The 121,896-nt window shown below is 38.8% G+C and overlaps 3 protein-coding genes, 1 long non-coding RNA gene and 1 pseudogene across 9 annotated transcripts; 4 read left to right on the top strand and 1 right to left on the bottom strand.

Moving 5' to 3' along the window:
* Positions 1-4,628: 4,628 nt before the first annotated feature.
* LOC142605610 (type II inositol polyphosphate 5-phosphatase 15-like) lies at positions 4,629-29,137 on the top strand. 4 transcript variants are annotated; one of them, XR_012839092.1, is made up of 11 exons: positions 4,629-5,423; positions 5,532-5,787; positions 6,402-7,194; positions 19,397-19,521; positions 21,220-21,304; positions 24,319-24,627; positions 24,733-25,000; positions 25,341-25,464; positions 26,051-26,411; positions 28,343-28,828; positions 29,004-29,137. XR_012839092.1 is itself a non-coding variant. In XM_075777037.1 (11 exons), the coding sequence occupies exons 1-11, from the start codon at positions 4,706-4,708 to the stop codon at positions 28,697-28,699; spliced, it is 3,294 nt and encodes a 1,097-aa protein (XP_075633152.1). In that variant the 5' UTR covers positions 4,630-4,705; the 3' UTR covers positions 28,700-29,137. The 4 variants fall into 4 exon arrangements, 2 of the variants coding, with proteins under 2 accessions (XP_075633151.1, XP_075633152.1); XR_012839093.1 differs by having other exon boundaries at positions 28,997-29,137; XM_075777037.1 differs by having other exon boundaries at positions 4,630-5,423; positions 24,319-24,484; positions 24,587-24,627; positions 28,343-29,137.
* Positions 29,138-39,006: 9,869 nt separating this feature from the next.
* Positions 39,007-77,832, top strand: LOC142608070 (polygalacturonase-like; annotated as a pseudogene).
* Positions 48,930-49,773, top strand: LOC142608414 (uncharacterized). Its single transcript, XR_012839486.1, has 3 exons — positions 48,930-48,970; positions 49,056-49,140; positions 49,679-49,773. It is a non-coding gene; the product is annotated as an uncharacterized LOC142608414 (long non-coding RNA).
* LOC142608071 (cystathionine beta-lyase, chloroplastic-like) lies at positions 64,066-68,009 on the top strand. Of its 3 annotated transcripts, none has more exons than XM_075779778.1 (7): positions 64,066-64,186; positions 64,993-65,063; positions 65,171-65,262; positions 65,481-65,568; positions 65,640-65,751; positions 67,219-67,315; positions 67,420-68,009. In XM_075779778.1, exons 3-7 carry the CDS (start codon positions 65,223-65,225, stop codon positions 67,803-67,805), a joined length of 723 nt encoding a protein of 240 aa, XP_075635893.1. In that variant the 5' UTR covers positions 64,066-64,186; positions 64,993-65,063; positions 65,171-65,222; the 3' UTR covers positions 67,806-68,009. The 3 variants fall into 3 exon arrangements, with proteins under 3 accessions (XP_075635893.1, XP_075635894.1, XP_075635892.1); XM_075779779.1 differs by lacking the exon at positions 64,066-64,186 and having other exon boundaries at positions 64,812-65,063; positions 67,420-67,550; positions 67,636-67,725; XM_075779777.1 differs by lacking the exon at positions 64,066-64,186 and having other exon boundaries at positions 64,812-65,063.
* Positions 77,833-81,814: 3,982 nt separating the features above from the next.
* Positions 81,815-83,584, bottom strand: LOC142607601 (uncharacterized). Its single transcript, XM_075779145.1, has 2 exons — positions 83,570-83,584; positions 81,815-82,213 (listed from the first exon to the last, which is right to left on the bottom strand). Exons 1-2 carry the CDS (start codon positions 83,582-83,584, stop codon positions 81,815-81,817), a joined length of 414 nt encoding a protein of 137 aa, XP_075635260.1.
* Positions 83,585-121,896: the final 38,312 nt, after the last annotated feature.

The following is a 121,896-nucleotide window of genomic DNA, read 5'->3' as shown; positions in this document are numbered from 1 at the left end:
CCCCTGGAACGTGGAACACCTGAGGAGGTACTATTAGTGATGACCTTGGACAAAATTTTCCAAGGACAAGGTTGATGCTATGGACAGTTACAACTATGGTCTATGTGTTTACTTATATCTATTGTTGTGTTCTTATTGCTACTATGGTGTGTATTAAGAATAAAACGTGCACTAGTTCTTAAACTTTTGCACCGTCTACAAACAAGTTTGTGAAATACGAGGTTATGTATTTTTCTTAAGTATTTTCCTAAGTACTTTCATCAGGCACTAGCTTCTAAGCAAGCGCCATATTTGTGAACAATGTTTTATATAATGATATGGTTTGGATTTCCAATGTATTTGATACATAAATCTAACTTCCATAATAATACCCACAAAGGGGGCAAAACCCTAAGACGAATGAAAATCTCTGGACGTAGGGTTGTAACGTTTATAAGATTTCCTTAAGACGAGGATAAAGTAAAGAAAAAAATAAGCCAAGGCATAAAAGGCCATACAGTGAAGTACTAGTCCATGGACGAGCATCCGACCAATACGCTCAGGTGCTCTAGGACGAGTCAAACACTAAAAGCGTCTTGACAAAAGGCAAATGCCAAGTCAAGCCCATGGACGAGGCAAAGGTTTGACAAGACTGTTGCTATCTTGAATCGTCCATACACAAACAGGTCGTCCACAGGAAAGGCGTGTGGACAAACCTCGAGCATCGTCCATAAGAAAAGCATATGGGCGACCCTCTAATACATAGAAGTATGCAAATCTTAATAACAGCAGTAATAGAGGGTGACCTCGTCCATGCAATGACAATAAAGGATGAAAATAGACATTCATTAAAGATTAAAAAGGGTAGACGATCACCATCCAAAAACCCTTACAAAGTAAGCCTTAAAAGGCAACTGTTAATAAACTCGTCCAGAATACTCTAGATGAGAGAATTGTATTCAAATACATCTTAAAAAAGGTCCTCAAAATAGTGGACCAAAACAAAGACAAACAAAACAAACACTTTGAATAATTAAACATCAAAAATCTCGTCTTCAGGCAGGAGGAGCATTAGCATTGGGGTTGTCCTGAGCTGGCTTTGTAGAGGCATCGTCCTCAATATTAACGTCCTTTGAACTCGTCTGGAGGAGGGAACTTGAAGCAGCTTCACCAAGGTTAAGCTTAACAAGGCTAAAGTCAATTTTAGGGAGCTTCTCCACAGCTTCCATCTTGAAATCTTCAAACCCAGCTGCGTAGTTAGAGTCCAATAAATCAGTGAATTGTTTGGACCCCTGAAACCCTGCAACCGCGTCTTCCTTAGCCTTTGCAAGGAGGGCACTTAATTCGTCAATTTTCTTTTGGAGAAGCTCAAGATGAGCGTCTTTCTCTTTGACGTCTATCTTCAACCCCTCGACGTTGCTCTTCAGCTTCCTTGCATCCTCCTTGGCCTTGGCAGCCACTTCAGCCCACTTCTTAGACTCGTCCTTCCCCTTTAGATCGTCCTCTCTAGCAGAATCCTCATCTTGTCTAGTTCAGTTACTTGCTTAGACGCGGAGATAAACTTTGACATTGCTTGCACAAATTAAATTTTTTATTATAATATGTATATATGTAATTGACAAGACGAGGCATGTACGAGAAAAAAGCGTACCTTGAAGAGGTCATGAACGCCAGAACGTTCAAAATCCTTCAAAGACATGTCATAGCATGCCATCACGTCCTCGTTTGTTACTGCTTTCTCAAACCTTTCCCATGCGAGATCTTCGTCCCTAAGAAGGTTCTGAGGCACCTGTTGAGAAGGTTGAGACAAGGCAGGGGCAGCGACCTTGGACGGGATTTGCGTAGACAAGGGGTCCTTGGGTTCAGAATCAACATCTACTATCTGGACGGAATGACCCTGAAGAACGAGGACAGGGTTGGTTTAGTCGTCTTTGGTTTAGGCGTTTTAGCCTTGGACGACCTATGCTTAGCCCTTTTTTCTTGCGTCTGCTTGGAAGATTCTCCAAGTCAACTCCAAGAGACAAGCTCTTCCTTTTATCCCCAGTGGAAGGACGAGGTTGAGACTCCTCTAGGACAGGACGAGGAGACTCACCAAGGGCAGGACAAGGTTGAGGCTAAACCTCTGGCTCCACATCCTGGTCCATTACCTCCTTCCCTTTATTCTCCTTCATGGTAGATATTCCTACAGAGAAGATTGTTAAAATCACTTCTAGAAATGACAAAAGATTACTCAAAGTAAAAATTTACGTCTACGAACTGTACGCTCGTGGGATGTAGTTTCAGGAGAAGGCTTAGGACCAAGCCCTCAAGTAACAAGACGCTGGAAAGTGACCAAAGAGTGGAAGTCCCTTTCGAGGTGAAGACGAGCTTTCTGAACTCATTCATGGTAAAACCTACTCAAATGAGGTCGTCTAGCACCTACAAAAAAGAGAGGAAAGTGATTAGACGACCACAATCAAAAGTAACAAAAAGTCAAGCTTTAGCTACAGACGTACCTTCAGGACGAAGGTTCCCTAACTCTCCTGTGTAGGGAGGAAATGGATCCCTGTCAACCTCAATAGGGCGACCAGCCCAAAAGTCAGAGACGAAGAAAAACTCCGTCTTCCATTTCCTATTAGAGGTGACTAAGGACTTAATCAGCTTATAATCTCTCCCTCTGGCTGTAAACTGATAAAAGCCAAGGGATTGGTTAATCTCGAAGGGCTTATAGCAGAAGAGGAACTCGTCCACAGTAAGAGGACGATCCCCTTCAAAAAATTCCCTCCATAAAACTTGCATAGTGATAATCAGCCTCCATGCATTGGGGTTAAACTGACATATACCTAAACTTAGCCTAGAAAGCAGTTCCCTAGCAAAGGCATTAAGGGGCAGCCTCAAACCCCCCAAGAGGTAAGCCTCATAAATACCAACACCAAAACGGGGTTGACAACACCACTCACCACGCATAGGTACCCTGGGATTCAAGTCCTTAGGAATTTGATACCAAGTCTTAAGAATGTCTAATTTTCTCTCGTCTGTCTTAGAAGTAACCCCCACAGCACAACTATAAACTACCTCCTCCTCGTCCTGAGCAAAAGACCTGGACTCAGCCCTCGTCCTAAGGCTTTCCTGAAGTACCTTTATGGGAACTCCAGGGATGCCGGACGTATACTTGTCCGTAGTATTTCCCTCGCTACTGCTATTGCAATCACTACTACTATCACTAAACCCATTAAAACTACTAAGGTCATGATACTCGTCTATGGCTTTGACAACACTATCGCTAGACGAAGAAAGGGTTACCTTAGACATTTTTTAAAGAAAGCTAAAAACCTGAGGACGAGGATGGAGAAAATACCTGGATCCAGACAAAGAGAGACTATGGACGCAAGAAACTTCTAGACGAGGCGCTAGGACGAGGGATGTCAAAGAATAAAATTTCAGAAATGAGGAGGGTAGTGGATGAATTCCACTATTTATAGGCAATGAACCCTGGTACCCGAAGCGACGCAACCAACCAAAATGTGACAAATGGCACGTCCCTCGAAAAACGAGCTGACACGATCGGTCACCAATTAGATCATGACACGTGGCACCCACAACAGCTTACATAATGACACACGTCCAAAAGATGACGTCAGTTAATGTACTCCCTGGACAACAACCTATGGACAAGGGGGCAACTGATGGGGTATAAAAAAAATACAATTCCACCTTCGTCCATAGAGGTTGTCCAAGACAAAACGAGGTAGGCAAAGGTTGTAGGAACCTCATCTAGGATAAGGCCGTCCAAGCAGTAAGGTGCGTGGACGAAGCTTTGCATGGTCAAAGTTTCTCAACGCCATGCCATGTCATCCAAAGAAAACCATCAACCTCGTCCTGGGAGATCGTCTAGAAGGGAATGACCTCACTTGGAAGTAAGATGCGCCTAACTGGAGGTTTCTTGGACGAGGACCCTAGACGAGTCCTTGACACTTAGGAAAAATTCCTAAAGTGAATATAACAACTTTGTATCACACGCATAACTTCCAGTGACCGTTTTGTGAGGAAAATGTAACTCCTAAACAGTTAAAGAAGTTATTCCTAAACCTTCACACCTCCTTAAATCTAGGGGAGGTTACAAGTTTGGTAACTGTTTTTAGGACACTATATAAACGCCCATTCAGACCAAACAAAGGTACATTTTTACATTTTCCCAATAATTTGGAACTTCGAAATTATAGAGAGAAAACTAGCTTTGGCATCAGAGGGTTTTTGGCCGGCAACCCCAGTTACCTTTGATTATTTTTCTTTCTTTTTCAGACCACCAAGGCAACTAGTAGTCATTTCAAGTCCGAAACATTCAGCGTATTGATTTTATTCGCATCATCAGTACCAGCCCTGCATTTTAGCAAAGCATGCATCTAGCATGGTTGACTATATTACGTGGATTGAAGAGGACTCTTGCTGTATCAAACAAGTTCTTATCCATGATGTAAACTCGATTTCTCATTAGCAATAAAAGTTTGAGTCTACCCATAAAAAAAAAAGAAAAAAAAGAAACCAGACCGGTTTTATTTTAAGTGAGTGAAAAAATGGAGTTTAAGTAAAGAGTAATGACTGATGGGTAATGAAACTGAGAAGTGATGAATAACCATTTTTTTTTTAACCAAACAAGCCCTTAGTCTTTCTTATCGTGAAGTCTCAACTCCTATTCTCTCCTAAAGTCTGAGCACCTAACAATCTCTCTCTCTCTCTCTCACTCTAAATGGAAATGGATCCACTACCACCACTGATCGACCTAAACGACGACAACGACGACGACGCACCTCGCTTCTTCGACCGCTACAGTTCCTCTCCATCCTCCACCACCTCCTCCTCCTCCTCCACCTCCTCACCCACCTCCTTAAACTTAAACGGCGTCGTCCCTTCCTCCACCACAACCAAACGCCTCGACTACATGCTCCAATTCCTCGATCGCAAGCTCTCTACTGAAACCACCACGACCACTTCTCTCCCTGAGTTCATCGCCAAAGGCGGTGCCTCCGCCATCTTCAATCCTCCGTGCCGCTCCGTTCTCCACCCTGATCGCCCGCCTTCCCTGGACCTCCGACCTCATCCGCTTCGCGAAACTCAAATCAACCGTTTCTTACGAACCATAGCTTCTACGGACTCTCACTTGTTGTGCGGAAGCGAAAATGGAACTGTTAGGGTTTGGGACTTCAAGGACTTGTACGAAGCTGGAAACGAAGATGAGGAGGAAGATACGGCGCCGTTTTTGGACTCTTCTTCCTCTTCTTCTTGTTCGGCGGCTAGTCCCACTCTGTGTTTGGTTGCGGATTTAGCGACTGAAGTGGTGTGGAGTGGACACAAAGATGGGAAAATCAAATGCTGGAAGATGACGAATTCGAAGAGTCCTTTTAAGGAAGGGTTGTCTTGGCAGACGAATCGCGGGCCAGTGCTTTCCATGATTGTTACGTGTTATGGTAATGTTTGATCATTGAAATTGAACGGAATTCATCATCAGCATCATCATCATCATCGTGCTTTCTCCTTTGCTCACTTCTGTTTGACTTTGACTTTCTTTCATCCAGGGGATCTGTGGTCGGGTTTTGAAGGTGGTGGTGGTGTCATAATATGGCCATGGGAAGCTATTGAAAAATCTCTCTCTGTGATGAATGAAGAAAGGCCCATTGCTGTTCATTTAGTGGAGAGATCGTACATTGACCTGCGGAGCCAACTCACCGCCAATGGTTTCAGTAACATATTAACATCAGATGTTAAGTACTTGTTATCTGATAATTCTAAAGCAAAAGTTTGGAGTGCTGGTTATCTGTCATTTGCGCTATGGTATGTTTTAACTTGATCAATACTGTTCTTTTTTTCAAGTTTGATATTGTTTTTCTTTGTTCATAGATTCTTTTTAATAAACTGCTTTTCAAACATTAGCAAATGCATTTAAAAAGAGTGAGAAGGAATTGTGTTTGATATTCGGTTCACTGACTAACTTGCTGGATGAAAAATGCCTATCATGTTTTTCTATATGTTAACCTTGGTCCTTGCTGGTCCATTCATAGCAATCATAAGAACATGATCCATCTTGGGAGCTGCCCATGCATCCTGTGCAACAGATAAACCTCAAAACTGCTTTATCTGGTCTGATGCTTCTTTCAATGCGAGGAGGCAAATTGATGGTCACTCACCAGAGGGGGAAAATTTTGATTGTAGTCTGCCACTATGCCGCTTTTAAGTTTGGGCTTCTTATATGTTGGCTTGGTGCACCCTTAAGTTGTGATTCCAAATGTGCTTGGAATGAAGGGAGAGTTCATAAATGACTAAAAGTGATGCTTTTATGTATCTTTTTCATAAATGTATTCATGCGTTGCATCTGCTTCTTCATCTATTTGCATTTGTTTGTATTATATAGGTCTATGGATTTAACTTGTTTGGTTGTTATCTTACAGGGATGCTCGGACAAGGGAGTTACTGAAAGTTTTTAATACTGATGGTCAGATTGAGAATCGAATGGACTTTCCTTCAGTACAGGACTTTCCAATGGAATATGCCTCTAGTTCAAAGAAAGAAAAAATTCAGAGTTCCTTTGGTTTCTTTCAGCGCTCACGTAATGCTATAATGGGAGCTGCAGATGCTGTGCGTCGAGTTGCAGCAAAGGGGGCCTTTGGAGACGACAATCGGAGAACTGAAGCAATGGTGTTGACTGTAGATGGAATGATTTGGACAGGGTGTACAAGTGGCTTGCTTGTGCAGTGGGATGGCAATGGCAATCGCATACAAGAGTTTCAGCATCATGCTTTTGCTGTTCAATGTTTTTGTACATTTGGGTCAGGAATATGGGTAGGTTATGCTAGTGGAATTGTCCAGGTAATGGACCTTGATGGTAATTTTATTGGAGAGTGGGTTGCTCACAACAGTCCGGTGATAGGAATGACTGTTGGAGCTGGCTATATTTTCACCTTGGCTAATCATGGTGGCATACGTGGATGGAACATCACATCTCCGGGACCTCTGGACAGCATATTGCGTTCTGAATTGGCTGGCAAAGAATTTGTATATACAAGGATAGAAAATGTGAAAATATTGACTGGTACTTGGAATGTTGGGCAAGGAAGAGCATCTCATGATACACTTGTATCCTGGCTAGGATCTGTGACCTCAGATGTTGGGGTCATTGTTGTTGGGTTGCAAGAAGTTGAAATGGGTGCTGGAGTTCTTGCAATGTCTGCAGCTAAAGAGACTGTAAGTACTACTTCTATTCAGTCAAAATCTCTTGTCAAGTAAGTCAAAAATTTACAACATACAAATTGTTCAGTTTGACTTTGGAAAGTATAGACTGTTAGAAGATATTGTATCAAAAAATAAAATAAAATCCAGAGCATCAAAACATATCCATGAATAGCCTTTCAAATGTACATTTGGTAATCAATGTTATGGTGTTGGAGAATGGGTGGCTCCAACTCAAGAGGCTCGGTTCAGAATAAAAGAGTTGGCCAGGATAAAAGAAATACAGTTTTAATTTGCCATAGATGAGACAATGATTATCAAGAATTTTTGCTATTTAGATATCTTAAGAGAATTTTTAACGTTATTGGTTTGAAACCTCTAGAAATGTGCGGAATGCCGTGGAGACGTTAGCACTAGTAAGAGAGATCAGAGTTTCATGCTCTGCTGAGGGGCATTATAAAGTTAAATTTGGACTGGATTGTGATGATATTCTATGTTGAAGGCCTTGTATTATATTGTTATTCTAGGCAACTTTTAGGACAATGGCTTAAACTTTTAGGACAATCGGTAATTTAACGTATTATCAAAGCATGAGGTTTTGAATTCAATTCTTGCCTCTTCCACTCTACCTCCCATTTAAATTCCCATGTGTTGGGCCTCACCTATTAAAAAATAGTTTCAGCCCACATGTGAGGGGGGTGTTTGAATTGTGTTTAAATGATTAAATTTACTATATCCCAATAGTTTAAGCTTTTGGGACAATCGATAATTTAACAACCAAGAAGCTTATGTCATTCTTTAAAATTTTGTTAATTTAATATGTCACGACCCAAATCTCTGGAACACGAATTTAGATACATGACTAACTTGCTAATTTTGCATATGTCAATAACATAATTAATTCTAAAATTAAATAAAACTCCAAACAAACAATGTTATTAATAAACCTTTTACAATATATAAAATCCACAATTTAGAAATAATCTCCAAATACTATAAAATCTTAAGCGAAATAAAAATAACTAAAAATCCTATGAGGCTTCAAGCTTTACTGAAGTCGCCTAAAAACTCCACGCTTTGCATTGTACCTTACAAAGCGATCTAAAGGTTATGTTTCCCAAATAAACTTCAATATGAAAATTGTAATTGATGGGGTAAGCCCTACATCTAGTAAGCAATTATACACAATACACAACACACAACAAGATAGAAACAAGCAAAGCACGAGTATTTTGATTCACAAATTCACTCAATGATATCAAATATCGTTTTCCAAAACATATAATGAACCACTTAATACGTATGTAATCAGATCTCAAAATCATTTGGAAGCACATATAGATAATTGATCAGAGCATTGTGTCACATATACACATACACATATTACATATTCTCACATACAATCCTATGAGCGAATACCAATATCTACTCCTTGCTGGTGAGGGTTCAATATTTATTCTCACGTACAACACTGTGAGTGGGCTTACACATACATCTGATCAATTTTAAAAACATTTAATGAGTCACATATCACAAAAGAAAAGTTTATACAAAGTAGAATAATTTACATAAATCAAGGGATGCTTGACTCTTTTAGGGAACTTTTTTGATAGGTAATATAAGAATTATTATTGATGAAAATGGAAAAAGAATTGAGGAGTTTATATAAATATTTTACAATTCTTAAGTAAGTTTGAAAATTCAATTCTCTAAAAGAAACGTTTTAAATACCATTTAGAAAATAGGAATATGGCTTTGAAATCACTTGGTTTTAAACAAATTTAAAGAGTACGAACTGTTTTAGAAAACTTATCTTGAAACTCTTTTTTTTTTTTCCTGAAAATAGTTTCGTTTAAAATCATCTTTTAAATGAGATTTGGTTGTTTAAAACGTTATTTAAAATTCAAATTTTCTCTTTAAAACATTATTTAAAAATTGAAGTTTATCTTTCAATAATGTAAAAATGCTTTTGATGGGAAGAAATCTGAGTTATTGTTGGACCTCTTTATGTGATTGGAACGTGGGTTAGATGGGAGTTGGGCTATTGTGTGGTCTGAGGTAAATGAAGTGGGCCCAAACTCATTTAAACCCTCAAAGCCCATTAAGCTTATTCCCTCCAGCCCCAATGTTCCAGCCAAGCCCAGTAGAGTGTGGAGGCCACGTCCAAATCCAAAAATGTTGAACCCAGCCCACTGCCAGAGCTCTGATGTAGTTTCGGGATCCAGACTTAAGATGCCGATGGAGGACCTGGTTCCGAGAGTGGGTCTAGTGGGCTCGTGTTCAAGGGAGGAAGAGATGAGGTCGGCGACGGCGTGTGGCGAAGACCCAGTGACCGGAATAGTTGGTGAGGCCCCTTGCGGCGCCGATAAAGCTATTATCGACGCCGGCAAGGAGCTGACTGGGCTTTCGAGCCCAGATACTGGATCGCCTCATCGGTGGGGGTTTTTGGAGCTGGGTGTCACCGGCGACTTGGTGGTTGGCTCGGACTTGGTTAGGAATGGGCCGGTGAGTAATGGTCTGATTCCTATTGTAGACTTGGGTAACATGTTGGAGGTTCAGCTTGGGGAAGGGGAAACAATTGTGGAAGAGGTGGATTCAGTTGGGGTTTTTCAGGCAGATTCTGGGCTCACCATTCCTAGGGAGTCCAATGGGGGGGTGGTCAGTGGTTGTGGCAGTGGAGAGAACGAGAATTCTCTTTGGGTTCCTATTGATCCAAACGTGGGTACTTTGACTCAGGATTTTGTAGAGGGAGCACAGAGGAATGTATCTGGTCCACACTCGGATTGGGTATCCAAGCTGATGAAAAAATTCTGTAAATTGGTGGGGTTCCCTATTGTGAAACATGAAGCTCAATGTTTGGCCCTTTTAGCATACTAGAAACGGGAGCACCTCAAGGTGAATGACGAAGAGGTGGCTAGAGACACTGCTAAGTCGGGACACGAGGCCTTAGGGAGCTTAAGGGGCTGATTTCATATGTCAATTATGAGGGTGCCATTGCTAGGAGTAAGAGCGGGGCTCTTGGTGACTTGGGGGGTGCTAGTAGTTTTAAATGACGATACGATTGCTTTCTTGGAATGTAAGGGGGCTTAATAATCCCCGGAAGAGAGAGGTGTGTAAGAACCTTCTAAAAGAGTGGAAGTGCGATTTTGTGTGTATTCAAGAAACGAAAGTTTCGTCTATTGATGGGGTCTTTGTTCGGAGTTTATGGGGTAGTCCGTTCACTGATTGGGCTGCTTTGGATCTTTGTCAGCCTTCGAGTGGGGTCTTCTTGGAATTTGGGATAAGAGGGTTTTTGAGAAGTTGGATATTAGTGTGGGTCAATTCTCTATCAGTGTTTTATTGAGAGGAGTGGTGGATGATTTTGTGTGGGCTTGTTCAGGTGTGTATGGCCCTAATGACAATGGGCAACGGTCTAATTTGTGGGGGGAGTTGTCTCAGGTGCGCGCTAGGTGGCCTGTGGCGTGGTGTCTGGTAGGTGATTTTAATATTATCAGATACCCAAGTGAGAGACTTGGCTGTGAGACTTTCAGCCCCGCTATGCATGCATTCTCAGATTTTATAGAGAATAATTCCTTAGTTGATTTACCTTTAGAGGGGGCTTCGTTCACTTGGTTTAGAGATTCCGGTCTTCCCTCTATGTCAAGAATCGACAGGGCCTTGGTCTCTCTTGATTGGGAGGAGCACTTCGAGAATGTATCCCAGTGGGTGCTTCCCCGTATTCTTTCAGACCACTGCCCTCTTCTGCTGGAAGCTGGTGTTGTTCGGCGTGGTCGAAGTGCCTTTAAATTTGAGAACATGTGGTTAAAGGATGAGGGCTTTGTTGATAGAGTTAAGTAGTGGTGGGGAAGCTACAGTTTTGAGGGTTCTCCAAGCTTCATCTTGGCCCAAAAGCTGAAGGCTCTAAAAGCAGACTTAAAAAAGTGGAACAGGGAGGAGTTTGGTGATTTGGCTTTTAGAAAGAAGAACATGCTGACTGAGCTGATGGGGTTAGATCTGAGAGAGGAGCTAGTGGGTCTTTCTAGTGAGGATCAGATTCGGCGTCTCCAACTCAAAGGGGACATAGAGCACTTGGCTACTCTTGAGGAGACTTCCTGGAGGCAAAAGTCGAGAGCCTTATTCGTGAAAGAGGGGGATAATAATACTCGGTTTTTTCATAGATTAGCAAACTCCCATAGAAATGCTAATCAAATTAAAAGGATGGAGGTGAACGGTATCCTTTATGAGGATGAGAATGATGTACGCTCTCAAATAGTCCTCTTTTACCAAGAGTTGTATAAGGAAACTGAGGTGGGGCGTCCTTCTATGGATGGGTTAGAGTTTACTCGTATTGAAGAGGAGGATCGGGTGTCTTTAGAGAAGGAGTTTACAAAGGAGGAAGTCTTCCAGGTTCTAAAGGAGATGGAGGGGGATAAAGCCCCGGGTCCTGACGGCTTTACCATGGCCTTCTTTCAGAATTGTTGGAGTGTCGTGGAAAGGGATGTAATGGATTTTTTTGTAGATTTCCATCGGCATTCTTCGTTTGAACGGTCTTTAAATGCTTCGTTCCTCACTTTAATTCCTAAGAAGTGCGGTGCCGTTAACATTAAAGACTTTCGCCCCATTAGTTTGGTGGGTAGTGTTTATAAGTTGTTGTCTAAGGTGCTGGCTAATAGGATGAGGAGGGTTTTGGATAATCTCATTTCTGAGACTCAGAATTCGTTTGTTGGCGGAAGGCAGATTCTGGATTCAGTGCTTATTGCTAATGAATGTTTGGATAGCAGGTTGAAGAGCAGAATTTCGGGTGTGGTTTGCAAGTTGGATATTGAGAAAGCTTATGATCACGTAAACTGGGAGGCCCTGTTTTATTTGTTGGGCCGGATGGGTTTTGGGGAGAAATGGAGGGGGTGGATTAAAGCGTGCGTTACGTCTGTTCGATTCTCAGTCCTTGTAAATGGTTCCCCTGAGGGTTTTTTTGGTAGCTCTCGTGGGTTGAGACAAGGGGATCCGCTATCTCCGTTGTTATTTCTTTTGATAATGGAGGTTTTAAGTAGGCTTTTGCAGAAGACAGAGGAGTGTAATCTTATTCGGGGTTTCCGGTGGGGAGCCGTGAATTCCCGTGGGGTGAGTATTTCCCATATGTTATTATGCGGATGACACCATCATATTTTGTGAGGCCTCTAGGAGCGACATACCGTCAATTAGGCGGTGTTGTCTTGTTTTCAAAGGGCGTTTACGGGTTTGAAGGTCAATGTGGGGAAAAGCGAGATTGTCCCAGTACGGGGGAGGTGAATAATCTTGATGCTTTTTGGCTAATGTGCTTCATTGTAGAGTAGGCAAATTGCCTATGAAGTATTTGGGGATGCCATTGGGTTCTTCTTTTAAGTCCCCCTTGATCTGGAATCCTATTTTGGAAAAGATGGAGAAGAGACTCTCTGGGTGGAAGCGTCTCTATTTATCTAAGGGTGGGAGACTCATGTTAATTAAGAGTACTCTCTCATGTCTCCCGACTTACTTTCTATCTCTCTTTACTATTCCTAAAGCAGTGGCGGCTAGATTGGAATATATTCAGAGGAAGTTCCTTTGGGGGTCTTCGGAGGGGGGCTTCAAATATCCTTTGGTGGCCTGGGATAAGGTGTGTCTTCCCGTCGAGATGGGTGGATTGGGGTTAAGAAAGGTGGTGTCGTTTAATCAGGCTTTATTAGGGAAATGGTTGTGGAGATATGGCCACGAAGATTCCCACCTGTGGCGTCGTGTTATTTCGTCTAAATATGGCGAGGGGCTAGGGGGGTGGAGGACTAGGGCTTGCAGGAGGTCCCATGGGTGCGGCCTTTGGAGAAGCATTAACGAAGGTTGGGAGAACTTTTCTAAGCATCTTTCATTTGTAGTGGGGGAAGGCTCTCGTATCCGTTTTTGGCATGACAGGTGGGTTGGTGACGCTACTCTAAAAGTTCTCTATCCTGAGCTTTATGAGTGTTCATCGGTCAAGGATGCCTGTATCTCAGAAGTTTTGTGGATTCCAGAAGGGGGTACTGTTAGAGTGTGGAATATAACGTTTTATAGAGCTTTTGAGGATTGGGAGTTGGCGGCTTCGTATTCTCTTCTCCGGCTTATCCAAACTCGTATCCCTCAGGGTAGTAGGAGAGACATCCTTTATTGGAGGCTTAAAGGGGATGGTATGTTTGATGCTCGGTCTTATTACCTCGCGATCCGGGGTGCTTCGGATTCTTGGCTTCCTTGGAAGGGGGTTTGGAAACCTAAGATCCCTAAGCGGGTGGCGTTCTTTCTGTGGTCTGCTGCTCATGGCCGGATTCTCACCTTGGATAACCTCATGCTTAAGGGTAGGCCTTTGGTTAATAGGTGTTGTTTGTGTTGCAAGGATGGGGAGTCGGTTAACCACCTTCTCCTGCATTGTCCTGTTACCCACTCCCTATGGTCTTGGATGCTTCAGTCCTTTGGGATTCCTTGGGTTATGCCAGGATCGGTGGCGGATTTGATCTCTTGCTGGCATCAGTGGCATGGAAAGGATAAGTCGGACATATGGAATTTGATTCCAGGGTGCTTAATGTGGACTGTGTGGTTGGAGCGGAATCGCCGTTCCTTTGAGGACAAAGAGAAGACCTTGATTGAGCTAAATCTTTTATGCCAGCGTAGTCTATTAGAGTGGTCTCGGTGTTGGGGGTTTACTAATTGCTCTTCTCTCTCAGTGTTTATGTCCTCTCTTAGCTTTGTTCCCTAGTAGCTTTTCTCATTCTCTTGTTGTTCATCATCATGAACTTCTTGTATGACTTACTTTATTTCATTTATATAAGCTTTCTGATTACTTATCAAAAAAAAAAAAAATGCTTTTGATAAATTTTAGAAAACGCATGCTTAAAAACATAAACTTTGGAAACCTTTGACTTCTAGGAGCTCATCGAATTATACAAACTAACTCACTAGGATTATACTTTGCTCAGACTAATAACACTTTGACACCGATGTAAAGTTTCTCTAACCAATAATGTTTCTTTGCATTGGGTCAATTCTCATATTACCATTAGAGAGGTAGTAGCTGAAATATTCTAGACCTTGGATTTAATATTCCCATTGAAAACATAAGGGTACAAGGCCACCTTTAGAATAAAGGTTATAATCATGAAGTATGGGATAGGATCCTTACGGGTGATAATTTGAGGAGTAGAGGGTTGGATTTTGTAAACTGGTGTATCATGTGCCGTAGTAATGGGGAAACGGCGGATCATTTGTTACTACATTGTGGGAAGGCTCATCGGCTGTGGAGTTTGGTGTTTAGATCTTTTGGGTTTTATTGGGTCTTGCCTGGTTCGGTTGTGGATAAGCTATTCGGTTGGTGGAATTGGTCTGGAAAGCATTTGTCTAGCATTTGGAATTTAGTTCCATTATGCTTGATGTGGTGTCTTTGGAGGGAGCGAAATAGGAGGACGTTCGAGGACATGGAAAGTTCAGATGACCAGCTTTTGGCCTCTTTCAGTGGCACTTTGTTTGACTGGTCTAGAGTTTGGGGACTCACCTCTAGTGATCTATGAAGTACGGATGCGTTTTCGGATTCGGATTCGGGTGCGGGTGCGGGTGCGGGACTCGGCAATTTTTGAAAAAGTAGGGTGCGGGTGCGGGTGCGGCGGGGTGTGGCGATTAAAAAATTATTAAAAATATTTTTATTTATATTTTTAATACTTTGCTAAGCATACTTTTTTTCATATTATATAAACATATACCAAATAAAAAATCAATATTACCGATTTTTTATTTTATTTTATTTATATTCATATATTTCTTATCTAATTTATTGAAAATATTAAAATCATAAGTCTATATTTCAACTAGTATATCAATATTATGCCTAAATATCTACCTAATTTATAATTATAATAATAAGTTAATAAAAACTGTCACTTTTTAGAATATTAAAAGTTTAAAACATTAATATAGTATGTATGGAGATATTGAAAAAAAAAAAAAACAAAAACAAAGCCACAAGAAAAAAGAAAAAAAAGAAAAAAGAAAAAAAAGAAAGACAATACATTTATGTTTGGGGGAAGGGTCAGACTTAATCTCTTTGCTACTTTCCAATGCTTTGTCGCATGACTACTGACTAAGCTCACAAAACTAAAAAGAAAGATAAAAGAGAAACAAAGCAGAGATAATAAAAGAGCAGGAGATGAAAGTTAGAAGATTAAAAAACGAAGAACAAAAGAGTAAAGGGGAAGCAGAGAAGAAGAAGCCTGATCTACGATTCTGCGTTGTCTGCGATGAGCTGAGATTGTTCTTCAGGAAACCAGAACGGGGTGAGCTTGAGTGCGTCTGTGAGAGAGGGGAGACGGAGAGCAGAGAGTGAGGGAGAGCTGAAGATTGAAGTGAAGAATGGTGCATAAGTGTGTTTTGCACCGAGTCGGCGCGAATCGGCCCGAGTCTGCGCCGAGTCGGTGAAGTCGGCGCGAGTCGGAAATGAAAAAAAAAAAAGGGGACGTGGCACCGATGTGCAGGTAGTGGCGTCGCTCGCCCGTCGCCGCGTCGGATACGGGTGCGGCGGTCGTTTTGCCGCGTCCGTGCATCCTAGCTAGTGATTCTCTCCCTATGTTCCTTAGTTCTCTCCTTTGTACTTAGTTTCTTTTTCTTTTTTATCTTTTTACTCTCGCTCTTCCCTTTGTATTTTTCTCTTTGCCTTATGTTTTTCTGCATAAGGTAGTGTTCTTGAATATATATCTTTATTATATATCATAAAAAAAAAAATTGTAGGCAACTTAATGAAATCATTTTTTTTGATAAGTAATAAAGATTCATTGATAATAAAAAGATAGGGATATTATACCCAAGTACACAGGAAGTATACAGTGGGGGAACAAATCAAAAACGAACATTACAAAAGTCAAGTAAATCCAAAAGAGAAGAAAAAGGTTGATTTCTCCACACAGAGAGCCATTCAAGTGATGTTCGGAAATATAGAAGCCTGAGATCAGGCATGAACGCTCATTGTCTTCAAAACATCTACTATTTCTCTCCTTCCAAATACACCACAACAAACAATGAAGAACGGCCTTCCAAATATCACCATTGCTATGGTGACCAAAACGACCTTGCCAGCAAGCCAAAAGCCCAACAACAAACCTAGGCATAACCCAACAAACTCCAAATAAACCGAAAACCATATCCCACGACTCCAAAGCAACCGGGCAATGGAGGAAAAGATGGTCAACACTTTCACTATTGCACTTACACTTGCACATATAACACCAATCCAAAATGCAAACCATTCTTTTCCTTAAGTTGTCAATTGTCAGACATTTCTCCAAGGCTGCGGTCCATACAAGGAAGGCCACTCTAGAGGGAATCTTCTTCTTCCAAATGCTTTTCCAAGGGAAAAACTGCTCACTATGGCCAACTAGGAGATGGTAGTATGCACTAACCGTGAACCCTTTACTTTTACAAGGCAGCCAACAACTCTTATCCTCCCCAGTCCCCTTTATGGGGGTGCTATAAATGGTATTGATGAAGCTCTGAAAGCTTCCAATTCACGATTATGCACCTCCCTACAAAACTGTAACTCTTAATGGAGAATTCCATTGGTGTGCCTCATTAGATCCTCCACACTTGCCTCTTTGCTACGGCAAATCTTATATAATTCAGGATAGCGGTCTGTGAGAGAAGAAGTTCCACACCAACGATCAAGCCAAAACTGCACTTTTGATCCATCTCCAATTTCAAAAATAATAAAACGAGATAAAGAGTGCCACCCCCGTCTAATATTTTTCCACAAACTGACACCATATGGACTAGAGCAAGAGTTAGAACACCAACCGCCCCAATCACAACCATACTTCGCCTCTATCACTTGATGCCAAAGAGCATCCCTTTCTTGCCCAAATCTCTATAACCACTTCCCTAATAAAGCTGCATTGAAGGATCTTAAGTTCCTAATCCCCAACCCACCTGAAGAAAGCGGAGTACACACCGTAGACCAATCAACCAGGTGAAACTTGGGCTCGTCTCCTAGACCACCCCATAGAAAGTCCCGCTGAAGTCTAGCAATATGATTGGCCACAGAAGCAGGAATAGGGAATAAGGAAAGAAAATAAGTAGGAAGATTAGAGAGAGTGCTTTTAATTAAAGCGACTCTTACCTCCCTTGGATAAATATAATTTTTTCCAACCAGCTAATTTTCTTTCCATCCTCTCAAGAATAGGATTCCATATTGACTTGTCCTTAAATTTTGCCCCCAAAGGAAGACCCAAGTATTTCATTGGGAGGGACCCTTGCTTGCAGCCTAAGACAGCCACCAAAAGATCCATGTCATGAATTGTCCCCACAGCCTCCAGCTCAGACTTACCCAAATTTACCTTCAGACTTGACACAGCCTCAAACCAAATGAGCACCATATGTAGAATCAGCATATGATCAATATTAGCATCACAAAAAATTAGAGTGTTGTCATCAGTGAAAAGGAGATGGAAAACCATCAAGGGTCTTCCAGCAGAAATACCTACACTAAAGCCTGACAAACGACCTTCATGGACAGCCTTATCCAACATTCTACCAACAACTTCTATAACCAACACAAATAACAAAGGGGACAAAGGATTACCTTGCCGCAGCCTCCTTGAACTTCCAAAAAACCCATGGGGAGTACCATTAATAAGGATAGAGAAACGAACTGTTGAAACACAAAAGGAAATTCATCGTCTCCACTTATCAGAAAAACCACAACGCTTAAGCAAATAAGAAAGAAAACCCTAGTTCACATGATTGAAGGCTTTCTCAATGTCCAATTTACATAATAACCCTGGCTGTCCAGACTTCAATCTACTATCAAAACATTCATTAGCAATAAGAACGGAATCAAGAATCTGCCTATTTAGAACAAAGGCATTTTGAGGAGCAGAGATGATCTCTCCTAAAACCAAGCGAAGACGAATAGCCAAAACTTTGGCAAGAATTTTATAAACCCCCCCAACAAGGCTGATAGGCCGAAAGTCCTTAACTTCCACTGTTGCAGCTCTTTTAGGAATGAGCGCAATGAAAGTTGCATTCAATCTTTTTTCAAACTGACCAGAATCATGGATATTAGAAATTTATATTCAAGCTATTAGAAATTTAATCTTATATATATCAACCTTTGTTAGACCCAAGGTATTCAAATTCAACGGGTAACCGATATAAAATACAACACTACCATAAACTTAAGAGACTAACCATCGGATCTTTATCTGAATAACGCTTATATATAAACATCTTTCCACTGTAATCAAATAGTCAATATAGTTGACATAACTTAATCTTACCATGCTGCCAAAACCACAAATATATCTCAAGATTTATAGAACAGTATAGTAATATTGATCATCTTAGAGATGAAGGTTCTCACCTTTTTTTTCGCAGCCAAACCTTATGCCCCTAAACAATTTTGGCCTCCTTCTGTCACGCTGACTCTCTCTCTCCCTCTCAAATTTTCTTTGGCATCCATGTTTACTAAGAAACCCACTTAGTTTAGATAGTCTTCCAAGACTTTAATTTCCAATTAACCTAAAATTAAGGTTTATCTGTTTAGATAGGTCGGAACTCCAAAGGATCTCAATAACTCTTAAACTTCTAATCCAAATAGGTTTTAATCTCTTATCCTTTTTCTTCACTGATAAGAAGACTAAAAGTTTTATATGATAAACCCGCAAAGTAACTCTCCACATTACATCTTCCTTCATTTTTATTTTTTTTATTTTATTTTTAAAATTTTAAATCTTAAACTGCCGCACAAAATTGTATGCACTAAAACTTTAATTTTCTCACCTATTTTGTAGCACCACAAAATTGTCTACTCCCATCTTTCTGTGCACACGTACAGTACCTCAACTCTATAATAATAATAGTAGTAATGATGATAAATCGGGGTATTACATAATACCCTTTAGGTTAGTTTTATTGCTTGGGTGGGTTTTTTTAAAAAAATATTTTTTAATGTTGAGTAATATTTGTTAAAAGGGAACACAATATATTCAACAAAGTGGATGAAACTTACCCTTTCTAAAAGAAACGTGCAGAAACAGAAAGAATTGGTTATCACCCTTGCTACCCAAAACATGCCTTAATGTTGAACAAGAGGACTGGAATTGTTACTATTTTTTCTTGAACACTTCTTTATATTTCATTCCTGTAATATATTCAGATCCTTAATGAACTTCTCATTAGGATTTTTATCTCCTCTTGTTTATATATTCCCCATTAACTGTAGGTAGGACTTGAAGGGAGTTCTGTTGGGCAGTGGTGGCTGGATATGATAGGCAAAACGTTAGATGAAGGATCAACGTTTGAACGTGTTGGTTCTAGGCAGCTGGCAGGCTTGCTCATTTCTGTCTGGTGAGTATATGTCCTGGGAAAAGAGTGTGTTTGGATTAGCTTATTTCCATTGGCTTATTCTGTTTAAAATTAGTTGTGTAACAGTAGAGTTGTACTTAGAAAAAGTAAGAATTTAGAAATCTGTACATAAGCTGGCTCTGAAAATAAATTGGCATTTTAAGCCTTAAATTTTGCTCTGTTGGCTTTTTTAAAAGTCCAGAAATTAAGCTCTTTTTTTTTTTTTTTGATAGGTAAGTAGTGCAATTTTATTAATCATAGATTTTTTTTTTTGAGTTCATGATGATGAACACAAAGGAACAAAAGAAAATACAAAAAAATTATAAGGCAGGTCTAAGTGAAGCTAGGAACTCAAAAACAGATGAATACTTAGAAAAACCCCAACACCGGGCCCAATCAAAGAGTGTGTTGAAATACAGATTTTAATTGGTCCAATGAAATCATGTTGTACTCAAACAGGTGAAGATTCCACTCCTTCCACACAATCCACATTAAACAGCCCGGTACCGTATTCCATATTACAGACTCGTGCCTCCCAAACCAATTCCTCCAACAAAAAGATAAAGCTGCAGCAGTTCCCAGCATAACCCATTGAATCCCAAATATCTTAAACACATCTGCCCACAGAGTATGGACCCATCACAATGAAGTAAAAGATGATCCATTGACTCCCCATTACTTCGACACATATAACACCAATTCACCAAAGGCAACCCCCTTCTCATTAAATGATCCAATGTAAGGATCCAACCTAAAGCTGCTGTCTGCATAAAGAACGCAACCCTTTTAGGAACCTTAACGGACCAAATGCCCTTCCATGGAATGGGGACTTAGTAGCAATCCAAATCACCTGATTAAAAGACTGAGTATCAAACTGGCCCTTACTTTTAAGGCACCAACGCAACTTGTCCATCCCTGCACCCCTTGGAACCTGAGAATAAATGTAATCAAGAAAAGAGAAGACTGCCTCTAGTTCTCAATCATGAAAATCTCTGTGAATTCTCAAATTCCAACTCTTAAAAAGCCCATCCACTTGGTGATCCAAAACATCAGAGATAAAGCTTTTTTTATCACTTGACACGCAAAAAGATCAGGGTACAGAAGCTTAAGAGGAATATCCCCAGCCCACCGATCATGCCCGAATATATGATTACCCTCTCCAACCACGAGTGCCTAATGTTGAGAAGCTCTTTTCAAATGTAATGAGAAGTTCAGAGAGTCTAATTAAATTTCATTGGTTTCATTTTTTTACAAATAATATTTGAAATGAGTTAATCATATTTATCATGTTAGGTGAGGCTATCGTTTTTTTCTTCACACTTATAATAATTGGCCAATTTTGGATGGCCTTGCCTCCTTTCTTGTGGAACTGTTGATTTGTGTCCTGAAATGCAATATTAAACAATGGCCTAATGAAATTTTTGTGATGCTCAGTTCCACCATGATGTGTGTGTGTGTGTGTGTGTGTGTAGTTTGCCTTTCTAAGGCCATTAGCGTTGAGCCCAGTGGTATAGCCTACTCTCCTTTACTAGGAGATCCAGGGTTTGTATCCCCTCTCCCTCATGTTATAACTTTCAGATTTATATAGTTTGCCTTTCTCTTTCTTCTCTCAGGCATTTACTTCTTCATCTTTAATCTTATTTAAAGGCATCTACCCTTGTTGACTTTCTCATCTATGATAGCTAAAGTGTTGTATTTCAGGGTTAGAAACAACATTAGAGCTCATGTTGGTGATGTTGATGCTGCAGCAGTTCCTTGTGGCTTTGGGCGTGCAATTGGTAATAAGGTATCCTGGACTCACATCATTTTTGCTGATTTTTTTTTCTTCATAATTAATACTTTATTGAAAAAATGAAGAGAGTTTGGGGCTGTTTGGTTTTAAAAAAACCATCACTCATCACTCCTAACTCAATTTTTGTCACTCGTCACTCGTCACTCATTACTTAAAATACCCCAATTTCCTAAACCCTGCATGTTTGGCACACTGTTTTCAACTGGTCATCACTCAAATATTTTTACTTTTTGTGGGACCCATACCTGAGCACTTGATCAGAGACATCTTGACCCATACATGATTTCTGTTAGCCTACCTGCCTCACCCTCATTCCTCACCATTTTCTTCACTTCTCATTTCCCCTTCACCCTTTTAGCCCTATTACTCTCCCAAAACACAAACCTGAACCCAGCTAAAATAGAAGAAGCTTGGACGCCAATCTCCACTGTGAAGAAACGTGACCCATTTCCATGATTTGTCAGCTTGTTTCTTTATCTGATTTAAGTTTTTGGCATTTGGGTTTTGAGAAAACTGTTAGATTTTAACTTGAACTCTGCTTTGCCTTTGTTTTTCCTTGTTGTTTGGTTGGCGAGAAAATAATAAAGGAGAAGTTTTTTTGGTTTGTTTTTTGTTTATATGATATTATAAACAAAAATCTTGTATTTTGAAACCCCAAATCCAAATTCCATTTGTCAAACCCTCAAACCTAAATCAACCAAATCCCCAAATCAACCAACAATTACAAAGGAAGGAACTTTCAGCTCAAAGAAAAAAGAGAAAATTGAGCAAATAAATAGAAAGAAAATAAAAAAGAAAGAGGGTTTCAAAAAGAGGGTGGAGCTTGAAGCTTAAACCATGGTGGTTCGGTTTAGAGAGGAAAGCCAGAGCAAGGCCCACGGCGGGCTGAGCTTGAGAGCTGGAAACCATGGTGGTTTGAGACAGTGAAGGACCCTTCTGCTGTGGGAGGTCCGGTGATGCTGTGATGCTCCTGGTGGCGGTGAGTTATGGGTCTGTGGAGGTGGCATGTGATGCTCATGTGGCGGTGAGTTATGGGTTTGTGGAGGTCCGGTGAAGAGAGATGTATAAAACAGCTCAAATGTATAAAATACCTTTCAGATTACTCAAATTGAGAAAGAGGTCAAGGGAAGATCGGTGCAGCGGCGCGTCCCCAACTGCGTGATCGTGACCCAGCGGTGCGGGTTGGCTGAGCTCCGATCAGTGAAATAGTGTGTGAGGAGGTGAGGGCAGGGCAGTGCTTCTAAGGACTTGTGGTAGTACTGGTATGAAGATTGAGAGTGATCTGCTTTACCAAAGTGAAGAGAACCCTCAAAAGCAGCACTTGGTGTGATGTTGTTCTGACCGTGGGTCCCATGTATGTGTGTTTAATTACCAAAATGCCATGGAAACTCAGTTTTGATAACTTGAAAACACCTAAAATGTGTTTTTAGTTTCCATAACTCATCACTCCAAAATCAGAGAATTGAGTGATGGAAACAGAAACTGAAAACACATCCAAAGTACTCAGCCGTGGGGCCCACCATTTTGGAATTATGGGTGATGGAAAACTACAAATTCAAACAGCCCCTTTATGAAAGTATATGCAAACCTCTTCTAAAGTGTAGTGTGGAAAGCAGAATTACAGACTAAAAGAAAGAGAATCTATGAAATCTACAAGAGGTGCATGTCACTGACTCCCATGCACCGATACCACTTAGACAATGATCTCACAAATGAAGAATTCAGCTCAATAATTGACAGCTCCACCCCATAAATAGTACTATAATTCCTTTACTTCTGAAGTGCCCACATTAGATATGAGGGGCCACACCATATATCTGCCATGTTACCCAAACCAAAGAATTATTCTGCAACATTCTTAGGCCATAACCCTATAATCTTATCAGCCGATGTTTAGTGTATGTTCAGAAAAATGTCCATTTTCTTTCCATCCCACCTTAGTCACTACCCAAAAGAGGGTGAAGACTTAGAAAGAAAAAACACTAGTTCCCTCAAATCTGAGGACACCAAGACTAAAAGGAAATAATTTTTTTTTGATACGAGGGTTACTGACATAGGACAAGGGGGAGCAAACAAAATCTGATTTAGAACACCTATGGCAGATCTGGTATAGCTTGGGTTTTGAGGAATTAGGTTAGGTTTTAGTGAGGAATAGGCTAGAAAATAATTGGGATTATAGGGTTTCTAAAGGGGACAAGGATTAGTAGGGTTTGGGGATGAAACAAAGGAGAAGAATCAGGTTTGGGTAGCCATGAATAGGATCCTGAACAGTAACCGTGAATAGTAAAATAAAAGATAAATATCTAGGAATCACTCTTGGGGTTCTTTGGCATCACACCTTGGAATAGTTTGCATCACCCAAACTGTAAACAAAGCTTCATAGCTATAAACTGAAAATATTATTATTAACCATCTCAATAGATGGCATTACAACTCTTTAAATAGAAAGACTAATACCTATTCCTAGTAGAACTAGGATTTCTTATAACCCTAATAAGACTTGGACTCCTTAGGCTTTTACTACTAAAGCCCAACTAAATAATTAAACTTAAACTAAAATAAGACCCAAAAGAAGATCTAATGGACTGTTAGCACAACCCATTCCATAATATTATGAAATTAAAAAACTGCCCTTGATTCATAAAATAAAATAAAATATAATAAATCTGTCTCCCCATTGCCTCCTGCATCAGTTACATTGAGACATGTAATATTTTTGACTTGGGATGGCTTCCATTGTCTTTAGCTTGGTGCTGTGCTATTTTGTGATAAGATTATTTATCTGATGAGGTTCTGGTATCAATTGTCAAATAGTTGGCGACTCCTGTATCACATTTTCCAAAAAGTATAATTCTCTAGATGTGTGTGTCTGCGTTATAACTATAGACATGCTTAAACCCAAAGACTTAAATTCCTCGGTTTGTATGAAAGTAGTTTCTTGTTCTTAAATCAACTGCATATTATTGGTGGTTATTATATTATTGATGCGCTAATCATTGTTTGATCAGGGAGCTGTTGGTTTGAGGTTAAGAGTGTATGATCGGGTAATGTGCTTTGTTAACTGTCACTTTGCTGCACATTTAGAAGCAGTTAATCGTCGCAATGCAGACTTTGATCATGTATATCGAACAATGACGTTCTCCCGACCAACCAACCTTTTCAATGCTGCAGCTGGTACGGTTCTGTACCTGTTCTTCTTTTGCTCGCTTGTCTTCTCATTGTATTTAGTCTGGCTTGTTTATAGATCTGGCTTGCCATTGGTCCTTTCTGTTGCAGCTGGTTCTTCTGCTGTTCAAATGCTTCGCAGTTGTACCAATGTATGTGATTATATTGATTGGTAACGCTGCCATTTTGATTGTTAAGTTACTTTCTGTATAAATGATTTTGTTCCAGTTGGTTCATCAAGCATGATTACCCTACAGGCTATTGGCACACACACTGCAGAAGGGATGCCTGAATTATCTGACGCGGATTTGGTCATATTTCTTGGTGATTTCAATTATCGGCTTGATGGTATCTCTTATGATGAAGCAAGGGACTTTATCTCTCAAAGATGCTTTGATTGGCTTAGAGAAAGGGATCAGCTTCGGACAGAAATGAAAGCTGGTAATGTCTTCCAAGGAATGCGTGAAGCAGTCATTACATTTCCTCCCACATACAAGTTCGAAAGGCACCAAGCTGGTCTAGCAGGTTGGTCTTACCTTAACACATATGAACTCTTAGATTGACAGTACTGGCTAGGGCATCAAAAGAGGGGAAAAAACTATAGTTTTATTGGTTATGACCTGTAATGCCAAATGAGTTGATTAAACATTGTTTGGTGACTTGTTGATTTGTTTATGACTCCGATAAGCAATTTCCCTGTTTATAAATGCTTTTCTTTCTTTCTTTATTTTTGTTTTGTTTTGGTTTCTCTATTTTGGCGGGGAAAAGCATAAAACCCTTATGAAAGTTATTGGCATATGGAGTCTCTCTTAGATTATCTACAAGGTTGCCCAAAATCTTCTGAACTTGTGTAAATTGTCTGCAGGGTATGATTCTGGTGAAAAGAAGCGCATTCCTGCCTGGTGTGACAGAATTTTATACCGTGATAGCCGCTCAACTTTGGTATCTGAGTGCAGCTTGGAGTGTCCTGTAGTCTCTTCAATATCAAGGTAATTTCCTGGTATTATTGCTTTCTGCACATTTATAGGGAATAGTGAGAATGTAACACCTACAAAAAAATTTGTAAATGATGCCTCAGATAATTTAGTGGAGTGTATATATTATGGCCACATTAGATGGCATTTCTGTGCTTATCACATTTCAATTTGACTGGATTCTTTTTTTATTTAACCTGCATGCAATTTCATGTGATTTGGATGGTATGTGTCCAAAATATGCAAAGGGGATGCTAAGAGCCTTGTAGCTCAACTAGCACCTTATGGTGTTTTCAATGGAGACATCCATGGTTCAACTCTCCCCACCTGAACTATTTATGTATCAAAAAAATCCAAAGGGGATGTGATCAAAATCAAATATAGTCTGACTAAACTAGTCTTTCTTTTGGTTTTATATAAAGTGGTAATGGGTCTTGGCTATTATACTAGATGCAATTTGATATCTGCACTTGCTTTCTCTTTCTGTATGTATATCCAAGTGTACTGTTATTAATATAATTATATAAAGCCATCAACATACATAGGATTGTTTTTATTTTCCCTCGAAATGCTTTCCGACTTGACATTTCCTGTTTAATAGGTATGAAGCTTGCATGGATGTGACAGACAGTGACCACAAGCCTGTCCGCTGCATATTTACTGTTGATATTGCTCGAGTTGATGAGTCAATAAGGAGACAAGAGCTTGGTGAAATTCTTGGATCAAATGAGAAAATCAAATATGTTCTTGAAGAACTATGCAAAATTCCGGAAACTATTATCAGTACAAACAACATAATCCTTCAAAACCAGGACACATCCATTTTGCGTATTACAAATAAGTGTGGGAAAAACGATGCTTTCTTTGAAATAATTTGTGAAGGTGAGTCTTCCATTAAGGAAGATGGACAAGCATCGGATCATTGTCCAAGAGGTTCCTTCGGCTATCCACGATGGCTTGAGGTGACTTCTTTAACTTGAATTAATTTGTGTTCTTTTCATTATGGCATCTGGACCTAGAGTTGGCTTTGGTCAAATTGGAAGTGTAAGAGTTAATGTTTGAGCTTGTTATACATTCTGGGTCATGGTATTAGAGCTGTGGTTTGATTAATTGGTCTTGTGTTTGAAGCTATGGAACCAGGAACCCCCATTTGTTTCTGTTTCATTCATATACATGCAAGGCCTGCATTTGGTTTTAGCATTATTTGGTTTTAGCATTATTGGGTAGCCTTACAAGCAAGGTTGGGTATTATATTTAATTTATGTGAACTTGATGTACATTATTTCCCCACTTCTTGACAGCTATAGGTTATTTTTGATAAGTAATTAGTTTTGTTGATATAAAAAAGGGACATCCTAGTACACAGGAATTGTACAGGGGTCAACAATCAAGTACAAAAATTACAAGAATCAAGAAAATCAAGGAAAGAGGTGAATGATTGGTTTTGCAAAGCAAGCAACCAATCCAATAAAGTTCTAAAGAAAAATAAGTTGAAGTCTGGATTAATATGTTTCTTATCACCTGAAATATTCCTTTGTTGTTGACTTTGATGTATATAATTGATTGGATCGATCTGAATTCATTCATGATTAAAGTACTTCAAATTTTGGATCAGATAACTCCAACGGCATCATTGTTTTTGCATATTGACTTGCTTATACAATATATTATTTTGTTGTAATTTTATTTGATGTTTATATCATTGCAAATTCAAGTCCAAGTAGTTGAGAGTTGAATAACCTGTCAGTGTCCAAGAAAGGACCTTGAGGTGAATAATACTCTCTTAGTTGTTCAACAATATTGTTTAGGCAACAAAGCTTGGATAATGTCCTTAATCCAGTATGTGTTCTTTTGGGTATATGTTATCTTTTGTTATACAAGTTGAGTCGCAAAGGAACTTGAAACAACATGCTCATGAAATAAATCTAGTGCCTTCTAAACAACAATCTGATGGAGAAAGAGTCTATACTTGAGGAATGAGGCATGCTGATGCAGGAGCAGCCAGAATTATTTAAAAATTCATTATTTTAGATTTTCTTTATATCGTGGGAGATTGGATATTGTGTGTAATTGGATTAGTTTATAATTTCAGATTATTGTGAATTCAAATAAGGATTAGATTAGATAGGGATTAGCCTTTTAGATTATTACCTGTTTAGAGTTTTATGGTTTATGAACTTTTATTCCTAGAAGCTCTATAAAAAACTTCAGGTGGTGGTTATTTGATATATAGTAGGCGATTAATTAATGAAATTTCAGCCAATATGTTGGGCGCTGATTCCTAACACCTTAGGTGTTGATGCCTAAGTTTTATTGCTTGGTGCTGATTCCAGGCAACCGTAGGTGCTGATTCTTAGGGTTATTGCTTAATTTTCTTGTTATTTTATATTCCTGTTGATTGTCCTGCAGCAATTTATTAGACTAGGAAACAGCAGAGATCCTACAGCTGCCTACTTTTGTTTTCTTTAGAATAATTATACAATTTGATTAGTGGGACAGGGACCCATTATTCATGTGAGATGTGGGATTACCACATTGTTGTAATCTAGACTTTTACAGCGTTGGTTCTCTCTCTCTCTCTCTCTCTCTCTCTCTCTCTATATATATATATATATATATATTGTGTTTCATTGTTTTTTCATACATGAAATCATAACTATAAATTTATGGACGAATATTAAGCCATCATGGTGCTTCAGAACTTTCAGATTTTCTGTTGGATCTAGATTTAAAACTGGTTTGTTTATTTGCCAATCAACTCCAGTTCAAATGGAACCCTATCTCTTTGTAAGAGCAAGGTTGAGGGTGAGGTCTTGCATTCAAGACCCACCAGGTGTAACTTACCATCTAAATAAATAAAAAAGCTTATCTATTATTCTTGTATTTGAACCAGGTCACTCCAGCAGCTGGCATGATCAGACCTAATCATATTGCAGAGGTGTCAGTTCATCATGATGAATTCCTAACTCTGGAAGAGTTTGTTGATGGTGTCCCACAAAACTCGTGGTGTGAAGACAACAGAGACAAGGAAGTTATATTGGTGGTTAAGGTGTGGGGCAGGTATACGATGGAGACAAGGAATCACCGTGTTCGCGTGCGCCATTGTGTTACAGCTAAGATAAAACGGAGTGACCCTGAACTGAACAGCACTAGGCAAATCCAAGGAACTGTTCTCCACCGGTCTGATATTCAAAGCCTTAGCAGTTCCTACGACGTGGTTGACCACCTACGGAATCTGCATAGCCCTTAAAGCATCCCCGTTAACATGAATTGTCAATGGAGAAATCAAGGTATTGGATGGCCAATTCAATTAGCCTAAAGGGATCCTCCTGTGTCTACATAGTCCAGTCATACAAGCATCTTGATGTAAATACCTGAGGTGCTTGGTTACTTTTTCATTCTCTAAGTTTTCTTTTTTCCAGTTGATTTGTGTCTATAGAATTTTCATTTAGTTCATCTGGTGCCAATTCTTTTGAACTTTAATGAGTTTGTTGTGCAAGGTTTCATTCCAACTTGTGACATTTTGGACTGATTTTCTGTTTTCAAGTGTACAGCTAATGAATCGAGCAGCAGGAGGGGGTGAATTTTTAATTGACCTCCTGTTTATAAGTGAACCTATTTATTTTGGAAATATGAACAGTATCCAATCAACTAGATCAAGGAGCAGATTCTGCAGTGAGTTTCCATATATGGCATGGAATTGTTTTCTCTTGTTTTTCGGATGCTGCTGCTACTGCTACCGCTACCACTGGCAGTTTTAATGGTTTGTTAAATTATTTTATTGGTACGAATAGACAATTCCAAATTCATGATTTTCTGTTTTATAGTGAATAGACATTGTACCTATCTTATTCTTACCCCATATACTGATTTACTTTGCTGGGGCAAAGCCCAATCGGGCGTGGTTTCGTTTGTATATCAGTACCAGCTGAGTTACTCTTTACCTTATAATCTGAAAATTTTAATGTAGGATTCAACTAATCAGTTATATATATTTTTATTTTATTTTATTTTACTTTATTTTTAAATCAGCTATATTTCTTTAATTAACTTTTTATTCATGAAAGATAATGATTGTATAGTGCCTATTGTCATGCAATCTTAAATAATCAATGTGCACTTTACCTTTTGAGTATTGAATACCTTGTAGTCATGCGAAGCACCTATTATGGGTTTGACTTGCTGGTTTTGCAAGAAGGGAGCTTCCCTTGGTGGTGTTAGGTTTTTCTGATGGACCATGCTTTTGACTGCAGCTACTAAAGGTTTTTAAAATTAATTTTCTAGTTTTATTAAAGGATTTCAGTATTTTCAAATTGACTGCAATTTCTCGTTTTATACGTGGTTTCATTTATTTGGGTGGTTTCAACTTTGAATTCAGCATTTTACAACTGCTCACCGGTCCTCTTTATAGCTCTGTGGCATGAATACTTATGAGCATGGTTGTCAAAATCGCGATCCGGATCGTAAAATCGCACGATTTTACAATCTTACCTCACCAAAAAGTTTAAAATCGTAGCAGGATCGCAAAAATATTAGGATCGTAGGTAGGATCGTGTAGGATCATATAGGATCGTAGGATCATAGGATCGTATGGGATCCTACTGATCCTACCATTTGGCTTGAATTTTTTTTTTTTTTTTTTTTTTAAGTGGGATTCATTTGGGTAAACCTAAACCCACAAGTCCAACAGGTTTTAGAAGCCCAATAATGAATTGAAGTCCCAAATTAACCCCTATGTCAACATAAATTTTTTTTAAAATCTATGGTATAAATGTAACGTTTTCAAAAACAAAACTTAAACTATTTAGAAACATAAAGTTCCAGCATGCACCTTTGTCCCGCGCCTCCTCAACCCTCTGTCAAAAATCCAACACCTGTCAGCCCTGTTAATGGTGAGCCATCACTGCCTTGAAGTTTTCTTAACTTAAGTTTAACGTTTTTTTTTTTTTTGAAAAAAAAAAATCCAGTCAAAAACCTAGCACCTCAATCCCACGCCTCCTCCCTCCTCTCTCAAAAACCCAGCACCTCTCAGCCCTCTCAATGATGTTGTCGTGAGCCATCGTTGCCTTTAAGCTTTCTGGTAATTTGTTTTGGTAGTTAGTACTTAGTAGTTTATCATTTATTTGTACTTTGATAGTTTGATTCCATATTGTTGTGTTGTGTATATGATTTTGACAAAGCTTTTAAGGTTTTTATTTTTCTATTTTGTTAACTAAATTAAGTAAAATTTGAAAAATGATCTTCAGTATTTGAATCTTTGAGAAATATTAGTAAACACAATTAGTAGTTTAGAATTGCACACAACCTGTTTGATGAATTCTTTGTGTGATTTTTTGAGCATGCTCTGTATCTTGGTGTCTTCTTTTTTTTGCAGCTCTAGTACAAATATACAATGTCTACTTTGGCTAGAAAGAAAATTAAGTGAATTTTCCATTTGTGTAGATAATATTTTGGTACTTAGTTCTAATTAAACATGTACTGAACTTTTTAGATACATTATGTCAAAAATTAAATATATTTTGCATCATTAGAATGACATAAGAACGATGTAGTGCATGCAAATTACATTTTATGATGTAATTTTTTTTTAATGGATGGATTCATATTTTAAGTGATTATATAACATACAAAGTCACTATCAATAAGTTTTTTGCTTAAAATATGAAAATAGGTAGGATCTTACGATCCACGACTCGATCCTACGATCTTCGATCCTACCTACCTTTCACGATCTTACGTAGGATCCCGATTTTGACTACCTTGCTTATGAGTATCAAGTCAGAGGTTCGAGAGCTGGTGAGACAGCAATGAGAGAAATATGAAACCAATATATTGAAGTTAGGAGTTGAAAAACTGTTCGCCAACTTAGGAATGCAATAAAGAGGAAGTCTTCCTAGAGCTGCTTGATAGAAGATCATATAATTCCCAAAAGTAAAATTCAAGATAAATTTATTTTTAAACTAGTTTAGGGAGAAACTTTTCAAACTTTTCATATATCTTTATTTTGGGTGTGAATCATGAAAATTTAACCTTTTGAGTTTCATGTTTTTTATGATCTTAATACGCATACCAAATTTCTTTCAAATCATATTTTGTTTACTATTCGAACTATAATTATATATATATATATATATATATATATATATATATATATATATAATTTTAGACTACAAAATTTTGAAATTTCAACATTTTTTTTGATGACATAGCAATTGATCTTTGATCTTCTTAAAATTTTGCAAGCATGAGTGATATAATTGGAATGTTCAATCAATGATTAGATTTTCAAAACTTACACCCTATTTGGATACTGTTTATTGCTGAAAACTGAAAATTAAAAATACTGTAGCAAAATAATTTTAAAATGTGTGAATAGTGTCGTGTGATCTAGTTTTAAAGTTGATTTTGTCAGATTCCATACTTGTAGGTCCTGTGAACAGTGCACGGGACCCATAGAAATGAAATGCAGATCCGCAATGCCAGACTTAAAATGCAATCCAAACTAACACTTAAAGATATATAAGGAGTTTGAATGATTTTTTTCCAAACTAATTTAGAGAAGAGCTTTGTTCTTCTTTTATTGCGTGGTTTGGTGTAGAAAACAACCTTTCTTGGCAACTACGTTCGGGTTGTAGGGAAGACGCTAAATGCCTCTTTACAGGAGCTCAATGGAAAAGTAGGAATTGCCTTCTCTATGAATGTTTTATTTATTTATTTATTTTTTAAAGGAATCGGTAAAGTCTTCTTGGGAATTGTATTATTCTTAAACAAATTGGTAGACTATGATTTGGAGTTTCACTTGGATTTTATACTACTGGAAATTAAGGGGTTGTTTGGTAGACTTGTTTAAACACTTCTTTTCAGTTTTTAAACAACATTACACGTATTTTCATACACTTTTTCAAACACATATTTTCAAACAACAAAACACATGTTTTCAAACACATTTACCAAACACCCCTTAAGTCTCTTACCAGTGTTGATTCTGAAAATTGACATGGTTGGATGAACAAAATACTCTAGTTCGTCTATGCTTCATTGCACCACTGGACAATTTTCTAATGAGAACTAAATCAGATCATGAATTTGGTTGTTGTCAGACTAGAGTGCATTGAATTGGAACGTGTTGGATGATAAAAAGATTTTAGAAAAAAAAAAAATGCATTTTTGGTCTTATGTTTTGGAGAAGGTATTAGGTGAGACAGGTGTATAAGCCCTTTGTCTCATTGACATGTGGGACCCACGCGCGTGGGTCCCACATGTTAGTGAGACAAGGGGCTTATACTCCCGTCTCACTTGAGATTTTTTCTATGTTTTGATCTCTAATATGCGGCCATAGAGTACTGACACATCTCATTGACATGTGGGACCCACGCGTGTGGGTCCCACATGTTAGTGAGACAAGGGGCTTATACTCCCATCTCACCTGAGATTTTTTCTATGTCTTGATCTCTAATATGCGGCCATAGATTACTGACACATTAAATGTTGATATGACTATTACAATAATATTAAAAAAATCATTTGCGATTGTTGGGGATATTTTTGCGACAAGAGCCATCAATGCAAGAATTATCAAAATCTCTAATTGGGTTCTTTAGAAGTGATTATTTATAGAAAGTGTTAAAGCCCAAAAATTCTAATATTTAGTGAATAGTGGTTAATGGTGCTTTAACAAGAGAGAAATCAAAATACCAATAACAAAAATTTAGAGAAATGCATAAAAATATAACAGGTTTGAAATATAAGAGGTTATAGTCAGATTTGCTTTAATTGGGTAAGAAGAATGGTTTGCTTTTTTGCATAATTTGGGAAATGAAGTGGTCTGAATTCATGGGTGGATGTTTCCTAGACATGGCAGGCTCTTGGAGTCTACATTTGATTGCTATAGTAGGTAAGGCTAGCCACTTACGGTTAGCTGTGTGCTTTAGGCAAAAAGATTGCAGAGAAGAAAAGTTAGGCTATAGTCATCAAAAGCATACAAACTCTTTTGTAGTGGAAATTTTAGGTACAAAACCTCCTCCATGAACTTGAGGTGCTACCAGTGTTTCTTGCCCCCTTGGTAGCATGCATAGGCTGGGCTCATGCAAAAGTTCTGAAAGAAATCGACCCATACCTTCCAAATCATACTTCCTCAATTTCTTCCAATATGTCACATGAGCATGAACCATGCTTAAAAGAATAAAATAGAATTTAATATATGAATTGGACCCACAAGGATATTGGGCTTAGTTGAATCGGACTTATAGAAAACGTGTCATGAAAATGAATATCAACAACAATTTAAAAAATGCCATGTCAGATCTACATTAGCCTTTAAATAGTACCACATCGACATGGTGGCAGTGGTGTGGCAAAGTTGATGCCAGCATCATCTAAATCACCCAAACAACAGGCCTATCAAAGCCTTACCTTCTCCCTCATCAACCCAATCGTGTGGGTTTGAGAGCCACTGCTTGAGGTGGGGGGGGGGGGGGCGTTGGGGAATGACAATGGGGGCTAGGATCAGGCTAGTGAAAGAGGAAAATAGAGAGGATGAGATAGAGAGAAGGTTTGGCCGATCATGGTGGTTTGGAGAGAGAGAGAGAGAGAGAGAGAGAGAGAGAGAGAGAGATAATTTGAGATGAGAGAGGAGAGAGTTTGAGATGAGGGAGATAGAGATTTTAAGATGACAGAAGAGAGGGATGAATTTGATTTTTTGGGTTCTTTCTTTGATTTTCTTCTTTGAATTTTTGGGTTTGTGTGTGATTAATTCAGTTTTTTTTTTAAATTTTTTTCTTCTTTGAATTTCATTTATTATTAAAAATTTAAATTTGATGTGGATGCGAAATATTCTTTTTATTGTCCAAATAAATTTTTAATATTATTTTAATGGTTATGTCAGCATTTAGTGTGCCAGTAATGAACTCCGTCTACCACGTATGATATTTTTGCTAGTGAAATGATGGTAGTGACCAAAATGGTAATTATTCTTAATTTTGAGGGACTAACATAGGTGTTCCAAAAAAGTAGGGACCAAAATGAAAATTGACCCTTTGCCAAGAAAGAAAGAAGAAACTTCTCTCTCTCTCTCTCTCTCTCTCTCTCTCTCTCTCTCTCTATATATATATATATATATATATATATATATATATATATAGACACACACACCATTTGAAAGTTGGTGCTTGATGATGAGAAAATAAAGTTAAAGAATAAAAAAATGTAGATGAAAATGAGATTTTTTTTTTCCACATGGAAATCCTCTATGTTTGAAGAGGGGAAAACTCACAAGCTCAAGCTTGTTGAATAATCTAATAATTTATGGAAAATAGTTATAGTAGTGTATGTATTTACAATGGAGAAAGAGAAAAGAGATGATTCAAACAAAGAAGGTTGGTAAAGGCATTTTTAGATGTAGATTCCTCCCTAACAAAAAGGAAGAGTTGTTTTTCTTTGGGTCCATCATCTCTTTGTAGTGGTGGAAGGTAGACACGTGTGGCTTTTCTACTAGAGAAGGTGTTGGACCTCTTTATTGGGAAATGACAAAGTTGATTCTTGATATTGGACTGCTAGTATTTCACACTAATTAATACTCTTTACATAAAGATTAAAAAACTTAAGAAGGCATAAAACAGAATTAGCTCACAATCAAAATATAATTTGAAATCTAATTAAATTTTTTCTCAGATTTTACTTTATCTTTATATATATATATATATATATATATAATATGAACTTAAGATTTGGATCTTTAAACAAATCCTAAGTTCTACATTTTCCACATTTTATATAGAAATCTCAATCATTAAATTAAAAAAAAGGAGATCAATAATAAAAAATTCTCAGAGTTCCAATATTGTTGAATAAAATCTCACTTGAGAACCCCTCATCAAAAAGAAAGAGTTGAAATAGAGGAAAAGGTAAATCGAACTTTTCGGTCATCTGGGGCTACTCGGTTTCCTAGATGAATTGATAGGATATCAAACGGTCATAATGCCAAAACATTAGGTCATCATTTTGTATTTGGTAATGCATCATTTTGTGGTGCATTTAATTATCATGGCTACCTTTCACTATCTATAATGTAAGCTTTTCCTTACCATTATGTTAATGGTAATTATTGTGTCATAATCAATGTTCAGTGTGAAGTGTATAAACTGTTTTTATAGGCTTTTGATATATTTTGTGGTATCTCCTAACCTTCCCAAATTCCTAATGTTTGATTTGATCAAGATGCCCACATTATATCCTAACCAGAACTAAAATATAAGGAAATCATACTAAAATGAAAAACTGTTTCTATAGGCTTTTGATATATTTTGTGGTATCTCCTAACCTTCCCAAATTCCTAATGTTTGATTTGATCAAGATGCCCACATTATATCCTAACTAGAACTAAAATATAAGGAAATCCTACTAAAATGAAAAAATTTGTGTATATATATAGACTCTCAAAACATAGAAGTTAAAGAAAATACAATCTATACAAAAAGAGAGGGTTGTAATGCCACATTGTGCACATGAGTGAAGTACCTTTATCAATTATGTTGTTAACTAGCAAAGAAGAAGAAAGATAAAGGGGTTGTCATTCCTTATTATTATTATTATTATTATTATTATTATTATTATTATTATTATTATTATTATTATTATTATTATACAAGATAAAATTTCTACTCTAGCTTAATCTAAGTATATATGTGCGTATCACCGTACAACCTTAGTGCGATGGTCACTCCATAAGTATAAGTGCTTGTGAGGTGTGAGAGGCAAGGGCCCGAGTTCAAGTCTCTAGTAGAGAACTTCACACACATATACATTTAGATTAGACTAGAGTAGAATTCTATCTTGTATAATATAAAAAAAAAAGTAAATATGTGTGTGAAGCTCTCTCTTGGAGACTTGAATCTCGACCCTTGCACTCCACACCCCACAAACATTTATATTGGTAGAGTGACCACTGCACCAAGGGCGTGCGGTTTTAAAGAGTAATTATTGAGTACTCACAGAGTATTATAAATTTGTATTCTCTCATCTTACATAACTGTGTGTCCTACTAATTAAATTTATGGTAGAATCTACAATTCATGTGAGAGAGAGGAATACGTATTTATGATACTACCAGAGTATTAAATAATTTTTTATTTTTAAACAAACTAGTAGTAAATGATATATACCACTGCTCCTCCTTGATGCGGTGGTCACTCTACAAGTATAAATGTTTGTGGGGTGTGGGGGGTAAAGGCCGGGGTTCAAGTCTCCAAGAGGGAGCTTTACACACATATACACTTAGATTAGGCTAGAGTAGAAATTCTATCTTATATCAAAAAAAAGAAGAAGTAGTAAATGATATATAATATTCGTCAAATAAAATTAAAAATTTGTTGGGTTTTAAAATAGTGTAGTAAGTGATGTCAAATTGAATGAAGATAATGAGCAAGCACGATATTGGCTCAATGATACTATTATAAACAAAACTTTCCATATGACTTAATGTGTGCTGGACAGCTAAAGGTCACAACTCCATACTTGCTAGCCAAGGTAATATAGCGCTAGCATATATAGCATTTAGTAAAATGCATTTCCTTAGTAGTAATTGTTGGGGTTTATGCCCTAAAAATCTAATTTATTGGTATGTTATAAATAATTAAATTGTTTAATTATATGAGACTATCTATAAATAAACTAATGGGACATTATCATAGTCCATGAGATGCATTGTATGTGATTTAGTTACAGAAGATGTAAATCACAAGTTCCTTGTAAACTCAAAATGTAGTTCGTAGTCGGTGATGAAAATGAGCGTTTTATCTGTGAAGACTATAATATATCAACTAAAATGATTTGTCTTGATCATGGAAGTGGAGACTTCTAGTTGGTATGTTGATATGTTTTAAGGGTTAAGACATATTGAACTAGACCGCTGTGAGATTTATTTTTCTCATAACGACTGTCAAATGAATAATAAATCTCACGACTTCTATTAACATCAACTCTAAATCCTGAGAGAATAATGGATCTGATCATGAGATGTATGTTACTTTGATATATCAGGAGTGAGATCTATTTGTCACGGTCAAAACCTCAGTATGTTGGGCAGCCGCATTTAGTGTTGATGGAACATATATTCTCAAGATGGAATTCATAATCTCTTAATGGAGATATAAAATATTCCATTGAGATAAGTTTAATGGGTTTAGTTATTCAGAGAGTTGAGCTCAACCACTTTAGTAAGAAGTTACTAAAGTATATATTTATGAAATTGGATTTCATAAATATATGATGAATAACATAAAAGATTAAACCGGGTACTTAAGGATTAAGATGTAGTAATTTTCAAAGTGGCAGTCTATATTCATGACTTTGTATTACTACGAATATTTTAATGAAGATGTTGCATGTATAATAAAGTCTTGAGATATAATTTATTAATAAGGCCTAGAGTGCAATTATATTTATATAGTGGTATTAAATGTAATTAATGGTAACTTTGAACTTGTTAAGAGTTGACGGAAAAGACCAAGGCCCATTCGAGCTAGTGTCTTATTGGTCCCTTTTGATCCCACTCCAAGCCACACACTAAAGTCCAATTGGAAAGACCCAATAGGCCAGCCCAATTAGATAATCAATTAGTTATAAAGGGAGAAACATACAGAATTTTTATGAGTGATATAAGAAATGGTATGTATGTGAGAGTGAGACACACTTTCATTCTCCCTTTGAAAACTGATTGAGAGACCACACATCTTGGGCATAAAGTGGAATTGGAGTGAAGATTGAAAGTATTCCCTAGTACTTCAATCTTTGTTTTTTGAATTTCACCATACCAAAGTTCGCTATTTTGTTCTTAAATTCTGAAATTTACATAGTGCATGCTATCAGTCATGAATGAAATAGATCCTTATTTGTTACTTCCGCTATGTGTTTTGTATGAGATACAAAACCAGTTTTTCTAACAGTAACGCACCAAAAGTAACATAACCATGACCTTACCAAGTGGATATGCAAAAGTTAGGCCCTTCTAGATATATATTATTGTAAGTTTCTTTAAAAAACTTCTCTCATATTCCCGTATGTGTGTTAAAAATATTTAGCATTCTCAAAAGACCTTACCAAATGTAAGAAAAAGATAGAACTATATATACATTAATTTCCCCTTCCGTTTTTGATGGGTAAATATTGATTTACTCATTCTTTTATAACCTAGTAAAAGAGGACGACCATTAACGTAACCATATAATTTTACGTAGTTAGAGAGACTCATAAGTTTGAATGCAAGTATTACATATTCCTTGAATCTGTAACTAATTTGGTGCCGATTGCATTAGGAGCTAAGTCACATAAAAGGAGTGGCCACCAAATAAGTACCGGCGCAGCTTTCTTTGCATTTCCATCACAGCATGAATGCATGCATCCACCCTTAATTTCTTTAACCCCAATTAAGTACCACCTTCAACATGTTGTAATATACTCCAAGTCTCTTCAACATCTCTCCATTAATTAACATAATATTCTCAAACTTCTTCAATATAAAAAAACTCAATTTCTCTCTCCCTATTCCCTAAGCCAATCAACATGGCCAAGTTTTCAAGGCTCTTTTACACCCTTTTCTTCATTCTTTCTGTCTCCCACATATCACGTGCAAATATAGTTTACAATGTCATAAATTTTGGAGCTAAACCAGATGGCAAAACAGACTCATCCCCAGCATTTCTTAATGCATGCTCTACAGCTTGTGCTTCCTCGGACTCTTCAACCATAAATGTGCCTAAGGGAAGGTACTTGATTGGCTCCCTGGCCTTCAAAGGTGAATGCAAAAGCTCTGATATCACATTCCAGCAGATTATCGTGTTCTTGGCCAAGCTAGTAATTGGCTCAGCTTTGAAGGTGTTAGCGGAGTTACCATTATTGTAGGAGCACTCGATGCCAAAGGATCAGGCTTGTGGGCTTGCAAAGCTGCTGCCACTAACTGTCCCAGCGGAGCCACGGTATTACTTTGTTGATTCTGTGCTTTTCTGATCTCTTTATTAGTAATTCATTCCATGATTATAATTTTTTGAAAACAATATTTCAAAGTCAAATCTTTCAAATCAGTGTATTTATTATTTTGTTAAGGTGGTAATCTCCATACAATATCACTTTTACATGTAATTACTGCCAAAATCAATTTTATTATACATTAGCCATAACTCAATAATTATAAAAAAAATAAAGTTATATTTGTCTCTGCATGGGTTTGACAACTTTATTAAATTTTAAATGAAGACACAAAGACTTCTGTTTTGTTCGGTATTTTTTCATGAGCATTCATACTAATTACATAGTAGCTCATATATTACTCATCATATAAAACAAAACAAAATAAAATAAAATAGTAGAATGAGAAGAAAGAGGAAGAAGAAACCCTTAATTCATATATCAACCACTTGAACCACCAATGTGCCTTGTTAAAAAAGCTAACCCAAAAAGAAAAAAACCGAAAGGTCTAGAAGGCCGAAAGCGCTGAGGCTACTTTCATAAACGTTCGCCTAAAGGCTATATATATAAGTCAATATACGATGATGACAATAATCACCAAAATAAATAATAATCACGATCAGGGGTGACCCAACAAACTTTGAGGCCTAAAGTGATATGTTTAAATAGGGCATTTTGTTATTAATTAAATAATATTTAACTCGTTTTCAATATCATAATTTTTATATAACAAACATGCATTCTTTTTAGGATAAAGTTTAGCTACAAAATTAGTTGTAACTTAAAGTTATAAACTCACTCAATAAAATAAATATTACAATATATTTTGAAAATCTAACTGTCGAATTGTATGTTCTTTACGCCCTTAATACACATCTCAAATTTTGTGTTAATTAGATATTATTTACTATATGATCTATAAGTTTATATTTTGTGCATAATTTTAAATTACAAAAGATTGCAATTTAAAAAATTTATTGATAACATAGCTATTGATTTTTAATTTTCTTGAAATCTTGCAAGCATGGAGGAAATAAGAAGAAGATGTAATCTAATGGTGGATTTGTCAAAATTCACATTTAAAAAAAAAAAAGTATTTAGCCTAAGGCTACAACTAAATTTGTAGTTAAACTTTGTCATTCTTTTTATCTTGTGATATTTTTTTTTTCCGAAGAAATGCTAAAACTATAACAAATTTTACTAAAAAAACTTACAAAAATTGTAGCAATGAATGTAATTAATGACACTTCAAGATGATAATAAACAAGTATTTGAATGAATGATGTTAGAGATATTATAAATTTTACAACATGATGCTTATAAAGATGTATCACTAAGTAATTTAAAAATGCATTTAATAGGTTGCTGATGTCTACAAATTATATTAATTGTCACATCAATTTGTATAAAGGTTTTAAAGTAAAATTTATAGTATTTACAATATTTTCCTATCTAAATTATTTCTTGTAATTAGTGACACATATTTGTAAGCCCTGTGTATTTAAAATTATATTATCTTTAGCATTATTCAATTTTTTGTACTTCTTAAAAGTAAAAGAAAAATGTAAAACTAATATTTTTCCTCTATCTCAAAAAAAAAAAAAAAAAAAATTTCAATTTTTGCCCTAAAATTTGGGGGCCTTTCTCTAATTGGGCCCGAGGTGATTGTCTAAGTGGCCTAAGCCTAGGGCCGGCCCTGATCACGACAATGGTAATTATTATTGTCCTTTGTTACTATTGAACATGTACCTACGTACTAGCATTTCATCTCGATAGTTATTTCTAGCCTTTTATTTTAAAATAGATTTCTTGTGGGTGATTGCAGACATTAAGTTTTACCAATTCTTACAACATTAGGATCAACGGGTTATTGTCACTAAATAGTCAGATGTACCATATTGTATTCAACGGCTGCCAGAATGTGCATGTTGAAAGAATCAAAATTATAGCCTCCGGGAACAGCCCCAACACAGACAGCATCCATGTTCAACTTGTTAGGATTAGTGCCCTTAAATCCTATTGTATGATGCTATGTATGATATTATGTATGACATTATGTATGACATGATGTATGACTTAATATTGTGATTGATAAAGTTATTTTATTATTATCTAAAATAATGGTAACATGAATATGGGACATTATCATATAGTCCATGAGATGCATTGTATGTGATTTATGTGAAAAGTCACAGAAGATGTAAATCACAAGTTTTTTGTAAACTCAGAATTTATAGTTCGTAGTCGATGATGAAATTGGGCATTTCATCTGCGAAGGCTATAACATGTCAACTACGATGATTTGTCTTGATCATGGAAGTGGAAACTTCTAGTTGATATGTTGATATGTTTTAAGAGTTAAAACATATTAAACAGGACCGCTGTGAGATTTATTATTCTTCTAACGACTGTCAAATGAATAATAAATCTCACGACTTCTATTTGCATGAACTCTTAATCCTGAGAGAATAATGGACCTGATCATGAAGTGTAGGTTGCTTTGATATATCAGGAGTGAGATCTGAAGTGATGGTCAAAACCTCAGTATGTTGGGCAACCACATTTAGTGTTGATGGAACATATATTCTCAAGATGGAATTCATAGTCTCTTGATGGAGATATAAAATATTCCCTTGAGATAAGTTTAATGGTTTCAGTTATTCAGAGAGTTAGGCCTAACCACTTTAGTAAGAAATTGCTAAAGTATATATTTATAAAATTGGATTTCATAAATATATAATGAATAACTTTAAAGAATTAAACCGGGTACTCAAGGATAAGATGTAGTAATTTACAAAGTGGCAGTCTACATTTATGACTTTGTATTACTACGAATATTTTATGAAGGGGTTACGTGTATAATAAAGTCTTGGGATATAATTTATTAATAAGGCCTAGAGTGCAATTATATTTATATAGTGGTATTAAATATAATTAATGGTAACTTTGGACTTGTCAAGAGTTGACGGAAAAGCCCAAGGCCCATTGGAGCTAGTGTCTTATTGGTCCCTTTTGGTCCCACTCCAAGCCACACACTAAAGCCCAATTGAAAAGGCCCAATAGGCCAACCCAATTAGATAATCAGTTAGTTATAAAGGGAGAAACATACAGAATTTTTATTAGAAGAGATTAGAAAAGAAAAATAAACGGTGTGTGAGAGAGTGTGAGACACACTTTCATTCTCCTTTTGAAAAACTGATTGAGAGACCACACATCTTGGGCGTAAAGTGGAATTGGAGTGAAGATTAAAAGTGTTCCCAAGTGCTTCTAATCTTTGTTTTGAATTTCTCTACACCAAGGTACGCTATCTTGTTCTTAAATTCTGAAATTTACATTGTGCACGTTATCAATCATGAATGAAATAGACCCTAGTTCGTCGCTTCCGCTGTGGGTTTTGCATGAGATGCAAAACCAGAATTCTTCCTTCACAACTATCAAGTAATGTTGCAATAGTTAACTCCACCATCAAAACTGGGGATGATGGCATCTCCATTGGCCCTGGTACCAACAACTTGTGGATTGAACACATCAAATGCGGCCCTGGTCACGGCATTAGGTGAACTAAATTTTATACATCTTTTAATTGGTTGAAAATATGATAGTTACAATAGGGGAGATGAGATTTAAATCCTTAATATTTTTGTTGGAAACATAAAAAAAGTACCAATTGAGTTACATGACTCTAGACTAAATTTTCAGCCTTTATAATCAATTAGCTTGATGATCATATTATATCATAGAGAAAACTGAATTATTCTCATTGAAAATCATATTTATATCATAGAGAAGGCTAATATTATTCAGTATCGCTGATGTTCTACACCTCCATCTCACATAAATATTTCCATGTATAGGATCTACACTTGTGTGAGAGGGAGACATACTACACCGGATCTACGAAATAATTTCTCCGTAGAAAATGTCTAAATAATATTTGATCAGGTTCACATTTCTGTGAGAGCAGAGGTGTTATATATTGGGTGAATGGAATTAATTAATAGTAATGTTGTATTTGTGTTCCTCTGCTTGTTGCAGCATAGGGAGCCTTGCGAAGGACACGGAAGAGGCAGGGGTTCAAAATGTAACGGTCAGTAAAGCCATTTTTTTGGGTACCCAAAATGGGCCAAATCGGCCCAATACCATCTTTTTAAAAACAATTTAGGCCAAAAACACTGTTTCGGAAGTAATTGGTGAAATACCACTTTTTCCAATACTCGAATTCACTAAACTCGAGTACTAGATTTTATGCTTCCACCGTGGCATGCCAGCATGGAATTTCTATTAAAAAATGTCACTTAGTACTCGAGTTTAATGAACTCGAGTACTGTATAATCCGGTACCCGAGTCCACTAAACTCGGGTACCAATCTGGATTCACCGCCAGCTTTGATGGGATAATGGCATTTGATACTCGAGTCTCATGTACTCGAGTACTGTTAACAGTACCCGATTTCTTGAAACTCGAGTACCAATCTGGATTGGCAACCATCTGTTTGGTGTATATGATGGCCATTATACTCGAGTTTCAGGTACTCGGGTATTGTTAACAGAACACGAGTACATGAAACTCGAGTATTGCTCACTAAAACCGGTGAAAGTTCAAATCTAATCTCTCATTTCTCACTCACTCACCAGACACACTCTCACTCTCCACACCCAAAACTTACAAACCCCAAACCCATTTCATCGCCAGCGACCACGCACTCTCAAACCCATTTCATCGCCGGCGACCTCGCACTCCCAAACCCATTTCATCGCCGGCGCCCTCGCACTCTCAAACCACATTCATTGCTGAAGCTTGTTTCCTGTGGAAAGTGTCTCTCAGCTAAATCTCCAAGGTAATGAAAGAAAAGGATTTAGGATGGCTTAGAAGGGTAGATTGTGCAACATCATTTGTATTATTTGTATTTAGCGATTTCCTTGCCATTTCTAGGTTAATTTATCTTTCAAATATTTTTTCATTGAATAAAGGTATGATTTATATCTGATTAGAAAATGTAGGAATGAAATTAGATAGTGCAGCCTCTATTAATGATATTAATTTTTTATGAGCAACTGTTTTGTTTTTAGGCCTTCTTGTATTCCGTCAAATGCAGGCTTTAATTAGTTGTGGTATTAATTTTGGGTGATACTGGGGATACTACAAATGTGACATAAGGCTTGCAAACTGATGTATCAAATTTTCAAATGCAAAACAAAAAATAATTAAGAAATTTATTTCTTATGTTGTTTATGTGCCAGTCATCACATTCATCCTCATGTCAGTTTGTAAGCCATTTGTTGTAAAATTGGTGGTAGCTTCCACATTTTCCATTAATCTTTTACACTTTGTGCCTATCAATAATTAGCCCGTGCAAGGCATTGGCACAGTACGTGCATTACAAGAAGTGCCTAGTGTAACTGTTTGTAGCTAGAACTCTTCCCACTTGTCTACCTTGCTTTACTTCTAAAGATGGGTAGGGAAATGTGTATCTAATCAGTGTTAAGGAATTGTGAGTCGAGAAATTGTAGACTCAGAATGTCTCCCACAGAATGTCTTTCATGCACTATGATTTGGGAGGGGTTGTATCAAATTAATCTCAGTAGCTCATAGTAAAAATTAAGAGGTGGCATTAAAACCAATCTCTACTTTGGAGTAAATTTTTGCACTTACTATATACTAAACATGTTAATAAACATATAAATAACAATAATTTTTTTATATAATCAATATTTCCATACCAAAATTTTATTCTTAAATTTCCTCCTATCTTATATGATAGAGAAAATATTATAATGAGTAGAGTTGAGAAAAACTAATTTGAAGTCAAACATGTATAAACGTATTCCATGATTAATTGTAGGTAGAATCTCATAAAAATAAATTACACACATTTCATGATTATAGGTGTAATCTTAGTAGCGCTATTTTACATGTGCCAAGATTTTCCAACCATTGATGAGCGTTAATGGTTTCAAAAATTGATCATATCCACAATGCTAGGTGGTGCCATAGCTAGTGCTTTGTTGGCTATTTGGCTGGATGATATACTTGGAAGGAAAAAATTGATAATTTTTTATAATTTTTTTCAATACTGTGGGTGTCCCAACTATTGTCGTTGCTCTAACTCCTAGTTATATTGTCATTGGATGAATTATACTAACTAGAATGTTAATGGGAATCACTATAATGACCTGCACAATAAATTGCAAAGATTTTTCTCCATAGTGATTGAGATATGCTAATTATAGTGTATTTAGTCTTGATTCCTATTGGGCAATTGATCTCCTACATTACAACCATAACCTTAATATGCTAACATTCTTTTTAAAATTTAGTAAGGATGGATGTTTGGGTCAGCATAATTTCATCTATAGCTCAATTCATTTGACCAAAGTATCTCAAATAATCTTATTTCTGGGAATACATGAATGTAGGGACCAATATACCATCATTCTTTTTAATTTAAAGTATACCCTAATACATCTATATCGATTATTTTAAATCTAATGAATTTTTCATTCTTTCATGCATTATGATTAGGGAGGTGGATGGGTTGCAAACTTGCTATTTTAAAAATTTTATTAAAAAAAAATCTATGCCCATGTGTTTAGATTGAAATGAAGTAACAAAAGAAATTGAGAATGAGATATTTGCTTGCATTTTAGATCTAAACTAACCTGCATGATGCACAAGAAAATTTAATACTAGATATATATGAAAATGAAAAACAAAACGATCTTTCTCAAGAAGTTAAAAGGTAAAGTAGGAAAAATATCCATTCCTATATAACATTTATTTATAAAATTTTGTTCATCATCAAAGTATGCTAAAAAATGGTAAGAAAATTCTTAATAACCAAAATTTTTTTTCTTAATATCTAAAACATTGAAAATGTATCTAAAATAAAGAACATGTATATATAGGTACTGACTTTAGCAATTTGGTTCAATAAAATTACACTTGAGCCACCCTCAACAATAGCATTTCCCCTCTTAAAGGCCATAAAAAAATTATTGATATAAAAACAAATAAAAAAATTAGTGAGATGCTATCAATGAGATGCTATCATTTTGATTTAGCTTATGGGTATTTGATGAATATGCTAATGGGCCATTAATCACCTTTAATTTATGCCAGGTATGGACCCACATCGAGCAGGACCCTCTATAGGGACTGTCTTGACGAGGCAACCTATGCATTGTTCAAGTTTGCTTTGGGATGCTCCTTTGGCAGGCGAGGTATGCACTTGTATCCAAAATCGTAGTCAATATATGTAGTAGAAAGATTTTGGGCATTATGTTTGAAGTGTAATTATTACGTGGTTAGTGAATACTATTATTAATACTAAACTACTTTGTTTGCAGGAAGTGCCAGGTGTTCTGACTTGTCGTCACCGAGATAAAGGTTTGTTTGATGATGGGTTAGATCCACGGATTGCTACTTATATCACAGATGCGGGGTTAGATTGGCTACTTCGGTTCCCACATATGGACCTTGACCATGCATTGATCACGGCCTTAGTGGAGAAATGGCGGCCAGAGACGCACTCATTCCACTTGCTCCGCGGTGAGATGACCATCACGCTACAAGACATAGAGGTCATCATGGGGGTACCTGTACATGGCTTGCTGGTGGTAGGATTTACCCATATGGACAACTGGCGTGACTTTTGCATGGAATTGCTAGGTACCCCCCCTCCACCGGACAGACCACTTGGTACAAAAAAGAACACTGCAGTGTTGGAAGGGCCGAGGATAAAAGCCAAATGGCTGGAGGAGCAGTTTCGCAACCCTCTTCCTGCTGACGCCATTGAGGTGCGTGTGCAATAGTATGCTCGGTTTTACATACTCCAAATGTTGGGTAGTATATTATTTATGGACAAGTCTGGCGAACGGCTTTAAATCATGTATCTACAATTTTTCAATCCAATCAGCAATGGAAAGAATTATAGTTGGGGTAGTGCAACACTAAGTTGGCTGTATAGACACCTCTGTAAGGCATCAGAGAAGACAGCCAAGCAAATTGGAGGTGCACTGCTATTAGTACAGTTGTGGGCGTGGGCGAGGTTTCCATAAATATGTCCTGTGATGAGGCATCCACACCAAGCACTGCCCCCAGGTCCACTTGCTGCAGGTATGTAGGATCTTCAACTTAGTTATTGTTTTACATTTTCACATTAATTTTTTTCGCATGGGAATTATGTAAGTAACTAATATGAAGGTTATGTCTGTGTTGTTTGGTAGATGGAAAGGGGCTAAGATAACAATTGACCATCCAATGCATGTCCTACGTGCCTATCGTGTGTCGCTTGCTTTGCTCCGGCCAAATCAGGTATCGTGCCTTACAAGTGGGAACCACTTTGCCATGTATTGGTCACATTTGTTACACATTTGTTACACATATATTGTTAATATGGTTGTTTGCATTTGTTGGATCATTGTAGATTGTCTGGGAGCCATATAGAGATTATTTGGGTTCCCTGCCCGCATATTGTACGGCAGGCCAACACATATAGAGGTCCATCGTGCCGCTCATACATTTTTGGGTGGTTGAAGACCATCACCCCGAACTTGTTCTTTGACAGTTTGGGATGAAGCAAGGCGTATCGGACAATGTTGATACTTCAATTGAACTTCACAAGATAACACTCCAAGGCAAGCACGAAAAAAATTGGGTTCAAGAACATGCCACTCATATTGCTAGATGGGTTGTGCATGCCACAATTGCTGAAACACCACCCTTTCATGGGGTAATGAGCTACAATGACGAGTATATGGTGTGGTATCGTCCCATCACTGTTCGGCATATTACAAAAGAGACCTCATACTGGGACACTTTGGTAAGTTTACAAAGATTGTTCTGTTATAAATGTACCTCGCTTCGCATAGTTTAGTTCCAAATCCTAACACTACTCTTGTATACTTGTGACAGGTTGAATCACAGTTGAGGATTATGGCGAAGTTCGAACCAGGGTCTGAGATCTACACCGATTGTATGAATGCCTTGCAATCTGTTGAAGAGATCAGTCGATTGACCTTGGACGATGCACGCACTTTGGGCAACGCAAGTGAATCGACTGTAGGGCATGGTCGACAAGCAGGTGGACGTCAAGGGCATGGAGGTCGTCAATCTAGTCAGCGCCATGCATCTAGTCGGCGCCCCACAACTGCTCGCCGTCACACATCAGGTGGGCGTCACACACCCGTGCATGACCACATGATGGAGGAGGCAAGTCAGACATCAGATGAGATGTGTTTGGACACTGGTTATGACATGGGCTCCATGGCACATGATGATGCGGGTCCATCCCATGCGTTTGCCCAGACATGTCGGTCCCCATCCATGGTTCGCGATGATACCTGCCCACCCACATCCTCTCCCCCACTGATTACCGGCACTATCCCTGCAGATGTATGTGGTAGAGATGAGATGAGATTCATGCCCACCCCTGGGCTACCCACCCCTGGTGCCATCCAGACAGAGATACCCACCCCCCCACCTGAGGCTTCACACAGTGAGGATCGGCCGCGAAGGCCGTAACGGACACGGACACATCCTCCTGACTGTGGGACTGGACATGGTACTCCCCCTCTTATACCGATTACATATGCATCTCTTTATGGTTAAATGATTTGAATATTAGTATTTGCTTGTGTTCTTTTCAGGCAAGGTAAGACCAGTCAAGGAACCAGTGAGGAGAAGAAAACGGGGATGATTTTCGATGGTCAATCGCATTGGTGGAACCAAAGGGTGAGACCAGTCAAAGGTCTTAGAATCCAACCTTGAATATTGTTGTTTATGATTTGCTTGAATCTTCTATTTCAAATAATCAGATACTCGAGTTTGACTTTGCCTTATATGATTGTATATTGCTTCTAATATATAAGAATATAGCTGTATGTGCAGTCAAATAATATTTTAACTAAAAGACTTACTATACACTTTTCCTAGCAATGACATCAATCATTAGAATTGAAATGAATGCATTTCCACAATTAATAGTGATAATTTAGTTCAATGAATCCCAACCCCCTTGGCAGAAACTTTAGAAATGATTCAATTGTACTGAGGACTTGTCTGGTTTCAAGTTAAAGATTTTGTGATTGCTGTCATAGTTAAGGTTGTTTTTTGGGTCTTGAAGGTTTCAACTTTAATATTAGTTATTAAGTTCTTATTATTTTTGAGTTTGGAATTTTATGGTTTGCTTGGTTATATATCTAATTTGCATTCTTTCACTTCTCAATTTCACTGTTCAGCTTACTGCTTCACAATTCAATGTATACTGCAGGAATCTGAATCTTCAATGGCAGCAATATTGGCTTCTCACAGCTGTTATTTCTGCAATATGGAGTCAATAAACCAAGGAAGAACACTACACAACCTCAGTTTCAAGTTATGGCCATTCATGATTTCCTTGAAAGTTTTCACTTTCTCTAAACAAACAACAATAAACCATTTTTTTTAAATCCAAGTTAGAGTTTGTTTATGAATGACTTGGTTGATTTATGCACATAAATTTCTCTCAAAGCAAAAGAGAAAAATCTTGTGTCTTGTTTTGTGTCACCCACAAGGGACACAAAACATTGTGGTCTTCCCACTAAACCCAAACAAAACCTCACACGTAGTACTCACCATGCCCTAGTCTCTAGATGTACCAACCTTAAAATGTCGACTCTGTACATTCATTACCAACTTCAAAGTTCAAACACACAACTAGCATTTCTCTTTACATTAGCAAAACCCAAAGCCCAAACCCCATAACTTATTAGAAATAAAAACCCTCCCATAACTCCTCTTTGATTTTCATGGCTTCCACCTCTTCATTCTCTCTCACCCCATGCTTTTTCCGCGCCACTGATTTCAGCGTCACATAAGCTTCCCCTCCCTACTCATTCTTTTGCTGCATTACTCTATGTTTGGTTACAGAGAAAATGCCTGAAAATTTAGTATGAGGAAACTAAGAGGATTGAGGAATAGTAGCCAGAATTTGATTTGATTGCTTCTTCTTTTATTCATTTATTTTTATTGCTATTTAGATGGATAGGCAGAGGGTTAGAGGTTTTTGTTCCATAATTATAATTGTTTTGACTGTTGACTGTACTATTTTAGAACCTGTTTTGTGCCTTACTCTCTATTTGCTTCCCGAGAAAATGCCGCAAAAAAGTTTTCAATTTTGTGCTGAGATTGCCGTGTTTGAGAAAACTTAACATGAGGAAACTAAGAGGACTGAGGGATAGGAGCCAGAATTTGATTTGATTACTTTTTTCTTTTTAAATTTTTTTATTCTTGCTATTTAGATGGATAAGTAGAGGCTTGGGGTTTTTGTTCCAAAATTATGATTGATTTGATTGTTGACTGTACTATTTTAGAACTTGTTTCGTGTGTTACTCTGTTTGGTTCCCAAGGAAATGCGTGAAAAATTTTCCATTTTGTGCCTAGATTGTCGTGTTTGAGAAAATTTAACATGAGGAAACTAAGAGGCCTGAGGAATAGTAGTCAAAACTTGACTTGATTTGATTTGATTTTTTTTGTTTTGTTTTTGTTGTTGTTGTTTCTTGCTATTTAGATGGATAAGCAGAGGTTTAGGGTTTTTGTTCCATAATTATGATTGTTTTGATTGTTGACTATACTATTTTAGAACTTTTTTTTTTGTGTACTCTCTGATTGGTTCCCCAGAAAATGCAGGAAAAGACTAGGAAATGACAAGAAAGTTTTCCATTTTATGATGGTATTGGTGTGGTTGAGAAAATTTAATATGAGGAAACTGAGAAACTTTTAGGAATAGCGGATTGTTTTGTGTGTTACTCTCTGTTTGAGTTTTATGGGTCGGCCGAAACTTAAATACAGCTATTTGGGTGCAGTACATTAAGTTTACGAATTGAATTTAAATGTGTGGTTGCATTGACCATTGAAGCACAAAAAGTGTTATCTTTTCTAAGAAAAAATAAATCCAATGCAGTTATGTGTTTAAATTTAATTGGGAGCCTAATATGTTGCACCTAAGTCTTACTCTTATGCGTTTTGATTATGATGATTTCTTGTTGTTTTTCTTTGATTAGAAGACAGTTTGGTTGCAGAGAAATTGTGGGAAAGCAGAGAATTTGTTGACATTTTCGAGAATTGGGGTGTACACTAAAACATCATTCATGTTCAGTTGGTTCTCTTAAAACTTGTTTGTGCAACATTACTTTGTGTCTGGTTCACTAAAAAAATGTAGAAAAGAAAATGGATATTATTTCTTTCCATTTTTTGTACTGAGGTTATCTTGGTTTGGGAATTTGAATATGAGGAAATGAAGAGGTCTGAGAAATAGCAGTCAGACTTTGATTTTTATTTGTATTTTTCTTTTTAGGTGGATGAATGGAGGGTTAGGGTTTCATGCTTTATGATTCTGCTTGTTGATTGTTATTTTACTTTAATGGAAGAATGGATGTTCTCTTTGGTTGTTGAGAATGTGTGGGAAAGCAAATCCATAAACACTTTTGAATTTTTTTTAGGGGGGGGGGGTGTTACACTATAAAATCCATGCTCAGTTGGAGACAAATGCATTATTTTGTTTATTGAAGTTGCATTTTTTATATATTAGAAATTTTTACAACTTTAACTTTAAGTTTTATAAATCTGTTCAGTTCTTTGTAATCACTATTCTGGGTGAAAGTTCTTATTAATGTAGAGAAAATGTTGAAAAAGAAAACAGCAAAAATGTTTGGAGGTTTTATTATTTTGGTTCTGGAAATGGAGAAAACTTTAACTGTAAAATTATTTAGAATTATTTTTTTAAAAATAAAAAAATAGAGAAGAAAAGGTTGGTATTATTATTAATTTTTTTTCCATCCCTTCATGTTGTTTTCTTTCATTTTCAGGAAGGTCTTTTTTGTTTTGATTCTAATTCTGATTGGTGGTTGCTCAGGATTTAACTGCAAGGAACTTCTTGCCAAGCTTTGGCTTCAAAAAGACTACAAATTTTAAGGGAAACCAGTTATTAGTTGGGAGGTCATTTAAATTGAATTGCTTGGTAGACAGAGAAATGGATGTCAGCACATCTACCTTGGTTGATGGTGTTGCAGAGTGCTTAAATGGTATGTGTGGTTGTCATATTGTGGCTATCAAGATATATGATTTTGTTAATTCTATCCAAATTTATGGTTTTTCATCATATTTGTGGTTAATTTGTTTTGTTGGTTGCAGAAATGGAGGTGAAGGAGCCAAGTATTTCAACAATGGTACTGAATTTTGAGAATAAGTTTGATCCTTACGAAGCAATGAGTACCCCACTTTACCAAACAGCTACCTGTGGGGGGTAAAAAGATCTTAATAGGGATATGGGCCGTTGGGCCTTGCTAAGGAAGGCCGACCTGCTCTTGGGTTTAGGGCTTGTTGGTACTTTAGGTCGGCTCATGCGCCGAGGATCCGAGGATCCAGCCGAGGATGTTTTTTCTCTCGGACTGACACCAGAGAACCCGGGACTTCATGATACAGGTTAGGGAATGGCACGGTCAAGACCAATGGTTAAAGGGGGTGAACCCTTGAATGTCCTAGAAGCACCGATATTGGGAAAGTGTCAAAAGTCAAGGCTGCTACCTCCACATTAAATACCCTGCACCTACCACCCTGGCCGCATTAATGGGGAGGTGACACTTGAACAGTGGAAGGGAAACTTCTAGTTACTGTTCAAAGGCACTAAGAAAAGAAATATCTAGGCTAAGGGAGGAGTTGGGGTAACACGTGTATAAAGTACTAAAAAGAAGAGTATTTAAGGGAAAATCTGGAACAGAAATGAGGATGGACTTTTTGTAACCTAAAAAGAAAAAGACAGAGAGAAGGATATAATATAAGAACAGCTCTCGGCTTACGTCCGAGGAGTCCCAGTTACAATATTCCTTGTTGTTTTCAATTACTTGCAATCTTTAGTTTTTCATTTAATCCTCACAAACTTCTAATCTGGGTTTTAAGCCCACACTCTACAAATTATTATTGTTTAAGGCTCATTGGGCCTGAGCCCATAACTGTTCTTGGGTCTAGGTGCAATTGTGCACTTACAATTGGCGCCGTCTGTGGGAACCTAGTCTGGAAGTAGTAGGGATATTATGGCAGGTTTAGGCTCTCACCATGCAGAGTCACAAGGATCACAACCGGAAGATCATTTCGAACGTCTTGAACATCTTAGGGATCGTGAGGGAAGCGTCCATACAGAATACCCAGGGGCTAGCCATACTCAAGGAGGGGGTAGCACTACCCACGATGAGGGCTCTAAATCCATGCAGAAAGAAATTAATCGTTTGAAGAGGAAGTTACGCCGTGCTAAACGTAAGGTTTCCCCGTCCTCATCTAGTTCTTCCTCAGAGAAGGATAGGGGAGTTGGCTACAGTTCAAGGTCATATTCCCCCACTAGCGCAACATCCTCCGGCGAGGAGGACGACCAATCAACTCGCAGACGTAAGAAGCTTCGTTCTAGGGACTTAGGCAACGATACCATGAGTAGAGCGTTGCGCCAACTCTCTAAATCTCCATTTTCACGGAGGATTGAGAGGGGGAGGCTTCCCAGGAGGTTCACCCAGCCCACCTTTACCATCTATAATGGCCGGACTGATCCGGTAGAGCACGTGAGTCACTTCAACCAAAGGATGGCAGTGCACTCTCACAACGAGACTCTCGATGTGTAAAGCATTCCCCTCTAGCTTGGGACTCCGTGGCTATGAGATGGTTCAACGCTCTCAAATCGGGGTCTGTAGGCTCGTTTGGGGAACTAACTAGGGCATTTGCTTCGCGGTTCATTACGTGTAGCAGAGTCCCTCGGCCATTGGACTCGTTGCTATCCATGGTCATGAAGGAAGGGGAGACACTGAAAGCATACTCCGACAGATACTGGGAGATGTTTAATGAAATAGACGGCGACTTTGATGAGGTGGCGCTTAATACCTTTAAGGTAGGCCTCCCTACTGATCACGACCTAAGAAAGTCCTTGACGAAAAAGCCCGTCCGCAGCGTACGCCGTCTTATGGATCGTATTGATGAATATAAAAGGGTAGAGGAAGACCAGCAGCAAGGAAAAGGAAAGGAGAAGGTTATCCCGCAGGAGAGAAGGGATTCTCAGTCGGACAGATATCACAACAACAAACCGAGGAGGGATTACTTCGACAATCCGGCTGGCAGACACCCCAGGCTGTAAATCCGTGTTCCGAGAACCCGTGCATCAGCTATTAGAAAAAGTTCGTAAAGAGCCCTTTTTCGATGGCCCGGGCAAGATGGCAGGGGACCCCGCGAGAAGAAATCAAAACCTTTTCCGTCGGGCCAGGACCATCAGGATGCGGGCCACACTACCGAGAACTCCGACCCGTGGAACCATTTAGTGCAGCTCGTCTGTGAGGGAAAGTTGAATCAGCATTTGTGTCAGCCTACTGGGCAGGTCAGCGAAGTTGGTTCAAACAACCGAGGAACAGCGATCTCGGCCAGCATTGGGAACAATTAATGTTATCTTTGCCGCACCTGGGTAGGACCGGCTCGGTCCCACTAGGGTCATGGCGGTTTCCCAACCTCAGGCCGAGGATGTGGGTGGTAGGCCGAAGAGATTAAAGAGCATTTTACCTGTCTTGGGTTTCTCCGAGGAGGATAAAATAGGGACTATCCAGCCCCATGACGATGCTCTTGTGGTTACCCTCAGGATAGGGAATTATGATGTGAGAAGGGTGATGATAGATCAAGGCAGCGGTGCGCATATCATGTACCCCTGATCTATTTAAAGGACCGAGGTTGGAGTTGGAAGATTTAACTCCTTATGATTCTCCACTTATAAGCTTTGAAGGAAGGGCCGTTGTGCCGAAGGGACAAATCCGTCTACCCGTTCAATCTGATAGAAACGGCTGAGGTAGATTTCATTGTGGTTGACGCGTACTCTCCATATACAGCCATCCTTGCCAGGCCATGGCTGCACGCTTTGGAGCCGTTTCTTCCACCTTACATGTTAAAGTGAAATTCCCCTCTGGGAGCATGTTGAGGAAATCCTCGGAGCCAGTAGTTGCTAGGCAATGCATATCGGCCATGCGGTGCTTCGCCAGCCGAAATGGAGTCATCAACCTTGCCCATCCAGGAGTCATAGCAACAGCTCCAGAGGCACCTGGAGCGATGACAGAAGATGAGGCCGTTCGCGAGGAGTTAGAGAAGTTTGTAATAGCAGATGATCCGTAGAGGTTCTTCCAAGTTGGCATACTTTTGCCATACCAAGAGAAGATGGAGTTGTTGGAATTCCTGAAGGACAATATAGATGTCTTTGCGTGGGACCCTTATGAGGCTCCAGGCGTAGATCCGAGCTTTATTTGTCATCGTTTAAACGTCAATCCGGCCATCGTTCCGAGGAGGCAGCCACCTCGGCGATCATCCCGAGAACATTCTGAGGCTGTGAAGGAAGAGGTTCTTAAACTCAAAAGGGCGGGGGCTATCAAAGAAGTTTTCTACCCTGAATGGTTGGCTCATACTGTTGTCGTTAAGAAGAAGAACGGCAAGTGGAGAGTATGCGTAGACTTTACTGATCTGAACAAGGCCTGTCCTAAAGATTCGTTCCCAATGCCACGGATTGATCAGCTGGTAGATGCTACTGTCGGACATCCTCGGATGAGTTTTTTGGATGCCTTCCAGGGTTACCACCAAATTCCCTTGGCGCTCGAAGATCAGGAGAAGACTGCTTTCATTACACCAACCGGGAACTATCATTATAAGGTCATGCCATTTGGGTTAAAAAATGCGGGGGCTACTTACCAAAGAATGATGACCCGAATGTTTAAGGCAAAGTCGGGGAAAAATATAGAAGTATACGTGGATGATATGGTGGTGAAGAGTAAGACGGTACCTTCGCACATGACAGATTTGGCCGACACCTTCCAGATGCTGAGGAAGTATAAGTTGCGCCTTAACGCCTCCAAGTGTTCTTTTGGCGTGGGATCTGGAAAGTTCCTAGGATATATGATCACTCATAGGGGCATAGAGGTGAACCCAGGTGTGTTAAGGCTATTCAAAATTTGCAGCTCGCCTCTGAACTCCAAAGGAGATTCGAAATTGACCTGAATGATTGCTGCGTTGAAGAGATTTATTTCTCGATCAGCCGATCGGTGCCGTCCTTTCTTTCGAGTCTGTTGAACAAGTGGAAAGGGTTTCAATGGACCGAGGATTGTGAGTCAGCTTTCCAACAGCTTAAGCAATATCTTTCTCGGCCACCCATTTTATCTCGCCCTGAGGTGGACGAGGTTTTATTTGCTTATCTGGCCGTGGCTATTCATGCGGTGAGTCTAGTTCTTATAAGGAATGAAAATGGAGTGCAGAGGCCGGTCTACTATGTTAGTAAGTCCTTGAATGAGGCCGAGGTGCGCTATCTGCCCTTGGAAAAAGTGTTTCTGGCAGTAGTCCACGCCACGCGTAAACTCCCTCACTATTTCCAGTCTCACACTGTGGTTGTTTTGACCCAGTTGCCTCTCAAGGCTGTGTTGCGCAAAGGCTCATTATTCTCAAGAGTGGCAAAATGGGGAACCATTTTGGGAGCCTTTGATGTTAAATACAAGCCTCGCACCTCGGTGAAAGGTCAGGTCCTCGCTGATTTGGTGGCAGAGTTTGCTGAACCATTGTTAGAAGATACTTCAAAGGAAGCGCACATGGGTGAAAAATCGGTTGGTGTGATCACAGCCGTATCGCCCTCGGCTTGGAAAGTTTATGTGGATGGGGCTGCTAATCATAAAGGGTCTCCGGGTTGGACTTGTTCTAAAGTCCCCGAAGGGATTGTCTTTTGAAAAATCTTTTGAGATTGGCCTTCTCGGCTACTAAGAATGAGGCTGAGTATGAAGCAGTCTTGGTAGGCATGCGAATGGTACATAAGATGGGTGGCAAGGAAATCCATGTGTTCTCGGACTCTCTGTTAGTGGTCGGTCAAGTCATGGGGACCATGGAGGCTAGAGACCCCAGAATGTGACTATTTGGCCCAGGTTAAACGTCGCAAGCCTGAATTCGACTCCTTTGTCTTAGCTCATGACTCTAGGAGTGGAAACACTAATGCAGATTCCTTGGCTACATTGGCCACATCCCTCGCTAAGGTCTACCAAGGGTTATTCTCGTTGAGGATCCTGTAGAACCTTCTCTTTGTAATTGCTAATGCACCTCGCATCCATCTAATAAGGCCTGGTCCTAGCTGGATGGATTCAATCATATCTTTTCTTAAAAATGACATCCTTCCTGAAGACAAGGTCGAAGCAGAAAAGGTACGTCGAAAGGCGCCGCGTTTCTGGTTGTCTGAGGACCAGAAGTTATACAAACGATCCTTTTCAGGACCGTATTTGTTGTGTGTACACCCTGAATCGACAGAATCATTGCTGGAGGAATTGCATGAAGGAATTTGTGGGAGTCACACTGGGGGAAGGTCCTTAGCCCATAGAGCCCTGACTCAGGGTTATTGGTGGCCTAATATGCAGAGGGAGGCTCAGGACTATGCCAAGGGAGGCTCAGGACTATGCCAGAAAATGTGATCAATGTCAGAGATTCGCCCCTAATATCCACCAACCTGGAGGGGTTCTTAACCCTCTCTCCAGCCCTTGGCCTTTCGCGCAATGGGGCTTGGACATTGTAGGGCCATTCCCGAGAGCTGCTGGAAACAAAAGATGGCCTGGAGGGACGTACTACTTCACTAAATGGGTCGAAGCTGAGCCCTTAGCTAATATCCGAGATGTTGATTCCAAGAAGTTTATTTGGAAGAATATTGTTACTAGATTTGGTATACCACATACTCTTATCTCGGACAATGGCGTTCAATTTGAGCGAATAACGCCTTTAGGCAAGCATCGTGGTGACATGGGCATCACAAATAGATACTCTACCCCAAGCCTATCCTCGAGGAAATGGATAGGCCGAGGCCGTTAACAAGGTCATAGTCAACGGGCTCAAGAAGAGGTTGGATGATGCGAAAGGCAGATGGGTAGAAGAGGCTCCCTCATGTCCTGTGGACGTATCGACCACACCGCGTAGATCCACCGGAGAAACGCCATTCTCCATGACTTATGGAGCCGAGGCGGTGATACCTTTGGAATCTGGTTTTCCTACTCGAAGACAAGTTCGTTTAGCCCAGAGAGAACGAGGGACTTCTAGGGAGAGATCTTGATTTACTTGAAGAACGGCGTGAGGCGCTTATGGTCCAAATGGCTTATTATCGCGTAAAGCTAAAACAAGGACATGATGCCCACGTGAAGCTAAGGCCACTTGCGCCCGGTGATCTTGTATTAAGGAAAGTTGTAGGCACTTCTAAGAACCCAGCATGGGGTAAGCTAGGACCTAATCTGGAAGGCCCCTACCGCATTGTTTCAATAGCAGGCATAGGGTCGTATAGGCTAGTTGACTCCGGATGAACGAGTTGTACCACGTCCATGGAATGTAAATAATCTTAGAAGGTATTATTACTAATCAAATAAGCTTTTGTCAAGTAATGTTTCAAAGTTATGGCTAGCTCTCGCATTTGAAGTTACAATTTTTAAGAATCAAACAGAAACTTGGATAAGTGCATAACTCGGACCACACACATTGTGGAAATTGATGTCTTGTCATTTGTTAAAAATGTTAACCTTAGTTATGCCTGTCTTCGACCTCCTACTTTGGGAAAATTAACATTTGAAGTTACAATTTTTAAGAATCAAACAAACTTGGTTAAGTGGCCCGACCACAAACCTTGTGGAAATTGATGTCTTGTCATTTGTTAAAAGTAACCTTAGTTATGCTCTGTCTCGGACCTCCTACTTTGGGAAAATTAACATTTGAAGTTACAATTTTTAAGAATCAAACAGAAACTTGGTTAAGTGCAATCCTCGGACAAGAAATCTTGTGGTAATTGATGTCTTGTCATTTGTTAAACATTACCTTAGTTATGGCGGGTCTTCGGACCTCCTACTTTGGGAAAATTAACATTTGAAGTTACAATTTTTAAGAATCAAACAACTTGGTTAAGTGCAGTCCTCGGACCACAAACCTTGTGGAAATTGATGTCTTGTCATTTACAAGCTACAATTTTGAAGAATTAAACGAAAGATTGCTTAAGATTTATCTTCGGACTATGACTTTGATTAAACTTAACTTCTGATTGTGTCTGGATGTTAATACCTTACTGTTTATTAATTCGGATCTTACGTTTTATATCTTTAAGTATTGAGTAAATTTGTGTAAGGAATGGTCCTCGGATCTTACATCCTACTAGAAACAGTGTTATGCATTATAAGGGCTTAATCGTTATATGAAGTCCTCTTTCCTTTTTAATCAAGGCATTGTTCAAACGTATTAACTATGTCATCTTGTATTAAATCTTTAGTGATATACGCGTGATTATGTGGAAGTTATGGTTGTGCAAGCCTTGGAGTTAGATTTTTATACTCTGAGAAACTTTTGATATGACTTAATGGGAAACTTTTGTAATAAGTACAAAAAAAGAGTAAAGTAGAAACAGAGGCAATCCAAGTGAAAAGTAAACGAAATCGTTCTTCATTAATCAATTGAGTATGTATTACATATAATTCAAAAAAAAAAAATGGAAAAAGAGAAGCCCTAAGCTAAAGTCCTAAGCTGTTGGAGGAGGATCTTGCTGAGAGGTACTAGTGCCCTCGGTCTTTCTCAACTCCAGCTCAAAAGGAGTCATAATTCGCTTTCCCTTTATCCACTGTCGTTGTTGAAAGGAAGATGGGTTCCACGTTGGCTCAAGTCCTTCTCTCGCATCCACTCCTCCTTCCTTCTCTTTATTGGAACCGAAGGTTCTCTGTAGGATCAGAATTTGCCGTGGGACTATCGGAGGTAGGGCAGGAAGAGTTGTCTCGGGTAGGAGTAGCAACAGAGCCTCTTCAATCTCCTCGTATTTCTAGGGGAAGCCAAACGTTCTCTGACTTCCTCAAATCCGAAGATTGAGGAACTCCCCGCTACGTTTAAAGCTTCCCCCCATACTTTTTGACAGCATTCACGGCATAAAGCCGCGAACTCCTCTGTCACTTGCTCCTCGATGGTGGCTACCCCTTCATCGAAAACTTGCCTCGCGCTTCTAAGAGAGAGTTGGAAGGAGCTGGCTTCTTCCTTCATCAAAGCCAGCTTGCTTCTTCAGATCCGAGCACCTCCCTTTGAGCTTGGGAGAGCTCATCATCTCTTTCATGAAGGAGTTTGCGCTGTCCTTCTATCCGGGTCTTCATGGTTCTCAAGTTCTGACTCGACCCCATTCTTCTCTCTCCTCAGCCGCATTCTCCGAGGTCAGCTTCTCGTTTCTCTGGCAAAGGGCTGTACCTAAGGTTTTCTCAGTCTCCAGCCTTATTTCGAGCTCAGTTCTGGCTACTTTCCGAGTATCTTCAATAAACTTTTCAGCTACAAAGACCTCCTGAATAGCCTGTAACGAAGTACGATGGAGTTAGGAATAATAAAAAAACAAACTTGCCCGTAAATATTATTAAAGGTGGAATCTTCCTAAAAAGGAGAAAAACTTACTGCAGCTAAGTCTCTTTTTAGAGAGAGGAATAGTTGTGGCTGGCCCATCTTTTCCAAGGTCTCCATGTCCTTGGGCAGCAGAAGAGGACGTTCCAAGACCTCGGCCAGGTGGTGGGCATGGCCTTGTTGAACCGCCCTTATACTGGACTGGCAGGAGATGGGAGCGCCGTCCAGCCTTAGATCGGGACCAGGTGTTCGTGCTCGCGCACGCGTCATCCCCTGATTTCCCCAAGTTGCCAGCCGAATCCGGGCTCTACCCTTGCCTTTGTCCAGCTTCTGCCGCTGGGCCGCTGAGTTGTCGGCGTGGTTTCTGGGGTCTATAGTAGTCGACCCCACAACATCCCCCTTCCACTTCATCTTGGGATCCTCGGCTGGCAGTTTGGCTCACAGAGGGAGGAGGAGGAGGTAAAGCTGGGGGAACTCTGGGACGTTCCCGTTTTCTTTTCGCCGCAACTTTGGCAGCCCTGTTGGTAAGGAGACCCTCAATTCGTCCCATGTCTTCTTCTTTGTCGTCCTCGGGAAGGGCAACTACAAACCCTGCAATTCCAGAGGTCTCGGTGGCTTCTTCTTCCTCGTCGGAAAGTACCACAAACTGGTTCCCGCGAGGTCTTTCGGTGTCTTCGAGATGGAATTGATCTATCTCGTCGTCAAGTGTGTGTGAAGAAGACACCTGCTCTTCTGGAATGACAGTTGTTTGTGAGTGCACGGCAAGGGGGACTGCAGCTATCGTCCGGTTGTACAAAATGGTGTTAGGAGCGTCCGGGAGGTCACGGTCATCCAAAAAGTGGGGCCGAGCTACGTTTATCCTCTTTCGTCTTCGGTCGCCTGCAATAATGGCGTCCTCTATCTCCTGGAAGTCTTTGGAAAGGGGAGTGTATCCGAGAATGAGGTGAGCAGCCCGGAGTTGTAAGTCTTCGCTAACGAACACCTCGGAGCGAAGTACTCGGTTTAGATCGGCAACGTTACAGTGACTCAGACGAGGACGTACGTGTTGCTTATCTGCAAAAAAGACGCCAAACAAACCTGGTCAGACTCGCACAAATATTTAACAAATTTAAGTAAATACGAATACGCATTTCTGTGTGTGTGTTGGGAGAAGTTGTGTTGTGGGGAGATTAATCCTATGGTGTCGCACCTGGATCCCCCCACTGAACTGGGCAGTGGAAGCCATCGTGCCAGTTCCCAGACACGATCAAGTAGTCGTCCTTCATGCCTTTGTTTGATTTGGGCAGACAGGAGATTAGCCTAACGGTACTGGACCGAGATTTCATGTAATAACCTACCTTAGAGAGTTTGTGGGACTCATATAGGAACACGACATCGTGCCATGTGAGGTTTAAACCCATCTGCTCGTTTAGAGCATCTACACTACCTAGAACTCTAAAAACGTTTGGAAGGCATTGGTCGGGGCACAACCGGTGGTTGCGAAGATACTCCCTCATTACGGGTTTCATTGGTAGGGTCATCCCACCCTCTATGAAGGCTATCATAGGAATGATAACCTCTCCCTCTTTCCTAGAACCAGCCACGGCTGTTGCCGGGCAGTATTCTAACCCTACGTCGCTGGGAATATGGTATTTGGCTCTAAAGCCCTCCATCCCAGCGGCGGTATCCACTAGACACTTGAATTTTCCCATTACAGAAAGACGATAAACTAAACTCTGGAAGGGAGAGTGTATGAAGTGATAGCCGAGGACAAATATCGAGGAAAAAAGGTTAAGAATAGGAGCAAGAACTTACAAGGTTGAAGGTGTGCAAATCTCCACGGTTTTCTGCAAAGTAAGGTATGATGGTTGATGTCTTGATGGGATTACCCCCTGAGGAATTAAATGAAGGCGCGGGTTCCCGAAGCGTCACGACGTGCGAAAAGGCGGCCTCGAAATTATGTCTGTCCCGCCTAAAATTTCGTAGAGTAATGAGAGCCGTTGGATGCCCATCTCACCGTTGAACGTGGGAGATAAAGAGTAACTTAAGACAAATGCGCGCGTTTTTGAAAATAAAACCGCCAAGTGTCATCTTCTGGGACGCGAGATGATTTCCACACGTGCCATCACTTATAAAGTGTGTGGAGAGGCTCCTCGTCAGATCAAAACCCTATTTTTCTCCTCGGATGTCGAAAATTAGAGTTTTGAGGGGCTATTGTGGGGGGTAAAAAGATCTTAATAGGGCTATGGGCCGTTGGGCCTTGCTATGGCAGGCCGACCTGCCCTTGGGTTTAGGGCTTGTTGTTACTTTAGGTCGGCTCATGCGCCGAGGATCCGAGGATCCAGCGAGGATGTTTTTCTCCTGACTTGACACCGAGAGCCCGGGACTTCATGATAGGTTAGGGGAATGGCACGTCAAGACCAATGGTTAAAGGGGTGAACCCTTGAATGTCCTAGAAGCACCGATATTGGGAAAGTGTCAAAAGTCAAGGCCGCTACCCTCCACATTAAAAGACCCGCACCTACCACCCCGGCCGCATTAATGGGGAGGTGACACTTGAACGTGGAAGGGAAACTTCTAGTTACTGTTCAAAGGCACTAAGAAAAGAAATATCTAGGCTAAGGGAGGAGTTGGGGTAACACGTGTATAAAGTACTAAAAAGAAGAGTATTTAAGGGAAAATCTGGAACAGAAATGAGGATGGACTTTTTGTAACCTAAAAAGAAAAAGACAGAGAGAAGGATATAATATAAGAACAGCTCTCGGCTTACGTCCGAGGAGTCCCAGTTACAATATTCCTTGTTGTTTTCAATTACTTGCAATCTTTAGTTTTTCATTTAATCCTCACAAACTTCTAATCTGGGTTTTAAGCCCACACTCTACAAATTATTATTGTTTAAGGCTCATTGGGCCTGAGCCCATAACTGTTCTTGGGTCCAGGTGCAATTGTGCACTTACACTACCTTTAAGCAGGTAATACTTGAGAAATTCTTGCTATTTTTTGTGAATTTGTTTGTTTCTGGTATTCAAGAGAGACAGTTATGAGTTTGACTCATTCAAGAAGTTAAATGCGGGGCCAAACTGTGATTACTTAAATTTTTTTGATAATGTGATATCTTAAATTATATTTATTAAAAAACTTTTGGATATGAACCCTTTTGGGAGAAAGGTTGGGTAGGGGGGGGGGGGGGGGAGGTTTGTATGAAGGACTATTGATGTCATTAACATTTCTTTATTTTTCTACCCAAAAAAAAAAAAATCTTTATTTCAAACTATTGAGCAATTTTTGCTTTAAGGCACAGTGGGTGCTTATGGAAGCAAAAGGTTGGAGATATGTGCTATCTGCTTAATTAGTGAAAGGGGAACTGGTGATTTCATCAAATGGTTTAAGTAAGGTGATGGGCGACCTTGCACACTCTCCATTTTGTGTCATCCAGTCTAATTAGTTTGTGCCCTTGAAATTGTATTTGTTGTTCATCTTAAGGAGGTTTTCTTGTCCTTCTCATCTAATTTCTTTTCTTCTCCTAGCGCACTTGAATTTTTTGGAGGGTGGGATAGGGTTGGTTCATATATATGTATATATATAACGAAATTGATTTATGTGATGTTCTAAGCATGTATTTCAACTCTCCCTTTTAAATCTATGTTACATTTTTCATTACTTCTTTTCTGATTCCTTTTTGTTTTCTTTTTTGCTTCTACTTTTCCAAATTCATGCCCAATCAAAGTTGTCAGTGTTTTAAAGCACAAGGATTTTTCTAATTGGACATAATTCAATTGTTGCTCAAACCTTTTCTTTTTCCTTAAAATTTTTAAGGTCTCATTTTCCACCCTTTTATATCAGAGTGTTGGATGTTTAGATCGCAAAAATTCACAAGTACTTTTTCAGATGGACTGAACAAAGACTGTTGTGATAATTACTAATTCACTGTTGGCTGTAAACTACAATCATCTTGTAGTTTGTGCCACCTTATTGGCAGGCATGCACCTATGATTGTGCTTGACACATGCACACACACACAAGGATTCTGCCTGCAAATGGGTATTAATCATAAAACATGAGATTTGGAACCCATTTGGACTTTGGATGTCTATATATTATAAGAGAAAATGTGCTTATTGGGCATCACACCTATGCATTTATCTGGATTGCCTCAACTATTTTTCTGACTTAAATGGTCTTTAATACTCTGTTATGCAGCCTTCGGCAACAGAAAATGGCCCCTATGACTATACCAGAAGTGGAAATCCTACACGGGATGCTCTAGAAAGGTGAAATTTTTTGTTTGGTGTACAAATGCAGTTGAATCAGCTCTCTTAATTTATTTTGTGCCTTTTCTGTTTTATTTCTGATAAGCTTCACCTCTCTGTATTCTCAGCCTTCTACCAAAGCTTGATAAAGCAGATCGAGCATTTTGCTTAACTAGTGGAATGGCTGCTTTGGCTGCTGTTTCTCATCTTGTCGGAACTGGTGCTTCCCACTGTCATTAATGTCTAGTATTTAAGTTTCTTGGTATACATGTATTAGATTCTCAAATTAATTTTCAGTGCTATCAAATTAGCTGGATTGATGTCCTTTGGGTTTGTAAAATCCTTGCTGATTGTCTAATTGTTGGCTATCTGATTTAATTATTATTTTTAATCTATTTAATTATTTTATTTTATTAATTGCTAACAGTGTCTTTTTAGGTGACGAAATTGTTGCTGGAGATGACCTGTATGGTGGTACTGATCGTTTGCTGTCAAAAACCATTCCTAAGAAAGGAATAGTGGTGAAGTTAGTATTCCTTTTTCTTTTCTTCATATTAGTGATATTGAACATTATACCTCATTGCTTACAATGTGCAGGCGGGTGAATACAAGTGATTTGGATGAGGTTGCATCTGCCATTGGGCCCCGGACAAAGCTTGTGTGGCTGGAGACTCCGACCAACCCTCGACAGCAAATATCTGATATAAGAGTATGATTTCTTGGTTCTAAAATTCTGAAAGTAGGTTATTGACTACCAAATTTGGTTTATTTAATACTGGGACAAGATCGTAGCCAATGAAGACAATAAAATTGTATGACTATTAATCTGCCAAGATTCTGCGTAGTAGCTTATATATTATGTGTTCCTGGTAACAGTGTCTTAAACAGGTGGTCAAGGTACCAAGGGACATCGACTTTAAATGGTTTATTATTTTTGTAATGGTTGTATGCTGCATCCCTCTCACATTGGAGTGGACCCCACAAATGTGGGGCCTATTTCCATGTGAGAGAGGATGTTGCACGTAACCGTTACACATAATACCACCTCCTTTAAATAGGGTCTTTGCCACAAAGTTACTACCACTTAGTCTTGACCGGTTGTGATAAGACTAAGGATGCATGCTGCTTCCATTTTTCCTGGTAAGTTTCTTTAAGCTCTTAAGGGATTCCATATTTTTGGATTTAGATTTTATAAGATCCGAAGAAACAAGATAAAAACATTGACTCTGGTAAGTTTACCACATTGTTCTACTTATCAAAAAAAAAAAAAAGTTTACCACATTGTTCTAATAAATAGTTATTCAGTTTGATTTTTTGGGTGATGGAATCTAAGATTTGATCTCATAATTGGTTATTCCATGTTTTGTGCTTTGTTCTATATTTCATGTATAAGATATTTTGAGTCTGTGAGGCTAGCATCTAAGAATTCAGATTCATGGCTTGAAAGGTAAACATGTTGCAGATTGTGAACACTGGACGCTTCTTTGTCTCATTGTTGGCTGCATCACTGTGTCATTTTATTTTGTTGGATAAGAAATGTAGCTTATGATCTTTCAAAGGATGATATGATAGGCTTATAATTGTGAATGAGAATCCTCAGCACTCATCAGATTTACTAAGCTTTTGGCAGGGAAATAACATAGAAGCCCTTTAAGGCTCAATATTACTAGACTTCTTATTCAGTAAAGCCTTGCCTAGCTAGAACTTCATGTAACATCAAAGAGAACCATGGAGAAAAATGATTTATACACCTGACATTATTAAGGAAAATGATTTATACAAAATGAAGAAATTTGTTTTAAGATAGGAGTGGGTTCTATTAAGGAAAAGACAATGGAGAGTCACTTCAGATGGCTTGGTAATGTGTAGAGGAGAGCGATAATTTTAGGCATTACACATCTTAGGTTGACTTTACTTGACGGTGGTATTGCATTTGACATAGAACATCATTACTGATAATGTAAAGAGATGCCTCTGTAGCTATTTTAAATAATTGGATAAACTTTTACATTTCTTTGTAGCTATAAATCTTTGTGCCTAGTTGTTGTGATTGGTTTCTTCATGTTTATATGATAGAATTTTCGGAATAGTATTCCTTCTTTCTTCGGGCTGATAAAATCATATAGAAAGTCACTACTTTCTAATGGCAAAATTCTTTTGTGTTGATCTATTTCAGAAAATAGCAGAGATGGCTCATGCCCATGGAGCTCTTCTGATGGTAGATAATAGTATAATGTCCCCTGTATTATCAAAACCATTGACACTTGGAGCAGGTTTTTAACCATCTGCTATAGATGTAAAGTTGTTTTTTTTTTTTGCAATTGTTAGATTTCTCTTTATAATCTTCTATTTCTTAACTGGTCCTTCTTCCTTTTAGATATTGTTATGCACTCAGCAACAAAATTTATTGCAAATCAAGGGTGTATCAAGCCCTTGTGTGATCTTCTCATCTGCCCCGATCCAAGGATTGTCACAGTTTGTTTGGAAGGGCTTGAAAACATATTGAAGGTAGGGGAAGCTCATAAGAACTCGGGCAGTACTGGAGATGTAAATCTATATGCTCAAATGATTGATGATGCGGAAATTGTTGCAGTTGAGAAATTAATTGCAGAGGCATATTTAGTTATAGATAAGGCAGTGAGAGTGGGAGCATTGCACAGGAACACTGGAGCACGTAGGAAGTCTCGGCTTGCCCAGAGAAAGAAGGCTGTGGAGATCCACCATGGCTGGTATACTTCGACTGCCACTGTCGATGCAGTGTAGAATCCCCTGCTGGACATTGAAAAATTATGTAATCCTTTATTGAAGTTCCTTATTCAGAGTTATATGAATCCTATCGTTCAAAAGTTTGAGGATTCTGAGTACTTGTAGATTAGTTTATACTGTTTTGATTTTTTTTTACAAAATTTGCTAATTTATTGTAATCTATAACCTGAGCTTGACAGTGTATTGCTTAATCTTGTTGATAAGGATTGATTGTTTTTATTCGATCTCCTTTCTTTGACGCCTGTGTTCTGGGTTATAGTTACAAGTTGCGCTCAAAGCCGTTGTGAATTAATGCATAAAATGGACCCTCAAAATAAAGAAGGCAGGCGTAAATGCACTTTTAGTTCATATATTTTGACATTGTTTAATTTCAGTCCTTACATTTGATTTTTACCACTGTATGAATTTGACATTCAAGATCTAATCGTGTAACTTCAAAATATAATGAGCATGGATTGGAGGTAAACCAATCACATTACATAAAGTGCAATGCATACGAGGTTGAGCGCGTTTTTGGGGGTTTATTTTTTTGGTACAATGCGTACAAGCTTGGTAGAAATCTGCAGACTACTACAAAGTTAGTAAGATACAGTTTAAAGTGGTACCAGTTGAGTAGCCTTGAAAGAGTTACCAATTCGTTTAATAAGTGATCTCTATGATACATATATTTTTTCAAAATGACATTCATTTATATTATTCCCTTGAGAGAACTAAAAAACAAAAACAAAAAAAACCCGAGTACCGAGTTAGAATAAAACTCGAGTATGGCTCGGGTATAAAAATGGATACAAATCATACAGCTTTGTACTCGAGTTTTCGGCACTCGGGTACGCTAACAAAGTACTCGAGTTTAACAGACACGAGTACTAAGCTGCATGTTTGTACCCATATAATGAGGCATACCCGAGCCATACTCGAGTTTTTTGGCGTTGGGTACCATAGCAAAGTACTCAAGCCTAAGAAACTCGAGTACAACGGTGCAGTTTTACAACATTGGCGTAGTCATGTAATGCTTTTAGTGGACCCCGGTACTGTAACACAGTACTCGAGTTTGTTAAACTCAAGTACTACGTTGTGTTTTGTACACACGTCTAATGGGCTGTACTCGAGCCATACTCGAGTTTAGCATGCTCGGTTACTATAACACAGTACTCGAGTCCTTTAAACTCGAGTAGTAAGTGCCATACTTATTACGTTCACCGACTTCCCTGGCAGTAACCACTACAACTAACATAATGAATGGATAATGAATGGTACGCGAGTTTGAGGAACTCGAGTACCTCTTCCCTGGCAGCAACCACTACAACTAACATAATTAATGGATAATAAATGGTACTCGAGTTTGAGGAACTCGAGTACCTCTTCACTATACCCTCCCCGTTAGCTTTCATCTATTTTTAGTAAGTATATTTCCAAATCTACTCTCGCCTATCTTTCCAATTTATGCAAGAAGCTGACCAACTGTGACCATCTTTCCAACTCTACTCACCTATCTTTCCAACTCAAGTCAGAGCGCAATTACTGTGTAAGAAACTGGAGCTACTGGTAGTTGGGTCACCATCTGCAAGTCTTTGAGTCTCAGTGTCAGTTCTCCATCCACGACCAACGTGCTGTTCATTTAACCTTTGGGTCAACACTGCTGTGACCAGTAAGTAGAGATAATGGTTAAGTGTTTTGTTTTAGATTGTGTGACCAACGTGCTTTGTTTGCATGAGGCGTTTTTGTGCCCCTAGTGAGATTATTTTAACTATGTAAAACTGCTGATGTTTACACATCTGAATTTAAGTTTCAGAGCTTGTCTTCACGGACATAAAATTCAAAAGTAGTCTAAAATTTCAACAAAATGCTCTTGTAAGTGATATTTTTTGACATACCAAATAGGACTATAATGTCACTTAGTTAATCTGCCATATGAAGTGAGCAAGTCCAGAGTTTTATATTCACAATTTTTATTCGTTAGAAATAGTTGCAATTGGTGTTTTAATTAACTCAACTAATATAGTATTTGAGCAATAATGTATTTTTATATTCACAATTTTTATTATATATTAGATAGAAATAGTTGCAATTGGTGTTTAAATTAACTCAACTAATATTGTATTTTATACTCAAATAAGAAATTTTTTACGTTTGGATTTTATCTACACCAAAATATAAAAACTTAGTGAAAGGCATGCAATTATTGTGTAAGATACCATAAATTTTGAACCCTATCATAGTAGAGACAAAAACATACATTAATTCCAAAATTTTCTAGTCAATTATAGATGTACGGCATATTAAATAGAATCGTTCGCATGTATTCTTTTCATCTAGGTTTGTACTTGTAATAAACTTACATTCTATATACTTTATTTTAATCTTACTTAACCATGTCTATTATAAAAGTCTTGGCCTAATAGGACTATAATAAACTCATGGAATAAGGCATATAGATTTTAAACCATAACGTATCTATAATAATAATAATAATAATAATAATAATAATAATAAATTGCAATTGTACTCATCTTTAATAAAATCCACGAGTCTTTAATGAACTCATGAACACATTCATCTTTTGTACATATTATTCGACGTATAAAATCCACAAGTCTTTAATGTCTTTGAATAGTAATATTTCAAAGTTGAAACCTCCATTATTCGAATAAAAAAAAGTATCATCAAAGCATCCTAGCTTTGTGTCAATGTCCTTATGTTCACCAAAAGAGTTTAATAAAGTATAGAAACAAATGGGTTTAGATAATTCTGATCAAGACGCTAATACTTTTTGGTGTCTAATGAAACTCATATGTCACATATATTCGTCAACAGAACAAGTCACCGCCTACCTATAAAGACAAAATGAACACACCACTTGGTTCACAGACAGAAATAATGCACCCCTATTGGACATTTACAGGTCAGTGATGCCCCCAAACTGATATAAAAAAACAAAAAAAAAAAAAGTTCCCAAAATCTTTGTCAAAACAAATGGAGCACAAGTATAAAAAAATCAAGGTTGACCATATGATAGCAAATAGAGAGCATGAATAGTAAGATTTTTTTATCCAGAACCACCGTGTGAATAGCAGATGAAAAAGTAATTGGTTGTGCTACACTCCATAAATAACTAATCTATTGTAATAAAAAATTTAACTTGCTAAGAATCTTGTAACTTAATTTATTGTTGCATTTTTTTATTTCCAATCAAAATATACAAGATTCAAATACATAAATCATCAACTATATATGTATAAAAAAAAAACCTTAACCATAGCCAATGCACACCAACACTAGTAAACCGGATCCTTTTAAGAGTAATGCATCTAATCTATTTTGCTACAGTCATATTACAGTAATATGTCAGTTTGTGTGGTAGTTCATCGTCTTAGTTATATGGTAACAATAACTCATAATACAATGTTGTTTTAACTTGACTTTATTATTATTTTTTTTTTCTCATTTAAAATGTAAATATGATTGTATTTGAATTGTCAGTTTGATTATGGTTCTTAATTATGTCAAAACACTAATAATTTTTTTTAGTCGTGATTTGATTTTAAAAACCATTATTTGACAATAAGAGATTTTATAATTTTTTTTTATGAGAGAAATTTTATAAATTGAGGTAACTAGAATGCAGAACTCGATATACTATTAATTGTTTTTATATTTGTCAAATATTCAATTATTTATATGTCTATGATTGAGTTTGAATATAAATTGTTTTTATCATACGCAGGATCTGTTGCAAGTGGTTATACATTATGACAACTTTTATATTGTTAATAACAGGTCAGTGGTGGATTTTCACTTTTTCTATGTATACTACGATGGAGAGATGTATTATCATGACTTGCATGGGTTGTCATACCAAGGCTCGAACCAAAAGCAAAATTGTGTTAGGGTGAAGCGTGGGATAGGCCTTATGAAATTGCAACGAAGAATATTAAAGGTGATGAGGTTAGACCACTTTAGGCATAACATTTCCATCGTGTATCGAGCACCTCAACGGGTTCTAGACACCCATGTTTTCTACAATTCACTACAGTTATCGAGTGGCGCCCAAGTGAAGATGATGTGGGAAATTGTTGAGCAAATGGTGGTGAAAGGATTTTTTGCTTCGAATCTCTATATCACTGTTGAGCCCACCATAGTAGAGGCTGGGGAGGGTTCACAACACACTGTTTTGGATGGAACTGTAGATGAGCACATTGATTCAATACCATTACAATCTTATCAAGGGTGTGCAGAAAACACAGGAGATGAGTATGGTACTGAACCGTGGCAAACATTTCCCCATGCTTCACACATTAAGGAGGAGCAAGGGCCTCAGGAAGTGCATGCGAAAGAGCATTTATCTCATGATAAGCTGTATGGGGGCACATCTGAACCTGAAGATGATCACGGACTTGGTGACGATGCAACCCATATTGATGTTACTAGGGATGAGTTTGAGGAGCTTCTAGAAACCATGGGTGAACATGATGATGTTGATCATATCGAGGATGTGGTTGTAGAAGAGAATAGAGACACATGCCCTGGTCCCGATCCTACGCTGGAATGGTTCACCAAAAACACTTGGGATAATATGTTTGATCCATCACCGGTTATGCAAGCAGAAGTATCAAGTTGGATGCTTGGGGAGCAGCCAATGAAAGGAATGGTATTCGCGACTAAATTCGCGGTGCGACATGCATTGACTTGGTACGCATTGCGAGAGAATTTTAGGTTTAAAACTAAGCATTCAGACTCAGAGAGGCTTATGGTGAGTTGTGAGGATGATTCCTGTCCATGGTCAGTCCGTGCGATCTGTTGCAAGGGAGACAATGTCTGGAAGATCGCAAAATGCAAGGGCCCCCACACGTGCGACAAAATTCAGAATGCTCATGATGGACGGATGATTGATTCGGTGTTCCTAGCATACGTACTTGAGCGCTATATACGAGAAGACCCTGCGTATAAGATAAAGAACTTACGTCACGTTGCTTTGGCAGACTTAAAACACGAAGTATCTCACTATAAGGTATTCTTTAACTTGCATTATTTTTTCAATACATGGAAGTATAAGCATGATTGTAATTCCCAAAACCCATGAGTACCTGATGTTATGAAAAATGAAATTGAATTGAAAAAAAAAGGAATAAAGAGAAAGAAATATTATCTTCATCTTATAGCCTTAGAAGTCTTGATTTGTTTTCTTCAACAATAATTATGAGTACTTGTATTCATTTCTAACATAATCATTATGGTTCACATACAAGGTTTGGGATGCCAAACAAAAGGCCGTTGTAGCTATATACGGGGATTTTAAGGAGTCTTATGCAGAGTTGCCGCGTTTTTTGGTAGGACTTAAGGATGCAAGTCCGGGTACAAAGTATAAGTTAAATGTGGACGATAATTATGAACCGGGAACCTGTACATTCAAGTCCGTATTTTGGGCGTTTCGTCCATGTATTATTGGGTTCAAGAATTGTAGGCCTGTGATTAGCATTGATGCAACCCACCTCTATGGAAAATATAAAGGAAATTGATGATTGCAATGGCGACAGATGCTAATAATAAGATTTATCCACTAGCCTTTGCCGTTGTCGAGAGTGAGAGCACAGAGACTTGGGGTTGGTTCTTGGCTTGGGTTCTTGGCTTGTATAAGAAGGTATGTTATTGACCGGAGACACCTGTGTGTCATATCTGACAGACACCCTGGGATACAAGCTATCTTCAGAGACACTAATCGAGATTTTTTGCAGCCTCCCATGACAGAACATCGTTACTGCCTTCGTCATCTATGCAGTAACATCAACACTAGATGGAACAATGAAATTTTAAAAAATCTAGTATGGAGGGCGGCAAGTGCAACCCAGGAGTGAAAGTTCAATGCCACCTTCGATTTAATTGAGAATGTGAACCGGGATGCGCACCAATATTTGAAGGATGTGCCCAAAGAGAAATGGGCTCTAACTTTTGATGAGGGTTACCGTTATGGGGCGATGACTACAAACGTCTCCGAGTGCTTCAATGGTGTTCTAAAGGGTGCTCGTAGCCTGCCCATTATAGCAATGGTGAAATACACATGGTTCAAACTGAATGCTTATTTCGATGATCGTCGCAATAAGAGCATAGAGCAGTTGAATTCAGGAAAAAAATGGTGTAAATATGCATTGGATATCTTCATGAGAAATAAGGAGAAGGTGGAGCATCACAGGGTGACGAGATTGAGTGCGCAACAACAATCATATCAAGTAGATACACCGTATAATCCAGGGATTGCTGGACATGGGGATCACACACATGGAGTTAATTTATTGCAAAGAACTTGCACATGTCAGAAATGGAAATTGTATAAGATACCATGTTCACATGTCATTGCAGTTTGTATTAGGTATTGACATGATGCAGAGCAGTACATTGACCAATGCTATAGCGTGGACACACTGTTTCGGAGCTATGCTCCCGTTTTCCCTGTCTTGAAAGATAGATTATCATGGCCAGATCCTAAAGAAACTCAAAGGGTCCTCCCTAACTCCCAATTGATTCGAGAGAAAGGTCGCCCTGTCTCAACACGAATTAGGAATGAGATGGACGAGGGCGGGAAACGGCCTAGAACCACACCATGGAAGGAGGGGGGGAGGTACAATGCGGGTTGTGTGACCAAGAGGGGCATAATCGAAGAACATGCCCTAAGCGGAACGAGGCCCCGGCGAGTGGTGGTCTCGCGGACTAGGTACGCTAAGTTTGAACCGTGGCATCCTTCTAATTCTTGAACGTGCAGAGTACAAACATTTTTTGACTACTCGATATGTACATGCATCTTTTCCTCTCTCTCTCTCTCTCTCTCTCTCTCTCTCTTAACCTTACCATGCTCATTATCATCTACAAATCATGTACTGTAAGTATTTGCATTGGAAGAGAAAATTAGAGATAATTTTTAAAAATCAAATTTTACAAGAAAACAAAAGGGTCTTCTTATATGATTCTTTTTTTTATTTTTTTATTTGATTGTTAAGTTACACTACATAATGGGTTTTGAACCCAAGAACACGGGAAGTTCCATTTGAGCCAGAGTTTTTATTTTTATTTTTATGAATTTGTGGTTTTTGTGAAGCTATCGGATGGTGGGATTGTTAATTTGTTGAGTAGATCGTATGGAGTGTAAAATATTAATGAGCTTGGGTTGCAAAAGTGCACGGCTTCGTCGGTGGATGAGACGGAGGGTAGTGAAAAGACATACCAATGTGCTTCACTTGAATTTTCAAGAAACTTTCATGAGTAAATCTTGCCACAGCAATTGAAGACTCAAAATTTTTGTGTTATATGATGGGTTTGTTGGAAGATGTGGTTCATGCTTCTTTTACTCCTTAATGAATGATGTTCGAGTCTAATAATTTACATAAATGGTTTGATTTGCCATGTTATTGAAGCATATCTAGGATTCAGTGCATGTGAATTTAGGATATTATTCTCTAGCTAAAGTCAGATTAGATAACTAATAAGATACTATTGGTTATAGATAGACTGTTACTTCCATTATTCATTTTTGTTCCATTCATCATCTACTTACATAATGTACCTTTATCTGCAGTGGTTTTTAGTGGTATAATTTACCAACTTATCCACTTCAAGTTTTAAATGCACAAACTACGTTTATTATTACAGAGAGAAATAGTGAATCCTGTATTATATTGCTGCAGGCAGTCACTAACAATGTAAATGCATGGAATGATGCTGGACATGCTGTGAATCAAATTTATGACATTCTTTACATGATGGGTCGTGATGACATTGCTGTTGGAGTTGGGGGTGATGGTGGGATACTAGAAGATGGTACAATATTGCCAAATGTTGGAGGCTATCTTCCTATTATTGAACATGTGTGAATTTTATGTATAATTTACCAGAAAGATCATATGCGTGTAACTTGACATCCTAAAATACATCTTTTATAAGTCATCTGAAAGTATCCGTGTACTATATTGCGCGAATGGTTCTAATTCTGAGTTTAAAGGCTCTAATTCTGATTGGTTATCTTAAAATCCATGATGAATCCGCAATGTAATAATTTACTTATTAAGTGTATGGTCTAATTGTGAGTTCAATATATCAGGGGAATACAACTGTAGGATATTGTAGATATAGACAAGCTATTCCTGTTGGTAAAGGAGGGCGATTGGATATTGATTCTGAAAATCATTGTGCCACTTTTCATTCTTTTTTAATGTTTTTTTTAACATCTTGAGGTACTTGTTAAGTAAAGACATGCTCAATTCAACACTGATTTGAGTCTTACTTTTTCAGGAGACGGTCGGGGTACGGTTGTGATTAGTAGTCGGAACATAAACGGAAGTGATCATTCTTGTCGTGTATTGCCATTAAGCTTGAAAGGGGAAAATAGTTGGGATGCTGAGAATTAGAGTTGAATGGCTAAAGTGGAGCTCAACATTTTGAGTGTTGTGTAATTATGTTATTATATCGATAAAGCCATACGAAATACAAAATTCCCATTTTTCAATTTAAGAAGCTTGTTTAAAGTTTATTTATTTACTTTTATGAGGATGCTGAGATGTCAGACGCTAAGGAACAAAGTCATAGTTATATCACATTCTGTGGCTTTATCTGGGTAATTTGGCAGGAATGTTGCATATATTTTGCTAGTTTGTTATGTTGATTGGCAACAATGAATGGGCTCATTCCTTTTGTAATGTAATTGCCGTGAAATTTCTCTCTTTTGTTTGGACATGGCATTCAAATGCCTGTACTTGTTGAGAAGTTTAAAATCTAGTTTTTTCATTTGTGATAGATATCAAATCAGTTGTTCATAGTTACATTCCTCACCGGTGCCAAAAGCAGAAAATGTCAGGTGCAAATGATGAGGATATAAAGGAGCAGGAGCTTACTGATAATATTGTAAACAATCAAGTTGATGGTGACAGTTTCGTGAAACTCGAGTATTAATTGGCATGACTCAACAAATTCAGGCCAATCCAGATTGGTACTCGCGTTTCAAGAACTCGGGTACTGTTAACAGTACTCGAGTACATGAAACTCGAGTATCAAATGGCATTATCCCATCAAAAGCTGGCCGCCAATCCAGATTGGTACCCGAGTTTCAAGAACATGGGTACCATTAATAGTACTCGAGTACATGAAACTCGAGTATAAAATGGCACTTTCCCGTCAAAAGGTGGCGGCCAATCCAGATTGGTACCCGAGTTTCAAGAACTCGGGTACTGTTAACAGTACTCAAGTGCATGAAACTCGAGTATTAAATGGCACTATCCCGTCAGAAGGTGGCGGCCAATCCAGATTGGTACCCGAGTTTAGTGGACTCGGGTACCAGATTATACAGTGCTCGAGTGCACAAAACTCGAGTACTAAGTGACATTTTTTAATAGAGATTCCATGCTGGCATGCCATGGTGGAAGTATAAAATCTAGTACTTGAGTTTAGTGAACTCGAGTACTGGAAAAAGTGGTATTTCCCCAATTACTTCCGAAACAGTGTTTTTTGCCTAATTTTTTTTTTAAAAAGGTGGTATTGGGCCGATTTGGCCACCCAAAATGGACTAAGGTTAAAGTCTTGGGCCAGACCCAACTCTGGATTTGTCCAATGGGTTTGCTTTTTAGGAGCTATTATGCAAAATGTCCAAAATCCTATAGTTATAGACCAAAATTACTGTCCTCACAATATCAATTGTCCTGGTCAGGTAAGAAATCTTGTTATCTTATTTATAGATATGACAGAGACTACTTTTATGGTCTCATAAACTACTTTCTATGGTCAAAATGAACATATCTTTAATGTATTTCATGTTTTCATATGCCAGGTATCTGGAGTAAAAATCAGTGATGTGTTATACCAGGCTATTAGAGGAACATCGGCAACACAAATTACTATAAAATTTGATTGTAGTGCCAAGAACCCTTGCACTGGGATAAGAATTGAAAATGTCAATTTGATTTATCCAAATCAACCAGCTCAATCGTTTTGTACAAATGCAATTGGGAAGACCCTCGATTCAGTCCAACCAAATAGTTGTTTGTAAAGGGAATGATTGTTCTGTATTGCCATTTATAAAATACCATTTCGGGGTTACTTTTATCATTTTTTTTATAGGAAACTGAATTCATTAAGATGAAATTGAAGTTTAACAAGGCAACTAAATTAAAAAGGGTACAAATTAGGCACGTTCCAGTTGGAGAAGATGTTGAACCATAGGAGGATCAATTCCCTTCCAAACCTGATAAGTACCATTATATCTAGCATAAATAGCTAGCTCATGAGCTACCTTGCTGTATTCCCTTTTTCAAATGCTGAATTTTCCAACAACTGAAGGTCTCAAGGATGCTATTAATTCCCCGATGCAAATGGCCAATGTCATGACCCAAATTCATGGAACACGAATTTAAATGCACAACTAACTTACTTATCTTACGTAGCTCAATAAACATAATTAATTCCATACTTAAATAATACTCCAAATAAGAGATCCAAAGTTTTTGTTTCTCAATTAAACTTTAACCTGAAAATTGTAATTGATGGGGTGAATCACACATCTAGTAAGCAATTATATACAATACACAACTAAATAGAGTCAAGCAGAGCACGAGTATTTTGATTTCAAAAACTCACTCAATGATATCAAATATAGCTTTTCCAAAGCATATAATAAACCACTTAATGCATATTTTATCAAATCTTAAAATCATTCAAAAACACATGCAAATAATTGATCAAAGCATAGTGTCACATATACACATATTCTCACATACAATCACGTGAGCGGATACCAACATCTAACTCCCGTTGGTGAGGGATCAAAACTTATTTTCACATACAACCTTGTGAGTGGGCTTACACATATATCTGGTCAATTCTAAAAACACTTATTTTAAGTCACATATCACAAAAGCAAACTTTATACAAGATAGATTAATTTTCTTAATATTAACAATTATTCCAAATATAGAGGTTTATTGAATATCACAATATTGAATTGAAATATATACCAAAGGATGCTTGACTCTCTTAAGGTATAAGTAGGAACAGAGGAGTTTATGTAAATATTTTACAATTCTTGAATAAGTTTAAATACTCAATTTGCCAAAAGAAACGTGTTGAGGTCTAAAATATTACAAGTATTGAAATCCAAAACTAAAGGGCTCTCAAAGATGAGGAGGGCCCAATTCGTGAGCCAAGACCCATTTAAAATGGGTCAAAGGAAGCCTAAGTTCATGAATGGGCAAGCCCCAGGCCTTAGAAAGAAGAAGAAAAGGTAGAAGAAGTTTGGTTTAGCCTTTGTGAGAAGAGCCCCCAAGGAGCCCAGAAAGAGACTGGACCAGGATATCTTGGAATTGCCAGAACCAAGGGGATCATCGAGAAATGCAGGAAAGAAATAGCTGGGAATTAGACAGCTCAAGGAAGTGTGCTCATGGACACAAGGAACAAAGATAGTTATGTCCCATCAGCCGCCTATGACTCAGAAAAAGAGCTGATGACTTAGGAATCAGCACATGGCAAAAAGAAGTCTGGTACCTTGGGAAAAGCAGGAAGGTGAACCATGAAGGAAGGTGGCTGGAGATCTTTTAACTTTATAGAGGGGAATCTACCTATTTAGAGAAAATGACAAATGGTGAAGTAGCCAAAAGGAGGGGTTTGAAAGGTCTCTCTAAAAGCCTTGGGAAAGGAGATTAAAAGTCACCTCTCAGGACCCCCTAAAAGAGGAAGGTTGGCTGGAGACTTTTTGGAGGGAAATCTCAAAAGAAGAATGTAGTGAGAAAATGAGGAAAGGACTAGCCACTAATGTTGTTGACACAACATTGGTTCTAGTACCCAGGGTAGCAAATGGAGGGAATCAATAGCACACCAAAAACCTTAGGAAGATACTATAAAAGGGGGATCAAGCTATCAGCAAAGATCATTCAGCAACAATTAATTAGAACAAAAAAGAGACTTTACGAGACTCATCTAAACCTCAGAAAATAGAAAATAGAGGGAAACACTGTGAGGGATCCTAAGATAATTGCTAGAGGATACACTTGGATTCAAGGGGATTCAAACCTCACAAGTCTTGGGAGCCTACAAAGAGCTATCTAATTTTGTTACTTTTGAACATATTTGAATCTTGTGACATATCCCAGTGAGAAATAGGGTCCAATGTACTGCAACTCAATATAATGACATATCACTTTATTTTCTAAGGAACCCATACGTCCTTACATGTTTTTTCTTTATTTCCTTACTGTTCTTTAGCCATTTATATTACAATATGTATATGTTTGCATGTATGGATATGTATGTGTTGTAGGGCCCATGTTTTGTGTACAACTTGGTTCGTAATCAGCCCAATATAGCTGCGGTGAACCAAGCCCAGTCCACCAAACAACAAGTATACAATTTATTAGAGGCCCATAATCCTTGTTTCTACTTGGGCTTGGGTACTGTTCAAAATGAGAACCCACAAAGCGTTTTAAATACCATTTGGAAAATAGGAACATGAATTTGAAATCGCTTGGTTTTAGGCAAATTTAAAGATCAAGAACCTTTTTAGAAAACTTACTTTGAAATTCAATTATTTTGGGAAAATAATTTAGTTTAGAAATCATCTTTTAAATGAGATTTGGGCGTTCAAAACGTTATTTTCAATTTAAAGTTTCTCTCTAAAATATTATTTAAGAGTCTAAGTTTCTCTTTCAATGATGTAAAAGTCTTTTGATAAACTTTAGAAAATGTATGCTTAAAAACATAATTTTTGAAAACCTTTGACTTCTAGGAACCTAATGAACAAAATTGTGCATATTATGCATAATTACTTACAATACTTGAATCACTCTATAGGTCCAGCTCAAACACCCTTCAAATAGTCTCAAAACACTCTTAAATAGGACTTATAATCAACCATGGAAATTACTTAATATCTTTCACAAAATATAAAGCTTATCAAAATATACAAATTGATTCACTAGAATTATACTTTGCTAAACTAAATAATAACACTTATACAATGCATCTTTACCCAAAAAATATGTTTCCTTGAATTTATCAAAACTTAGAGGTAGTAGCCAATACTTTAGGATTTAATATATGTCCTAAATGAAAAAGTAAAACCTTAAACATGAATTTGGCTTTATAACCGTGACTTTCTTCTAGAATATACACACAGTGGGCTAGGATTTAAAATATATAACCCCAAAGAAAAAATGTTAAAGCCATCCTTTTATATATATAATCACAATTGAAAGACATTAAAGCCACCTAATATATATACCACAAAGACAAACGTAAAAGCCATGTTCTTGAATTAGGACTTGCAATTCCATGACTCTGTTCAAGAAACCACATAATGGGCAGTGGGCAATCTAGGATTTAGTGTGAGTTTGGATACAACGTTTGAGTCTGTGCATTTTTTAGTGAGTCCCGTGCACTGTTCACGAGACCTACAAGTACTTTTTCAGCAAAAACAACTTTAAAATTGGATCCCACGGCACTATTCACACACTTAAAAATTATTTTGCTACAGTGTTTTTCACTTTTTAGTTTTCAGCAATAAGCGGTATCTAAACAGACCTTTAATATATATTTATCCCAATGAAAATGTAAAAGCCAAAGAATTAAGGTTTAAAATGTGACTTTTGTTCTAGAACACACAGTGGGCAACTAATGTAATAGTGGAATCAACGATTCTAGGAAATATCCATTTTGAAAAATCTAAACATCACTAACATTCCCAAGATAAAATTCTATTTTCTTTAACCCTTTAATTGTTTGTTTATAACAAATGGAAAATCATACCTGGAACAATTGTTTGCCTCTTCAATTGTATGTGTTCTAAACTCCAAGGAAAAAAATACACCTCCTACCCTCCTTAATGACGAAACCCTTCCTATGAAAACCCTAATTTATCTATCTCTCTACCTTGTAATTAATGCATTAGAGATGTGGGCTTAGTGGGGTAGTGGGCTGCAGTTACTAACAAAAAATACTTATGACCCATCAATTATATATAAAAGAAAAAAAATGTAATAACTTCAAATAAGGGTATGCGGGGTATTACAGCCAAGAAGACCATTTGTATTTTCAACTTGAATATCTTGGACTACCATCAGAGAATCTGATTCAATATAAACCTGTGATAACTCCAGTTCCTTAGCCAAGAGTACTCCATTCTCAACCACTAATATCTCCGTTTCTTTACTGGAGTACTGGACAGGGAGGGACTTGCACAATGCTGCTATGGTGTCACCCTTGCTATCCCTTATGACTACCCTAATACTAGACAATCTGCCATCAGTTAATGTAGCTCCATCAACATTTATTTTGAACACACCTAGAGGTGGGGCTTTCCACACTAAAAACACTGGCTGCTGGTTTTGACAGCAGGTAGTACTTGCTTCTTTGAAATCAAGAATAAGCTTCCTGACATAGTTCTAGACCTATACAGGGGAGTGGTTAATATTCTCAAAGACTTTTTGGTCCCTGTTGTACCAAATGGCCCAGGCCACCCCGAAAAAAGTTTCAAGGTCTTGGGAGGTTCCTTTAGACAAAAATTCTATGGCTATATCTGATAGGTAAGGGTCTTGCTCTCAAGTTCACTGGGCACTTATCCCATCTGTTCCAAACCTGCCTTGCATTGTCACAAAAAACTAAAGAGTGGGCTATGGTTCCAACTTCATAATCACAAATGGGGTAGATAGAAATTATGTGCTCAAATTTAGCTTAGTTGGGAGGGCATTTACATAGGCTTATCAGGCAAAAATACTAACCTTTGCTGGGATCTTCAAGTGCCAGATTTTAACATGGTCTTTACATTTTAGTCCTAGTCAATTTAGTCTCGACTGTCAACTTATTCATATTAAACACTTATGTGGCAAAATATGTGCAATGCTAATTGGCTTATAGGTGACAAAAAAAAAAAAAAATTTGCTATTAATAAAGCCATGTCAACAATTTTAAAGTGAAAATATGAAAAATAATATACAAATTGATGATGCACAAAAATCGCCAGTGAGTTGATTGTCCACACACATGCCAATGGATGTACTTGAAGAACAAAAGAGAGAAGAACCAATCAAAGGGTACTGGTGGGGTACTGGCTAAAGACCCTCTGAAGGTTAAGTCAATAATAGAAAACTCTCCAAGAACCAAGAGTGCAAGAGCTAGGGAGAATTCACGTACCTCAACAAGGGTAATGTTTATGGTTTATATAGTGGTAGAGAGCTAACCCGAATCCCTTGATACAGGGGACTTTCCTTACAGAGTGAATGATCTTGAAATACTTAGGTTCACCTTTCCATATATAAGAAATCCGATTGCGCGGTAGGGCCTTTGTTCATGATGTGCAAGTAATTTCCACATAAGGATGAGTGAGTGGGTCCCACACAAGCCCCATTGAAACCCTAGCGGATAGGCCGTCGAGATTGGGGATTGCCTGATCAGTCGGCCCATGGGTTGGTCATCCCTTTTGGGATTGACCATTCTTATTAAGGTTGGTCTTCCCTTTTAGTCGTCCTTTTTGAGAGTTGGTCGTCCCTTTTGAGGGTTGGTTGAAAACTATCCCTATCAGCTACCCCTCTACTACGTGAGTTGTCGAGATGGGTGATAGGTTGCGGAGTTGTTATAAATGCCTTGCTTTAATGTCATGTGTCATAAATAGGGGTAATTATGTCATTTTGACAGGGTGAAAGACACGTGTTGTTCTCTGGCTTGTGTCGCCAAAGTCATGACGCTTCGTTTTTTCGTGCCAGACCATCCTATATAGTTCAATGCCATTATTGTCCCATTACCTGAAAATTTTCCATTCCGATCCTAGAGCTTAATCGTCGGTTCCTTTGCTTCGTCGGTTTACCATTCGTCTATTTCTTAGGTATGCTTCGTTAGTTTATCTTTTTCTTTTCCTACTTCCTTTTTGTTTGTTAGCTGTGTACACTTAGGAAGTAGAGTAGAATCTTAGCTTTCATTCGTTGCTTGTAGGTGAGAGATGTCTGGAGATAGTGAAGCGACGAGTGATTGTATCTTGTCAGTCTACATGGGTTTGGATGACGACTTGTCTAGTCATTCTAGGCTTAGGTATTCATCAGACGACTCGTCGGTCTCTGATAGGGAGTTAGCATCAGACCCCTCTTCGGAGGAAGCTAGACCTTTGAGGCGACGACAAAGGGAGGTTATCCTTCCTGATGACTAGTCCATCCATGATTTCACAGTTAATATGAGTGACGTGGTATTTGGTAGGCTAAGACCCCGTTTCCGAAGTGCCCATAAGGAAGGGTGACATAGGGGAGAAGTGCTATGATGGGAGGTCGTTTGATGTGGGTTTTTATGAGCCACCTTCATAGAAGGGCTTCATCTGCCTTTTCTTCCTTGCATCGTCAATTGACCTTCTTCATGGGTGTGTCCATTAGTCAAATAGCCCCTAATGCTTGGAGGTTCTTTATTGGGGCTGAGGTGTTATGGGGTTAGCTTAGTTGAGGCCGTCGCTCCTTAACTTTAGACGAGTTCTTTTATTGTTATAAACCTCAAGGGATCCCTCGATCCAAGGGTTTTTACAACTTTGTGTATCATCAGTCTGCCCCGAGGTTAATATCTGATATGCTAGATTCCAATCATTAGTGGAAAGCTAGGTTCTTTTTTATGCAAGGGGTCAATTGAGTGTGTTTCCCGACGAGTGGAATAGCATAGGGTCCTTTTACGACCACTCTTGGGGACTTCTGAACAAGTCTAGTCAGTTGTTGGGACTATCTGGGTCGTCAGTTTACATTTTTTATTTAACTAATGTATCCCTTCTACTTTGTTTCAACTACAGTGAGCCTGACGATCCTTCCTGAGCAAGAAGCATTCTTGGAAAGGGTCTTGAGTTACCTTTTAAAGAGAGGTCTTGGAAGAGGCTTGTTAACTTAGACACACTTCACGCCTTTTACGGTGAACCAATCCCTTTTGAGGAAGCTTGATGATTGGATCGCATCTTGAGAGTTCATTAGCGTTTTTGATCGTCGCTTTTTCTTTTATTCTAGTTTGAATTCATCTTCTAACCCGTTCGTCGGTTTCAGAGATGGAAACAATGAAGAACAAGTAGGTAGTAAAGAATAGGTAGGAGGAGATCAAGAAGGCCGCTGCTTTGAGGGTTCAAGGTGGGGGGTTGTCGGCCTTGCCCCCTTATGTCTCTAAGAAGAGGAAACATACTTCCAACATTCAATCTTCGGGTAAGGGCACTAGTGGCCCTTCCACTCATCTAGAAGCACGCGAGATTGCTGTTGGTGCTCCCCGTCGTGGACACCACTCGCTCCATTGTCTGGGCCACTGACTTGGACGAGTGGTCGAAGCACGAGACCGATCCTTTGGGTGACTCCAACCTTCATGACATGATGAGGGTATGCTTTTCATTTGTCCTTTTATATGGACTCGTCCCTATGCACTGACTCATCCCTTTATATAGACTTGCCCTTTTATTTTATTTCTCCTTTTAATGTTAATTCGTCCCTTTATTGATTAGGGCTTGGTGAGGATGCAAGCTTTACAAATTCGTTGTACATATCGCGAGGCATTGATCAAGCGCTTGAAGGATCATCTGGGGTTTGAAGCAGATGCTTTGAAGAAGTTCAAAATATCTTCTCGGACCTTTGGTCAAGAGGTGGTTGGCTTGAAGGTTAAACTTAATGAGATGGCTCATTAAACCGACGAGCTAACTAAGGAGAATGCCAACTTGAAGTCTAAGGTGGCAGCACTTTATGAGCATATGGATAAGGTGAAGAAGGAGGCCATTGAGGAGTACCAAGGGTCCTAACCCTACTTCAATGAGATGAGGGTTACTATGGGGACGGCTTTGAGGACTTCCGCAAGCAAGCTGTCCTCATGTTCCTAGACTTGGACTTCTCCTTGATCCAAATCAAGCTTAGTGGCCTGATGTCTCCTATTGTCGAGCCCATTCTTGGCAACGAGGAGATTGAGGAGGAGGTTCTAGTGACCGACAGGCTTGGTGGTGTGCCCGACGATCCTGTGAACCCTCAAAAGCAGACTGGCAACCCTTATGTTGATCCTTAGCGATTTTTTTTTCTTCTGTTTGTTATCCTTTTATTTTTAATTTAAAGACAATTATGGTACCTTGTTTTGGGTTTTAACTTTATCTTTGCCCTTTGTTTTGGGTTGACATTCTATACTTTAAAACTTTACTTTATATTGTATTTTGCGTAAGTGTTGAAGCTCATCGGTTTTCATTAGTCTTAATTGAATCGTCGGTTTCCATTAGTCATCATTGGTCATTAGTTTCCTTTAGTCATTATTGAATTGTTGGTTCGGAGGTTTTTATCTCAATGTTGGGTACTAAGGATGATGACTTATTGGTTAGTTTGCCCTATTTTCTTGAGTCGTCAGTTTACCCTTTGGGTAGGATTTTTGAGTTTTGATAAGGATTAGGTGCACGAGGGCATCCCCGTCCATCCCTAAGTTGGATTTAGGATGCAATCAGGTGCACAAGGGCATCCTTGATCGTCTATCCATCCTTTAGGTAGGTTTTAGGACTTGATCAGGTGCACGAGGGCATCCTTGATCGTCTGTCCATCCTTTAGGTAAGACATAGGATTTGATCAGGTGCAAGAGGGCATCCTTGATCATCTGTCCATCCCTTAGCTAGGACTTAGGATTTGATCAGGTGCACAAAGGCATCCTTGATCGTCTGTCGACCTTTTAGCTAGGAATTAGGATTTGATCAGGTGCACGAGGGCATCCTTGATCATTTGTTTGCCTTTGGAATAGGGCTTTGATTTTTATAAGTCTTTCCTCATTGTAGATAATAATAGCTTTATTTGAAAATAACTGAATAAAAATGTTGATAACTTTCTTTTTAATTAGCCAAACAAAACTGGTGTGTTAACTACTTAAACAAAACTTAAAGGAAAGCAATAACATAAGCGATAACATAAGTTGTTGTTGGTGCACTACTGATAGTATCTTCTAAGATGATCAGTATTCCAAGGATGGTGTAGCCTTCACTCATCGAGCGTGTCTAAGTGGTAGGTACCCTTCCTGCTACAATCAACGATTCTATATATAGACCCTCCCAGTTGGGCCTTAACTTCCCTTGCGTGGGATCTTTGGTGGCCATGGTCACTTTCTTTAAGATAAGGTCCCCGATGCTGAAGTGTTAAGGCTTTACCTTGGCGTTTTAATTTTTAGCCATGAGGTCTTGGTATCAAATCATCTATTGCTCAACGGTTGCCCTAGCCTTGTTCAGTAGATCCAAATGCAGACGAATCCCTTCTTCATTCTTCCATTCGTCATGGTGGGCTACCCTATAGATTGCTATTCCCACCTCCGCGAGGATGACAGCCTCACTTCTAAATGCTAGACAAAACAGTGTTCCTCCAGTGGGTGTTCGAGCAGTTGTTCTTTTTAGGATTAGTGCCCTTAATTCCTATTGTATAATGCTATGTATGATATTATGTATGACATGATGTATGATTTAATATTGTGATTGATAAAGTTGTTTTATTTTTATCTAAAATAATAGTAACATGAATATGGGACATTATCATATAGTCCATGAGATGCATAGTATGTGATTTATGTGAAAAGTCATAGAAGATATAAATCACAAGTTCTTTGTAAACTAAGAATTGTAGTTCGTAGTCGGTGATGAAATTAGACATTTCGTCTGCAAAAACTATAACATATCAACTAAGATTATTTGTCTTGGTCATGGAAATGTAGACTTCTAGTTGATATGTTGATATGTTTTAGGAGTTAAGAAATATTGAATTGGACCGTTGTGAGATTTATTATTCAACTAACGACTGTCAATTGAATAATAAATCTCACGACTTATATTTGCATGAACTTTTAATCCTGAGAGAATAACGGATCTGATCATGAAGTGTAGGTTGCTTTGATGTATCAAGAGTGAGATCTTTAGTTACGGTCAAAACCTCAGAATGTTGGGTAGCCACATTTAGTGTTGATGGAACATATATTCTCAAGATGGAAATCATAGTCTCTTAACGAAGATATAAAATATTCCCTTGAGATAAGTTTAATGGATTCAGTTATTCAGAGAGTTAGGCCTAACCACTTTGGCAAGAACTTACTAAAGTATATATTTATGAAATTGAATTTCATAAATATATGATAAATAACTTTAAAGGATTAAACCGGGTATTCAAGGATAAGATGTAGTAATTTACAATGTGGCAGTCTACATTTATGACTTTGTATTACTACGAATATTTTATGAAGGGGTTGCATGTATAATAAAGTCTTGAGATATAATTTATAAATAAGGCTTAGACTGCAACTATATTTATATAGTGGTATTAAATATAGTTAATGGTAACTTTGGACTTGTCAAGAGTTGACAGAAAAGCCTAAGGCCCATTGGAACTAGTGTCTTATTGGTCCCTTTTGGTCCCACTCCAAGTCACACATAAAGCCCAATCGAAAAGGCCCAAAAGGCTAGCCCAATTAGATAATCAGTTATAAGGAGAGAAACATACATAATTTTAAGCTATGAAAAAGAGAGACATCATTGTGAAATGGTGTGTATGTGAGAGTGAGGCACACCTTCATTCTCCCTTGGAAAACTGATTGAGAGACCACACTTCTTGGGCATAAAGTGGATTTGGAGTAAAGATTAAAAGTGTTCCCGAGTACTTCTAATCTTTGTTTTGAAATTCATCACACCAAGGTACACTCTCTTGTTCTTATATTTTGAAATTTACATAGCACATGTTATCAATTGCGAATGAAGTAGATCCGTTAATTTTCCGCTGCGTACATGCATATTTCCATCAGTTCTGTATGCCCGTAGGTAAAGTTTTTTTTTATTATAATCTAAAATAATGGTAACTTGAATATTGGACATTATCATATACTCCATGAGATGCATGGTATGTGATTTATGTGAAAAGTCACAGAAGATATAAATCACAAGTTCTTTGTAAACTCAGAATTATAGTTCGTAGTCGATGATGAAATTGGGCATTTCATCTGCGAAGACTATAACATATCAACTAAGATGATTTGTCTTGATCATGGAAGTGGAGACTTCTAGTTGGTATGTTGATATGTTTTAAGAGTAAAGACATATTGAACTGGACCGCTGTGAGATTTATTATTCTCCTAACGACTGTGAAATGAATAATAAATCTCACGGCTTCTATTTACACGAACTTTTAATTCTGAGAGGATAATGGACCTGATCATGAAATGTAGGTTGTTTTGATATATCAGGAGTGATATCTAAAGACACGATCAAAACCTCAATATGTTGGTCAGCCACATTTAGTATTAATGGAACATATAGTCTCAAGATGGAATTCATAGTCTCTTAACAGAGATATAAAATTTTCCCTTGAGATAAGTTTAATGAGTTTGGTTATTCAGAGTGTTAAGCCTAACCACTTTAGTAAGAAGTTACTAAAGTATATATTTATGAATTTAGATTTCATAAATATATGATGAATAATATAGAGGATTAAATTGGGTATTCAAGGATTAAGATGTAGTAATTTACAAAGTGGGGTCTACATTTATGACTTTGTATTACTATGAATATTTTATGAAGGGGTTGCATGTATAATAAAGTCTTGGGATATAATTTATAAATAAGGCCTAGAGTGCAACTATGTTTATATAGTGGTATTAAATATAGTTAATGGTAACTTTGGACTTGTCAAGAGTTGACTGAAATGCCCAAGGCCTATTGGAGCTAGCGTTTTATTAGTCCCTTTTGGTCCCACTCCAAGCCACACACTAAAGTCCAATTGGAAAGGCCCAAAAGGCTAGCCCAATTAGATAATCAGTTAGATGCAAAGGGAGAAACATACAAAATTTTATGTAAGTGTGACATCATCGTAAAAATGGTGTGTATATGAGTGTGAGACACTCTCTTATTCTCCTTTTGAAAATTGATTGAGAGACCACACTTCTTGGGCGTAAGGTGGAATTGGAATGAAGATTAAAAGTGTTCCCAAGTACTTCTGATCCTTTGTTTTGAATTTCATTGCACCAAGGTACGCTTTCTTGTTCTTGAATTCTGAAATTTGCATAGTACATGTTAACAATTGCAAATGAAGTAGATCCGTTAATTTTCTGCTGCGTATATTTTGTATGCGATACAAACATATATTTAACCAACAGTCTGGCCATATCCCCTTTGGTCCCTCCAGTTGAGTCTTGATCAGCTTGAGCAAGGATCGATTGGTAACCTCAACTTATCCATTGGCTTATGGGTGTGCGGGTGAAGAGTAATGGTTCTTGATCCCCAATTGCTTGCAAAAGTCTTTGAAAGCATCGTTGTCGAACTGCTTGCCATTGTTAAAGACGAGGACCCTAGGAATCCCGAATTGGAAAATAATGCTCTTCTAGACGAAGTTATGGAAATTTTTCTCCGTGATGGTTGCCAATGGTTCTGCTTGTACCCATTTGGTGAAGTAATCGATCCCTACAATAAGGAATTTGAGTTGTCGCATTGCCATTAGAAAGGGTCTCATGATGTCCGGTCCCTATTGGGCGAAAGGCCATGGGGCATTTATTGGGGGTGAGTGGTTTTGATGGGTGCCTCACGATATTGCTGAAGCGTTGGCATCTGTCACATGCCTTCATGTAATATTGGGCATTCGTCTACATTGTGGGCCAATAGTACCCCACTCATGTGAGCTTATGAACCAACAATCATGCCCCTGAGTGGTTTCCGCACATTCTTTCATGGACCTTACTCATGACATAGTCCACTTCGTCGGGGATCAAACACCTTAGATATGGTCGGGAGAAATTTCTCTTGTATAGTACATCCGCGGTCTTCGAGAAGGGTCTCGTTCTTAAGGTAGGAGATGACTAGAGTTGTCCCGTCAGCGCCCTTTGGGATCATTTGTATCTCCAGTTCCTCAATGGTAGGGGTTTGCTAAATGAAGGATAGGACCTGTCGATCGACCATCATATGTTTCGCAGATGCCGTTTTTGCCAATCGATCGCCATGCTCATTCTCTTCCCTTACGACTTGTAAGAATCTTACCGTAAAGTTTTGATTCGTTCGTCTTCTAATAAGGTCAAGATACTTTTTCATCCATACACCTTTAGCCTTGTAATCCCCGTTGATATGCCTAACAATGACTTGGGAGTCACTACGTAGGATGACTGATGAGGTCTCAGCTACTTTGGCCAGATTGTGCCCTGTGAGAATAGCCTCATATTCAGCCTCATTATTGGTCGTTAGGAATTTGAGCCGAATGACACATTCAATGATGTCCCTTTTGGGAGATTGAAGGACCACTTCGATTCCTTCAGCGTGCTTGTTGGATGACCCGTCTGTTTAAACCTCCCAAGGGGTAGTTCCTTAGTCGTTGGTTTCGCTTGTAGTAAATTCTGCAATGAAATTAGCTAAGGCTTGAGCCTTAATCGCGGTCCTTGTGCGGTATTGAATGTCAAACTCACTCAGCTCTATTGCCCATAAGACCAATCACTCGGTGGCCTCTGGATTATCCATTGCCTTTTAAAGGGGCTTGTCCATTTGAACCACTATGGTATGTGCTTATAAGCATGGCCTAAGCTTGCAGGATACTATGATCAAAGTGAAGGCTAATTTTTCCATAGGCAGATATCCCTCTTCTGCCCCCTAAGTGCTTAACTTGTGTAGTACATGGGTAATTTTACGTGAGCCTCCTTTTGGATCAGGGCTGAGTTGACGGCTATGGGGGATACAGCCAAGTATAGGAAAAGCTTTTCGTCGGGTTATGATGGACTTAGGAGTGGTGGGGATGTCAAGTATGCCTTTAATTCTTTAAATGCCTTCTAACATTTGTCAGTCCATTTAAAAGCTTTCTTTAGGATTCTGAAGAATGGTAGACATTTGTTCGTTGCCCTCGACATGAATCTATTGAGTGCCGCGACTCTTCAGTTTAGGCTTTGGACCTCTTTGACGTCCTTCGGGGGGCTTATCTCTAAGATTGCCTGGATCTTATTGAGGTTGGTTTTGATACCTCATTAGGATACTATGAAGCCAAGGAACTATCCCGATGATACCTCAAACACACATTTGCTAGGATTGAGCTTCATCCCGTAAAGGTGAAGAGTCTCGAATTTCTCCCTAAGATCATTCATGTGGTGATCCTCTTCTTTGATTTTTACCAAAAAGTCGTCCACATATACCTTGACGTTTTCGATCTGTCGGACGGACATCTTGTTCACAAGCCTTTGGTACGTTTGCCTTGCATTCTTTAATCCGAATGACATGCAAAAAAGGCCTTGGCTTGTGATGAACGATGTCTTCTCTTGGTCAGACTTATCAAGCTTGATCTGGTTGTAACCAAAGAAAGTGTCCATGAATCTCAACAACTGGTGTCTAGCTGTCGAATCCACCAAGAGGTCGATCTGTGGGAGGGGGTAGCTATCCTTTGTACAAGCTTTGTTTAGGTCGGTGAAGTTCACACACATTCTCCACTTCCCATTTTCTTTCTTGACCATGACCACGTTGGCCAACCATTTAGGATAGTAGAATTCTTTAATGCAGCCTGTGTCCAATAGTTTATGAACCTCTTTGGCTATGGCATTGTCCCTTTCTTGAGCAAAGACCCTCTTCCTTTGGCGGACGGGTGGACAAGATGAGGAAACATTGAGCTGATGGACCATGATGTTTGGGTCGATCCCAGGCATATCTTCATGACTCCAAGTAAAGATGTCCAAGTTGCTCCTTAGGAAAAGGATCAGCCCATTTCGGATAGCAGGGCTGGCTTGCGTGCCAATGCGAGTGACCCGATTTGGGTGTCCTTTGTCCAGGGAGATGGTCTCTAATGTCTCCGTCGGTTCTACATTCACTCGTTGCTCTTTAATGTTCATGGTGGTCATTTGTTCATCAATCTCTAACATGGCCACATAGCATTCTCAGGCTACCACCTGATCTCCTTAAATTTCTCCTATCCCATACTCTTTTGGGAACTTCAATAGTAGATGATACGTGGATGTGGCTGCTCTCCATGCATTGAGTGACAGTCGCCCTATGATGGCATTGTAAGCTAACGAGCAATTTACTACCAAGAAAGTGACATCCTTGGTGATTTGTTGAGGATAGGTGCCGATGGCGGCTGGCAATGTGATGGATTCAACGGGCATGACCTTCGTTCCACCAAAGCCTACTAGAGGGAATTTTGATGGCTTGAGTCGCTCCTTTCCAATCCCCATTTATTGGAAGGTCGGATTGTAGAGGTTGTCAGTTAAGCTTCCATTATCTACCAGGACTCATTGGGTATTGTAGTCCGCTATGGTCAGATTGATTACCAAGGCATCTTTATGGGGTGATGGACTCGTCGGGCATCCTCCTCAGTGAAGTTGATCACTAGGTCATCCATCCGAGTGAGCTTGGGTGGACGACTAGTGAGCTGAACATTTTGCACCATATGTAGGCAAGTCTTTCTTGCCTTCCTTGAGGATCCGACCATCGTGTTTCCCTCGATGATCACTCTTATTTCTCCAAACGGGGCCCTGGGTTGTTCCTCGATTCGCCAGTTCGGCTCTTGGTCCTTTAGTGGGTTTTCTCTTGTCCTTTCTCACCCTATGAACCTTGCAACTTTCCTTGTCTAATGAGGGCTTCTACCTGTTGCTTTAAGTCGTAGCAATTGGAGGTGTCGTGCCTATGGTCACGGTGGAAGCGACAGTCTTATTCCTTGGGCCAAGGGGGGTTACCCTTCAACTTATCGGGCCATGCCAAGGAAAAGTCGTCCCTAATCTGCATCAGGACCTAATCGAGCAGAGTGTTAAGTAGAGTAAAGTTAGTGACTCATCCCAGCGGGGGCCTTAATCTTTGTTCATCCCTTCTATTAGCTATTTGGGTTGCCTTCCTTCCTTTATCTGGACGGGGATCGTCATGCTTTTCTCGCTTTTTCGATCTGCTCCTTCTAGCGATCATGGCGTCTTTGGCGTTCATATATTTTGTGGCTCGGTATAGCATTTCAGCCATGGTTTTTGGGTCGTTCTTATAAACAGAGAACAAGAACTTTCCAGATTGGAGACCATTGGTAAAGGCTATGACTAGGACCTTATTGTCGACTTCATCGATTAGTAGTGCCTCCCTGTTGAACTGAGTGATGTATGACCTCAAGCTTTCGTCGTCCTGCTGTTTAATGTTAAAGAGGCTCACTGAGGACCTCTTGTACCATTGACCTCTAATGAAATGTGTGACGAAGAGCCCACTTAATTCCTTGAAGGTTGAGATGGTATTAAGGGTTATCTTGCAGAATCGTACTCAGGTTAGTCCTTTGAGTCTGGTGGGGAAGGCTCTGCATATGATATCGTTCGCAACCCCTTGTAGGTGCATGAGGGTTTTGAATGTCTCTAGGTGATCGAGAGGGTCCTTTGATCCATTGTATGCTTCCACTTGTGGCATTCTGAACTTGGCTGGAAGGGGGAAGGATGTGACTGGTGCAATGAAGGGGGAATTGGTACAATAGCCTAGTTCGTCTAAGCTAGTGGACACCCAACCTTTCAGGGCATTCATCATCATATCCATCTTCTTCTTCATTGCTTGCATCTCTTATGCCATGCGCAATGTGTCGACTTTTAGCTTGGAGGGATGACTGGTATCCTGTTGGTCCCGTCTACTAATGGCATTTCTTTCCTCTTGGTCGTCCCTTTCTTGATGATCATTCATCAGGGGACGATTGTTGTTGCGTTCATCCCTATCCTGTCCATCATTCTGATTGTTCACCTCTTGATCATTCTGTTCTCCAACTGTCATTCCAATTCATGGTTCCACTGAGTGAGCTATTCAATTGCTGCGTTGAGGGTTTGCACCTGCCTCTCCAATGTGTTGGGCGGGTTCCCGGTCTCTTGGTTATTGGTGGCCATTAATCGTGTCAGAACCATACAACTCTTTGTCTTTGAATCGATGATATGACTTATCATTGCTCCCCACAGATGATGCTAACTGATGATGCACAATAATCACCAGTGAGTTAATTTTCCATACACGTGCTAATGGATATACCTAAAGAACAAAAGAGAGAAGAGCCAATCAAAGGGCATCGGTGGGGTACCGGCCAAAGACCCTTCAAAGGTTAATTCAGTAGTAGAAGACTCTACAAGAACTCAAGAGTGCAAGAGCTAGGGAGAATTCATGTACCTCAACAAGGGTAATATTTGTGGTTTATATAATGGTAGAGAGCTAACCCGAATCCTTTAATATGGGTGAATTTCCTTATAGAGGAAATGATCCTGAAATACTTGGGTTCACCTTTCCATATATAAGAAATATGATTGCATGGTAGGGCCTTTGGTCATGATGTGCAAGTAATTTCCATGTAAGAATGAGTGGGTGGGCCCCACAAAAGCCCCATGGAAGCCTTAGGGGATGGGTCATCGAGATCAGGGATTGTCTGATCCATCGGCTCATGGGTTGGTCGTCCCTTTTGGGATTGATCATTCTTCTTAAGGTTGGTCTTCCCTTTTAGTCATCCTTTTCGAGAGTTGGTCATCCCCTTTGAGGGTTAGTTGAAAACTATCCCTATCACAAACATTTGAAACACAACCCAGAGATGCAAAAAATAATTCCTAGTTTTTCTTTCACTTGGTAACCAAACACAAAGATAAACAAATCCAAATCGGTCACATACACACAAATACAACATAGACATGGTTTGCAACACCCACTAGCTCTACAAAGAAATCTCATAAAAAACTCAATATTTTGAATCCAAACCCACCATTAACAAAACTCAAACCCCTTTCTTAGACTGAATGCAACAGTGGAGAAGCCATGGAGATTCAATCACAAAAAGTACTATTGACAGTGGCGGTAGCGAGCAAAGCAAAAAACAGGAGGTTTATGGAGGCAGAGCGAAGAAGTGAGACTGTGGGTTTTAGGCTTGAGCTCCTTATGGTGTCTCGTAACCTTTTTAGAAAGGTTGCTTAAGCCCACACCCAAAGCAGATCTATAGGTGTATTGAAAGGCCGAAGAAATTATGAAGATAATGAGTAAGGGAATTGGGCTCAGTACTACCATAGCTAGTTAGGTCATTTTAATGAACCGATCTATGCACTAGCAAGTCCAAGGAAACACAACAATATTTGCAAGAACTATAAGAGCAAAACAATATTGGTATGCATAAATATATTCAATAAACTCTTATTCGTAAGTCAAAGAACCCAAATACAAATCCTTAATGGGGAATCGTACAAAGCCCATAAGTCCCAAACTTCACAGACTCAAGTAACCTCGAGGTTCACAAAGACTTGTAAAGTTTGGACTCCTTGATCAATGTACAGCCATAGAGAAATACAACAAAACAAGGCCACTACTTTCTGGGATCTTGACCTAAGTTCTATATTTTCACTACTCTCTTTCCTTTTGCTTTTCTCTTTTTATTGTTTCTATTTTTTGTTCTCTTCTTCTTGTTCCTCTTCTATGGCTAATACCTCCCATTTTAGACTAATCTTGTAGGGGCTCAAAATTAATATCTCCCTTTGCCTTCATCTTGCCTGTCAATAACTTGCGGCGGTCGACCACCCTGTGCGGTGACACGCACGCCTTCGGCCCCTGGGGCAGTTGCATAGGCTCGGGTGCTGTGAAGAGGGTAAAAAGGAAAACCTCTAGTGTGTGATTGTGTTGAGTCATTTTTAATTGATTATTATCAAAGATTGTGAAGTCGCCACCAATTATTGGATTTTTCTAGTTGTGATTGGTCACTTGACCCTATTTGATTTTATTACCGATCCTAGTCTAAGAAAAAGGACAATTTTTCCTAATCTAAATGGATGGTGTCGACGCCTTGTGGTTGTTCGACAACCTGTTACGGCGACGCTTACTCACCTTTCGTATCCCTCTCGGTGTCTTAAGAGTTGTTATGGATGTGGAGGTGTGTCGTACCTCAGGTGTGTGACTTGAATTGGAGTCTATTTTATGGATATTACCAAGGATAAGTGAAGTTGCCACCAATCATTGGGTTTTTCTAAGGTGTGATTGATCACCTGACTATATTTGAGTTTATTATAGATCCTAGGCTAAGAAAAATGTTGTTTTTTCTAATCTAATATGGATGGGTAAAAAATCTTGATTCTTAAGTTCGGAAGTCTAGTTAAGTGTGGGAAGGCGTTAGGCACCCCACAACGCTTGTCTGTAGACAGTCTTTTGTTTTGATAAAATCATATTTTAAGGACATTGGTAGTTGAAAACAAGCTATTGGCATTAGCTTTCAGGGCTTTAAATGTATTGGGCTTTGAGGTTTGGTTTTGGAATGGGTGTGGTCCTGATCGATGTTTCCAAGTGTGTTTGGAATCGTTGCCAAATTTTTGCAGTGAAAATCCAACAGCATTTCGCCTTATTTTCATGCTGAAAATCCGGTAGCAGTTCGCCCCAGATTCATCATAGCATGCCAAATGCTGTTCTCACCAAACTTTTGATGTGAGAATACAGTAATAGGGATGCCCCATTTTCATGGTGAAAATCTTGCAGAGTTTTGTGTTTGGTACATTATGGCACATCGACAGGGTTTCGCGTCTGTGTATATGGTGTGTATCGACATGCTTATACTCTGACAAGTCGAGGCCTTTCAAAGCGTCAAGCATGTTGATGCACATTGCATACACAGGGAAACCAATGTCATTTGGTGACATGGATCAAGACAATCACACTGCGATGATCGTGCACACAATATAGCATGAATATGCACCTACAACAATCGCCTTGGGCACATACCCTCATTACACGGTCAAGAGCTATCATGACTAGAGAGGGTCACTCACGTAGTCATGAGAGTCCATCATACAAAGTGCATGATCACCCACACACACGCAGGCATATGTATATGCATACATCATGCACAATACTATCATGCAGAGCAGGAAAGTAAATCAAACATTGCCAATGTTCCAAGGGTATGGCCCAATAAGGTACAGGAGATGTAAAACAAACATTGTCATACCTAAGGAATGTGGCCCAAGTAAGGTGCAGGAAAAGTAAATGGGTACAAAGAGAGACAGAACCCTAATACATGCTTTAGACAAGGGGCTCAGAGAGAGAGAAAGAAAAGAACGCTCTAGAGGGGCTAGGCCCCCTAATCTATTGAATGTTGCCCTTTTTGGGCTTGCACCCTCTTACTTGCATCCTTGCCCTTTTTACTCACACCTAAGAGGTTGCACCCTTGCTCCAGGAATCCTTTCTCCATGCGTGTACATGCAACAAACAAGGAAACAAACTAGCAAACAAGAAGAGGAAGAGATAGAAAAAAAAAAAAGCATGCTAAGAGATAACCTAGGAAAAGATGCCAAATGGGGGCAAATAGACATGTGAAGCACACGAAGGGGCAAAAAAACATGCTATCAAATGAAAGGGGGTGTCCTAGGAGGACAAATGTAGGTTTGGATCGAGTGTCCATAGTTCTATTGGATTGGAATATGGATGACACATAGACTCATGCGCGAACACGTAGGCAAGCGTGCAAAGATGCAAAGAAGCAAAGAAAGCCAAATGGGTTTCGCAAAGCAAGCAAGGCAAGCATATCAACATCGCACGGCATGGAGAAGGTTGTGAATCAAGCACATCAATACCATGGGGTCTATCTTATAAATGGTTACACCCAAACAAGTGTGAGAGACCTCGCCCGAAGCAATGCCCCTAAAAAAAGAAAGAGTGAGAGATTTTTGTGGTGTGCCTTTTAGAGCACCTCTCTTTTTGGGGTAAGTGGTGTGGAGTCGCCACTTATTTTTTTATATACAAAAAATAAGAAAAACTAATTAAAAATACAATACATGACTAAATTGCTTTGTTTCATTGATTGAATAATAAAAAACACAAATTTGAAAGCTTGAGCTTTACATGGCTTTGGGTCCTAGTTACAAACTACCAAATATACATGCCTTTTTCTCCTAGTTACAATCTACCCAAAATAAAAACAAAGATAAAGCTAGATCTACTTAACCAAAAATCTAAATTCGGAGGCTAGGTTACGGATTGGGAAGGTGTTAGGAACCCATTCCGCCCAAATAGAGTCTGGTCTTCTAGACTCTTGTGACCAGTGTACCATTTTATGCATGTCATGAATGATATGTTGAACATGTGAAATAAACTAAGCCACACAAAACCATCTATGAATGCATCCTCTTTTTGTTTAAAAATTCAAATATGTTTTAATGATTAGAAAAAATTGATTTTGACTTATAAAAGATCAGATCTGTTTTTGTATGTGTAAAAAAATGATTTTTGAAGAGAAAATTTAGATTTGTTTTTTGTATTTGAAAAAGAATGATTTTTATGTAGAGGATCTCATTCACAAAATAGTTTCATGCTACATGACTCAAAACAAAACAAACAACAAAACAACAATGCACGATCTCTTTCTTTATTACAAAAACCTGCATGCATAAAAAATAAGATCTATATTGAAAAAAGATACAAAATACGTTTTTATTTTAAGAAAAATTCCGATCTACATCTAAGGAAGATGTAGATCCATTTTGTTTTGAAGAAAAATTCAGATCTCATTTAAGAAGATGTAGACCCGTTTTATTTTGAAGAAAAACTAGTTTAGTACATGCAGATTTCTAAAACTAAGAAACAAATTATAGTCACAATAAAAGAATCGAGAACATGTTTTGATAATCTAAATTAACAAATCAGAACATGTATATTTGAAACAAGAAAGTATGCATCCTCATGATTAGAGAAACATAAAAACAAAAGGGTTAGAAAGCAACCTCTTGCATTAGCACTCTTTTACTTGAGAGGATGTTTTAGGGTTCAAAGAAACTTATTTAGTTCTCTTTGAAACCTAAAAACCCTAATTCTTGTAGCAAATCTTAGAGAGGATCAAAGAATATTAGCAATCTTTAAGTCTCAAAATGTATGCCTCTTAGAGCATAAATAAAGGTCCTGAATTATGAGGTTTAGTCTCTATTTATAGAGGCCAGAAATCTCTAGAAAATAGGCATGGACGATTAGGATGTGAATCCAGACTCATCCTTTTGCAAAAAGGTCGAAAAGGGTGTGTCTAATGGTCATTCGAAGGCCGTTGGGCCAAAGCCCAACAAGGTGCAATTCGGCACTTTCAAAGTGCCGTTCGGCACTCCAAAAGTGCCGAATTGGCTCTTGGATGCCGAACGCACTTTTGTGTTCGGGTGCCATTTGGACTCTCTTTCTAGGGTTTTTTGACCGATCCTTGTATCTAGACATGTTTTCATCTTTCTTCCATGATTTTTTTTTTAATCTCTTTTCTAGATAATTCAGGCTTTTTAAGAATAATTATCTTGAACAATTATCTTGTGGATAAATCCCTCAGAATAAATCTTGATAAAGTTCAGATTGTCCACAACTTTATTTTTATCCAACCAATCACAAATTATTTAATTAATTTTAATTGTTCAACCAATCAGAATTAATTTAAATTAATCATGTGTGGTTAACTCTTCCTAGACACAATGCATATGGATCGTGTAAACTTGATCATGCGATATCTTTTGATCCGATGGTTCGATTTAGAAACTGGACACACTGTTGCAACCATTAGAATCTCAAGATCATTGTTATAATATATGCAATGAATAGACTGATCCATGCAATGCAAGAAAAAATTGATGCATGTGATTCAAGAACAAAATGATGCATGTAATGCAAGAATGATTTTTTTGGGTACATGGATGGTCACTCTAGTCATCTTCCTTGATTAAATCATGGGTGCAAAATCGAGTGTGTACAACAAGCCCTAGGAGGGATGAATGCAACCACACCACAACAAGCCCACGAAGGGCACAAAGCATGGCAAAGCCTAGATCTAGAGAGGAAAACATGGAGATAAGGCATAGAAGCAAGCAAGCAAACATAGACATGCAAAGGAAATGATCCAAACCCTTTAATAATGGCCTAGGTGTGTGGATCTAGGCCTAGACCACATGATCTAGATCTACAACCTAAAAATAAGGGCCAAAGCACAAGAAAGAGAGACATTAAGGGATAGAAGGGCTTTAGAAGCACATGGCATAGCAACCAACATAGATCTAAGCACACAAGCATAGCACAGAGCACACAAACACGTAGATCAAAGTGTAGGGACATCTAAGCACAAACATGGAAAAGAACACATAGGCATGTAGATCTAAGTGTAAGCATGGCAAGGAGCCTAAAATCACGTGGATCTAAGCACAAACATTAAATTTAGACATATTTTAACCCAAGAAGGCTAGGCCAACAACATCAAAGCAATAAATCATGGCATAAGCAAGGAAACATGCTAGAAAAGCTATAGAGACATGCTAGAAAGCAAGAACATGCTAGGAAAAGCAATAAAGCATTTTATGGAAATCAAATAGACATGCTATGAACAAAGATAAAGCAAAGGGTGTAGATTGTAGCTAAAGGCTACATCTACACCCGTTAAACCTCAAATCCAAGGAATGGAACCAAGGAGAGGAAGATTGGGTTCAAGAACACTACCTTGAGGATTGTAGAGAAAGGATGAGAATCTAAGGTGTTTGAAGGTGTTTGAATGTGTTTAGATGTGTTTGGATGTGTTTGGGAGAGAAATTAGAGAGAGAGAAATTAGAGAGAGAGAATTTGCTCAGAAACTGCCCAAAAGTTTTTTGTTTTGTTTTGTTTTGTTTTGTTTTGTTTTTGCAAAATGAGGGTTCTGGGGATATTTATACTATAAAAGTGACTCTTCGACTGTTGTAGGACCGCCGACCATCTTGTTGACATTAGCAGTTCTGGCTTTTTCCTATTCCAGCTTTCGACGTGTATTTGAAGGACTTTATGGACTCGAATTGAGCTGATCTTGGTGTCTCTAGAAAGCTTTGGATGTCTAGTTTTCAGAACACTAAACAAATTGAATATCCAATGATTAGATCAAAAGTTATGGCTTTGGGAAGCTTACCGATGTGCTTTGCACTATTTTCAAGATATCTTAACCGTTTTAACTTCGATTTAAACCCATGAATAGTCGCTGGAAATAGAATTTGATAATCTTCACAATGGCACTAGTTCCAACCTATTTTGACGATCAGATCAAAATTAAGGTTTCTAGTGCCCCCGAGAGTTAACCTCAGGTCAAACTTGGTTAAAGTTGACAAAAATCACCGAGTAGCTCGGGTTTGATGTAGAAACATGAAAATTTTCATTTTGGGATGATTTTGACCGACTTTGACTTTTGGTCAACCCAGGGTTGACTAGGGGCATTTTGGTCTATTTGACCTGAAATGGCACTTCGAGTTCTTTGATGCTCGAATGGGTTGCGGCATGTCAATCTAAATGCTTCTGTAGCCCCATGGAGAAAAAAATAATATTTTTGGAATTTTTGGGGTCCGGCACGCAAATTGAGGGTAGACAAAATATGGTGTTTACAGATGGTAAAAAATCTTAATTCTTGAATTTAGAAGTCTCGTTACATGTGGGAAAGGGGAAATGTGTTAGTCACCCCACAACGCCTGTTGGGAGATAGTTCTTTGTTTTGGTAAATTCTTAGTTTTTGGTTATTGGCAGATAAAACAAGCTATTGGCTTTAGCTTTTAGACCTTTAAAGAATTGGGCTTTGAGGTTTGATTTGAAAAAGGGGTGGGAAGGATTTTAATGATGCTTTGCTAGCACATTTGGAATTGTTACTAAATTTCCATGACGAAAATCTGTTAGCATTTTGGGTCAGGTGCGTTGTAGCACACAAAACACTATTCTCACCCAGCTTTTGCAGGGAGAATATGGCAAAATATGCCACATTTTCACAACAAAAATCTAGCAGAGTTTCGATTTTAGTGTGCTATGGTGCACTGGTAAGGTTTCATTCTGATGTATATCGGATGCGTCGGTGTGCTACGAATAAGGCAAGCCGAGGCTCAACGAAGCACTAAACACCTAATGTGTGTTGCATACACAAGGAAACTAATGTCATTAGCTGACATGGATTGAGGCAATCACACATGTGGTAGGTGTTGGTTTAACCATGGATTGTATCTCATACAAAACATACGCAGCAAAAATTTAACGGATCTACTTCATTCACAATCGATAACATGCACTATGTAAGTTTTAGAATTCAAGAACAAGAGAGCATACCTTGGAGTGATGAAATTCAAAACCAAAGATCAGAAGTTCTCGGGAACACTTTCAATCTTCACTCCAATTCCACTAACGCCCAAGATGTGTGGTCTCTCAATCAGTTCTCAAGGGAGAATGTTAGAGTATCTCACTCACACACACACACCACTTCACAATAGTGTTCTCTTACAAAAAATTCCTACAGAAAATTCTGTATGTTTCTCCCTTTGTATCTAACTAATTATCTAATTGGGCTGGCCTTTTGGGCATTTCCAATTGGGCTTAAGCGTGTGGCTTGGAGTGGGACCAAAATGGACCAATAAGACACTAGCTCCAACGGGCCTTGGGCTTTTCTGTCAAATCTTGACAAGTCCAAAGTTACTATTAATTATATTTAATACCATTATATAAATAAAATTGCACTCTAGGCCTTATTTATAAATTATATCCCAAAACTTTATTGTACATGCAACACCTTCATAAAATATTCGTAGTAATACAAAGTCATGAATATAGACTGCCACTTTGTAGATTACTACATCTTAATTCCTTGAGTACTCGGTTTAATCCTTTAAAGTTATTCATTATATATTTATGAAATCCAATTCAATAAATATATACTTTAGTAACTCCTTACTAAAGTGGTTAGGCCTAACTTTCTGAATAACTGAACCCATTAAACTTATCTCAAGGGAATATTTTATATCTCCGTTAAGAGACTATGAATTCCATCTTGAGAATATATGTTCCATCAACACTAAATGTGGCTGCCTAACATACTAAGGTTTTGACCATTAGGATAGATCTCACTCCTGATATATCAAAGCAACCTACATTTCATGATCAGGTCCATTATCCTCTCAGGATTAAGAGTTCATGTAAATAGAAGTCGTGAGATTTATTATTCATTTGACAGTCATTAGGAGAATAATAAATCTCACAGCGGTCCAATTCAATATGTCTTAACTCTTAAAACATATCAACACATCAACTACAAGTTTCCACTTCCATGATCAAGACAAATCATCTTAGTTGATATGTTATAGTCTTCAAAGATGAAACGCCTAATTTCATCACCGATTACGAACTAAAATTCTGAGTTTACAAAGAACTTGTGACTTATATTTTCTGTGACTAAATCACATAAATCACCTACTATGCATCTCATGGACTATATGATAATGTCCGAATATTCATGTTACCATTATTTTAGATTATAATAAAACAAATTTATTAATCACAACATTAAGTCATACATAATGTCATACATAATAACATACATAGTATCATACAATAGGATTTAAGGGCACTAATCCTAACAATCTCCTACTTGCCCTAAAGACTATTGTTCACTAATCTAACTCTCATCTCCTCCAAATGTGACTAGAAAGTCCTTTGGGGTAAGGCTTTGGTAAAGGGATCCGCTAGATTCTTTGCACCATCAATTTTTGCTACAACCACATCTCCTCAAGCAACAATGCCTCAAATGATGTGGTACTTCCTCTCAATATGCTTTCCTTTCTTGTGATTTCTTGAATCCTTGGATTGTGCAACCGCTCCACTATTGTCGCAGAACAATGTAATAGGAACTTGCTTAATTCTCACAACACCAAGATCAGAAAGAAATTTCTTGAGCCAAACAGCCTGCTTTGCCATCTCACAAGCAGCAACATATTCGGCTTCTATGGTGGAGTCAGCAATACAAGATTGTTTAACACTCCTCCAACTTATGGCTCCACCTCTCAAGGTGAAAACACAACCCGACGTGGATTTTCTGAAATCTAGATTTGAATAAATATCTAAATCTGTATAGCCAATGGGAATCAAATCCTCACACCGATAAACAAGCATATAATCTCTCGTTCTCCTAAGATACTTGAGAATATGCTTTACAGCTTACCAATGTTTAGGTCCTGGATTTGATCGATATCGGCTGACCATGCCAACTGAATAACAAATACATGGTCTAGTACAAAGCATGGCATACATGAGATTTCCCACTGCAGAAGCATAAGGAACTTGTCTCATCATATGCTCTTCCTCTTGAGTCTTAGGCCTTTGGTCACCAGACAGAGGAACTCCATGTTTAAAAGGAAGTAATCCTTTCTTGGAGTTTTGCATGCTAAACCGTTCTAGAACCTTATCTATATATCCACCTTGTGACAAGCCTAACATCTTATTCTTTTGATCTTGCCAAAGCTTAATCCCTAGAATATAGTTAGCTTCGCCCAAGTCCTTCATATCAAATTGGCTCGACAACCAAACTTTAACCAATGACATTACCCCTACATCATTTCCAATCTGTAGAATATCATTTACATAAAGCACTAGGAACATTACTACTTTGTCTTGATGTCTTTTGTACACACATGGTTCATCAAGATTTTTTTCAAAACCAAATGATTTGATTGCTTGATCAAATCTGATGTTCCATGACCTAGATGCTTGCTTAAGTCCATAAATGGACCTTTTCAATTTGCAAATCATATGCTCTTGGTTCTTTGCTATAAAACCATCCGGTTGCAACGTGTAGATTTCTTCTTCAAGATTGCCATTAAGAAATGCAATCTTGACATCCATTTTCCAAATCTCATAATCGTAATAAGCAGCAATGGATAAGAGAATTCTGATAGATTTAAGCATTGCTACTGGTGAAAAGGTTTCTTCATAATCAATACCTTCTTTTTGTGTATACCCTTTCACCACCAATCATTGGGTTTTTTCTTAGGTGTGACTGGTCACCTGACTCTATTTGATTTTATTACCAGTTCTAGGCTAAGAAAAATGGTTGTTTTCCTAATCTAATACGGATGGTAAAAAATCTTAATTCTTGAGTTTGGAAGTCTGGTTAAGTGTGGGGAAGGTGTTAGGCACCCCACAACACCTGTCCAAAGACAGTCCTTTGTTTTGGTAAAATGTTAATTTTTGGACATTGGTGGTTTAAAACAAGCTATTGGCATTAGCTTTTAGTATTGTAAAATAATTGGGCTTTGAGGTTTGATTTTGGAAAGGCATGTGGCCTGTATCGATGCTTTGCTAGAACATTTGGAATTGTTGCCAAATTTCCACGACGAAAACCGACAGCATTTCGCCTTATTTTCATGGCAAAATTCAGCAGCATTTTGCCTCAAGTGCATCATAGCACACAAAACACTATTCTTACCAAGCTTTTGCTGTGTAAATATGACAAAAATATGCCATATTTTCACGGCAAAAATCCGGCAGAGTTTTTCATTTGGTGCACTATGGCGCACTGATAGGGTTTCATACCTATGTATACGACATGTGTTAGTATGTTCATACTAAGGAAAGCTGAGGCTCACGAGAGCATTAAACATATTGACGCGTGTCGCATACACGGAGAAACCAATGTCACTAGCTAACATGGATTGAAGTAATTACATTGCGATAATCATGCATACAATGTTGCATGAATATGCATCTATGGTAGTTACCTTGAATCCATACCCACACCCTAAGGTCAAGGGCACCCATGATCATGAGGAAAGTACCCTCCTAACCAAGTGAGTCTGTCATGCAAAGTGCATGACCATCTTTAAATTATATATATATATATAGCTAGCATGTACAATGCAAGCACGCAGAGCAGGCCTTGCCAACATCCTAAGGGTATAAGCCAAGCAAGGTACATGAAAAGTAAAGATCAATCATTGCCATACCTAAGGAGCGTGGCCCAAGCAAGGTACAGGAATGATAAATAAGACATTGCTTACATCAAAAGGGTATGACCCAAGCAAGGTACAAGGAATGTAAAGATCAGACATTGCCATACCCTAAGAATGCGGCCTAAATAAGATACAAGAAAAGAAATCCCTAGTATAGAAAGCAATAGACATGATTCTAATGAAAAAGTCTAAGAGAATAAGGGAGAGGAAACCACTCAGAGAGGCTAAGCATCCTAATCTATTGATCATTGCCCTTTTTGGGCTTGCTCCTTTTGCTTACATTTTTGCCCTTTTTGCTTGCATTTTTAGAAGTTGCACCCTTGCTCCAAGCATGTATATGCAACAAATAAAGAAAACACAAAACCAGCAAACAAGCAAAGAAAACGTAAAGAAACAAAGAAAGCCCTAAGCAAACAAGCCAAAGAAGAATGCAAAGGGATAGAGAGCATATAAAGGAGCAAACAAGCATGCTATGAAACAAGCAAACATGAAAGGGTATCCTAGAAGGACAAACGTAGGTTTAGATTTGGTATCCATAGTTCCATTTGATTGGAGTACGGATGACATGTGTGTCGTCAAGCAAGCTTCCTAAAAGGGACTCGGGATTCTGTGTTCAAAGACGGGTGTGAACCTGCACGAAATCATAGGTAGGAACTAAGCTTGATGATTCAAACAAGCACACAAAGACACATGCATGAACAAGTAAATAAAGATGAAAAGATGCAAACAAAACAAATAAAGTCAAACAAGAGAGGCCAAGCATGTTATCATACAAAGGGAAAAGCTGATCATGTTATAAGGTACAAACAAGGCTAACATGAGAAACCCTAACATTCAAAGCTAAAAAAAAAAGGAGATAAAGGCAAGTGGCAAGCAAACCAAACATCACGAAGATGTGCTCTCACATGTAATTACATCCAAGCAAGCCACAAAAGGGGAAAGGATGCAACCAAACAAACAAAGAGGTACCAAAGGTGCAAGCACACAAACCCACAAAGGGAATACAAACAAGAATGTGGCAAAGACCTAGATCAAAGCATACAAGCATGGATCTAAAGGATAAAGCATGGAAAAGAGCAAACGAAGCACAAACATGCAAAAAGGAACTAATCCAAACCCTTTATTGAAACTTGGGTGTATGAATGTAGGCCTAGACCACTAGATCTAGATCTACACTCAATCCAAAAGCCAAATGGAAGGAAAAGGCACAAACAAGATGTACAAAAGCTAAAAAGCACTAGGCATAGCATCCAAACAAAACTATAATCACATAAACATGGCAAGAGGCACAAAAACATGGAAAAGAGCACAAATAAGAAATTTAGACATATCCTAGCCCAAGAAGGCTAGGTGAACAACATCAAAGCGATAAAACATGTTAAGAAAGAAAATAGACATACTAGGAAACAATAAAACATTCTAGGAAGCAAGATAAAGCAATAAACATGCTAGGAAAAATAAAGAAAGCAATAAACATGCATAAAATCAAGTGGGTGTAGATTGTAGCTAAAAAGCTACATCTACACCCCTAAACCTAAAATCCAAGGTAGATGGACCAAGGAGAGAGAGATGAAATCAAGTACACTACCTCTTGATTAATGGGAAAGATGAGAAATCAATGGTTTTTGTGTGTGTTTTTGGAGAGAATTTAGAGAGAGAGAGGGAGAGGGAGAGAGAGAGAGAGAGAATCTGCCAAAAAAAATGCTCCAAAAATATCCAATTTTTTTTTTGAAATCGGGGGGGGGGGGGGGGTCTGAGGGTATTTATAGTTGATTTGTGACCTTTAGCTTTTGGCGGTGCTTGAAGGTGCGTCGAGGCTGGTTGTTAACATCAGCAATATTGTCCATTCCCATTTTCTAACTTCAATTGCTTACTTGAAGGCTTTCCCAAAATTCGATCGAGCTAATCTTGGTATCAATGAAAATGTATGGATGTCTAGTTTCCAGAACACTTGATAATTTGGAAATCCAATGGTCAGATCAAAAGTTATGGCCTCAAGAAGTGAACTAATGTGCCCAGCACGGTTTGAAAGCTATCTCAACTATTTTAACTTCGATTTCAACCCATGAATAGTGGTTGGAATGGGAATTCAAAAATAATCACAATGACATTTGTTTCAACCCATTCTGATGGTCAGATCAAAATTAGGTTTTTGGGTGCTCCTAAGAGTCATCCTTAGGTCAAAGTTGACAAAAATCTCCAACAAGCTCGGTTTTGATGTAAAAACATGAAAAAAATTTTAGGGTGGTCTTGACTAACTTTGACTTTTAGTAACTTGGGGTTGACTAGAGGCATTTTGGTCAATTTGACCTAAAGAGGCACTTTGAGTGCTCTGATGCTTAAATGGGGTGTACCATGTCAATCTAGAAGTTCTCATTGAACCTTGGTGAAAATTTAATATTTTTGGAATTTTTAGGGTTTGGCACACAAATTGAGGTAGACAAAATACGGTATCTACAGTTGCCTCTTATTTATTTGACATCTTGATTGCAATGAGAGGTGTATGATAAAGAATGTAATTTAGTATTTTGTTGTCCCAAATTGTACGCAAAGAACTGCATCGTTTATGGGCCAAAATCAGTCTTACCCTGATAAGGCTGATTTACTGTAGAGGATCTAAAAATCTTTTTTTCTTGGATTTGGCACCTTGGCACTAAGCAAAAACTCTTTTCTTTGTTTTATTTTGTTTTTTTTTGGCTGGGCAACTAATTGACGCTACCCGGTGGCCCTTGAATGTGCGTAGGTCATCCCCGACAGCCCTTGAAGGTGCACCGAGTAGTTCACCCATACAGGTGACTATAAATTAGTCTCCAAGCTCATTTTTGGCAATTTTAACCTCATTTCTCACTTTTCTCACCCAAAAGCTTCTTCCTTGAGACGAGTCTTGGTCTTACAAGTCCATTTCCTAGCTTCAAATTTCTTCTTCAAACTCCTATTCTGCATTTAAGGTAAGTGTCCATTTCATTTTCTTTTCATTAATTCTTGCAAATATGTTAGTAGCAATGCAACTAGGAAGCATGCTAGAAATTATTTTTATTTTTGGCATTTATATTTATATTTTTGTTTTTATCATTTATGCAATGATGATGTTGGAAAATATTTTTGTTCACATGCATAAGTAGATTTGCAAACATAAATGTACTTGCATGCTTTCACATGTGCATACATGCATGCACAAAGATGTACATGCAACACAGATAAACATGTAAATGTGGGATTCTATGAAAACACAGTTAAAAACTATGAAAACTATGAGAAATGCTAGGCAAAACATAATTAATGCTATGCATGATAAAATGCAACATTTAGAAAATTTGAAACAACATGATGATTAAAAAAAATTTATTTGAAGGGGAAACTTTAAAATGAGAGTAGTTTTGGAAACATGGGATTAAATGAACACCATCAGATCAAATTCTGAGAGAGAAATTTTGGGTAAAAATAGGATTAAACTAGCGTCATCAGATCAAATCCTTAAAAAGATGAAAATCAATAATCGTCATCGAGTGATTTTTGAGAATAGAACTAAACGAGCACTGCAGAATCAAGTTCTGGAGGAGAGTTAGGGATTGTGATCCAGTAACTCTAAAAAAAGGTGAGTGTAATGCATAGGGCATGGAAAGTTAAAACCTCGGGTTAAACATGCTTTGTCGAATCAAACCGTCATGAGATTCAACGAACACTTCGAATCAAATCTTGAAAAGATAGATAGGATTAATTGAGCATTGCCAAATCAAATCCTGGAAAGGAATTATGGTCCACTGTCAGATAATTCTAAAAAGGTAAGCGTAATTCACAAGGCGTGGAATACTCAAACTACAGGTTAAATGAGATCCGTTGAATCAAACCCTCATGAGTGATTTGCGACCGTCATCGAGTGATTTTCGAGAACAAAACTAAACAAGTACTATAGAATCAAGTTCTGCGAAGAATTATGGGCCTTTTTTTCGATAATTCTTGGAAGGCAAGCATAGCTATTTAAGCCACGAAAATGCTTAGCCCTGGGTTAAACAAGGATAGTTGAATCAAACCCTTAGAACAAAACTTTAGATAATGACAAGATTGAGGTAGGATTAAACGAGCATTGTTGAATCAAATCCTAAGAGAGATAAAATGATAAAAATAGGATTAAACAAGCATTGATGAATCAAACCTTCATAAAGATATTTTTGATAAAAACAGGATTAAATGAGCACCATCAAATCAAACCCTAAGAGAGAAATTTAGATAAGAATAGGATTAAACGAGCAATGTCGAGTCAAACCCTGAGTGAGAAATTTTGACAAAAATAGGATTAAACGAGCACCGTCAAATCAAACCATGAGAGAGAAATGTTGATAAAAATTGGATTAAACGTGCACCATCAAATCAAACCCTGAGAGAGAAATTAGCAGAGAGTATGCTAGGTATGATCATGCATGATATGGACTAGGTAGTAAGGTTAAAAATACTTACCTATTTGTTTGCATTGCCATTTAATCTGGACTTGATGACGAACCACAAATTTGTTTTGCTAATTATGCCTCAATCATCGAGGTCTAGTGAGGATCGTGGGAAGAATTCCGCCTTTGTTTCATCTAGAATAGACTCATCCGGTAATGACGAAGACACTTTCAGCTAGCAAGCGAGTTGCTTGGGCTCTTCAGAGTCATTATGACAGGGGTGGAGATGACATCACGCTTTGAGGAGCATCAGCCTTGCATCACGCACTTGGTGCCGCTGTTCAGTTAAGATAGCTAGTGCTTCCTCCCAGTCCTGTGCTACTTCTGAAGTTGGCCCCTCACGGGTTGCTTGTCCCAAGGACAGGCGAGGTCTAGAGGGTGATGATCTTGAAGATGAAATCATGTTTGAGTTAAAGGAAAATTTAGAGGCCGATGATAAAGCTAGGCTAGCTTCTAGTGCTCCTAGACATAGCACTTAGCTATGGACACAAGGGGAAGTTGCCACCTAGATTTTGCAATGGCCTAGGAACCATACATATAGCGTCCTCTTGAGGAAGGACCTTTTGATCTTATTACCAGAGATATGGGTTCGGAGTTAAGGCACGGTCTTGTGAAGGTGTTAGGCACCTAAAATCGCCCAACCCGAAGGTTGGCTTCCCATCATTGTGTCTTATGTCTTAACCCTATTAATGGCATACTCAATACTTGTATCTAACTAGCTCACACACACACAAGCATACATCTAACAATCAACATGGCATCAAACGTCCCTAACCATACATCTATAATGGCATACCCTAGCATTCATCTAGCATCGCATCTCACCTAATCCTAGCATTCATCTATCATACTTCTCACGACATCAAGACATTCATAACAACACAAACCCTATCATCATACATCTAAATATGCTTCATCATAAACTCTATCATCATATCATATCACATCCATCCAAGACAGAAACATTTGAGCATTAAGATCAAATGTAGAAACAAAGCTAACAAAACATGTCATCATCCAAGGCATTAAGATCATAATTATATCATCAAACCTAAGCAAGATCATATCAAAAATGTATGTACATTAAGAATGCATAACTTACCTCACTTACCTTGCTGCAACTCAACACCTATGGCATTGTGCATGAGCACGTGAATGCATGTTCATGACATCAAAATAAAACAACATAAGATAAACCCTAATTCTAACATGTGAGAGACAAACCAAGCAATTAAACATGTGAAACAAAAGCTTAAAAACACAAAAACATGGAAAAGAGGCTAAACAAGAGTATTACATGTAAAAACAAAAGTAAAAACCGATAAAACAAAGTTAGGGCTTCTGGGAAAGTTCATGCGCACGCATGAACAACCCTACTTGTGCATAATCAAGCCTGCATGCGCAGGCAAGATTATGCGCACGTGGGTTTTTGCCCAAAAACCCTAGAAACACAGCAAAGACTTAGAACGCTAAATCTAACATCCTAACATGCTTTCTGTACATACAAAAACGTAAACCTAGACAACATAAACATATTATAACAAGAAAATAAAGCAAATAGAAAGATTAAAAAGCAAAAAAGTAAACAAAAAGAAAAGAAAATCTTAGCCTAGATACCTCAAACAAAAGCTCTTCAAGCTTGATTCTTGACCGTTCCCCTCAGCCAATTTGATGATGCACGAAAATCAGTAGGCTAGAATACTTTGGGCTATGATGACGGTTGTATGTCCTAAAAAGAAAGAAAGAACTGTCAAGGGTGACCAGTGTAACCTTGCCAAGGACCCTCCAACGGTTAAGTCAGTTTTCTTTCTAGAACACAAGGATGGGAAATAGTGAATGGTAGAAATTACCTTGGGAGAAGGGGACTTGCTCCTTTTATAGAGAGTTTGAAGTGACTCTACTTGTTCGGATCCACCACCATTATGGGTAAATGGGGTACGTGGAGCAGATTACGGGAATTCCCTCCACGTTTTAAGAGTAGTACATCATGGCCTGATCATATGGAACTTTATAAGAAGTTCTTGTAGAATTCACCAAGTGTCATCTGGTCATCCATGCCTTTGTGCCATGGTCGACTAACCTAAAATTGGATGGTCTTATTATTAATTAGGGACGTCCATTATTCCTAAACACAATATCATTGTTGGGCTTCTCCTCTTAAGGCTTTTTGGATGTGATCAAGTTATGGATGTGGTTTGATTGTGGATGACCACCATAGACGAACTTAGCTAACTTAATGCCCAAGGAAAATTTTCTACTTTCCTTGATTAATAAGAACTTTGATTTGTTGCTTTAAGTCATAACACTCATCTATATCATTCCCATGGTCTTGATGAAAATGATAGTACTTGCTTTTTTTTTTTCACTTGGTAGGATCTCCTTTCATCCTCTCAGGCCATTTTAAAGATGGGTCGTCTTTAATTTGCATTAGTTCTTGGTCAAGTGAAGTATTTAGAGGAGTGTAGTTGGAATATCTTTCAGAGGGCGACCTAGCCTTCTTGCCGTCACAATCCCTTTTCTCCCCTACTTTGGATTTGGTGGTGTAATGGTGCTTGAAAAGAAGTCCCATTTTTATTAAGTCCATGTCCTAATTAAAAGGTTCCTTTTGTTTTTAGATGTCCTTAGAAAATCTTTAAGTCCATTTTAATGAAGGCCCAATTACCAAATCACTCCCTTTCCTCTCATGAACTTTGCCCCTTGTTTCATTGGACTTTAGTCCATTTACAACAATGCTCTCATCTTGATAAAGCCTTGAAATGTGTACTTATATATTTATGTGGGCGATATCTTCTTATTACTATGCTTAATTTGTATAATTAAGACATGATTTGCATTAGTCCCTAATATTTATCTTTACATAATTTCTTGAAAAAGATGTCATTCATTGCGTGTAATTTTCTATTTTCAAGAAATCATGCAAAAAAGATGAGTTTACAAGAGTCTGTGAGAGAATGGAGGCCAAACTAGAATTAAATAGGAGCTAAAGGACCATGCTTAAATGTCTAAGGAGGTGCTATTGGAGTGCTTGGGTCGTTTACCATGTTTGGAAGCTTTAATTAAGGAAAGATATCAAAGAGGCAAAATCTAAAAAGGAAAAATCAGATTTGAGCACTGATCAGTATTTTGGGTGTATCTCTCTTCTCAAAAATCCAATTGACACAAGGCTAAATGGGTTGGAGCCGTGACTTAAATATATAACTTTTCAGCTTTGAGTCTTTCAAAATTCTCAATTTTTGAAGGCCGAAATTAACTCACAAGTTACTACTGTAAACCTGGACGAAAATTAAAATAGTAAAGTTTTATTTTCTTTGGACACTTTTGCGTTAGGGTTTTGAATGGAGGCTGAGCAAAACGAATTTTGGTGAGAAAACCTTGTATTTTCCTTTCTCTAATGGTAGCCTAAACTCTTTGCCAGGGCTAGGGGTTATGTTTCTTCTATACGGTATGAATATTCAATGTGATTTCTAGGATTTTATCAACAACATATTTGATTGTTCAATTAGATTTCTTTTGATGTATTAGTTCTTCCATGCTTTCAATAAGTTCAATCATGAATTTCTAATAGTTTCAAATAGAAAAAAGGATTTAAAGTGAATGGGTTTTTTTGAAAACTTTTCTATCCGCATTATTAATATAGGTTATCATGCGTTCTTGAATTGTCTCAGTTCAACCGAATAAGTATTTAATTGTATAAGAACAATCAATTATGAAATATATAATTTCTTAGTATTTACATTATTGACTTAAATCAATTTTTATTATTATTCTTGTTAACAATCACCTAGCAAAAGTACTTTTCTTCTTCACCCAAATTGTTGTTTAATTATATTGTCTTTGAATTTTCCCCGCTCCTCGTGGTTCGACCTTGGTACTCCGAGAATTACGTTGCTACAATCTCCTGCACTTGGGAGTGAGCAAGCAATTTTTGAGTCAGCAAGCAATAAAAACATGATTGAACTTATTGAAAGCATGGAAGAACTAATACATGAAAATAAATCTAATTGAATAATCAAATATGTTATTCTCTAAAATCTTAGAAAGAATCACATTGACTATTCATACCATATAGAAGAAATAGAACCCCTAGCCCTAGCAAAGATTTTAGGCTACCATTAGTGAAAGAAAAATACAAGATTTTCTCTGCCAAATTCATTCTACACAGCCTCCCTTCAAAACCCTAGTGTCAAAGTGTCCAAAGAAAATAAAACTTTTACAATTTTAATTTTCGTCCAGATTTACAATAGTAATTTGTGAGTTAATTTCGGACTTCAAATATTGTGAATTTTGAAAAACTCAAAACTGAAAGGTTGTAGATATTTAAGTCATGGCTCCAACCCATCTAGCCTTGTGTCAATTGGATTCTTGAGGAGAGAGATACATCCAAAATACTAATCATTGCTCAAATCTAACTTTTCCTTTTCAGATTCTACCTCTTTGATTTCTTTCCTTATTTGAAGCTTCCAAACATGGTAGGTGACCCAAGCACTCAAGCTGCACCTCCTTAGACATTTAAGCATGGTCCTTTAGCTCCACTCTAATTCTAGTTTGGCCTCTATTCTCTCACAAACTCCTGTAAACTCATCTTTTTCACATAATTTCCAAAAAGTAGAAAATTACACGCAATAAATGACATCTTATTCAAGAAATTATGTAAAAATAAATAGTAGGTGATGATGTCGAAAAAAAACCACCAGTAAGTTGCAAGCACTCTCCGAGTCGAGTCAACACCTGCAAAGAGAAAACAAAGAGACCTAAGAGAGAGCACCGGTGTGGTGCCGGCCAAAAACCCTCCGAAGGTCAAGTTAGAATTTCTTTACAACCCTAGAGTGCCAGAGTTGAGTCTAATGTGCGTACCTCGTGTGATGGGGGGTTTTTGATGTATTTATAGAGGCGTGGAGCCTACTTCCATCCCTTGATTATCAAGTTCTTTCCTCTTATACCTCCAAGAATTATTTTCCTTATAAAGTTCCTCCAATCAAGGCTAACGTGTAGTGCAAGAGTTCTTCGTATATATGTTGGCATGAATTACAATCAAGGCCACGTCAGCCCTAATCATATATCGTAATTTGAGGTAGCCCGGAGAACGTGGGAGAAATTATACGCATGCATTTTACTCGTCCGTCCACTACGCATCTGTCCTCCTTGGTCATATAACCCGTCACCCTATCGTAGCCATTTCATGGTGGTACCGTCATGTTGGTTTTATCCCCGATCAGTTGCCCCCTCATTCCATGATACCGTCATCTCTCCTAAGCGGTTTCATGGAATGACGGTTAGGATTTCTGACGGACAGGGTGGAATGCTGTCATAAATGCTCAAGGACACGTGGGGGAATTTCAGTGGTTGTTTGCTGGAATCGAGGCATCCTTTCATTTACCGTGCTATTCCTTCTATATATACCACCCACCGTATTCACTTTTACACTTTTTTGAAAATTTTATGCTGTTCAAAGCGCAACCGTCAACTTATTTTAGAGAGTAACCGTCTCCTTTGGGAATCTGAGAAACAACGTGCTGATAAGTTCCCCGTCGTGTTTTTCTCGCCGTCTGCTTGTAAGTTATTATTATACAATGTTTTGTTCCTTATTTTTCTTGTTGGTCCCGTCGTCGGCATAAATCTAGAGCCTTAGGCTTCCTTTACCCGTCATATGTAGGTGTCAAATGTTTAGTGAGGCGTCAAGTAGTCAGTCTTATGCCCGCGAGGGAGTGGGTTACGAAGAGGTGTTCCCGTCAGGTCAAGCAGACCAAGACACCTCCAGCGAGGAGAGGGAACCGTCGGCTAGCTCTCCTTCCCATGAGGAAGATGAAGGCCAGAATGGGGACGGGTCATAGTATGACTCGACCGACAACCTAGATGGTATCGACCCACCGGTCCAATCTGTCATAGGTCCTTACAGCTTCAGGGAGTTCGTCTTGCTCCCTCTGTGGACGGTGAACGACTTTGTGTCAACCATCAAGCCTGCGCACTTCAACACGCTGAGGCAAAAGTACCAAATACCCGACACCATATCCATCTGTCTACCATTTAAATAAGAAAAGTGCTATTACTATGATCTCAAAGACGTCGGGGTCTACGAGCAAATGCTAAAAGCTGGTCTCCGTTTTCCCCTGAGTGCTTTGCATCGTCGTCTCCTCCAGTACTTGGGTTTGGCCGTCACCCAGATATCTTCGAACGCATGGAGGGTTTTTCTGAGCGTCAAGGTATTGTACGGTGTGATGTCCAGCGGAGCTAGACGGTTGACAGTGGAGGAATTTTTCCATTGCTACCGTCCGTCTGAAATTACAAAATCAAGGGGCATGTATAGCTTTGTGCCGAGGAGTCCGGTACTTAGGCTAGTGTCCGAGATCCCTGACTCCAACCGTAACTGGAAGGGTCGTTATTTCTTCCTTCGAGGAGATAACTGGATGTGTCGTCCAGGTGATGACGACTACATGCCGGTAGATAAAACATGGGGGATAATGCCCCCGTCTGGTACGAGTCCGTCTACTTGTCAACCGTCACCTGTTTTTATGGGTTTACTCTTAACTTAACCCCTTAAACCTTTTTTTTTTTTATTACAGCGAGGGACCGTCCACCTATCTCAACTGAACAGTTCGGATTTCTGGAGAAAATTTTTCAAAAGACTAAGTTGTCTTAAAGGACTTGGTCAAAGCTCGTCATGTTGGACACGCTGCACTGGTACTGTGACGGTCCTGAACCTACATCCGTCGCTCGCCGATACGACGCTGGTGTACGCAAACGTAAGTTCTGGAATCCTTCCGTCGATATCCTTACTCTATGTAATCTCTTTTTTAACTGTCTACTTTTGTAGAAATGGACGACGCCAGGAGACGTGCTATTAAACAGCGGGTGGCCAAAAAGAAACAAGGTGGCGACGCTTCAACAATGGATCCGTCGCATACGGCCCCTAAAAGACCATCCTCTGAGAGATGGGATCATCATGCCAAAAAGCAGAAACTTGTGACGGGTCTACCTGCCGGCCAGGGGTCCGTCATGGTGAAACAGCCTCCCAAGCTTGGGATTGGCAAGGGTAAAGGCCTGATGACCAACCCGGACCCCGTAAAGGAGAATCCCCCCGTCCTGCTTCGTGAAGACCCCCAATACACTCTCCGTCGTATTGGTTCCATTATATCTGATGAGGACTACGAAGACCTTGGAAATCATGCCACCGAAGCCATGGGTGAGACATGTCTGCACAGCTTAGCTCAGGTTAGTGTCCTTCATAGGTTCATTTCGTCATTTTGACTCTGTCTCGTCCTTTCCACCTTGAACTCATTTCTATCCGAACTGTTGCAGGGTGTGCTGATGGCCAAGGGCTTGTCAGACCGTTGCCTGGCCCAGGAGAGAGCCCTTGAACGAGTACGTGCAAAGGCAAAGGCGACGGTAGAAGAATTGGACGAGCTGAAGTTGTGGAGGGTTCGTCATGAGCAGAAGCTGACGCTCTCCGAGCAGGCTCGGGAGAACTTAGAAAATGAGGTGGAGCTGCTCAGGGAGACGGTGAAAGCTCATGATGACAACATCCGCCAAGCTAAAGTTGATGCCGTCAGAGAGTATCGTGACTCCGACGCGCTTTTGATAGAGCTCGGTTCTTCTTTTAGCGACGGGTTCGATGACTGCATCCGTCAGGTGAAGGCATCATTCCCTGACCTGGACTTAGCTCACATAACTCTAGATGCCGAGGCCCAAACCCCTGCTCACCCCGTCGACTCTGAAGGGACGGAGGAACTTTTTGGCGAGGTTCCAGGTGATGACGGGGTCGCTAAAGCCACAAAAGAAGCCACCGTCGTTGATTCTCACCAGCCATTGCCTGAAGGCCCTGAAGAGACCGTCACAATTAATGACTGATGTAAATTATAGTCATAGGGAACAACTTTATTTTTTGTCTTTTATTTAACTTTTTTTATCTAAGTATCACACTTTTTATTATTGAACTCTATTGTATCAGTATATTTCGGACTATCCGTCCACTTTCATCAAATTTTCGCTTTTTATTTGGCCTATTTATGTAGCTCTTAGTTGATCCGTCCATGGTATGGACTTAGCGCATTTCGATGTTCTTTCTGTGATCCGTCCACTTTGTGGACATACAATTTTCACCTTTGGGGTGATCCGTCCACTTGGTGGACTTGGAAGTTTCACCCTTTGGGAAGATCTGTCCACTTTGTGGACTCGTAGATCTTTCATCCTTTGGATGATCCGTCCACTTTGTGGACTTCGTAGAACCTTCATCCTTTGGATGATCCGTCCACTTTGTGGACTTAGTAGAACCTTCATCCTTTGGATGATCCGTCCACTTTGTGGACTTCGTAGAATTTTCATCCTTCGAATGATCCGTCCACTTTGTGGACTTAGTAGAATTTCCATCTTTTAGATGATCCGTCCACTTTGTGGACTTCGTAGAACCTTCATCCTTTGGATGATCCGTCCACTTTGTGGACTTAGTAGAATTTTCATCCTTTGGATGATCCGTCCACTTTGTGGACTTAGTAGAATTTTCATCCTTTGGATGATTCGTCCACTTTGTGGACTTTGTAGATCTTTCATCCTGTGTATGATCCGTCCACTTTGTGGACTTTGTAGAATTTCCATCCTTTGGATGATCTGTCCACTTTGTGGACTTCGTAGAATTTCCATCCTTTGGATGATCCGTCCACTTTGTGGACTTCGTAGAACCTTCATCCTTTGGATGATCTGTCCACTTTGTGGACTTAGTAGAACCTTCATCCTTCGGATGATCCGTCCACTTTGTGGACTTCGTAGAATTTTCATCCTTCGGATGATCCGTCCACTTTGTGGACTTAGTAGAATTTCCATCCTTTGGATGATCCGTCCACTTTGTGGACTTCGTAGAACCTTCATCCTTTGGATGATCCGTCCACTTTGTGGACTTAGTAGAATTTTCATCCTTTGGATGATCCGTCCACTTTGTGGACTTTGTAGATATTTCATCCTGTGGATGATCCGTCCACTTTGTGGACTTCGTAGAACCTTCATCCTTTGGATGATCCGTCCACTTTGTGGACTTAGTAGAATTTCCATCCTTTGGATGATCCGTCCACTTTGTGGACTTCGTAGAATTTCCATCCTTCGGATGATCCGTCCACTTTGTGGACTTCGTAGAACCTTCATCCTTTGGATGATCCGTCCACTTTGTGGACTTAGTAGAATTTTCATCCTTTGGATGATCCGTCCACTTTGTGGACTTTGTAGATCTTTCATCTTGTGGATGATCCGTCCACTTTGTGGACTTCGTAGAATTTCCATCCTTTGGATCATCCGTCCACTTTGTGGACTTAGTAGAATTTCCATCATTTGGATGATCCGTCCACTTTGTGGACTTGTAGAATTTTCACACCATGCATTACATATTTTCTAAATAAAAATTCCTCTCATTATATAAGTTCAACAGACCATATTGTTAATGGAAAAGAAAGCTTGGGTTCTAATAAGTAAAAACTATAACTGTTTAAAATTAAACTGAAAATAAGGCGGTAGATATCGTTTTATGACTGCTGCACTACTGGTAGTACTTCTTTAGGTGCTCCATGTTCCAGGGATGGCCCAGTTTCCTTCCATCTAACGTCTCCAAGTAGTACGTTCCTTTCCTATGCCATGAGATAATTCTGTACGGGCCTTCCCAGTTAGGACCCAGCTTTCCCAGGGATGCATCCTTCGTAGCGCCAAGCACTTTTCGTAATACCAGATCTCCCACCTTGAAGTCCCGGTGCCGGACCTTGGAGTTGTAATGTTTTGCCATCATGTCTTGGTACCGTGCCAGTCTCTGTGCTGCTGCTGCCCTGACCTCGTCTACAAGGTCAAGCTCTAGACGCAATGCTTCATTATTCTTGCTCTCGTCATAGCTTTCTACGCGGTAGCTCGTTAATCCCACTTCTGCCGGTATGAGGGCCTCAGCACCATACGCCAATCGAAACGGTGTCTCTCCTGTTGGCGTCCTTGACGTTGTCCTGTAGGCCCATAGTACACTTGGTAGTTGGTCCGGCCATATGCCCTTTGCCCCCTCGAGCTGGGTCTTGATAATCTTTAACAAGGACCGGTTCGTGACCTCAACTTGTCCGTTGGCCTATGGGTGGGTGGGTGACGAGTAATGATTCTTGATTCCCAACTGAGAACAAAAGTCTCGGAATGCATCATTGTCAAATTGCTTCCCATTATCTGAAACGAGCACTCTTGGAATCCCATATCTGCAAATAATACTTTTCCATACAAAGCTGCGAATGTTTTTCTCCGTGATGGTAGCAAGAGCTTCTGCCTCCACCCATTTGGTGAAGTAGTCAATTCCAACCACCAGGAACTTCAGTTGTCTTACCGCTGTCGGGAATGGACCCATAATGTCCAATCCTCATTAAGCGAACGGCCATGGAGCCGTCATAGGTGTGAGTTCCTCCGTTGGCTGTCTAATGAGATTGCCAAACCGTTGACACTTGTCGCAGGCTCTAACGTACATATGAGCATCCTTTTGCATTGTCGGCCAGTAGTAACCCGTTCGGAGTAGCTTGTGCACCAGAGACCTTGATCCAGAATGGTTCCCACAAATTCCTTCATGAACCTCCCTCATCACGTAGTCTGCTTCTTCACGGCCAAGGCATCTTAGATATGGTCGGGAGAATCCTCTTTTGTAGAGGACGCCTTTAATCAGGATGAATCGGGCAGCCTTAACCTACAATTTCCTTGTGTCTTCTTTGCTATTTGGCAGCTTGCCGTCCTTGAGGTACGCCACAATTGGAACCGTCCAATCGTCTTTAGTGCTTACTTCTTGCATTCGAACGTTATCTAGTAGCGATGAATGTTGGACGAAGGACAATACCTGTTCTGGAGCGATCATAGGTTCGGCCGAAGCAGCCTTTGTGAGTCGATCCGCCTCTTGGTTCTCTTCTCTTGGGATTTGAACTATCGTGAATTGGAGGTCACTCGTTCGAGCCTTTACTTCCCCGAGGTACCTTCTCATTCGTTCGTTCCTACAAATAAAACTCCCATCA

The sequence above is a fragment of the Castanea sativa genome, chromosome 8, assembly GCF_040712315.1.
Source record: "Castanea sativa cultivar Marrone di Chiusa Pesio chromosome 8, ASM4071231v1".
NCBI lineage: Eukaryota > Viridiplantae > Streptophyta > Magnoliopsida > Fagales > Fagaceae > Castanea > Castanea sativa.
Note: the sequence above shows the minus strand (reverse complement) of the source record. Positions and strands in the feature narration are given on the sequence as shown.

Coding starts and splice junctions, on each gene's coding strand:
- LOC142605610 (XM_075777036.1), top strand. CDS start 4,706: ATGGAAATGGATCCACTACCACCACTGATCGACCTAAACGACGACAAC. Junction 24,628..24,732: donor TGCTTCGCAGTTGTACCAAT/GTATGTGATTAT, acceptor ATTACCCTACAG/GCTATTGGCACACACACTGC. Junction 26,412..28,342: donor GCTATCCACGATGGCTTGAG/GTGACTTCTTTA, acceptor TATTTGAACCAG/GTCACTCCAGCAGCTGGCAT.
- LOC142608071 (XM_075779777.1), top strand. CDS start 64,987: ATGCAGCCTTCGGCAACAGAAAATGGCCCCTATGACTATACCAGAAGT. Junction 65,064..65,170: donor ACACGGGATGCTCTAGAAAG/GTGAAATTTTTT, acceptor CTGTATTCTCAG/CCTTCTACCAAAGCTTGATA. Junction 65,263..65,480: donor TTCTCATCTTGTCGGAACTG/GTGCTTCCCACT, acceptor GTGTCTTTTTAG/GTGACGAAATTGTTGCTGGA.